The following is a 144,179-nucleotide window of genomic DNA, read 5'->3' on the forward strand; positions in this document are numbered from 1 at the left end:
CATACGCATGTACGAAGTTGAGACCTCGAAAAACATCGTCTATGAACTTTTGGAAGGATTGTATAGCGTTTCTTAGACCGAAAGGCATTCGCGAAAATTCGTAGTGTCCAAGGGGAGTTATGATAGCTGTTTTCGGAATGTCGTCAGTAGCCATAGGGATTTGGTTATATGCTTTAACCAAGTCGATTTTTGCGGAGACAGTTGTGCCTTTCAAGTTGGCTATCAAATCGTGAATGTGAGGCAACGAGTATCTATCGGGAATGGTTTTCACATTCAATTGCCGATAGTCACCAGTTGGACGCCAATCGTCGCTGTCCTTTTTAGGGACCATGTGCAACGGGGATGCCCCTGGGCTGTTTGACGGTTTTATGGTACCCAAGTCTGTCATGTGGTTAAATTCGTTTTTGGCCAACCTTAGCTTTTCGGGAGCCATTCGGCGTGCTTTCGGTAATACAGGCGGTCCTGTAGCACAGCTTGCACCTGCTGAGGTAGTTTGAATAAGAAAAGTTGTTTGAACAGGCCATCATCGAACGTTCTTTGGACGATAACCGCTTTCATCCTTTGCAAAATGTCTGTCACAGAACAGTGTTGCAGGTCGATGTTATTAAGGAGTTGGTCTAACCTTTGTCTATCGGTTAGGTCTCCGCGTTTAAGGATAGATCGTTCCAGTGTTTCGTATGGTTCAGGAACATCACTAGTAAGCGTACTAGGTGTAGCGTACCTGTTGAATTCGCGCGGTAGTGCCTTAACTACTGCGAGGAATTGTGCATGTGTGTCGTTCATGCCGTGCCCGTAGTAGTCGGCTTCTACGTAGCAGAACCAGGCTTCGATGCTGTCTGGCCAGAAGGGCAGTAGCTGGGACGAAGGTGTGGACATAGTCTTTAAATTAAGTACCTTGGCTGTCTGTTCAGTCATGGTGAAATATCAAGTACGAGAATGAAGGAGAAAAAAAGATCCCAAACTCGAAAAAATATCACAATATATAAAAAATTAAAATAAAGCAATAATATAAAAAATTCCAAAAAGGAACAGACTCACAGTTTACAATTTGGTGTACCAGATCACGTTGGGCTCACCAATGTAGATCACCAACTTGGATGATATATGTCGAATGATCGGATACTTTCTCGAGTTAAACGGAAGTGGCGTGACGAACCAGCTAACGTCGAAGTCACACCTCGTGGTCAGCACCTTACGTGGACTACCCCATTGACGTATAAATGTACCATAGATGCCTTGAAGACTGTACAACACAAAGGACGTTATTACAGAAATATATTAGTTAAAGTAGATACACGCGAAAGTAAGACCACTGCAGCATGGGCCAGTCCATGGCGTACGATTAACTGATGCGCGTTGGTTGTCTTTGACCTTGACGACGATCGATGATTTGTTCAATAATCAGTGACCCAGCTGCAGGATGATTTGGCTAGGGCTCAGTTGAATTTCACTGGCCCTACAACGGCAACATGACATAGTAGGAAGAAACCGAAGGATGGAGACCCGATGTAACTGCCATCATGGAGCAAGACGTCGAATGATCAAAAACAGCCAGAAAGTCGTCCTTTATCTACAATACTCGCCTTCACAGTAGACCAGTGGACGCATACATAAGAGACGGGGGAGTGTAATGTGTGTATTGGAAATTGAAGGTCGAAAGCAGATACGCATTACAACGATAAACTGGAAACGCTGACACTTTACAGAGAACATAAAACCCGGGCTCAGTTCTGGAAATTCTCTTAGACAGTCTCGATATAGGAAGTTCTGTAAGTTAGAAGACTGTAGAACGAGAAAAGAATCCTGTACGAATATTATTACAGAAAAGCAGGAGACCGGATTTCCACCAGATTAGCCCGAAAGGCAGGGCATACAGCGTTCCTAAGTGATCTATCAATGATGATATTATAGCCACTGCTTCTTACAAATGACTAATCATATTTTCGCTTTTTGTCTGTATCAATTAACAAATTAGTCACGTTTCACGAGGATCACACCGTCAGTTAGTTTTCGCTTCTTATGCATTGAGAAAAATGGTAGTTATAAGATTTTTCTAATGGGGATAGATGATATGAACAGAGAAATAAAGAAGCCATAACAAGCAGCAGATGCTACTTTTTGGGACACTATTCCACTTAATCCAAAGTTTGTAAAGTACTAACACTTGGGTTTGCCCCCAGGTTACTCAGGAAACCATAAGATTTCGTTTGATGTGTGATTCACTGCCATATCTTTTTCTGATCCAAACCTACTGTACTTCAAATGAAACCTCTTAAAATGTAATTTTCTACTTCAATGACCAGTTTAGACAGGTTTGTATTCATAGTTTTTTGTGTGTAGTGGTCATGTTAGCCTCTATTTATTCACGTAGCTTCTTACACTAATCTGATTTAAGTATTGGTAATCGTGGACCAGGATTAAATCGAGTAGTTTCCTAGTTGACTTATCTTCACTTTCTCGCTTGTCAACCAATTACGTGACATAGTAATTTCCGTTTCAGTGCCCGAGGCCATTAGTCTTGGCTCAGACTCACGTATTTCTAGTCTTGAGATTAAACTGGCTGTCCTGTTATGTCAAGACCCTAATCTAAATCGAGACAAGTTCTCTCATATATATTATTAAGCAGACAGATTAAGATCCTCACAGTGCTCAGTGAGAATTTTCATCACATCGGAATATCTAGTTGAAAACATCTATCAGAAGACTACTGCTCACACGGGGTTCGACAATCATATTATGGATGGATTATCCCGCTCTTTTCGTCTCTGACACACCCATATCTAGAATCTAGGAAACTTTTGTCGTCCCAAGTCAACTTCTTTGAACACATATATATTAGAGGCGATAACTTTACTGAAGCTCGGTTCTTCAGCCTTACTGAAGATTTGGGGTTATTCGGAAATGTGAAGTTGGCAATTTGGTGGAAAAACAGTCAGACAACATCACGATCAGTTTGCATATTCACAAACGGAGAATTCCTAATTTACTACCTCTAACTAACGACCGCACTAGAACCAAGTGATCAACCCGTCATAATCTTGAATTTTATCATTGGGAGTGAGCCAAAACACCCTACTAATAACAGGCGGTGGAATTTTGAACGGTTGGATATCTTAAATATACAGGGAAATCTACAAAAGGCGGACTGAGAAATTGACATTTAACTTGACGTGAACGCTCATTGAAATTTATTACTTCACACAATCTTACGTGCTACAAACCAGCCTAAACCTCACATAGCCCCCAAAAATTACGAGCAAAGTAAGGTCATAAGAAATTTCACTCTTTGAATGAAGAGACGCAAAAAGAACCACTTTGCTGATTACAAATGAAATGGTGACAACGGCACGTAGAGGCAGCCAAATAAGCAAGTAGCCATTGCACAAATGTGATAAAAGAAGATGGGATTCAGTATCAGATAACGCTAATCGACAACTTTATCTGCAATGCGAAAAGCTCGTTCTGTTATGCAACATACCTTTGACTAGCCAAAATTGGAGTTTCCCAGATGTTAGGTCATAATGGCCCAAATAGTAATGAGGCTGATGCTGTCAACCTTCTGACAGAATATTTTTCTCAAATAATCCAACCTTCACATGCAAATTGCATTGATGAGAACTCCACGGGACTCTCATAAGTGAACCCAAGCTCTGACTTGATGTATTAGAAACCGTAACATCTACACTAGGACCATTCTTTTGGCCTGGATAAGTTTCATGCTGCTACGCTGAGAGGAGCTGCTGTAAGCTGGGCAACACTATCTAGTGTGGTATTACCGCACTGGCTAAGCCATACTGTACTCCCAGAAAGTTAGAAGCTGATGCACATTATACCGATTTTCAGAAACCTTCAAGCTGCTGCCCGGTAGCACTCCTCTCAATACCCTCAAAAACTATGATGTCCTTGATATTTGGAGGTCTACGTAACTGTTCATTATACATAAATTTCTCTTCACCCTAACAACATGGTTTCAAGTAGGATTACTGTGGTATTTCGAATTATTTGAATTGTAGTATGAACTAAGAACCCCCGAAATAACGCAATTGAATCAAGAAGTACTAGGTGAGCACAAATGAATGTATTGTATTTAGAATTCGAAATCGAGCAATCAACAAGTACAAAAGAATCATTAGTTAATTCAAACACCACATCCGCCACAGCTTAAATAGGAGTATAAGTGTCTGTGATCGATTGTACGTCTTCTTATTAAGTTCATCCTGAGTCTGTCCGACATTGTATTGGATAAGAACTATGTATTATCTTGAATACACTCATTAGTATTAGAATTAACAACTGAAATAGGAACAGACTCACCTGGGTCCTGAAACTGTATACAATCAGCATGTCGATTTTGTAATGAAATCATTAATATCTAGAATTCGAACCATATATTTTTCAACACTATCCTCCCCCACGAAATAATATTGGATCTTTATATCCCCAAGTTATGCATGATGTGGCTTCATTTAAAACATATTTCTTACATTGATTGGAGTATACATTGGAAGTGGATTTGTGATAAGGATGAACAGCAGTTGGTATGAAATCATCGGAATTGTAATCAAAATCGAGGTCATTTAGTACTTGTGCTTCGCATTGAACAAGTTTCCCACAAGAAACAAATGCATTATGAGGACAAATAATATTTGTCATGACATCAAGTTTTGATTCTTCTGAAATAGTTTCCTCAAATTTATTAAGAATGTCATTGCAGAGCAAAGGATCATTAGAAATGTCAGCATCCATCAAAACTACATCAGGTTTTTGATCATAATTATGTTCACTCAACATATTTTCTTCAGATCTGCAAGGGATTTCATCAGAAATATGTGAATCATTAGAAAAAGCCATACCTGGTACAATAGCATGAGAATTCTGGCAAATTGATTGGTCAGAGACCGTTGTCTCACAAGGATTCTGAGTTTCATTTAACTCCGAACTGCTATATGACTCTGCACTGTCTTTTGAAATCGATGATAAAGATAAATGATCATTAGGAATACTCGACTCAATTGCATCAGAATTACCAGACTTAATATTAGTTGCAATAAGATGAACATTAGTATTACAGACTGACTGAATATGTCCAATATCACCACATTTAAAGCACTTAGAATTACGAAATTTACATGAATTAAAAGAGTGGTATATGCCACAGGACAAACACTGACTAAACTTGTGCCCATCTTCGTGAAATGTATTGCAACTCCTCAATGAATTATCTGCATAGCATTGAGTATGCACTGGGTTGGAATGACGTAGTAATGTAGTGGAATTTTTTACATCCTCATGAATCACTTTACAAAATCTTCCTTTATTGCGTTCGAAATTTGTATACTTAACATAGTCTAGCAGCAGTTCCTTGAGAGTTGTATAAAGAAGCGAGATAGGCTTTCCCGGCATAGCCAGAGTTTTTAATAAGCTGTATGCTTCTTTTCCGATGAATGTGAGGAAATGTGCTACAATATTAACATCCTCATCATCTTCCTTGGTCATAGCCCAGATTTCAGACCCTTCAAAATAATCCTCAAAAGCACCAAAATCTGAATGTATATCCAACAGTTCCATCACAGGCTCCATCGCGACGCCAATTTAATGTTTCGAATTATTTGAATTGTAGTACGAACTATGAACCCCCGAAATAACGCAATTGAATCAAGAAGTACTAGACAAGCACGAACGAATGAATTGTATTTAGAATTCGAAATCCAGCAATCAACAAGTACAAAAGAATCATCAGTTAATTCAAACACCACAATTACTCTTGTATAACCAACCTGCTGACAGCGATAGACAGATGGACGAACATCCTTGATTGCAAGGTGAAAATTGATGTCGAATGCCTCGGCTTTTCAAAAACTTTCAATAGTTTTCGTGAGTGATGTCCCATCAATAAGTTCAAACTGTTAGATATCGAGTCATCGTCCACTGATTCGCTGACTTGATATCTAACTAAACGACCTTTTAAGGTCAGGGTAAACTTCATTTTTTCGCAAGCTACAGAGTGTCTTAGTGGGCCTCTCCAGTGTACAATACTAAAACCTCATTTTCCCTAACGTAAATGACCTTCTTGAACACTTTTGGATGGCCTATTACTATTTATTGTGTATTTGGAACCCTGAAGATAAGTTTGTAACCCACACGATAAGCTGGCAATTCGGAGGAGTTTGGACTTCAAAATCGGGAGGATAACAACGGACGTCTAGCACTTCGATGTGTATCTAAACGTGTCCTTGTACGGATGCTTGACCCAAGCCCTTCAGCTAGAGGTTTGTCTAGTGAAACCGATGAGTCCAGCTTCAATGTCGAAGATTTAGAACTATTTATTTTGGGAAGTTATTTACCTCTCCAGACTAACCACTTTAAAAACCTGTCACCAACATCATTTTCAATAATTGTTGTTTTACATCAACAATCAATGGAGTAGAAACTGCATTTCATTTATAAACGAACTGAAAAAATTTTCTCATTATTATACCGGTATGTCTCATAACATCTATTACTCATATGTTGACGAAATAAATCACAACAAATGAGTCAGGACTACTTTTAGCTACCAAATGAGTACATCCATTTTTAAAACGAGTTATCTCTATAGACAGTCCTTACCTCTCAACAAATTCTTAATAGCTCAATTCACCAGTTTGCTGAGATGCGATGACTTAATGAAGTATCTCCACCCTAAGAGAGTAGAATCGACATTGGTTTTCCTCATAAATCTTCCAGAACTATTAATTTTACAATGGTCATATTACAATTTGCCGTTGTTGAGAACATCACTTAGGAGAAAAGTCATAGGTCACAGTGTAGATAGAGTACACTTAGAAGCACTTTATAAACTACAGTATGTGTAGAAAAACCACGCATTTCGTTTGAAGGTCAGTGATATTATTAGGCTTGTGGTGGTTGGTATTCTATATAATCCTTAAAATTCGTATACAGTTCGTCTTGATAACCGTCACTAGATAACGCCCCAACGGTATATTAATCAGAAAGCGAAAACGAAGTGTTGATTGTGTTTGTTATGGGACCATACACTGATATCCAAAATTACAGGTGCGTCAAACAAGCATGAAAGAGTTGTGCCGAAAGGCAAGAGAGTCAGCGAATATGAGTACGAGTGAGAGAGAGAGCAATGAACATGAATAAATGGACATATATATACATAAAGAAGTGGATGAATCATCGAATCAATTAAACGGTTAGCAGCGTGATTAAATGCGTAGGCAGTGAGTAATGCTCAACCATACCTGTTCATACAAAATGACTTGACCAAATTAAATGTGAACAAACTCAATTGCGTGTGATTTGCTATAGGCTGATTAAACGGAAGTGTATCATGTTTCAAATATGCTGTCAGATTGTTGAAAGTCAAGTGTGTAAATTACTTAAGTACTAATCATGAGCTGCCTTTTAACGTACTAAATGTGATTTTGCTACTTTTTCCTTTCGATAACATTGATTAAAGCCAGAAAGCATAACACAGAAATGGGGTCATATTTGAGACTCCATGGTAACACATTTACGAAAGTGCACACGGTTGGACGTATTGAAAACAGAAAATATGACAGTCATCAATGTGGAGTACAATAGTTTGAACTTTTTATTTGTATATTTGAAAGGATTTTTGATACTATAAACCAACAGTTAACATATGTTCAAATCATGAAGAACTTTTGCAATAATGAATATTAAGTTCTGATGTTAACTGGATACAATATTTAATCCTAAACAACTCACCTATGATCCCAACTAATTTTAATGAACAAGTCTAATAAAATAAAGATTAATGTACACAAAAGCAGAAACCCGCTGAATAGTTATCACACATTTTTTAATCAAATTAATTTCATCATCAACATATAATCTCTCTTTATTACCTATAACGAGTTAAGTTCTTAGAGATTACGATGTCAAAACATATGGAAGGAAAGCTTACATTTAAATGCAGAAACTGATCATGTCAAAAAGCAATAATTAAGTGAAACTAGTAGAACATCAACTTCAACAGTTGAACTACCAACATAATCAGTTGAATACACTACTTTTTAACCGTAAGTGATTAAATATTCAAGTGTAACAAATATTTCCTACCTTAACGCAACGAAAACAATTTATTCGGTCGTCGTAAATTCTGCTGATTCGATTAAATCTTACCTTTCGCGGTTACTTGATATTCTACAATATAAATAATGCTCTAAAATCCACCGTGACGTGCGACGGTGGCTGGCATAGACTGGGAAAAGGTTTAAGAAACGTTATTAGTTGATGAGGTCACTGATTTCTAAAATGAGCAGAGTTTATATATGTAAAGCTCCTGGGCGGAATCGATGCAATCAAAGGTTTGATACTATACCTGGCATAACATGATGTTTATCGAACTAATGCAGATGTATTTTGAGTTTTACTATAATTTCACACTTTTTATTTCACGATTTCATTCATTTTCGAATTATATATTCCTCACGGTCACCAACATTACTATTCTGAAAACGTTGCTCTACATATATCACTATTATGACGTGAATTGTGGCACCTTGGACCAATACACGATTGTACCAGCTACTAGGTTGTTTATGATACTTTAAATGAACAGTCATAAACACTCCAAGCATTCATCCAATAGCCCATGAACACGAGTCCCACTATAATAGATCTAAAATGTCGTTAAATAAGTGGATAACAGAAGTACTTAGTAATCGATAAATTACACGCCAGCCAAGGATTACGTAACGAAAAAAATAGCTCACGAGGTCTCAAAAATATGAATATGTGAAATATAAATTGTCAAAATATGGAAATAATTAAATGAAGTAGAGAAACACCACAAAAAGTAACCTGGTAACTGGAATAACAGCAAAATAAAAGTAAGGTTTCTTTGTTATTCATGCATACAACTGTTTTCTACACTGAATCCCTACATCAAGTATATGTTTCAAATGGGCTTGTATATCAGATTCTTCAAAAACATTTCCAGAACGCACCTTTTCCGAAATATAATTAGCCAATTTACTCAAATCGTCGAGAACATTTGAAGCCTGTAATGTTTTCAAAGCCGTGATATGTGAATTCGATTTCTCATTACTGTTGCTTTCCAATTCAGTTTTAAATTTTAATGCTTCACAAAACCAATCGATCAACTCAGGTACACATTTTCCAGGTGCTGTCACTGGCCAACCATTAATAATTTGAGCAAATAAACAGGTAGCTGCTAAAGTTGCAGTTGTTGCAACTTTTAATAAATCGTTGTTAATTTTAGCATCACATACTGATTCCTTGAGTTGCATTTCAACTTGAATGGCCAATTCATTAGCTTTAAGTCGTTCGTCTCGTTCTCGTTTATTATTATGACTATTAGATGAATGAAATACGGAAATAGTCAAACCGAGAACGTCAACTGATAAATTTTTTATTGAAGTATAAAATGCATTAAGTGATGTTAAATTATTTTGCCCAACTTTAAAGCTGTCCAAAACTTGCTGTATAGCACTGCTTATTGAAACTGCATCTGGTAAACTAGTATGTTTTAACAGTTCTAGGAGACGATGATACGATTCAATGCTTAATGATTCTGTAATATTTGATTTGACATTGTTATTTTGTGTTGAATCGGAAGAGTTTGTTTTTGAGAGATCATTTTTACTAGTTGTCGACTCAGGCCATGGAATTCCGAATTCATAGGAAATATAATCACATAGCTGCCGAAGAATAGGCATACCATAATTTTTCAGAAGATGAACTAATAATTGGTTTCTTAGGATATCACGATTTATTGAAGAGATTCCTCTCTCTAACAACTGAAATATTAAATGAAAAGTTCGGCTTTAGAGATAAAAGTAAATGTACATGATAATAATGACAACTATAAGAGATTGTTAACGGTCCCTAGTTTATATATTTTTATTAAGCACGGAGAATATTCGGTTGTGCGAAATATCTGAATTATGATTTTGTGGGAAGAATGCACTACGAAATTGCAATAAAAGGAAAAATATACTCCACTTATTACCGTTCGAACACCGTGAAGCCATAAAACTCTATGTAGTGTTATATATATATATATATATATATATATTTGTTCGGCCGCTGTTATATTAAGAGCTTTATTAACGAACAAATAAAACGAAGAAACCTATCAATTTTGATGACAGACTAAAGAGATACTGGATTATGCCGAACCCTAAACGAACAACTGAAGAAAACCATAGGTTCATAAAATACGGTTACTATGACGAAACTTTAAAACATTCATACAAAGATAATCTTCATGCTGATTTTCTCTGGGGAACTGATGGAAAGTACACAATGAATAGTGTTTCGGTTAAGCTTGGAGATTCCTGAGTTTAAAAACCTAAATCTTTGAGTAAAAATGGCAATTACGTTACAACATAATAAATTTGGAAACGCTGATAACTGTATTCGTAATATAAACACATTTTTCTCGAGACAAATATTCCTAAAGCAAGCTGTTTGAAGGGTTTGATGCAATTTACAATTAAAAGGTTCCAAACGAAAACAAAGCAGCCATCTGACCTAAAGCGATCTTTATTCAGTCAGTTGTAATCAAAAGCTTGAAAAATTTATTACCTGCAAACTGAGAACCATACTATTAACCACTTCCTGTGTTTGCAACTTTTTCTCACGATCGAAGTTAGCACCTGCATTTGGTGAAATCAGTGAACCAATATGTTTTATAAATGACTGTTGTAAAGTAGATTCCAACATATCAGCGACCTGGTCAATCATTTCACTGGGCACATCATTTGGTAACTGTGAAGACAAAATACTTCTAACGTCGTCCATGAGAACATAACGAGCAAAAAGATCTTTAGTTAGTGACTGGGAATCACCAATGCCACTAGGAAAGTTATTTTCTGAATCAGTAGTGGTTGATGGATTGCCCGTCTTACGTTTACTTGGATTATACTTTTTCTTAACATTTTTGGTCTTAATTTCACGTGCGCCAAAACCAAATCCACCTTTGGACGATGTAACTACTTGTTTAGGTGTATTAACTTCTACGGATTGTTGTTGAGTTGGACTTGACAGGATTGCATGATGTTCGTGGTGGAAAGCTGTCTGAGCCTTTTTCTTTAAATACGTGTCAAGAAAAACTTCGCAGCTTTCAATAAATTTGTCAGCAATTAAATATGTGTCAAGTAATTTCACAGGAGCATCTTTTAACAGAGGGTTTACTAGTGCCGATCTTTCATTTGAATCTAACCCATTTGGAATATAATGGGATAGGTCTATCCAAGATACGTCGCGGATTACACCTGAAATGAGAGATTTTAACTGATCAACTATTAATGTGTTAACCGTAAGACCTGGTAGATGCATAGCATTCGGAAGCTTAGTCTTTAAATATGAACCTGGATCAGGAATATTCAATCGCTTTAAGTAGTTCCATTCAATATATCCATTCTGAGAGTAAAATGAATTGATGTATGTATCCTCAGCATAAGTATAACATTTTGGAACGAAGCCACTACGACCGGCAATCAGATTACCATACAATCGACCAGTACTGATAAGACTAGAGACAATACTATTAATTAAATTTTCAGGAACTTGAAGCTTTGAAGCAACTGAACTTAAAGTAACAGGACGGATAACACCTGTAAAATAACCTCGAATTTTCGCCTTAGTAGCATTAAGGAAAGTATCTGTAAAGTACTTCTCACCATATTTATGTACATGAAATAAAGTACTTTGATACTCTTGCATAATACTCGATAAGAATGTTGTAGGCAGATTAAAGATGACAGTTAGTTCACCAATACTAGTCTGGCCATGCTCTTCTAGTCGATCAAGTATTTCATGAGCTACGCGTCGAACATATGAACTGTTGACAACTTCACTAGGTATACTGATCAAACGACAAGGCGATTTGTTTTGTGCATCTAAGGTTATCAATTCAGTGACTCTTGATTCAATGATATCGAAATCCACATCAAGATTTGATGCTAGTTCCGTAAGTGTAATTCTACCAGAATGTGCTTCAACTTCATCTCGGATTTCCTTATCGAGCTCGTTCCGAGTTAAATATGATCGCCCATCAGTTGAGAAAACCAGTTTTAATCTATTCACAGACATTAAATGTTTTATAATATCGACCCATGTTCTATCAGATAGTTTACAAATATTAGGTTGATTTTGTGTTTCTTTGAGTTTGTTAGCTAGTTTTCGCACCTCATCCCAAGTTGCCATACTGTATTAAAAACCGAAAGTTAGGTAATATTTCTGGAATTTCTACAAAGAGAAAATAGATAAACTGCATAAAATCAATTGATAGAATAAGGTTTAAATCCAACATGCAACCAGTGATGTATAACTAACTTTTATATCGCGAACTGGTACAAAAACTAACGGGTAGGACTGAGCAAGACGTTGCACAGATTTTTATATTCATGAATACCACTATAACTTGCGAGCTATATAGCATCCAACAGGATGGCAACCTAGCCTTAGTGGAAATACAGATGGTTTGTCTGCTATTTATAGACATATTGTTAGTTACATACCTAATGAGATATTCAACTGCTAATTAAATGGTAAGTAAATAAGCTATGTAACATTGCTCTCTACACAACACCACAGTATAAGACTGCGATAATGAAGGTGGGGGAGGTGTGCAGATTGCAACCGTTCGGTCTCGGGTCAATACTTCAATGTGCCAGAACTAGGAACTAAATGATGGTTCACAATCTTCAACAACCTACTGGATTAAACCTATTAACGTCCTGTCTTCAGAGCTCTCTCTTAACCCTCTTAGAGATTGTAGATTTCTGTGCTATTTCAGTATAAGACAACATCGATCAATAAGCAAAAGAAACGAGCTTGCGCATGACCGATGAACTTAGTCGGATAATTTTAGGGTTGACAGATATGCAGGATAGTGGTACTTTTCCTTGCTGAAAAGACTTTTGTAATTCCGATCGTTTATAACCCATCAAGACTTTTCAGTTTAATTGAATTACCATCAATTAAAGCATTTGAAAAATATCGTTCTTACAAAGGGTTTATAACCTGTATTCTTTTTAAATACAGCAGCATTTTCAGTTATTGCACATTTGGATTTGGCTGTTCATGGTATGTTTTTATTTTAACCCATCTTTTTATGGTTATCGGCTTTTGCCTATATAACCTTTTCTCTTTCAATCTATTTGAAAAATCTTCGAGAGATGACTAGATAGAGTAAAGAACGTAATTGTTAACGCCCAGGTTTTCGATACCCGGTGGATAGTGAGATGCAGTGTAGTAAGCGTACCATGAAGTTTGCACTAATCAAATACCTGCAGTGTTAACAAGTTATAGTAGACCCGGATGCGTGTGGCTATGCCATCAGTGCTGCTTAGATGTAATTAGCTTGTTATCAGGAGCGATTGAAATGGCGAACGCAGCTATGAATGTTATCCAGTGTTATGCACCCACCAATGATTGCAACGAAGACGACAAAGATCAGTTTCATGAAGCTGTAATCGATCATAGCGAAGTGTTCAGGAAAGATCCTGACAGTCTTGAAGAGAGACCTAAACACCAAAGTCAGAATGGACAACATTGGGTATGAAGATATCATGGGACGACGTGGTTTACAAGAAAAAAAACGAGAAATGTGAGAGATTTGCGAATTTATGTGCATTCAACGAAATGGTTATAGGTGGAATTATACTCCCACACAAACGCATACACAAACCTAAATGGGTCTCACCGGATCACATCACGGAGAACCAGATAGATCATAATAGTATCACTAAGAATTTCAGAAGGACAATGGAAGATGTGAGAACCAGGAGAGGAGCTGATATAGCTTGAGACCACCACCTGGTTGTGGCCAAGATCAAACTAAAGCTAAAAAACACTGGAAAACTGGGGAAACAGCTATACAAAGGTTAAATACTGCCTTTCTTCGACATACTGACAAAGTCGACGAATTCAAGACAGTTCTCAACAATTGGTTCCAATCATTACGAGATCTACTAAAAGAAACTATTATGGAGGACAACTGGAACACACTGAAGCAAACAAGCTAGTGAACAGGAGCATTAGAGCTGACACGTAGAAATATGTGAAACACCTAGCAACGACATAGTTGAAAGCCACAACAGAAGGAAATATAAGACAACTATACGACACAACGGCGAAACTAGCAGAGAAATATTGTAAACCCGAACGACCAGTCAAGGACAAAGAAGGCAAGTCAATCGCTAAGATTCACAAACAGAGGAACAGGTGGGTAGAGCACTTTGAAAAACTCTTAAATAAACAAACCCCACTGAATGTACCCAACATCGAAGCAACACACACAGACCTTCTTATAGCTGTCACCCCAACAAAGAAAAAATCGTCATGAATATCAGACAAATTAAGAGTGGGAAAGCAGCAGGATCCGACATAGGAGTAACTGCAAAGATGCTCGAAATACTAATCAGAAAGATTTGATAAGAAGAACAAGTGTCAACAGGCTGAAAAGAAGGACACCTCATCAAGATATCAAAGAAAGATCTCAGTGAGTGTGAGAACTAATGAAACAACACACTACTATCAATACCAGAAAACGTTTTCAATAGTGTTGTTGAACCGAACGAAAAATTCAATAGACGCCCAACTTCGAGATCAACAGATCGGATTCCGTAAGGATCGGTCAAATACAGACCAAAACGCGACACTAAAGATCATTATTGAACAATCAAGTGAACGGAACTCGTCACTGTACACCATCTTCCTTGATTATGGGAGTGTTTGACAGTGTGTATGGGATGGTCTTATGGAACGTTCTTCAACACAATGTAATAAGTAGCTGAAAAGATTGTCAACATACGGAATTCATACGGTCGACTACACTGAAAAGTCGTGTATGGAGGACGGCTGCATTCCAAGTGAAGACCGGTGTCAGACAAGGCTGCTTACTCTTCCGTTGTTTCTTTCTTCTAGTGGTTGACTGGATTATGAAAAACTTAACATCTCGGAGGAACCAAGGAATACAATGGGCAGCTTGAATGCAAGTAGATGAATCGGACTGCTCAGATGACCTGACCCTCCTACCACTTTCTAGGGTCAAAAGAGGGTTGTAGATTAGTGTGAAGAATTATGAATGCGACTGAAAACCAGAAGTTAGGGTTGGGAATTAGAGTTAGGGTTTTCATTACAAAATGACATCAGTTATAACGTCAGAATGCTATTTAACCATATAGGTAAATGAACTTCACACCAAAATTTAAGGATTGCTATCCTTAATTTCACTGCCTCGTTGATAAATTATAACATTGCTCCATTGCCCAACAACACAATAATTTAGGAGTCGTTCGTCGAAACTTGAAAATTACTGTACACTGATATGCAATAGCTTTTAGAAGTTTCAGAACTCTCTAATCAATAGGTCCAGCCTTTAATCACGTTTCATTTGGTCTAAACTTAATTATTCCATACGATCAGCCAGTCCCTGCTTAGAGAAATGATAAGCTGTTGAACAAGGTTTAAAGAACAGTAACTAAGGTGATCCTCGGAATCACAAAGCTTCTGTTTAACGAGTTGCTAACCTAAGCCTACTTCTGTTGTCGTAAGGGAAAACAAGAGGCGATTAGATTAATTTTTCAACTACTTAATAATAAATTTGCATCTGGAATACGTCGAGACTATGATTTATGGACGACCTTTGAACGAATCGCAAGTGACTTTGAGAAACACTAGCCAGTCAACACAGTTAGTATAGAGTAAAAGTGTATTGAACAAAACCAAAAAATTAAGGTGGATACATTTTTTCTACATGGTTCGAAAACTTGTCAAGGTTAGAAAGAGGTTCAGAGGTTCTAAAATCGTAATGCATACGGTAGAGGAAATCCTCCTTATGGCTCCATAATAGTCGGCCTCTGGATCCATAAGGTCGCAAAAACTCTTTCAGTTTCGACCGCATAGCTCAATATTGTTTGTGTGCACTCTGGTTGTTGGGTCCAGAAAATGCCACCTGTAGATAACGACACGATGCACATAACCAAGTCTATGTGGGGCCTGACACATATGCAACTGCTGAATTCTTAACACCACGTCACACAACACTAACGAGATTAACAGAAACAATCAAAGTAGTTTTACTGATGATTGTAGTAAATTTCTATGACTACTAATATGAAAATAAACGAACGAATGTGAACAAAGTCAATATTAATAATATTCCCAATCTCTTGAATTCGCGAAGTCTTTGCGGATTGGGGGAAAACACTAAACTCTGCACTAGTCCAGGGTTTTGTTCCAAAAAGTGAAGTTTCTAATGGGAGCTCCCCAGAATCAGTGAAATTTTCCTTAATCTCCCAACTTTAAAGTTGGGAGATCTGGTTACTTTGTGGTTTGATGAATAAACAGCTACAGAAATGCTAACCTGTTATAAGCAGCTGACCGCCTCCCTATAACAAATAGACAGCTTGATTTGCAGGACGTGTTCAGGCTGCTGATCAACATTTAGAATTCATGACTTTCATTTCATTTGACCGTGCTTTTCACAACAGGCTGTTCTTACAGTGAACAACAACTTTCCGCTGTTTTTTACTTATTCTGAGTAGACTACGTATAAGGTATATAATTTTAGAAACTAACAAAATGGAAATATCCGTGCAAAAATGCAAACATACGTGTACCCAAGGTCACGTTGCCAAATGATTCATAAATTTGTCACTACACTGGTAATGCAATAAACAATAACTTTGTGATAAACTTGTGTAAAACGACTGATTAATTTGCTCTTTTTCTTCGTTGTTTGGGTACAGTTCCAAGTTTTTGATCGTTTTTAATAGGGATTGATGTGGAATATATTTTTCCGTGGACTTCTGAACACAGGTTATTCAGATTTGTGCCTTGAGAATAGAAGGAAGAGGGGTTATGTTAATTCTTTTTAACAAGTACCTAGACTCTGGAGATGCTGTAGGTTATGGACCTTTAAGTGACACTAAAATGTTCCTAGAAAACTGTAACAACTTACTGCGGTCGAAATAAATTTGTCAAGTAGTTTGAGGGACCGTGAACAGTAGTTAGATTTATAGCTTAAGATTCAGTGTTTTTACCACTAACCGACATAATCTATAATCCCAATATATAGATTTGTGATATGGATGAATGAACTCCTGGCCAAATTCCAGGACTCACAATCTTAGATCTGATTGTTTCACCAGTATATTATATTCTCGCCACCATATATATACATATTCTTATCTATTTCTGTTGGTCTTAATGTCCATACATATATCGACCCTATAGATAAACAAAAGCTTGTGAGGGGAGACGTTAAGATCATGGCATACAAAGACTCTTGGCTCGTAGTCAGTTACGATTAAATGCACATGTATATTTACAGAGTTATATTTATTGCCACATGCGTCCGGCAATGAATGTAGACGTATGAGACGTATGTACACATCTCGCTATGTTATGACTCGTGATTTTTAAGATCTTTATTATACAGTGAACCATACAATTAGAAAATTGAGAGCTCTGTACCCACATTTAAAACACAAACACTTAATCACTGAATAGATCAAAATGAGAATTAGAGAAGTAGGTTGACATAAATAATGAACGATAGTGAGCCTAAAGATGACCAAGTAAATAAACTGTGAAGCATTAATTTCAAGAAGGAGACATCGTAATTGAGTTGTACTTTTCATCAGCAACCAACCAAAAGGTTTGCTGTCTCCTAGATAAGTGTCAGAAAATTATCTAGTTTTTTAGATGCAAATGATGTCTATTCTCCATCTTTTTCCTGAAGTCGATGTAGCTTCTAATATAAGCATCGATTAAAATAAGATAGTCCTACGACCATAAACACCAAAGGGCAAACATAAATGCTTTGCCACTGTGACCCAGAAACGGAATAAAAATAAAGCATTCAGAGTTTAAAGTTGTTTATTATTGCGAGTTATCATACTGATGATAAACGTAGTAAAGAAACGGATGAATTGATGATCACCTAGTGGGTAGGAATGAACAAGTGATCAAAAATACGACAGAAACTAATTAATAACCCTGGAGGTATGACGCTTAACTAAATGATTCACTGAGTTTAAATGTGTTAGGAAAAAATAAATGTTTGCGTGATAAAATCTGAAGTAAGGTTTAATGGAATAATGGAAATTCAGCCAGAAGTAGTGAAAGCAATTAGGTGAGAGTTTCAATCAAGTGCAGAGACAAAGTAACAAATCCAATAATATTTGGAATTCTGGTAGTTCCGTACCGTCATATTCCACACTGATGCATCTATAAATTCAAGCGTACCAATACATGATAACTATCAACAATTTTGACATAATGTGGGATAGGTTAGAAAATGATGCGGAAGCAGTACTTAGAACGTTAATACGAGCAGGAAATATAAAAACACCTTTATAATACCTTTGTAATTCCACTGGGTCCTAACTACACAATCCTCAAAGCTAAACACGAGACAACTGAAAAATAAATAAATATTCAACGTTTAACAAAGAAAAAAACCCAACGACGGAAATGGCGGGAAGAATGGATCGAATTCATTTCATAGAATAACATGGCTCAGCTTCCAGGCGTGGTCATTCTTGTGTGTTGTCTTATATCTTTCATTCACATTAAATATATTGCTCCATCTCCAGCCTAAATGTGTTCGCCATAATATATTGCTGATTGTTACGACACGATGAGTCAGTGTAGACGATGACGTGGATTCCATGTAAGATTTTATATATTAGGCAGTTACACCGTAGTAAATCTACAATTTTAGGATTCGGTCTATTATACGAACAGTGCCAATAGCGAAGTACACCGTAATTCCACACTTTCTCCAACAAGAACAGTTGCCAGTTATAACAACACAGTGTAATCAGACAATGGGACACTAGGCGAATAAATCGCTAAGAACATGAATTGACCAGTGGTCAAATCGAAAGACGTTTCCCTACAAAGCAATAAACATTGTTTCAGCCATAGACAAAGTGATGGATATATTCGACTTACCCCAAAAATCAGGAAGCAACGTATAAGACGACAACTACATAAAAGCAATAGTCAAACGACCTAATTACCAGTTGACAACAATGTACATTTTCAGCAAACAGTTAATGGTTTTCAGTTCCAGACACACAGAACTAAATTAATCAGTGTACACAGGAAAAATTAAAGAATGATTGCTCAAGCGACAAAAAGCGGTATTACATAAAACAAGGATAAAGAGTAACAAAAGTACTGACGACGTCAATATTTTATTCAGTTCAAGAACCTTTAAAAAATATTATGTCGGGGTAACTTCAAACAAGCCGAAACCGATAAAAATTATGCTTGTGAATGCAAGGAGCACTAGACTTCTCGTTATATGTAAAGTAAAACTAAGAATTACTGCGATATGAATTGCATTCATATGGGATTTCCACACAAACATTCACACAAGAAAGATCTTAAGTGTACGGTAATGACTTTTATGCCTAAATTTTTACGTGTTGGAAATTGAAATGAGTCTGCAAAGTTATATTAGTTATATACTAATTATGGAAGAGTGGACCTGAGAATGCGAGAAAACTCCAGACACATCAAATTAGCTATGATAATAAGAAAGGGAAGAATGCTGGTATCTTGAGAGAAATATCGGTTTCAAGTATGTTCGGATGTAAAATTTCTTTTAACCGATGAAATACAAGACTTAGTTGTAGAACAAGATTGTAACCAGAAAATATTAGAATAATAATAATTTATCCTCGAATAAAAATCTAACATGAGGTATGCCAGTGTCTCACGTCCAAGTCTTTGCTCGTTCCCTTCACTGAAGTACGGTATGCCGATCTATTTGCAATTCACGAACCCAAATAAACAATAGAACCAAACTCCAATTAGATACCAAAGTTTATTCGAGATTTACAAATAGTCGACCCAAATGTCGTCCTTCAATTTTGCAGGTTCCCGGAGTAAAAGCTCTCAAATACCAAACCGATGACAAAAGAAACCAAAATGTCCGAAAAGGATGATATAAACAAACGAGTTCAAAGTTTGAGTAAAACAAATACATCCAAAAACACAGTAAAATTATCGATGTACAGTAGAAAGGTTTTAACCATCCAAATGTCTTCAGTTCTCCCGTATGGACATGATCAAATAGTTACAAATGATGAAGACTTCACGTTAATAAGTTACTCAGTTAGGTTGATATGTTATGAGGCACATTGCTCATAAAAGCCGGGTGATGACAATTCTCACATGTAAATTTAAATAATATTAGTAAGACCCGGACTGTCAATAGGAGGGCCGACACGCCTTTCGGAATTTGCGCTGAGACGTGCAACTGACGGTCAAGAATAAATCTATGTAAAACTGAGAGCTTATATCCTACTAATTTTTCTGAGGCATCGATGATGGCACAGAACGAAGCCACATGTTTTCGGCGGCATATACGAGGGCGCTGAGAAGGATAGTAAAAATAGAAAGGACAACAAGTAGAGCAACTAACTATGATAAGTGTTAAAGCTGAGTTGTAGCGGCATTGGACCATAACCACACAATCCTCAAAGCTGAATACGAGATTACTCGGAAAATAGATATTCAATATTTAACGCGGAGAAATACCTAACGATGGAGAAGGCGCGAACAAGGAATTGAATGAATTGGAGTTGATCGAGTGGCATGGCTCGGCCATGCAGGCGTGGTCTCTGCTGAATATTACCTTATATCTTTTATTTATATTAAATATATTGTTCTTTCTCTAGCCTAAGCTTGTTTTTCATCATGTATTGGTAGTTGTTACGATACGGTGAGTTGGTGTAGTCGATGATGTGACTTCCACGTAAGATCTTATAGATTAGGCAGTTATATCATGACAAATCTACAATTTCAGGATTAGGTCTATTGTTAGAGCAGTACTAATATCATAGTAGACCATAATTCTACAGAGTCACTTGCAATGGAATAATGAGGGTATGAATACTTAGACTTGTCTTCTTTCATTAAGTCAACGTTTAGGCGAGAGCATCCTAAAAGGTTGAAGAAAACAAGCTCAAGTACGAGAACCAGTGGACAAAGAAGTGTATAAATGGAGGTGGTTCAAAAAGGAGCTGAAAGTTTAAGATAATCTGTAGTTTCAAAATATTGTGAGGAATACACTATTCGGACACACAAGTGGCCCTCTCACATTTTAGTTTTTGTTTTCACTAAAGCCATTTCAGTTCATTTTTATTATTATAAATTTTTTAGGGTCATGAGTGGACTTCATTTTAGAGTAATTGTCTAGAGTTACTTGCAACAGGATTTCTTGAAAGGATGTGAAACCACTTCACGGTTATAAACATGGATCGTGGAGCCACTTTTCGTGATAAATCGGCATTAATAGCAGTTGTCCGTGATATCCCAATCGGCTCTAAGGAGCCGTAATTTAACGAAATATCCCGCCATACAAACGTGTGTGGATTGAAGTCATCTCCCCATATATATTGAAATCGTAAGGTTAACCATCACATAATAATAATAATATATTTCCTCAATGGCAGGTACACGCCATTTTTACAGGCACGATCTATAAATTACAACATGTATTGTTTTACTGTATGCATGTTAAATAAATATAGTCTATAAAAGTGAATATCAGTTCATTCCTTCAGATATACTGATTAATCTTCAAATTATTCTCCAAAGTGGTATCGCGTCCACGTTACACACGAGATCCAATCCCCGCATTATTGTGTTAGGATTTTGATCGTGCTAAGTATTTATAAAATGCAACTTTCTAAGTTTATAGAAGTTACAAAGTAGACTTGTAGAGCGCTTTGTATGAACTGTGACCTTGAGAAAACACGTACGCCTAGTTTGTTCCAGATGTCAGAAGTTCCATAACTGCGCCATCAGATCATGATTCTGAAAGAAAAAAGAGAAACTAAGGAGCAGCAAGACACTTGGATATGAACGATAAATAATACTTAGTGGAACAGACGGGGGTATGATAAATTATTGGACTAAATTCATACTAGCTCTTGTAGCTAAAGCGAAATGTGATCAGAGGCTTCAGATGAGATAGAGCAGTGATAAAGAACAATGAGTTGTGACAGAAAGTGCGTATAGAGAGTAAAGTGTTAAGAAAACTCATAAATATGTCTTTAATTCCTGACTTATTTTCATCTGATGCCTGCCACACAGTCCTAATGTAAAAGTTCGAGTTAGCATGTTTTAGGTTGTCTTAGTAGAATAGCTAATCCGGCATAAAATTGGAAACATGGGTCTGAATTGTGAGCGTAAGAGAACAACCTAAATATCACAGACTGATTGATTTGTCCTCAAACATAAAGAGCCTGATAAAAACAAAATGTTCTGCCCCACAAACATGGGTGGATTGAAGTCATCGCCCTCACCATCAATGTTTGCTGGTCAGTAACTAATGTATCATTTCGCTCTTAGATTTTTCTTATTAAGAGCTTCTAGTTGATTCAATGACCACTAATGTCCTCTTTACTATCCCTTAACTTTGAGGAAATAATTACTCGCATTTCCTCACCGTCTGCGTTAATCGATAGTGCGGCTGTGCCGTTATTGTAATTTCATATCTATGTCGATGTACGATGAAGTAATTAATGTACATTATTATGAGTTGATACCTATAGGAAATGATACCGGTTTATTGCTTGCCATTTTCTACCAGCTTACTGATGGCTAATGATAAAAGATGGCAGACGTATCGCCCGAACAAAAGGGCTCAAGATTAGCCCTTCATTGTCCGAGGCTGCTCATGCTAGTCCAGCCATCCCGTTGATCAGACTAAGTAATTAGCCCATAGGTAAACCAGGGAGCTCAGTGAAGATAAGTCAGTATCTTCATCCGTGTTTTTCTTTCCCAGCGACTTATCAACGAAATGAGAAATAACGAGTATCATAATAGATCAGGTGAAGTACAGACAGGACACCATGTAAATCATATGGCAGGACAACTGATCTATAAGAATAAAGCTAGCAAGATTACGGAGAATAACATCTTATAGTCAACAGATCCGTTGAGGACTGTGCTTTTAAGTCGACAAACCTACTAAAGAGTAAGCCGAAGTCACCTACCATAGGGCGGCTGAAACTATTTGACCAGGACTGCAATTCGCTAGGAAGGAATTCATTTATGCATCCAAGAATTTGGTTTGCCACAACTGGATTTAAGTTTCTTCGCCTACGCTTCAGTCGATATCTCAATAAATAGCACTTTTGAATGGTAGGATACTGTGCCATTAAGTCATGTGCTTAAGAGCCCTTCAGGTAAAGTGTTTGGCAGAAACTTTTAGGGCTTAATCACTAGATCCCACGGAGCGCGATGCCCATCATTTGTGTTTCACTATTATTTCTGACGTCGGTTATATTCCTGAGGTCTTGATTTTCCGCCTCACTCATACTCTGAAGTTCAGTCATTTTTTATTAGGGTAAAAGCAGTATGATAACAGGCAAATTGTTTCACTCAACACCTTTTCCCTACCCTTGGTGGTTGTGAGATCGTCCAGCCATATACTTTGACATGGAAACCCAGTTAGAGTTATTTTCTTTTTAGGTTTCTTTGATAACCCCTTCTGTATAGAGCAAGGATGTAGGCCGATAACTGGATGCCTTCACATTATGCACTATCCATGTATATGAGTGTGAATATTGTACCTTCTTTGTTATAACGCTTACTTGAATTATTCCCACTTTTGGACGAACAAACTGTTCTAATCATTTTGGTTATTCCGTTATTCGTATATGCAACCCTGAGCACAGTAAGTATTTAAATGTATATGTGTTTTTATCTCCCTCATACGTACAAATGTCTAGCTGCTGTAAATCAAAATGTGTAGGTACCGATCCGTATCTTAAATTGAATATCAGCATTGTCTAATTGATGGAAAGTAAGTATGAAAAAATAATCGTATTTGACTGACTTCATTCCATCATATACCAACTTGATCAAGTATATGAAAGATCATGAAGTTTATTAAAGAGTTATATTTCATCATTCCTCGTCGATATCTACTGAAGTCGACGGTGGGGAACAAACTGGGAAACAAAACATGATAAGAGCATACAACCTCCAAATCTGTTGTAAGGCATGCACATAACCCCATCCTTTGACTAGTGAGAAAGTTGTTTCCCCTCAACAATTCACACCTGGAGATAGTAAAAAGAGGCAATAAAAATGTTTTTTTAACGCTAGTAGTAAACCCTCGTATACCATTTGGAAAAACCCAGATTGGTGGTAGTTTTAGGCCCTCATCTGGATCGTGGAACAAAAAAGTTGGAGTGCAGTCAGACATGGTGCAAGAAGAAACACGTAATCGGTATGGCGTGGCTCAGATGTACGGGCGTGTCCACTCTGTGAAGCCTCATCCTTTTCGTGTTAAATATATTGTTCTGTCCCCGGCTCCAATGTGTTACTCAGAACATATTAAAAGCATATTTCTGACTATCACGATAAGATTAGGCAGTATAGGCAGCGATAGAACTTCCAAGTAAGAGCTTATTGGTTAGGCAGTCATATCATGGCAAATCTATAACTTTGGACTAGGTCCATTATTCTTGTAGAATAGATCGGTGAACTTAGACCAAATTAGACATTACTCCTATTAAACTTAAGGCTAGAGTTGGACGGCTCCACACTTGAACTTCATCAACAAATTTAATCTCAGGAAAACTCCAGAAACATGATAGGGTTTTACACTACAAGTTGACTGTTTTGTGGTCCAAGGCAGGGATTGAAGGTTCTGGAAGTAATATTGTAAGGATCTACGAAATATTAGGTCCGCATATGTTCAGTCCTACTGCAGTAGCTGTGAAAGGACTTGTGAGTGAAATTCAATAAAGAATATTAGCACATACGAATGTACTGAATCCCCAACCTTCGTTATAAACTCGAACCAGAAGAGTTATTAGGTTCTCATCGGAAGCGAATTCAACAACTCATGTTGCTCTACAGCTTCACATCATCGGCAAAAGTAGGAGTCCCAGAAAACAATAATTAGTCCATAATGTTTATTTGAACTGAGAAGAGCAATGGAAGCATCACTGAATTCCGCGGCACCTCCCTAGAGTAGTATTCACTTTAAGGAAATGAACGGTTTACGCCGGTAAACTGTACACGATTGTGAATACGGGACCATCCAACAAAACGAAAAGGTGGATAAAGGGGAAATCAAATTTTAAAATTTAGTGTGAACTCAGGAGAAAGTAGACCAAAATGTTGACTATTACGATGGAGGTTTGTTCTCTGAGCTGGGTGGTTCAGTCGTGAAGCTTTCATCATCATTCTGAACGTCATCATCAGCACAAACGTCAGGCAACGTCGAGCAGAAGAACTATGAAAGCTACATGACTAAACCATGCAGCTCAGTGAACAAAACTCCATCAAAATCATCCACCTGAGCTACAAATCTTCTTAACCATCTTAAAATCAAATGTTGACTATTTCTTCTGTTTTCGGGAGAAAGTTTACCAGATCCCCAGTTGTCGAAAGTTGCGGGAATAATATAAAATCTCATGCCTTCAAAGCAGAAGTAGTGCTGGTTTCGTCTAAATTTAATTCAAAAAGATATTTTCACCAGCATCATACGACAAGGAAGAAAAACAGACAGTAACTCATGTAACCTTTCTCCTTTACGTCGCATTGCCACTTGTTTGGGATATGTCTGCCTAAATCTATCAACGGGTCAAGACTGAGTTTTAGCTGACAGAAATATTTAGGTAGTTTGCGGCCCACAACATCGACAATATTCTTTCGATAGATGTTTGTTCATCTCTCAACACGGATTCATAAGTGGTTCAAATGGTTGTGGACGGAATAGAAGAAGCTTTCGCTTAACAGACTTCCGTGTCTAGTAGCAGGGGATCACCAAAACCTCCAGGCAGGAACCTAGGTATGTTAACAATAAAAGAGGAAAGAGAAACTGGTAAATCATAGTATGATACTATCCTTCATCCTTAAGAATAGATCAAGTTGCCTCTTAAAGGACTCCTGGGAAGTCGCTTGGACTAGCTCGGCCGGCAGCGAATTCCAGCATTTGACAACTCTTATGGAGTAGAAGTTGTGTCTACAGTCCGTCCTGCTATGTTGTGTCTCCAGTTTCTGGGTGTTACCCCTTAGGTTAGTGTTGGAACTAAGCTTAAGCAGGTGTTTAACAGGATGTCCAGAGGTGTTAAGGATACTATAAGCCATTAGAAAGTCACCTCTAAGACGCCTATACTCTAATGGGTAAAGGTTAAGTGAAAGGAGGCGCTCTTCGTAAAGTTTAAATGTGAGTCCTCGAACTGATTTCGTGGCTCGCCGTTAGATACGTTCCAGGGTGTCCTTATACTTTTGGAGTGAGAGAGGAAATACTATTTTTATGTACTCTAAATGGGGATGGATAAACTATTGAAGATTACATGGAAAGTTCTTCCGTCAAACTGACCAAAAATGCGCTTCAATGTTACCAGTGCAAGGTTCGCTCGGAAGGCAAGTTTGTCACAGTTAGCGTAAGACTTCAAATCGTAGGACATCAGGACTCCTAAATTTTTTTCGACTTGGGATACTACTAGAGAGGAGTTACTTAAGTTATAACTGTAGTCTGCGACATGTCGCAGATGGACTACTTTACACTTTGAAGTGTTAAAAGTAAGTCCATTATCGTCTGCCCAACTTTAAAGTCTCTGTGAAGCATACATTTTTTTATAGCGATTGAATGTTCGACTCAGTTCATAGCAGAACATTTGGTTCACTGAAGTTACTCATTCGCCAAAAAGTGATTGAGGATTGATCATTGCAATCTTATAAGGGTAACGTTACATTCCTCGTGACTGTTAGGCGCTTAACCTTCAAGTCCTATTTATCATAGTGACAGTGTAAATTAGGGACAAACCTAATGTTTATTATTATTTCTAAGGTATTAGAGACTGTAAAATGATTAGAAGGATCATTTACCACTCGACAGTTTGTTGTCATCAGACGAACTTGTTGTGAAGTCGTGTAGACACGATAAAAATCCACATTCTTTCAATAGGTACTATCACTTACTCAATACTTTCATATTATTTCTCTTTTTTGAGGGGGATTGGCTAGAAAAATTAGGTTGGGTGTGTATAATTCATGCTGTTATTCCCGTCATTCGTCATCAAATTTAGTGGCTCAGGCTTATAGGCTAAAATCTCTGGGGTTTTAAAGTGCTGGGAGTTAAATGGCGAACCCCTATATTTCCTAAAAAGATATGAAAGGTACTAGCGATTTCGATGGAGTTTTGTTCTCTGAGCTGGATGGTTTGAACGCTGAGCTCTCATCATCATTCTGAACGTCATCAGCAACACAAACTTGAGTGAAGTGTTCGAATTTCTCCACATATAACAGCCTGTCCTGTAGACCTCGACGCTGACTGGTCATTGTTGACCTTTAACCTGTCATTGCTTACTTTGTTTTGATTGTATCTCCCATTGATTTGATCCTTGGTCCTATATTTGTCCGTAATTTATTTGACTTGTTAGTAATTTGGATAGGTTTCAGTGTGTTTGTTGACCACTAATTGACTTGTGTACCAAGCTTCTAAAAAGTCTTTGGTCTTTTTAGAATTACTTCAATCCAAGGTCTCAACATTTTCTAGTCGAATGTGTGTCCACATTCATTGATAAAAGCGAGGATATGTCATTGCGTTTAACCGCTAACTAATGTTCGTGCAGTGGGAAACGAGGAGGGCGTCCGCTTTATCTGACGTGGTGTTTTCGCAGTTAGAGCAATTTGTTTTGTAGATGTTCGGTTTTTCTGTTGTCATTTTGTCCTATGGTTTGCATAGGATTAATTGAAGTGATTTTGCTGGTTTGTGTGCTGCACCTTTTCCAAAAGGTTTCAATAATCTTTTAGTTTCTGACATGTCTTTTATATATGGTAGGATGTTCTGTTTGTTGGTTTCTGTAGTTGATTTTGTTTGTGCTGATGCATTTGGTTGGTACTTTTTTTATGTTGACTGGGTAGCCGTTCCTTTGGCCCCCAAAAGCCCTGGTATGGCCGAGAGCGAGGTGGGTTCGCCCTTCCTCTCGAAATACTCTCACACGGCCACGCGTATACAGCCTCTGCCAGGGAAGTTCTACTCACTGCCTTCTCGTGGCGGGGGTGTTGTTTACGAAAATGAGAGGACGAAAAGCGATTGTCCGGCGCTTTAACCGGATCCCAAACCAAATCAATGTTGCGCATGGGCTCCAGTATCCTGAGGGAACAAATGGCGTATGAACCAATCGTTGGTCACCGGCTACCATGTGACTGAATCTCCTCACGATGCACCACTGCCTTGTGGGTTAGACCTTTAGGTCAAAGGCTCGGGGTGTGGCCCCCTAAGAAAACCACCTGGTTCGGTTTGGGCACCCGGGCAGTAACGCAGCGCGCACGCAATTAATGAACTGAAATTGTGTGGCGCATATATGTTTGGCGCACTCCTGTACCAATATATATGTGTTCAAATAAAATAAATAAAATAATAAGCCGTTCCTTTGAAAGATAGCCTTTAGGTATTTTTCTCCATTTTTATGCGCTAAAAGTGTGTTGCAGTGTGTCCTCGCACTCTTGAACAAAGTTTGTACGCAGTTGATTTTGTGAGCTCTTGGTTTGTTGCTACTGTAATTGAGGATTTGATTCATGTGGGTTATTTATTTATTTATTTAAACACATAAACATTAGTACAAGGAGGCACCAAGTAGATATACGCCACACAAATCACTCGATTTGTGTGAGGGCTGAGATACTGCCCGGGTGCCCAAACCGAACCAGGTGGTTTTCTTAGGGGGCCACACCCCGAGCCTTTGACCTAAAGGTCTAACCCACAAGGCAGTGGTGCATCGTGAGGAGATTCAGTCACATGGTAGCCGGTGACCAACGATTGGTTCATACGCCATTTGTTCCCTCAGGATACTGGAGCCCATGCGCAACATTGATTTGGTTTGGGATCCGGTTAAAGCGCCGGACAATCGCTTTTCGTCCTCTCATTTTCGTAAACAACACCCCCGCCACGAGAATGCAGTGAGTAGAACTTCCATGGCAGAGGCTGTATACGCGTGGCCGTGTGAGAGCATTTCGAGAGGGGAGGCGGGCCTGCTGACCGATTTGACATAGCGTGCGTACGTTGAAGGCTTCAATATTTAGTTTGGAGCGAGGTTTCAGTAAACCCGGGACAGTGTTTTGAGCGCTAGAATCGTTGGCCATGGTGACACTTGAGGAGGAAGCCAAAAGAGAAAGTTTAGGGTTGAAAGTCGATGTAGGAGGAATTGAGGAGAGAAGTTTATTACGAATACAGTGGTCTTGAGTGCTGTTAGAGGTATGAGGGCGGTTATCACTTCCCGGTTGCTCACACCGTGGAAGGGTTCTTCTAGAGGTACCGGGCTTCCGATATAGTTGAGTCTTCAGTCCCCATGTGTCGGTTCTGGTGAATAATATATCCAAGAATGGTATTTTGTTGTTTGATTTCTGTTCCGTTGTGAATTTGATGTCATCAAAGACGTTGTTGACCAGATTATGGGTGTTTCCCAGCTCGTCTTTTTTGACTATGATGAATGTGTCGTCCACATAACGAATCCAAAATTTTTGGCTTGATCACTGGTAAGATCGAGGCTTCCAGTTTCTATATCCCTGCTTCGGTCTGGGTATCCGGGCAGTATCACAGCCCATACACATATCAAAAGACTTGTGGGGCGCATATCTATTTGGTACCTTCTATTACCAATGTTTATGTGTTTAAATAATAATCTCCGCACCACTGATTATGCAATAAGTCATTATATTGATGATCCCATCAGTGTTTCTTTCGTTTGTTCGTAGATTTTGTTATGAAAATATGTTATTAAGCATAAATCGATGAGTTCTAGTAAACTCTGACTTTGAAGCTTCGTGTACTTTGCGAGATTTGTGTCGTTGGTGAGAAACAGGGATAGAGTCTCCTTTGCTAAGCTTGGTTCATTTGAGGTGAACAAGGCTGTTACATAGAAGGATATCATCAGTTCGTCGTTTAGGATTTGAATGTCCTTAGTCTGACTCAGGAATTGTACGGGAGATTTGATGGAGTGACTAGATGAATCCACCAAATGTCTCAATATTCGTGAGATTTCTATTGGCAAATTGTATGTCGGGGTTCCAGGGAGTGCTACGATCGGACGTAGTGGGATGTTTGATTTGTGTATTTTCGGCCTACCGTAGAATCGAGGGAGTACTGGTCCATTGGATTTCATTTTTTATTGATCTTGATGTAATATTTTTCCTTCTTTGATAAGCTCGTTTAAAGTCCTTGAGATTTGGTTGCCTTATCTTTTGACTGTATTTGAGTTCGTCGGTTTGTATACGCTTTTATCTCCAAGTAGTTCCCCGGATTTCCTGATATATTCTTTCTTGTCCATAATCACTAGCGCGTTCTTTGTCCGCTGGAACTATGACAACATTTTATCTAGTCCTGAGTTTCTTTAAAACCTTTTCTTGTGAAGTCCATAGACATAGAGTTCATCATTTGTGTGTGGGCTGTGATATTGCCCGGGAGCCCAAACCGAAGCAGGTGGTTATCTTAGGGGGCCACACCCCGAGCCTTTGACCTAAAGGTCTAACCCACAAGGCAGTGGAGCATCGTAAGGAGATGCAATCCCATGGTAGCCGGTGACCGAAAATTGGTTCATACGCCATTTGTTCCCACAGGATACTGGTGCCCATGTGCACCATTGGTTTGGAATCCGGTTAAAGCGCCGGACATCCGCTTTTCGTCCTCTCATTTTCGTAAACAACACCCCCGTCACGAGAAGTCAGTGAGTAGAACTTCCCTGGCAGAGGCTGTATACGCGTGGCCGTGTGAGAGCATTTCGAGAGGGGAGGCGGGCCTGCTGACCGATTTGACATAGCGTGCGTACGTTGAAGGCCTCAATATTTAGTTTGGAGCGAGGTACAGTAAACCCGGGACAGTGTTTTGAGCACTAGAATCGTTGGCCATGGTGACACTTGAGGAGGAAGCCAAAAGAGAAAGTTTAGGGTTGAAAGTCGATGTAGGAGGAATTGAAGAGAGAAGTTTATTACGAATACAGTGGTCTTGAGTGCTGTTAGAGGTATGAGGGCGGTTATCACTTCCCGGTTGCTCACACCGTGGAAGGGTTCTTCTAGAGGTATCGGGCTTCCGATATAGTTGAGTCTTCAGTTCCCATGTGTCGGTTCTGGTGAATAATATATCCAAGAATGGTATTTTGTTGTTTGATTTCTGTTCCGTTGTGAATTTGATGTCATCAAAGACGTTGTTGACCAAATTATGGGTGTTTCCCAGCTCGTCTTTTTTGACTATGATGAATGTGTCGTCCACATAACGAATCCAAAATTTTTGGCTTGATCACTGGTAAGATCGAGGCTCCCAGTTTCTATATCCCTGCTTCGGTCTGGGTATCCAAGCAGTATCACAGCCCATACACATATCAAAAGACTTGTGGGGCGCATATCTATTTGGTACCTTCTATTACCAATGTTTATGTGTTTAAATAATAATCTCCGCACCACTGATTATGCAATAAGTCATTATATTGATGATCCCATCAGTGTTTCTTTCGTTTGTTCGTAGATTTTGTTATGAAAATATGTTATTAAGCATAAATCGATGAGTTCTAGTAAACTCTGACTTTGAAGCTTCGTGTACTTTGCGAGATTTGTGTCGTTGGTGAGAAACAGGGATAGAGTCTCCTTTGCTAAGCTTGGTTCAATTGAGGTGAACAAGGCTGTTACGTAGAAGGATATCATCAGTTCGTCGTTTAGGATTTGAATGTCCTTAATCTGACTCAGGAATTGTACGGGAGATTTGATGGAGTGACTAGATGAATCCACCAAATGTCTCAATATTCGTGAGATTTCTATTGGCAAATTGTATGTCGGGGTTCCAGGGAGTGCTACGATCGGACGTAGTGGGATGTTTGATTTGTGTATTTTCGGCCTACCGTAGAATCGAGGGAGTACTGGTCCATTGGATTTCATTTTTTATTGATCTTGATGTAATATTTTTCCTTCTTTGATAAGCTCGTTTAAAGTCCTTGAGATTTGGTTGCCTTATCTTTTGACTGTATTTGAGTTCGTCGGTTTGTATACGCTTTTATCTCCAAGTAGTTCCCCGGATTTCCTGATATATTCTTTCTTGTCCATAATCACTAGCGCGTTCTTTGTCCGCTGGAACTATGACAATATTTTATCTAGTCCTGAGTTTCTTTAAAACCTTTTGTTCTTGTGAAGTCAGTTGGGTGTTGTCTTTCTTCCATTGGGTTAGCGGTACTATGGTTTGTCTTATTTCCTGTTGAGTTCCTTCACTTATTCCGGCAGTTTTGAGTGATGACTCTAATGTGGCGAAGAGTTCTAGTGTTGAGGCGTCACTTGTATTTTAAACCTTCTTGGAGTATGTACTCTTATATCCTGGTGATAAACATGCGAGTTAGTCGAGTGAGACGCAAGCACGTATAGACTGGGTTTTGCTAATATAACATCGCGACTAGGTCATGCTCTGTGACCTAAAGGTGATTTTTATTTTTTGTAAACAAGTGGTATCGCTGCTCCTAAAAGTATTAAACAAAATAGTAAATTAATATATTTGTAATATCCCAATGAGTAGAAAAATTAAATTTTCTGACGTTTCGTGACTCGGTGTAAGCCACCTTTTCAGAGTATAATTTTTCTACTCATTGGGATGTTACAAATATATAAATATATTTATAACAATCTACCTAATGCTCAATTTATTCAAAATTATCAAGTCAAACCCTGGTAATGATACCTGAAAAAATAGTAAAGTGACCAACATATCTGTAGATATGTGGTAGCTAGCTGATCAAAGTGACCTACATCCAAAATTCTTTCGCACTATCTTATTTCAGTGCTTTCCTAGTTCGGCGATATAATATGCGTATGTAATTCTAGTTTTTTTTTCTGAAGCTTTACTTGTATGATTAACTTTTTATCCAGACATTTAAATATCCATTTTCCCACACTTCAGAAGTTTCGCAGTAGTAGTAGCAGCAACAGTTTCTTACAATATATTACTAATTACCATTAAGTTACTTCGTCTCTCAAGTTTAACATCTCACTACTGTCGAAGTTTGACAGTGCGACTACCGTCAATGAAGACAGAGCATATTTTCATTCCACAATTTAATCCTGTCGTCGGAAGAATGCAGTGGAAAGATGTGGATCCAGATTATGAATTTAACCAAGAAATAGCTCGATCTGGATATGGTGATATGCTTCATGATTCCGATCGAAATCATAAGTATCGATTAGCTATCGAACACACCATTAAACGTCTTAAACAGCAGTATCCACAAAATCCTGTCCATGTGCTCGATATTGGAACTGGAACTGGTTTACTGAGTATGATGGCTGTTAATGCTGGAGCTGATTTAGTTACTGCCTGTGAATCCTTTATTCCAATGGCAACGTGCGCACTTAATATATTACGGAACAATGGGTTTAGTGACAAAATTAACATCATACCGAAACGCTCCACTGATTTAATTGTTGGAGTAGATATGCCGTGCAAAGCTAACGTGTTGGTTGCAGAATTATTTGATACCGAATTAATTGGTGAAGGTGCCTTAGAAACATACAGACACGCAGCCGAGCACTTACTGACACTCGATGCTTCTCTTATTCCATGTGCTGCTCAGGTTTATTTACAGGTGAGGTAATAGATTTTAAACTACAAACCTTAAGGCTTAATCTTGTTTGATAACGGTCGTTAACACTTGAACTAAGGATAGGGAGTGAAGTAGTCAAACGCGTTGACAACTTCACTTACCTTGGAAGTGTGACCAGCTCTAATGGGTTGGTGTCTGACGATATCTCAGCACGGATTCGGAAAGCTCGCTTGACTTTTGTCAACTTACTTCACCTATGGCGAAGACGAGATATCCGTCTATCAATTAAGGGACGAAATATTGCTCGCATCTGCTGGGATCACCAGGTAAGTAATAGTGAGGTTAGACGCAGGGTATTAGGGAATGATGGTAAATCAGTTGATGAGGTTGTGAATCTTCATCGACTGAGATGGTTGGGCCACGTGTTTCATATGCCTGGACACTGATTACCACGACGCACAATGCTGACTAGTGTTGGGGATGGTTGGAAGAAAGTGAGGGGCGGCCAAACCAAGGCCTGTCGTCAGTGCCTGAATTCACTAACTTCTGGCCTGAGCCATGTTGTTAGATGCAGACTACTTGACTGGCGGTCTGCGCGACTATCGTAACCGTTGGTTGGGGATCCTGGGTGACATGGCTTAGAATTGATCACAATGGCGTCGGTGCATAAACTCTTTGTCTTCCCTTAAACCGTGAGATTAAAATTACTTTATATCTTTCTTTCTACCAACCATTTCTTTATTCCTGTATTATATCCTCATATGCAATCTTTCTTTTATACATTACCTCCACTGAATTAACTGCTTTTTCATCTTACTGTGCTAATGAGGAATGGCAAGTTGGACCGATGCATATATGTGCCTGGTCCTACGTTGTAGCTGATTGACTGACTGATATCAGTGAAGAGGCAAAAGGTCAGCGGATGTAGTAGTACACATTGTTTTATTAACAATAACGAAGAACTATAAGGTAAAAGGTTAAAACTGATTTAGATTCAAAACATAAACCTCAAAGTAACACCATTTTAAGTAATTAGAGATAGATAAGAAATGAAATCATTTACATTACTTTGAATAACTGTTAACTATGATAGCGTTGTTCACATGACTGAAAACAATATATATCTTCGTGAATTGGTGCACTAGTTTCTATCGGCTTTCTTTAAGTTTCATTTATCATCTGATATCCCTTACAGTTTGTTGTTCTGGTCGCTGATGGCAGAATTTTAACCAGAGATAAGTTGCAAAACGTATAATGCGAAGTCGATGTGTTGTCAACTCTAAACTTAATGTCTTTTCAGCTCTGTCTCAATAAGTCCTAGTTCCTAACTTGTAGTCTATATTTTGTCTGAGACTCGTCTAATCTCTAGTTGGTTTAGAGTAGCTGTACCTAGAAATTTCTGTTAATGTTGTTCACGATTTTCACTTTTTGACACCTAACTGTTTTCAACTTGAATATACCCAGTAAACCATTAAGTTTATTTAGCAATATAATCCTTTTCAATCATTTCATTTTCGAAGCTATGTAGTCGTATGTAGGTGATAAATTATAGGTCAGCAAACATTATGTTTTTTTAGAATTTGATTAGTTATACAAAATTCGACTACATTATTTTGAATAAACAAATATATATATATATATATATATATATATAAAACTGTATCGTTACGTTAAGATGAAAGTGATTTATAAATAGTAATCAAGCAATTGGGGTCAAAACAACCTTTATAGTAATAAACTAGAATCATGTATATAAATGGGGGAGTGAAGAGTGTAAAAAACGAAACAATTAAATGAACAAGACCACAAGCAGAACCTATGATGAGAGATCTAATCAATTGTTTTTGTGCCCACAAATCAGGTTTTAACATATAAATGGTCAAAGATTCTGCAATATAAGGTATGGGTAACCGAGTAGTATCATTAGCCTTTGTGCAATTGGAGTGTGGCTCATGCCTAGTACCCAGTAAATGAGTTAATTTAGTGTTGAAAGATCTGACCGGTTTTAGGTCACAGTTCTTTTGAGCTTCAGATAGTCTTTAATTGTAGGGACGTTGCTCTGCTTTGCCAGCTTGTACCTTAACTACTTCTATGAATCCGGTGTTCGTCTTGTTGTGCTTACGAGGTATGGCAACTTGGACTGATGCACATAAGTGCTTGGTCCTATGTTGTAGCTGACTGACTTAACTTCTTCAGGTACTCCTTGTTTGTCAGTGGTTTTGCTCAGGGATGTAAAGGCTTCTACTTCTTTCAGGGCCTCACCACCAAGTATAATTTAGCTGGTTCTTGCTGTGCTATACTTCAGGATTTTTTGAATAACTCCCGGTCTCCTACACTGTCCAGACATTCCATGTACCCATACTAATTAGTGACCTAGTTCTTAGTAGTATTGACCTCGTATCTTTTGACGGATCTTGGCTCTTACCATGAACTGTCACAACCCTTCCATATGAAGACCTTTCAACTTACAGGCTAGAGTTTAGATGGTTTGAGTGGTTTTATTTGGTTAGCGTTTCTCAATGAGGTTAATTTTTACGAGTTGTGGTTACTGACCCTACACCCCCGTTTACACGGGCTTGATTCCAAGAGTAGCCTCGGAGAGCTCCAGGAGGAGTTCCGCGTCTACTACATGTTGCTTAATGGACTTAAACCTTTCCTAAGCCACATCAGTTGGTCTATGTCAGTAAACAAAATTGATACTTCATTGGGCTGACATTTCTATCCTTTTTGTGAAAAGTTCAGTCATAACACAGCGTCTCCCCACAAAATGCCTTTTAAATACTGCGACTTAGGGTAGGGAAGTGTTTTTGATAAATAAACAAATACCAAAACAAATGACTCAGTATTTCAAGAAATTACCCCGGAAAAACAAGGCTATACTAAAAATACAAATGGAAATAGTTCATATATTTTTTCGTATTGTTTCTAATAAATGAAAAAAATTAACATTGTTTGATTATTGAACTAAGGGATCTGTTGAACTTCCTCAGCTTTGTTAGGTTTCACAACTTCAGTGTAGATCATGGTGTTGTATGTGATATGGATATCTAGATTTATGGATACCTTATTTATTTATTTGAACTCATAAATATTGGTACAAGAGGGCACCAAATATATATACGCCATACAAAACAATGGGAATTCGAAGAAGAGAAGGAAAAAAGGTGAGGAGCGTAAAAAAAGAACAATAACGAACAGAATAAGGTAAGGTAGCGTAATAATAATTGGGGAAACGAAAAGGTACAACCAAAAGAAATCTTTCAGTTAAGGAAGAAGCAACCACTTTTTATGAAGAAAGTAAAGGGTTACAGCAGGATCGCCACTGGCTTCTATTATGAGCCATATCTGATAACGTCTCTAGCCACTGTGTTGCACCATCTCTCGGACCCCAACCAGGGAGTCGTGAAGGACCAACACAAGCCAGCCCTTTGCAAATTTCTTTCATACCACGACACTATGTCATACACTGACCACCTCTCCGCTTTCTCAAACCAGTCCCAGCGTCTGCAAATAGTGCACGACGTGGAATTGTCTGAGACGATATTCGTAGAACATGTCCAAGCCACCGAAGTCGGTGTTTCAGGATGGTGACACCAATTGCATTATCATCTCTGTGCCCGAACACACGATGCCGAACCCCTGCATTACTAACATGGTGTTGACACTGGATGTCAGCAATCCTTCGGAGACAACGAAGATCGAACACAGAGAGTCGTCTAACATCCTCAACTCGGAGAGACCAGGTTTCACAAGGATAGAGCAAAACTGCTCTCACCGACGCGTTGTATATTCGACCTTTTACAGCCAGACTAACATCACGAAGGCGCCAAAGATGGCCCAGGTTGGCCTAAGCCGCTCTGGCTTTCACTATACGTGCATTGGTCTCATCACTCACGCCACCACCAGCATTTATGCAGCTACCTAGATACACGAACTTCTCGACTACTTTTATCTGCTCACCATCCAGAGTGGGTACAGGATTAGAGGTAGGTACTGCTCTTAGAAGACAAAATCTAATATTGTGCATTGTCCCCTACACATATCATATTTACTACCGAATATAAGTGAAAGCACAGTTTACTAGCAATTTCAGATGATCCGTTGGACATTCTACCTACGTACAACGTTTGTCTATCAGGTTCGATTTGTTCCCTCACACAGTCGTTATCTCGACATTAAGAGTCAGAAAGTAAATCTTGGGATAACTGATCTAAACCACTGTTATTCGCTTCATTATAAGTTTACCCTGAATTGTCCCTGATAACATCGTGAAAAAGGAGAATCGAAGTCACTCAATGTCAGTGGAATATTATAGATTGGATTAAAGCATGTTCCGTGCAGGATTATGTTGGGGGCACGCTGATTGGCTATTTCTTAGCCAATCAGCGCTGGTGGATGCTCGTAGGAGACTCTAGAACCTTCTCGTGTAAAAACTATGAATATACTAACGTTTTCCTTATTTTAATTGTTACTTCCATCTGCCCTTGTTATTTGGGATATAATTTGGTTCCTATCCAACTATGTTCTAATTTGGGGACTTGTCGAGTGAATTGGTGTCCAAGAATACTGAGCGATAGGACTAGCTGGGTCATTATAAGAGGAATTGTAACACTTAGCTTAATCTAATTCCAATCCTAGCTTAACGTTGGAGGTATGCAGTCTCATTTACAACTTATGAAAAGCAAATTAATATCGACCAGGTTGACATTTTGTTACGGTAAATTATTCAGTGTAAGCACTACTCACAGAATTTCAATACAATTTTACAATGTTTTGTGTTAATGGCAAATACTCAGTTTAGGCATTCTAATCCTTTTTCATTGACGTATAATCGACAAATTCAGTGTATTTGGATTGGTTATACTGGGTTAACATCAAGAGCTTCATCTAGTAAACAGGTGTTTTCACTCTAGTTAGTGGGTCAAGAAAAGAAGAGGATGGAATTAGTTTTATTTATGGTCTTGAAAACATTGTAGTGAAGTATTAGCACAGCACACAAACGGATCTCTTAAAATATTGGGAACCTCTGTAGGGTATTTATTCCGTACATTTCGTGTTAGTAATATACATCTTAGGAACCCTTTTTCCTAACATCGAGTTATATAGCAAAGTTGTATCACAATGGCCAAACGTAATGTTAGAGTTGCAAACACAACCACTTGAGGCGTAATACATCTACTTCCGTTCAGCTACATGCTTAAAAGTAAAGATTAAGTGAAGATTCAGTATAGCTTTGCCACCAACAATATATGACCAGTTTAAGGCAATAAATAGAGCATTTATTAGTATTTACATGTTGAAGTCTTTGATTACAGGTACTTGTAACTCAGTCCACTTAATTATCGATTTGCTTCGATATTTTAACTAAAACTACCCATTGTTCAGTTAAAATATAAATACTAAATACACTAAGTTTAAGCGTTACTTACAGTTTTAGAATAGCTAGGTTATATCTCATATTTAAAAATAATAGTGAAAAACAACAGTTTAGCAGGCCAAAATATTTCACATAGATTAAATTCTTCAGTACTGTCTAGCCACTAATTACCCCCCCCCAAAAAAAAGAATATGAAGAAAACTTGAAATATACAATGAATACATGGATTGAAAATACTGAATTTTATGTGTACCACCACTACGTTCACTTCTTTATCTGTGAAATATATTGATCAAGCGAATGCATCTATCTCATTTTTACCAAAAAAACACAAATTGATGTAGTGGGGGTATCTGTTTTTATTTTAGAGATACCTTACCATCTAAAAACACCTCAGTCTGTAGTCAATAGTATTTCTTCTTTTTTCCCTTTAAGACCAGTTTGTCTAAACTCTGTTTTTACAACTATAATTCATGGGTTAATTTCTAGGATTTACATCGACGTACAAAATATCAAGTTTTCGGATTGTTGTTTATTATTTAGGTTGTTGAATCTCAATTTCTTTGGTCTCACCATCGCTTATTTCCATTTCAATATAAAATTGGTGATACGACTATAGATATAAAAGAGTTTCAGCATGCAGAAATCGAATCATGCTCAGGACTTCCATCAACATTTGATATTCAAGTATCGGAGATTCAATTAGAAGATAGTCAATTAATTTCATGTGATAGGCAGTTACGCTGTCTTTTGAAGAGTCCTCGATTGGTTAAACGATTTAACTTTGGACCGCCTGCAGATCTTATTAAATTAAACGACGTGTTAGATTTAGAATGTAAGTTTCTACTCACTTTTAGTAAGCCTATTGCTACATTATTGGGTATGATGAGATTAGTGATTACTTATCTTTCTCTTGGAAAATCGCAGATATTTCCGGGCTACAATTTCACTTCACACAAATAAAGTTACTAGATGCTATGTTATGATGTAATCAACTATTTAAGATGGTTTGCAAAATTAGTCCCTCCATAATTACGCTAAAGTAATACGGTATCAAGCAACCACCTGTTTGGCCATGAATCCAAAAGGTAAGGTAATGAGTTAGGTTCTAAAACCTTGTGGTCTATTGTTACCATTACTATAGGTCTTTAAATAACTGGGAGAACTCCGGAATCAGTGCCTGTAAAACGATTATGAGTAATTAGCGTCATAAATATTTTCTTAACGTTTCATCCAACATAAATACTTAAAATACTGTGGTAGGACTGAACTTTCTGTGATCTATAAAGTTAAGAAGCATCAGTCATCACTTCCGTCAGTGGATGAACCTGCGCCATTGCAAACGATTTTGAGCCATGTCATTCGAGATGGTTAGAGACGTTGAGTGACTTGGCTCGAAATCGTTTGCAATGGTGCAGGTAGATCCACTCGTTGTGTTCTCCCAAATTCTAATCATCTGAATTCTTCGTGTCTCTTTTTTCCCTCTTTCCAAATTTATTTCACTGGATTATACTCTTTAAATAACATCTTCAAACCCTAATCTTTCCGATTACTGCTTACACTCTTACTACCTCTACCGCAATGGGATTTGAATTGACAATTGTATCTCTGTGCTGATGTGGTATGGCAACTCGAACTGATGTACGTACGTACGAAGTTTTACGTTGTTGACTGACTGACTCCGTCAGTACAGGATTTGTTATGATAATTAGTCATTTCATCAGTCAACTCTCACAGTTTTATGCTATCCTTTCTTTACTTGTCTAACTACTGACATCTACGAAACGCCCATACCAGTTTCTTAAACTCACTGTAAATCGTACTTACACATTTAAACGTCAGTATCCTATATCCAGTAGAACATAAAGTCAAAATAATCATTTGTAAAGAGGCATTATACAATATATTATTATTATTATTATTATTATTATTTACATGACGTAAGTAACTTTGTGGTATCCCCGAATTCTGTGATCATTTTCTGTGGTCTTGTAAGTTTTGAATTGCATTACACTGATGGATTATGTGTTTCAGATAAACTATACGTTTTCATTACGGTATTTCAGTGGACTAAGCGTTTCAAATCACTACTATTGCTCATCAAATGCTTTACAGCTATTTTCTGTCTTTAAAATAATCATTTTTAGGTACTACTTTTGAGTCTGGTACAGCGCATGCATTCATTGTGTGGTGGTCTTTACAAATGGAGCCTACAAACTCAGTTCCACCAATCAGTGTTGCGCCCACTTGGGCAGGAGATCCTAATTCTGCTTGGCGAGATCATTGGATGCAAGCGGTGTACTTTCCCAAGATTGCTCACTATTTAATCAAAAATGAGTCGTTTATGGTCAGATATCTTCATGATTCATTGTCCATGCGATTCGACATATTTCCTGTACCTAATTTTAATGCTAAACCTGATACTTCTTCACTTGATGTCCGAAATGAAATGTCCTGCTTATCATGCTCATGTGATCTTCATCGTGTATGGCCTCGAACGCGCATTTCTGAGTTGAATTCGTCGGATTACAAAACATTTTCCACTAAAATCATTAATTCACTTATTACGGTATCACAAAAATACCCAACTTCATTATTTAATGTATTAGTGGTATCAGATTGTACATATTTACCTTTTTTACTCGGAAAAAGTGTAGCAAAACATGCAAAGCAGTTTCAATTAGTCCATTTGGATACATCACCATCATCGTGTTTACTTTTAGATCGTATTTATAAGTCGTTTTCATCGTCCCGGGCGATTATAGAGAGTTGCCAATCGATTGAGGAAGTTTTCTCAAGAATGACTCCTAACATGTTCACAAAAACTAATCCGACTGAATCAACTTTAATTTTGATCAGTGAACCGTACATAAGTTCATCAATACTTCCTTGGGATTCTTTATACTTTTGGTATGCCTTTCAGAACTTGCTTTCACATAACCCAGCTTATTCATCTTTGTATTTATTTAGCCCTGTTAGACTGCGCATCTATGCTATTTTGGTTGACTTCAAAAATCTTTGGCGCATTCGTTCGCCAGTTGGATTCACTTGTGAATCTTTTGATCTACGCCCATTCGATGATTTAGTTTTAGATGCATCGGCTAAAAGTGATGAGTTAATTGAACCACATCCTCTGTGGGAATATCCTAATACGGCTAGATCCGATGCTTGTGTCATTTTTGATATGGTTCTACCAAACAGTTCCGAATTAGGTTCAGATTTCCAGTATGCTGATTCTAAAAAGTTAATTCATTGCAAACAAAACACTTTAACTACATCATCCTCATCTGTTAATGGTATAGCATTGTGGTGTGAATGGCTCTATAATACCCCTGCTACACACCATTCCAACGAAACTTGGTGGTATGCACCAGCTGGTCCCAACAAAATTACAACTTTAAATGAGCCTATTTCTTGGAAATCTCGTGGAACACAACAGGGTGTTTTTCTTTTTCCGTCGGAATGGAAGGCAAAAATTTCATCGAATGATTTACTACGAATTTCTGCATGTATGGATTTTGATATTTCGACAGGAGTTTTGTCCCCGTCATTTAAAATAATATAAAGATTCCTTACCTTTTTTTCTTATCTTGTCATATTTTGCTATTTTTCGGTTAAAATCAAACAATTTTTATACAAATAAGAAGTCTTCCTTAGATCTCCCTATCTTACTCTTATAAGATGGCCGAAAATTTTGCTGTAAATATTCAAAATCATGAATAACTATCTAGTCAGTGACCTATTGTTTCTTCTGATTCACAGTCGATCATATCAAAATTGACACCAAATCTTGTTTATTTTACTTCCCTCTTGCATATAAATCGACATCTCATTGACCTTATTAGTAATTTCCTACCCACTTGTTCTATTTTGCTTTATTCATTTAGCAAGGCTTCGTGATCGGTTGCTACTCAATCTCAACAAATCTTAATGTGCAGATTCATTAAACAGTTCACAGTACTCACGTAGACGTAATCAGTATAAGATTTAGCACAAATGTTAGTTGTTACGAATTACCGTCCAAAAAGAGAGAGAAAATCACCGACAGTAATCCTAAAATGTAAGGAGAAATAAGCGAATAAAAACTGTTATTGAGGAGGTTTTTGCTGAGAGGAAATTCTCATTTGTTAATATCAATGTGTAAAATGGTAATTGGTAGGTGAATGCAACAATACGGTATGGCTTATTGTTAGCTACTTAAGAGAGCGTATTATTTGACCGAATTCCCCGAACGATTAGAAATCATAGACAAGAACATCAACTACGTGGATACATTTTTCTGTGTAGCGAAGTAACTTGTCTGTATATAGGATATGAACAGAAAATAAACATAATCAATCTATCATAGGTGATTAACGTAAATAAGCTTGTAAGTAATTCATTCTCCAAATAATCAAGAACTGACTGTTAGGTCTAGTCCTCAGGCAGCATATCAATTATCTGGTGCAGTGTTAAAATTAGAGGAAGATGAATAATTTTAATGCTAGTTTTGCATCATCATCGACTACAATCCTTAGTGTAACTTAATCAGCTGTTTGACTTCTAAAAGTGTTATTATGTTTACAGTAAATTAAGTTGAAAAATATTCTGGATTTCTGTAAACTTTCTTAAGAGATTTAACTTAATTATGAAGAGTCGCTACCTTCATACAACCAGATTGCCTGATAAATTTAAACAGAACAAGAACAACCAGGTTTGCTTTATAAAATAAATTGATTCTATCAAGGTTTCTCATCAGCTATATACAACCTAAAATCACAATTATTAATATGATTATTAACATACTTAAGTTTGTGAAGTTTAAATAAATGTTGCTACCTTAATTGCAGTATATCTAGTTACTTATTTAAGCCACCAACATGATTCATTTCTCTGCCTTCCCAGTATTTAAGGCAATAAGTTAAGTGATCGAAACATTACTAGATCAAAAAGAACTGTTGGGAGTTTCTTAATAATGTTTACTCGCTATCGAAAAATACTCATCTATCTATCCCTATCTAGAAACTACTTTCGTTGATAATTATTCAACCTGAATCGTTAGATCACAGTATAAATCCTATACCTATATAACTTCATTAGATTTTTTAAGTGTTGGATAACCTGATTATAAGGAGAGATGGGTAGTAACTAACAGTAGGACGCAGGATGTGCGTTTCATCCTATTTGGGACTCCACCTGGGTTTACTTCCGTCTCAGATTTGATGTTCACTACGGGACAAGAATTTAGTACTATTCGCTCCAAACACCGTCATGTTATTCACTTAGATACTGAGTCCAGATAGATTCTGGCTTGCGCAATAGAGTGAAGTCTAATTCATTTGTATTGGTCGTTCGAATCTTTCAATTGATGTTTAGGACTGCGACTTATCAGTCTTATTGGCATATGTCCTTCCTGTGCGGAATGCATAGATATTGCTATTAAGTCGAGTTTTATAAGCAGAGATGGATTGTGGCTAGCAACGGAATCTAGAACGTGTATTTCATCCTATTTGAAACTTGTTAGCTGGATGTGCTTGCGTCAGTTGGAAGATTCAAACATCTAATACTAATGAAGGGATAATTTTCGTTCTCAAAACAGAATGCAGCACACCCATCAAATGAATGTCCAAAAGCTCTGGGTACTACACTTATAGGGTAGGATTATGTGGTTCAGTAAAATAACTTTCCGATTGTTAAAGTTAGAGAATGCCGATCGATCGGAGATATACAATGGTAGGATTTGGGTGAGTTGATAGCTGCTCACGAGACTGAATTTTCGACTTAAGCCCCTGAATGATATGAAGTTAAAGGCACGATCGTCGGTCAGAAAAATAGTCTTTTATCTAGTAAAATAACTTTTATATACAAATATCACAAAAAAGTCATGGTGAAATGTCATAACCTATAGCAGGAAGTCAGTTTGTAGGTCACTCACTATCACACTAATCAGGACCTGAATGTTCGGTTTAATTTCTGCGCTAACACATTTATTAACCGTCGAAAACGCTGCGCATAAAGTCAGCTATCCTAAATATCAACAGTAGGGTAAACTAAATCCTGACAAAAACGGTCATTGTTATACATCGACCAATGTAGAGTGCTAAGAAGTGATAATTCTAGAAATTGGCATAGTTAAAAATATCGGAGTTGGTTACCAAGGTGCCGTTAATCGAATATGTGAACTAAATGAGCATATGTGATACAAGAGAGTTCAATAAAAGATATCCGGAAAGATTAACTCACGTAACGTACCCTTCAGGCTTGAAAGGTTCCCTTGATTTGATTGTAATCAATAAATTTATTTTGAAATTTATGTCATCTGTTAACCACGAAGGTTTATTATGTTGCAAAAACAGGATATTTAAAGTGGATTTGTGACGGTTAGTTATTAATTATTTAAACATAAACATTGGTACAAAGAGGTACCAAATATATATGCGTCACATAAACCAATTGATTTGTGTGAGGGCTGGGATCTTACCCGGGCGCCCAAACCGAGTCAGGTGGTTTTCTTATGGGACCACTCCCAGAGCCTTTGACCTAGAGGTCTAATCCACAAGGTAGTGGAGCAACGTTAGGAGATGCACGAGCACTAAAATGATTAAACAATTCTCACAAATCAAAGTCTTAAACAGATAAAATTTTACCTGGTTGGCTAACAGCCTGAAATTAAATTAATTCTAATAGGACCAAACGAGATCTCTTGAATATGGTTAGATTAGAGATTCATTATAGATACACATTAAATATGTATTCTAGTCTAATAATTTATTATAAATGTTTATTATCCTAGAATTCACTGATTCATTTCAATAAATTAACGAGGTAGAAATTGTTTCCAATGCCTAGTATTACCGTTTTGTTAGACAAATCTACATAGCAACTCTTAAAACTATTTCATACAGTCCTGATTTTCTAGTCGGTAAGCATTTGATTTGATAGGTCTTTTTTCTACGTACAATCTAGTTGTTTGAACTCAAGTTATGGTTTGTTAATTTGATACTTAAGTTGATATTACCATACTGTTTATATCAAATAAAGTATTTAGTCAATGTTGTGTATGTGCTATAAGCAGAGATGGATGGTGGCTAGCAGTGGAATCCAGAACGTGGGTTTCGCCCTATTTGGGACTCGTCAGCCGGACGTATCTACACCTCAGAGTTGATGTTCACTCAGGGACTGGAACTCAGGACCGTCCACTTCAAACGCCACCACATTATTCACTTAGCTACTCAGTCCTGATAGCCACTTGTTTGTGCAATGGGGTGAAGTTTGAATTCACTTAGTATTGTTTGTTTGAATCTTCCCATTGATGTTTAGGGGTGAGATTGATCAGTCTCCTATTGGCATATGTACATACTGTGAGGAGTGCCTCGATATAGCTTTAATTCACAAGCATTATATGCAAGCTAAGTGGATAACGCGATGGCGTATGAAGCGAACTGTACTGGGTTCGAGCCCCAAAGTGAACATCAACTCTGAGGTACAAGTACATCCAGCTGACAAGTCCCAAATAGAACAAAACGTGCATCTTCGATTCCACTGTTAGCCATTATCCATCTTTGTTTATAATTCTTGTGACTTAAGGCAATCCGCACAATATGCCAAAAAGAGACTGATCAATCTCAGTCCTTAACATCAGTGTGAAGATTCAAGCAAACAATACAAAGTGAACAATGGGAAGATTCAAATAAGCAAACAATACAGGATGAGTTGTATATGTACGCTTTTCATGAGGAAACGTAAGGCCATAACAATATGGAATAACTTAATAGGTCGTTTTTTAATCCCTATTTTTCTGCGTTTGTGACTACATTTAAAATGTTATCGGTTTCTCAATTTTCAGAGTTAAATATAAAAGTAACACAGTATCCTGAACAATCGCATTATTGTGTACAGTTACTAATTAGTTACAAGAGATTAATAATAATGATATATTTATTTAATCTAATAAATATAACTTTATGCATCAAAATTTCTTTACGACTTATAAAGTATTAAACAATTAGTTGATCCGAAAAATGGTTAAACAATAAAGATAATTACATTTAGGTACTCAATGTTTCACTGATTTACATGACTAATAGTACAATGGAAGATATACTATGCATGTGTGTAAAAATTGTTGTTAAAAATCTTGGAAATATAATAAAGAAACTTTTGTCATTTGAAGTTCTACATTAAATTAAAAACGGTGAAGAAAATAGTTCTCTTACGTTAACGACTGGACAAATAAGTCTTTGTGTAAGAAAATTATTTGGAAACATTCAGTAAATGATTCTGTCACAATGTATATTCTCTTTCTATTATTTTAAGCCCTAACTGATTTTCAAATGATATGTTAATTATCGGTGGAGGAAAATAATGAATTTTTGCATATCACTATGTTTGTCCCTTTGCCATATTTCTAATTAGTACAACATATATTGATAATAATATTGATGTATAGTACAGCTATTTTGAGCTACCGTTATGCCAGAATCATGTTAGATGGAAATACTGATAAGATTCAAAATCGTCCTGATGAAAATTGAAATTTCAATTAAGTTTTCACGACAATCGTGTTCAAAGTAATTTTCTGTCACTAGTTTCATCATATGTTATTTATATGGTTGAGTATATTCATCACTTCGCTCGGATGATAAGTAGCCTAAGTTTAAATAACTAATTTCTAAATGGGTCTCTACAATAATACATAAATGTTCGGTGCCTAGTTGAGTGGATACAATATCCATTACAATTTGCAGAATATTCCAATAATCTCTTGACTCTGAACTATGGCAGTACTTGTTCAAATGACACTCAATCTCTATCAGTTTGAGCTGCCAGATGGTATCACTAAACTTCAAATATAAACGAGCCACAATTGAACGCGACTATAACTTTTTTAGCTAGTGACCAGGATACTAATGGTTTGAGATTTCGATCATTGGTATCTACAACACATTTTTCGATTCATGAGAACATGGAGTTTGTGATTATGACGTGACTTACAAGTTTTACTTTAAAATATGTAAGTTACGCGTGTAAAATTAAATGATTAACAATGGATTTTAGTGTGAATGAAGTGAGATGGTTAAAATCCTTAATTAAAAATAATGAAAGGTATCGTAGGAATTATATTAAGTGGAGCGATGTCAGAAACAATCACGAATACAATCAAGTGAATATAGGTAATAATTTAAGAGACAGGAAAATTTTCAAATGCGCAATCAATGAAATTAAATGATAATAATAGTTCAAGTTCACAATACAGACAATGATGAAATTTACTTATCTTGTAGTCAAAATTCACGCTTTATTTCATGGATAGCACACGAGAGCAGGTGAACTAGTAGATGCACATGGAGGTGACCAGATGAAGGAGATTATTTTTAGCGGATACAGAAGTTAAATAAACATTGACTGTTGTTTACATTATGTATTCTAGTCTTCCCACAGCATCATCGTTTTTATTAACTATTGATATTACTTCATGGAATCAATACTTAAGATTTCTTATATACACTAACATTAAAAGATGTGACTTAGAGTCTATTTTACTATTTTATTTACATTCACTTCTTACTTTATCTTACTCTGGTCCTAATGATCCATCTTTCTTTTAGGTTTTCTTCTCAGTTTCCCTTACCTATCGTATTGTGGCTGAATATATTAAGTAATAACTTGGCTACTAAATTAGAATAGACAGATGTAATCGCTAATCATAACTAATAATTGAATTCAGACTGTACCTTTAGTGACAATTTGACCAGGACTCCAACGATTATAAAGAATAAGAAAATGTAGTAGTTTTGTTGTAACTCTAGCTAAAAGAATACGATGGAGAATCCAGGTGGGGTGGCCTATGCTCCTCCACGAGGGGTAACAGGAGTAAGTCAATAACTAAGTAAGCTAACAACGATAAAGTGAAAAGTGCGCGAATATTTGTAACGACCTTTGGGGTTTTAACTTAAAGAGTGCATTTTAAAAATTTAAATTAATTATTCTGAATAGTTTATTTTACTAAGTGATTATAATTAAATTTTTAAAAAGTAATAAAATTCCTATCAAGAATGATCTTTCATGTTAAATGATTAGGTAGCATGATTCTATGAAACGGATTTAACCTTCATATTGTAGTGAACGCGAACAAACGTGGGGACAATCGAATGTGTTTGAACACAAAACTACAGAATCTCTTAGTAAAATCTGAGAACCATACAGTAAGTACTTCACCTGCAAAATGTCAATCAATTATCTCAGATTTGACTGATTCTTCTTCTCCACATCAATCACTCTCTGTTGTCATTCTCTTTTCTTCGATCATCTTAACCATCTGCTATCGGGCATTTCATCTTCGATTTATGATATATACTACTTATATCTGTCGACATCAGTAGCACACACGACAACATTAAAGAAGCAGGGTAATTGACACATGTTAAAAGTAGATATAAGGATGTGGAGGAAATGAATAAATGAATTGTAATATAAATCTTTTTTTTTAAATCTAAAGATTAATTTAATTCAAATATATATTCGTTAAGTTGTAAAACAGTTTATTCATCGAAAGATTCCTTTTCGACAAATTTATTTTCAATACTGTATGATTGTACAGGTTAAATTATCGGCCAATGATTTATTTCTACTTTCAGATAAATTATATCTGAGCTTGCTATAGTTTGAATTAGTAGATGAGGTGAGCACTTGTAGTGTATGCTATTTATAGTTTTTAAGTGTAAGCAGTATGGAACATCAGTCAGATGTGAAATACTTGTCAAAAGAAGATTAAAATGATTGAAATGAAAAGTACAGAAAGAAATTGAGAATTGGAAAAAAATCATGAAGGATGTAAAGAATAACTGATGGAAGATGTGCAAATAAAGTATTTAATGTATAGTTTTTATAATTTATGAAGACATTCTGTAATTTAGTACTAAACAATAAATTGATTAATTTCACCAACTCTCCATTCACTATACAATGATAATAGATAGATAGACTAAAGACTGAAACAAAACATCTATTCAATAATTCTTGGTTTCTAACAATTCTTTAGCTAATATTAAACTATAAAAAGATCTATTTTAGATTTCATTTCTAGTTATCTTAAATGATTTATTTATAATGTTAATGATTCAGTTGAAATTGATAATCTTTTTAAGATTATTGTCACTATTATCTTGTTACCTAGTAGATTTTTTTTGCTCTAAATTTTAGTGATAATATGATTTTTATTGATTTATAGAAAAAAAGTTCCTCATCGGTGAATTTTTTTTCATTTTTTGCGACAAATAAAATATTGAAAATTTTTCTTCAACTTAATTCTATGATCTTATCATAGTATTAACTAACCTGATAAGATTTTTGGCTACTTCTATATTTGCAACTATCGGTTTTATTTTTAAAATAAAACATCTTATCATATGAGTAGTATTTTGTATAATTTATTTATAAAAGCTTCTTTAATTTTAACATCTGTTTCTATCCAATCAGAATTTAGATTTCTCGAATCTCTATGACCTTTAATACCCTGGTAACCAGTTAAACGAAACAGTACAAATATCAAAGTTAATCAATTATTTGTTTATTTATTTATAGTATTCTGTTTCAATTTTGAATTAAATTAACATTTTTCAATTAAAAAGAACAAATAAACATTAATTATGACAAATGTATCATTAAGACTTTATATTGAAACTGATGATACTGAGTATCCAGGATTGAAGAGATTAAAATTACAAGGAAAAGATTTAGAAAATGTACCAGCTGAATTGTTCATGTTAAGAGAATTACAAGTATTAGATATGAGTCCAGAAAGACAACCATCATTAACTTATAAATTGTTAGAACTTCCGTCAGATATTGGTAAGTGACTAAAAATATAAAAAATCAAGATGTTTCCTGTTTTAATGAATAGTTTTTCCGGAAATTTTATTGTGTACTTTTTCATAGTCATTTATGTGTATATATTTGTACTACTAAAGCATTCTCCATATTTAAACTGATACATGATCAGTTAGATGTGATCGTTCTGAAATCTTCGTAATATTTAGAAGTAAATAAATTACATTTCCATGCGAAATAGCCATGTATTTTAAGAATATACTATTTTAGTAATCTTTCTTAGTATCGACAGGTGTTTGGAAATTTCAGCTTAGAAGATTCGAACCCATTCCATACAGCGTCTTAGTTATGACTGTATCCAATGAGTCACTTGGATTTTAACTCATTTTTTGAGAAATGGATTGTTTTCAACACTGTTTTTATGGACTCGAGTATATTTAAATAATCACTGAGTTAAGTTTCGAAGTTTCACATTGTCCACTTTTGATTATACCATATTAAATAAAAAGAATACCTCAGTATTGAAGTGCTTAGCTTATAAGCTTAATCGCTAAAAGTTAGTCAGCACCAACGATCAGGAAGCGATTGATTTCTGGGCTTGAAAATATTACGGTAGCTTTTTGGTAATTACCCTGTCTTCTGGGTATATGATATATTTTATTATAATGACTCAGTTTTTGTTATCTTGTTAATTAACCTCATTTGTGGGACTCCTCAGCAATGTCCGTTCACCCCGCATTAGGGACTGGACCTGGGACGTTTGGTTTCGCATGAGAGAACATAAACCTCAGACCACTGACTGGAATTCAATGGTATACATGCTTAAATTCAACCAATCGGCGATATTGCGCGATCATCTAGTGATTTTTAGTTTTAATTAGTTATTTAATTAAGAGCGGTCCGTTATATAATTTACGAAAGTCTAAAATCTTCTCTAAACCCCATATTATTGATAATTTCTGACAGCGGACTTAAGCATTAGGAAATGTAAAACTCTCAGGAGATATTGGCTATCATTTTTGGTATATTATGCTGTGAAAATAGTTTTCATCATAAACGGCCTATTTACCAATCAATGATTAATGCTTACAACAAATATCAGAAGTATATTTATCCATTTTTTGAATGGTTACTAGTTCTGATCAAACTGAGATCATGAACTAGTGCCTCCAGATTTTCAGTGGTAGGCTAACACTGATCGGTTCATAATCTCAATTGAAACTTTGATCAAATTACCCATCACAACAAAAAACAAAAAGCCATCAACCTATTCGACCATAAATGTAACTTTCTAATCACTACAATAACTTCTAATTCGTGTTATTCTTCATTTTGTTCATAATTATGTTGTTCTCCGTAGTATAGCAGGATTTAAAACACTGACATCATAAATAATTCTTCTGACAGATTAATGCCCAACTTACAAGAGAATTGAATTAACTGATAATTAGGTTGTGATGTGGTGTTCCAGCCATTTAAGGTTGATAGATCCTTATCTGATGAAGCCGGTGTGCTTTTACTGGATTTTAATTCTGTGTTTTAAGGGTTCACAAACCCACCACGTGGATATGATTGCAGGAAGAAATTGGTACCTCCAGGGCTACTAGAGTCTGTATGCATACCGGTCACACAAGTTCTCACCCCTGCAGCCCATAGTATACATGTAAATATATTCACTCACCTGAAAGATAGATGGGCACCGCTATTTTCGAACGTATTTTATACTGACTGGTTCTTAAGCATTACATGCTTATCACTGGTACAAAGACTTTCGTACATACACTTTGCGATATTTACATAACCATAAGCACTCTCTCATGAAGGGTTGGTGGTCACCTCCCCTTGATGTTTACTACTATATCTTTCTATTATCTCCTTAACCTGAAGGATAAGGGCGCTGGTTTTATTAGACATGATGCAAACATTTTTCAGCTTACATTTGTTGTACTAACTCAGGCGCATATCTTCTGCTTGTACCTACATACATAAACTTCACAAGCCAAGAATCATGCAATTCATATACATAAGCGTACACATCAGACAGCCCGTTACGATTTTTAAAGCCTCGAAGAGTAAACTTTACGTAGTCCAAGTACAGCATAGAATTGGTGGATTAGTTGAACTTTCAACAACTCTCTGAATTAGCTAGCAAATTTGGCATCACTACCCAGTAGCTCCAAGTGGAGCATTTGTGTCGGTTTTGCTGACAATTAAATTGCACTTTATAATATTTACATTTTTGGAAAATATATCCTGCTTTTATAATAAGTCGAATAAAAATTACTATTATACTAGAATGTTGACAGTTAAAAAAACACTTCCACATGGTGAAAATTGAAACGACGGTCACGCAGGTCACTAAATCATCCAAGATTCTGTCTATACGTAAACTAATTCAGATAATTAAACCTGAAGTCATTGTTCCGTACCGTGCCAAAGATTTTAATCTTTATCTATGTATCTGAGTTAAATGTCTGAAAATATAAAATAAATATGAGGATAGATGGCTGTATATTTAAAAAACGTTGTGAACCTCGATATCTAACCAATAAATAATTTTAAATACAGGAAAACGTAGATATCGATAGAACTCAATTGCAGTTACAGTTTCATTAAAACTATCGATTGGCATAAACATATTTACCATACAACAGCTTGGTATTATCTTAAAAAGCTCGATTATCACGCTAGGTAGCGCATGTTCAAATCTTAGAGAAAGATAATCAGTTGCCTTAAGACTGAAGATACCGCTTAATACTGTATCAAAGTCTTAAGCATAGTGACGACTGTCGCTAACCCTTTACTGTTGAAAGATTTCAAAGTGAATAAAAATGAAATTTAAAAAAAACAATGATCAAAACTTGTTTCTCCACTCAAGTCTTTTGATGTATGGATGATATAAGAAAGAAGTATGACATACTTAGTGACTTTTCAATCCTTAATATTTTTATTTCAAAACTACTCAATACAAATTAATTACTGTTAGTAGTATAAAAAATAGTTACATTAAAATAGCATGGAACTTTTTGTTGAATAGTTAAAACCATAAGTGACTGAATAAAAACACATTTATTTATTGTGTTTGTATGTTAAAAAAGAACAATTTTTCCAATGGTTTGTTACGAATTATGTATGAGTAAGGTTAAGGAAGTGTTGTTGTAAGAAATATTACTGGCACGAAATCTTTCCGTAGACTAACATAGACTGTTTATTTCTCTTTGGCTACTACTAATTTAAGTAAGGGATACTCCGTCCAAATTAAACACTTTTATACATTCACTTATAAATTTATCTTCTCTCTCAGCATGTGACACATAGGCTAAACGAACAGACTAGGTCACTCTCAGTTTTTTAAACACTATCCAGCACAGGTAAGTAAAGATTGATTAGATATATTAAAAGTTCATTATTACTTTATTTAGTGAGTACTGATTAGATATTTATCATTCAACATCACACACAAAATCCTAGAGAAGCTTTCAATTCGTTCTTACATTTAATCTACTCTGCTAACACTGATTTACTATTCAACGTGGTTTTCACATTGTACACTGTATTATTATCTTTGCTACCCTTGCTTACTGTTACTGCTCTTGCTTTACCGATCCGCGCTTTTACATCTGCATCAGACCCACCACGTTCATCAATGATGCTGCCCAAATATGTAAAGGTTTTCACATCTTCCAAATCTTCTCCGTCAATTGTGATTGGATTGGTGCATGCTGTGTTGTATCGGAAAATCTTGCTTTTCTCTTTGTGTATATTGAGACCTACTGCTGCTGAGGCTGCTGCTACACTGGTCGTCTTCTCCTGCATTTGTTGTTGCGATTGCGATAGGAGGGCCAGATCATCTGCGAAGTCTAGATCGTCCAGCTGCATCCTAGATGTCCACTGTATCCCGCGTTTCCCTTCAGATGTTGACGTCTTCATGATCCAGTCGATCACCAGGAGAAAGAGAAAGGGTGAGAGTAAGCAACCTTGCCTAACACTGGTCATTACCTCGAACGAGTCTGTCAATTGTCCTCCATGCACAATTTTGCAGTTTAATCCATCATAGGAATTCTGTATGATATTGACTATCTTCCGAGGCACGCCGTAGTGTCGAAGAAGTTTCCATAGTGTTGTTCCGTCCACGCTATCAAATGCTTTCTCATAGTCAATGAAGTTGATGTAGAGTGATGAATTCCATTCAGTTGATTGTTGTACAATGATCCGAAGAGTTGCGATTTGGTCTGTATACGATCGATCCTTACGTAATCCTGACTGCTGGTCTCGAAGTTGGGCGTCTACGGAGTCCTTCATTCTGTTTAACAATACCCTATTGAGGACTTTTTCCCGTATTGAGAGAAGAGTGATGCCCTTGTAGTTATCACAGTTGCTGAGATCGCCTTTCTTTGGTATTTTGATCAGAAGTCTTTCTTCCTAGTCTGTTGGTACTTGTTCCTCATCCCAAATCTTATTGAAGAGAATGTGGACTATCTTTGCAGTTGCCGCTACGTCTGCTTTCAGTGCCTCTGCTGGAATGTTGTCCGGTCCTGCTGCTTTGCCACTCTTGATTTTTCTGATGGCCATGCTTATCTCTTCAATCGTTGGTGGGCCAACATTGATTGGGAGGTCCGTGGAGCTGCTTCGATGTTCAGTGGGTTCAGTGGAGCCGGTCGATTCAAGAGTTCTTTGAAGTGTTCTACCCACCTGTTTCGTTGTTCTTCAACGTTGGTGATTACCTTGCCTTCCTTGCTTTTCACTAGTCGTTCTGGTTTACGGTGATTTCCAGAGAGTTTCTTTGTCGTGTCATACAGTTGTCTCATGTTTCTTTCTCTTGCAGCCTTTCCCACCATCGTTGCTAAATCTTCCACATATTTACGTTTGTCAGTTCTGATGCTCCTCTTCACTTGCTTGTTTACTTCCGTGTATTCAGCTTGTGCCTTGGATTTTTCTGCTCTTGTTCGGCTGGTATTGATTGCTGCTTTCTTGTTCCTTCTTTCTTGAATCTTATCTGGTGTATCAACAGTGATCTATTCCTTGTGATGTTGCTTCTTGTGGCTCAGGACCTCATGACATGTTGAAGTGATTGCCTCCTTGATCCCGTTCCAGTTGCTCTCCATAGTAGTTCCTTCTCCATTGAGTAGATCATGAAAGGCCTGGATCTTATTGCTGAGGACTATCTTGAATTTGTTGAGTTTGTCAATATCCTGAAGAAAGGCCGTATTGAACTTTTGTGATATTGTCCGCTCCGTTGTCCAGTGCATCTTGAGTTTCGATTTCATCTTGACGAACAGCAAGTGATGATCTGATGCTATATCAGCTCCTATCTTGGTTCTCACGTTCTCCATCGTCCTCCTGAACTTTTTGTTGATCCAGATATGGTCGATTTGGTTTTGCGTGGTGTGATCCGGTGACGTCCATGTGGTTTTGTGTATGCGTCTATGTGGGAATATGGTGCCGCCTATGACCAGTTTATTGAAGGCACATAGGTTCGCAAATCTCTCACCGTTTTTGTTCCTTTCTCCAGGTCCGTGTCGTCCCATATCCGGTGTTGTTCATTCCAACCTTGGCATTTAAATCGCCCATCAGAATGGTCAAGTCCTTTGTTGGGCACTTCTCGACGATTGACTGCAGCCTATTGTAGAATCGATCTTGAGCGCCTTTATTGTGGTCGTTGGTAGGCGCATAGCATTGGATGACGTTCAATGTAATCCCCTCTTTCTTTGTTTTGAATGAGGCTTTGATGATGCTTGGTCCATCAGATTCCCATCCTATAAGTGCATTTTGTGCTTGATTGGACATCAATGCAACTCCGTGTGTATGTGGGGTATTTTCTTCTTCATGGCCGGAGTATAACAGAAGCTCTCCTGAAGTTAGTCGTTGTCGTCCAACTTGCGTCCAATGTGGTTCACTGATCCCAAGCAGCTCTAGGTTATATCTCCTCATCTCTGCAGCAGTTTGGAAGACTCCCCCGGTCTCCCACATTGTACGAGTATTTCATGTACCTATAAAAATTGTTGTTCTGGCTGTTAGAAGGGGCGTCGGCTTCGTGATTTCCGAAGGAACACGGCTTTCATCGTGAGGCGTCATAGTTCTTCTAAATGAAGATTTTCTAACTCCCAGTGCAGGGTTTAAATGGTTCGAATAATTTTTCTGGTTAGCGTTTTTTCAACGAGTTAGTTTTCTACAGGATGGGGTCGCTAACCCCATGCCCAACCCTCCCTCTTTACACGGGCTTGGGAACGATAGTAACTCTAGAAGAGCTACAGGCGGAGATAACTTGTCTAGTTGACCTTTTATATTTCATATACCTATTAACTAGAATATGTGTGATCAGATCGCTCGAAACGTACTACGACAATCTACCATTATGTAGATCTATTTCCAGTCATATTGGATAACAGTGAATATTCCACATCTGTATTTTTGATAATTTTATTATTATTAGTCTCTAATCTAATTTAATGTTATGTACTAGCCTGATTTCGTAGATCTTGAATATTTTGTTAAACTCCAGACAGTTGTTCAGTAATGTAAACTATTTTTTGAATTCTCTATACTATAGTCTTAGCTTATGTAGTCTTGAGAAGTTTCTCTGTTTGTCATGTAGTTTATATATGAACAGTTTTTCTGCCAGTGTTGAATTCGGCATGCAACTTGGTGATGTCTGACATAAAGTCTTTCACAAAACTTTGTATTTAGCTTTCTGACATCATGATATTGATTGTAGTTTACCTGAAATGGATTTAACCTTGAAGGATGTTTGAAGCCAGTTGAAATTATGTACATTTGAAATCAAATTATGCTAAAGAGAATTCTCTATAGGTAATTTATATGATAAAGAGTATCAATTATTCAATTAATGATAATTATCATAAAAAATTAATGACTGAAATCATAATTGTGTTAACCTAATTATTTTCAATATATTTATCATATATTATTTTGGCCTATTAATTGTGACTTATTGAGACTAATTGAACAAATTCTATGAGATCATTTTAAACAACTAATAAGGATACACACATTGAATAAATGTAAATGTTTGCAGTTATCCATCGATGCATATTGAATCGATAAAGATAATCCGGATAGTTTGAAGTTTAATCAAGTTAAAACAATCGACAATTTGAATTACACCATAGAATCAATTGAATAATTTGATTTATTAACAAAACCTAGCGTATATTATTTGCTGTTCTCTTGATTAAAGCTAATAGTGATATTGATGTTCTTGAAAGATTTCTCATATCTGTTAATAGAATATTGTGCATAATGTCGAAGTCCAGACAGATGAATTTAAAGATAGTGAAGCTTATAGCCTATTTGATGCCATCATCATAAGACATCAACTTCGATATTTTAAGTAGAGATGGATGATGGCTAACAGTGGAATCCAAGATGCACGTTTCATCCTATTTGGGACTCATCACCCGGGTGTATCTTCGTCCCTGATTTGATGTTCACTTCAAGAGTCGAATACGGTACCTTTCATTCCAAATATAATCGCGTTATCCATTTAGATACTAAGTTCAGATAGTTACTGGCTTATGGAATGCTAGTGACCTGCTGAAAATATTGAGGCAATCCAGACAGTATCCACATATACCAAAAGAGATTGATCAATCACATCCGTAAACATCAATCGTAAGATCCAAACAACCAATATATGTGAATTAAACTCAGTTTCGTTAGTTTAGAAATGAATTAATGTTGTCACAGGACTTTTATACAGTTAATTATTAGCTCACTATATATATGACAACTTTTTTTCAAAGGTAGCTCTTTAGTTTACAGAGTGTGAATTGATATATTAATAATACCGATTCCTGTTTATTTAGCCGAATTAATCTCATTGACTTGAATTGAATTATTATACATCATAAACATCATATTAGGATGAACTAACAGTGAGTGTGTGGGGGGGTCAGAAGATGTAACAAACTAGATTAAGTTAAATTATACGGATATGATCCCTACAAATTTTTTAGTTTAAAGAGCATATTTATAACAAAAAGAACTAGATATTTTTTTCTGTGAACACACTAAGGACAACTGTTATTTCATAATAACAATAATAATAATAATATAATAATAATAATAAAACAATAAAACTCAACTTTAATAAATGGAATATAGTCAACATTGAATAACGATTGATGAGAATCATACTGTGACGATAATTTTACAATATTATTTTGTGAAATGTTTATGTTCAAATCGACTGATCTTAGAAGAATAAATAAATCTATGATAAAAGGTATTAGTATATGGCACTTACAGATAATTGAAACAGATTACTGATAATAAACAAGTTGAAAGAAAGCCAAGACGAACTGATTGGAGGTAAAAGGGTAAACCATAGGATGTCGATTCAATGGTCTACATTTTGCCATAGTGATACATTTAGGTCCTAAGTTCAGTATGAATAGTTTTATATTGAAACAAAAAAGTTGTCCAGTGCTTTCTGGTTTCCGACGCTTGTCAGTTCATGATCCAAACTATTAAATTTGAAATATTTTGAACTTAATTACTTAGAACTTAATCCAAAAATATTTTATTAAAACTTTTTCAAAAAATTATCAAATGGGACAAAATAATTTGTCCCGAAACCATGTATCTTGTCTTTCCTATGACCGTTAACAACTTTTTTCATAAGATTTATATTTCCTATCACCTAAGCTAATAGCAATATCAATAGTAAAAGAAATACTGTTAGTAATACGATTAACTTTTAAAAATATAGATTTAGTTAAGAAGAATATAGAGATTGTGTATTTTGAAGATTATCTTTATCATTGACTGGAACTAATTTTAAAACAACCAATAACAACCTAACAGCACAAAATCATTAATTAGGTATAGATTGGAACATATATGTGCAGAAACAACTGTTAATGTTTAATCTCCACAATACTATTTATTTATTTATCAGCTATTTCATTTTCGTGAATATGAACTTAAATTTTTCTAAATTAAAACTGCCGGCAGAAGCCATTTTTGACTGCCAACCGAATACAAGACATTGTTTTTTTGTATTTTTCAGTCACCCTTTTAGTATGCTGAACGGTCACCTTGTTTTCAAGTTCGTTGTTTCCTTACATCAGTGCTCTTTTAGTTTCTACATACAAATATTCTTTTGAAAGTTCGTCTTTTGAGGTAACCGTAGTTCAAAGAGAAAAATGAGTTGTGACATTTACGTATTCGAGTCATAATTAGAAGTTATTACTACTCAGTTCAATACACATCGATAACCGAGCCAGTGATTGAATCCAGAACCAATACTTTTCTCTAAAAGTCAGTTATCTATGCGTCAGCATTCAATACTTCACATTTAAAACTTTAGTCTACTCTCAATATTGTGTTATCATTTATCTAATACTGTCAGTAGCATGTTTTATTTCCGACGTAGTTGGATTTCTCATGATAGAACTCCGAGAATCTTTCCGATAATTAGTCTCTAATATACACATGATTATTAAGACGTTTCGTGTTTAATAAATCGTAAAAATGGCAGCTTTTAAATAGACTAATTCATTTACTTTACGGTAAGTTAATTCATAAAATGCTGAGTACTGTAGCGAACGAGAATACAAGTGGGGGACAATCGAATGTATTTGAACACAAACTTATAGGACATTTAAGTAAAATCTGAGAACCATACAGTAAATACTTCAGTTGCAAAATGTCAACTAATTGTCTCAAACTTGAATGTTTCTTTTGTAAACATTAGTCAATCGTCTTAGAATTCATTGTTCCTGCATTTTCATACCAATTGCTTTGTGTTCTAGTTCTTTCCTTCTCGACCTTTTGCTATCAGACATTCTAATCCTGATACTGATATATACTGCTCATGTCGATATAAGTAGAACACAACACACGACTCTTGAGTCACTGTTCACATTTGAAAAAACCCCTTTTTTATGGATTTTTATAAGCCTGTCATTTTCAGAATTGAAACACGAAATGCTATGCGTAAGTCATGAATTCTACGCTAGTTTTCTTGATTAGTGTACAATAAATTATATGGTATAATAGTTTGTCCTTGGGGTTTAACTGGTTCCTATAGAAGTTTTAATAAGAAAAAAGAAAGTAATTATTGTCACATATACAACATCTTAACAGTTTGAGATCTGATTATTTCTTTAGATTTATCTGAATTATATCAGGAACACTACATTGACCTTAGGATGACTTAAAAATCCAGCGTACGAATATGCGTAATTCAATCGAAACAGTAAATTTTTATCAAAATAATCATTTTGTTTTAGATTATTACTAATATTGTAACAGATCTTTTTTAGAAATGTACACATTTCAGCACAACAATGCAGTCATTCAAGCTATTATGTTTCGTAGATAACACAATAAAAATAGTTCAAAATGATAACAATAGATCATAAACTAATGTACATTTTGTATTATTTGTTCGAATCAGGACTCAGTAGGTAAGTGGATAGCGTAATGGCACTTGGAGCGAATGGTACTGGGTTCGAGCTCCGGAGTGTACAGAAAATCTAGGATGCAGGTATATCCAGCTGACGAATCCCCAACAGGACGGAACGTGCGTCCTGGATTCCACTGCTAGCCACCATCCATCTTTGCCCATAAACCAATGATAATTACATTAATACTAAACAGTAGTAAAACTGAAGCACGAAACGATAAGTTAAACAGTTTGAAATGTTAACTGGAAAAATCTCCAAAATCAGTTCTATGATTAAGATGTTTACTGATGAATATAAGGATCTACAGAACACAAAGACACTGATTAAGGTCTCTGCAAAGTGATTGGAATTAACTTACTTTTTGGCTCAGGGCGTTTAAACTTTACTGATCTCAATAGATTACTAAAATATCAAAGATTGAGAAAGGATTAAAGCAGTTATTTAGAATTTTTTGTTTTCTGCTGGTTATCACTAAAATTCTGCAATCTCAGTTCAAAAAATGTTCATTTCAGTACCGAGTTGTTCTTATTTCGTAACAGTTTCGAGTAAGTATAGTTTAGTAATTGTTAGAGGATTTAAGTTATATTATATGCTTTTCAGATTTAGAAACCATACTGATTTGAAATTGTTAGAATAATTATAAGGTCAAACGTGTGTATGTATGCTATCAGTATACTTGAGCCTCAGTATTAATAGGTAATTGATGCATGTGGTCTTTAAATACATTACGTAACTATCATACAATAAGTTCATATGTTCTACTGTGACTGTCAGGAGGCTTAAATTTTACGTTAACTCGACGATTTAACGTATATATGCTTTGTCGTTTGAAATTAAATTTTGACAAAAGTAATCATTAACATTCTGACTACCAAAAACTTTGTAATAATGGAAGTTATTCATTTTCTGTTATCACAACTAAATTCTCATTTTTCTCAATACATTTAGTTTACTAATGATTAGGACAGTTCACATCATGAATTTAACCATAGTTAACAATGACTCTGAAATTTAGTCAGGTCTGTTTTTGGTGCATCGATAAAATCTGCTATAATTATTAATTGAAATTTACGAGAATTTTTTAAACATCTATAGAATCAAAAGTTGGCAATGTTGATTTAAGCTATTCACTGATAACAAACAACTAACATGTGTAGAATATAACAGTCTTCTGGTGATTTATGAATGAAATGATTTTTTCGGACATTTTGTTGAACTAAATCCTTTTAATAGTCTAAACAAGTGTTGATTACTAAGCATCTTTATGATAGCTTCTATGCATTTTCCTTCAACTGTTCAATTTTATTTATATTTTTTTATAATAAGAATCTGATCGAATTCCGTTGATCAGTTAATGACAGATGGAACAGGTTTGAATCTATGCTGAGATTAATTTCACTGAAGTTAGAATTTCAAGCCAATTACACAAAATACATTGTGATTTTAAGTCAATTAATTTAAAAACTTCACTGAACATTCACTCAATAGGATTCAGTCAATATTCTAAAAAATGCACATGACATAAACATGTCAATGTTATTTCAAGTTACACTAAACTATTATTATAACGCGTATTAAGAATATGACAAAAATTTGAATTTATAAAATGGTCATCATCCATTCCAAAATATAATAAACATTAAAAGATTTAATAGTTGAATTCATGAGTCGATTAAAGCTAAACTACCATGGAAAATCTGGAAGCATTAGACAGCTGTTTCGTCCTACTATGGGACTCCTCAGAAGTGCACATCCATGAACTCCACTCTGGAAGATTATTAAAACTACTAAAAATCTGGTAGAAATAAGATTAAAAAAACCATAATGTTTCCCAATTACTGAAAACTTTCTAGGGATCGGTTGCAAAAATATATCCAATGTTTCATATGCTTTTTTATTGTTATGATAATGAAGGAACAGTGAAGTTTGAGACAATCGATGGAGGATTTGCAAATAAAATATTGAATGCATGGTTTTCACATCTGACGAAAGAACTCTATGATTTTGTATTAAACTATAATTGGTTGCTCCCATCTGTCTTTTCCTTCGTTACATTAGTAGTAGTAATGATTATATCTATAAATGCACCTTTGAAATAATTCTTTCTTTTTGCAATAAATTAATAGCTAGATATCACCAGATCAATGTCTACAGGAGATTAAATTTTGAACATTGTTCTAGATCCAGAATAATAAATGATTTATAAGTTATAAAGCATGTGGAGCAAATATAATTCTTACTTGATTGACCAGTAACAGTAGCTGTCATATTCAAATAGACCAACTTGAATATTTTTTTAAATGAATATTTCGATTCCACTGCCTACAAAATGTTCTAATGAAAATGGACTAAATTAAATGATCTTATATTAATCTCATATTAATCAAATACAATGGGCTAGACGGTCTTTATAAGATCTTTTTAGGGATTTTTTTAGTAAAGACCTTTTTACATTCAGAACAATCAATGACAGTATAAATTCTATTGAACATATTCCTGAGATAATTGATGCATCAAACAGATCATCAGGTAATCGCTCAGGTATTAAATGTATTAATGTTATAAACAAACATGTTACTGTACACAAGCTATGAGGAATCATGTCTAAAGCAATTATTAAGATAAGCACCATTTTAATCACTTGTATATTCATACATATACACGATGTTTAAGTAATTTTTCGTGAAGAGAGGTTTCTGAAAAGTTGCTTCCAACGTTGTTTACAATACTCTATTCATTAAACAATAAATAGTTTTTGTCAATAATTCACATTTTTTTTTCAGTTCTAATTAACAGACTTATTATGTCTGTTTAGTTATTTGTTCCATATCTCGTACGTTGATTTATTGAATGATTAGAATATTTATTTGTATTTTTGCCTATTTTTAAATGAAGAACTATTCAGTCACTTTCTTTTTATTCAACAAATTTTGATTTATTTACTATGATTGTTTTGTGGAAATTTGAAGTCGAACAGTTATATGATATTGTAAACTGAATGAAACTTAAGATAATACAATGCAGTTACTTAAAGGTAGCATGTTCGGTACGAAACCTAAATATTTTGATCTCAATTGCTAGTAGGGTAGGATATTTCCACTGCTGAAAGATCTCAAATGGTTCACCGGTTGATGTTAGTCTGTGAAGTAGATTCACTACAACAAAATAATAATAAATAAAGTCAATTATACTTCTCGATTCTTAACAATATGAGTTAAAAACATTATATTTGTCAAATATTTTCTGACTAACAAAAACACAATCTGAATCATGTTTATACATGATTTATTATTATTTTTTAAGGTTCCCTTTAATAATGAAAAAACTCCAGCTTCCTGTAATAAATCATCAATCTGATTCATTGTCTAATCCTATTTTAGGACTGAAACTTTCTTCACATCGTTTGATATTAGTTATCAAAATAATAAAAATGACTGACATCATAATTAACTACGAAACAATAATGTTAAAATAGTTGAATCTATTAAACAGATATAACATTCTGATCCTATTCATGTACGTCATAATTTAATAATCAATCGTTAATCTTTTTCTTGTTTGGAGCTACAGAGATAGATTAAATGTGTGACTAAGTGGTACAAATGTGTATATTTAAATATTTGGTAAAATATTAGTTTATCATAAGCAGATTGTACGATGTCTGGTAGTGGATTCCAAGACGCGTGTTTCATCCCAGTTGGGACTCGTCAGAACGATGTGATTCCATCTTAGCGTTGATGTTCACTCCGAGACTCGAACCCACTACCGTTCATTTCAAACGCCATCACATTATCTACTTAGCTACTGAGTCCAGGTAGCCATTAGCTTGCCCAATCGGGTGAAGTTTCATTCGATTTCGATTAGTTGTTTGAATCTTTCCATGGACATTTAGGGCTGCAATTGATCAATCTCTAGAAGCGAACGGTAATGGGTTCGAGTTCCGAAGTGAACTTCAACTCTGAAATGCAGGTACATCCAGCTGACAAGTCCCAAGTAGGACGAAACGCACGTCCTGGATTTTACTGCCAGCCACCATCCATCTTTGTTTATAATGCTTGTGATTTAAGACAATATGGAGAAAATCCGCACCGGATGCACATATACCAATAAAAGACTGATCAATTTCAGTCCTAAACGTAAATGGGGAGATTCAAACAACCGACAAAAAATGTATTAAAATATTAGGTAATAGTTTTAGGTAATAGTTTTCAAGTAATAAAATAACTTAGCTGACCAGGGAGTTGTGGATCACTATTTCGTACCATTACGGAACTCCTCAGCAGTTAACTCTATTCAGTTCGTGATATAAGCATTATTCAAAATGAAAAATTTTCATAAAGTTTCCATCCCAATAATCTAATTTTAGTTTATTAATATAAAAATTAAATATGTTCCATTATTATACAATTTACAAACTAACTTAATGAAATTGATGTCTAACCAGACAAATTATAGGTGATAACTTTTTTTTAGAAATTCTAGTGATTCTTGTGATGATAGCTACTATTATCAGCTTACTCTTTGGATTTATAAAGTTTGAAAAATAAATAGATTTTAAACACTATTAAAATAGTTACTGAACACGAACCAGTGGGATATAAATGAAATGACTACATCTTATTTATAAGACTTATAACTGTAGTTGGTCTTGAATTAGAACAAATAGTGATTATATCTGTTTACTATTAAGTAGACGAATATGCCGAACATGTAAGAGTTTCTGTGTATCATCGAATTCCTTCAAACATTAGCGTGCGAATAATCTATAGAGTAAAGCTTTGGTGATTTATAGTTAAGTGACTTATTAATCTATACTTAAAATAATTTAGATGTTGGAGTCAGGTTCGTGGATAATATGTCAGTTATTCGGACACAGGTTTAAATGACGTATAACTAAATAAAACAGTAAGTTATCTGTACTAGTAAGATTTTTTAAACCTATATAAATGCAACAATCTAGACAAATAACATTTCTGCTAAAAACAATGGAATGTTCTAATCATAGGAATTTACAATCTAAAACTGTATAACAGCACAAGTGATTGATAAGATTAGTATCATGACTAAATTGATTGAAATAATAATTTATTTACAAAACCTAATATCATATATTCTGAGTGGATATTTATCAGAATATATATACATGGCTTTTAAGTAATACCTTTAAAACATTTAGTCGGGATAGAATGTTTTTGTCAGACAATGAATGAATAAACAAGATTGAAAATGAAGGTCACAGTTAACCAATCATTTTTCATTTCTGTTCCTTATATCTCTTAGTAACTCACTTTCAGTTAACTTTTTAAAAAAATCAAATATCGTACCATCTTTTGTGACTTATCTGGTAAATATGATAATTATACAAGAAGTCAATATGTATTCGAATTTTACAAAAAAATTACCTGAAGCTATCAAGTTCAACCTTGGTATTGATATTTATAAACAATAGTGGATTATTTATTCTAATTAATCAGTATTATAGATATTCATATATATGGTTTTTCATCATTTCAGGTTATTTAATTAATCTTAGAATATTAATATTGGATACAAATGAATTGCATAGTCTACCGTCTGAAATTGGTTCATTAACACAATTAGAAAAATTATCTGCATCAAATAATCAACTGAAAAGTCTACCTACATCAATGGAGAGATTAAAGCAAATGAAAAGTCTACATTTGGCGAATAATTTAGTAATAGCAAGGTTTTTTTTAAATATAACATTTTATGTTGAGTGGTTCTGTATATTTAACTATTTATTTTCATACTATTTACTACTACCACTAGTATTACTATTACTACGACTATTAAAATAAAGTAACCAGGATATGAAATCGCTGGATTGCATTTGAAAAAAGCTTTAAATCTAGGTCATTCACTAGTTGCTATCGGAATTTTTAATATATATTTTGCTAATAACAGGAGATAATAACTGCAATTACGATTAGTATTTTATTTAAATTGATGAATAATGATATAAAAACACTGTAGTTATTGAACAAGTTGGTATTTATCTAGACTCAGTAACTCATTTGTTAATGCTTTGGTGTTTGAAATTGAATGTACTGAATTCTGGTCTTATTGTGATAATAAACACCGGAATATAAGCTCATCCCACTGATGAGTCCCAAATAAGATTAAAAATCTTCTTGAATTTCACTTGCACAATTAACGTATTCTAAAAATTTAAAACTAAAACATCATGAAAATATCACGTAAAGCAAAAATTAAGATTGAATAAATGTTTCAGGATCTTAGTTGAAACTAGACCATCATGGAAAACCTGGAAGCACTGGACGGCCGTTTCGTCCTAGTATGAGACTCCTCAGCAGTGCGCATCCACGGTCCCGCACTCCGTGAAATTCGAACCCAGGACCTATCAGTCTCGCGCCAGGCGTTTAACCAACTGGACCACTGAGCTGGCATCCAACGGTGGTTAAGTGAAATTTCTAAAATCACCACAAAACCTCTTCTGTTTCAGGATCTATCTAACAAAAAATTAACCTTTGATTACTAATGTCTACTTCTGAGATGAATTTATGAATTTCTAATAAAATTGGTGGATTATAGAATCAATTTTCTTTGAAATGAAGCAGTTATCACTGTCATTACCAAACTATTATCTCTATAGGATGTGTATCCATGACCCTAAAAATAATGTACATACTGTAAGTACTTTAAAACTTGTATTTAAAGTCCTACCTAAAGATAAAATAATTGTCCACTATTCTTTAATTTCAATTCATTTTTTTCAGTTTAATTACATAATGAAAAATATCATTTAACTAGATAACCTATAACAGTTTATAATTACACTCTGGTTAACATATGAGAAAATTTAATTTAGTATTTTAATGAAAATTAAATTTATTATGTAGACATAATAAAAATTAAAAAAATTCAAGTGATCAACTAATGACTCATGTATCAATCCTAGTCTACTATTAGGTGAACACCCTAGACTACTACTATTACTACTACTTATTGTAAATAATAGTTTTATTTTTCACGTCACAAAATAATTGATCATTTTAAATAATATCAGTCATTGATAGATGACTTATGTATTTAATATTAGATGGCCTGGATATTATCAGTTATCATATTAGAACAATTAATTGAACATTTATTTATATCATCAAATTTAATTCGAATTATTAAATTAATTAAATTATATAACAACAGTGATAATTTAGCTTTTACTATTAAAAATCTGTACTTGTTTCATCTTTGTTTGGTGTGTAATTCTTTGGTTTCAAATAATGGTTATGGTCCATTGAAATGTCATTAAAACAGTTAATAATAATAATTTATATTCTGAAAATAATAATTACAGAATTCACGCCAGTTTACAGGCATGATCAATTTGATATAAATAGTAACGTTAGACGTGCAGAACAAACATGTGATAAAAGAAAGTTTTAAGTGTACTAGTTCAGTGAGTGTTTAGGTAGTACATGTATTACAGCGATCCAATGCATCAGCCGGGAATTTTTAATATTTCTTAAATGGACAGCCTGTTGATTTATTAACGGAGTAATTAAGGTCAATTTGTGTGCCAGATCGAATTAATGATAATTATCTACAACTAGAGAAATTAAAACGAAAACACAGGGCACGGAAAAACAAAGCAGTAATTACCAAAATATATGAATCAGGTCTACCTAAATGCGTGTGTCATGTGACACAGTGGTATACTGGTTATGTTATTCAAATTAGTTAAACTTGCTAGGGACAGCGTTAACATATTGACAGCAAGTCGGTGGTTTTACTTAGGGGATTCACTAATAAAGATGGTTAAACATTTAAAGTTCCTAAAATATACTTGTGGAATGAGATACACCTGCAGGTGCTAGACCATTACTAGACTAATTAAATTTACAAGGCTATTTCCATAAATATAAATAAACATTTACCATGTGTGAAATTATTACTGATCCGGTCAAAAAATATTGATCGTTGTTAACAAAGTGATAAGCGATTGAAAGGAATCACTTAATAGGGTTTAGTAAATAAGGGAGCATTTTACAAATATTCATTCCTAGTATGAAACTTTTCATTACAGTCATCTAATCCTCAATGGTGCTGAAATTAATTTCAGTAGATAATAAATATCAGGTACACTTTCTATTAGCCATTTTCGGTAAAGGTATATTGCTTTTGCACAGTCAATTTTATCGCTACTTGCCCCCAGATGCCCTGGTACGGCCGAGGGTGGGAAGAGTCAGCTCTCCCTCTCGAAGTGCTCTCACGCGGCCACATGCATACAGCCACTGCTAGGGAAGTCTTACTCACTGTCTCCTCGCACCGAGGGCGTCATTTACGAAATTGAAAGGACGAAAAGCGAATGTTCGGGGCTTTAACCGGGTTGGTGGACACGGACGGTCCACCCAGGACAGGGTATGGGCTTAAGAATCCTGAGGGGACAAAATGTGAATGAACCTATTGTCGGTCACTGGCTACCATAGGACTGCATCTCCTGACGTTGCTCCACTGCCTAGTGGATCAGATCTTTAGGTCGAAGGCTCCGGGTGTGGCTCCCTAAGAAAACCACCTGCTTCGGTCTGGGCAGCCCTCACACAAACCGAATGATTTATGTGGCGCATATCTATTTGGTGCGTCCTTGTACCAATATTTGTGTTTAAATAAATAAAATAAATTTTATCGCTAAACACATAATAAAATCAGACAGAAGAGGGAGTTTTAAAAAATTATACACACTTCTAATCTTCAGGGACAATTGAATATATTGTCACTTGTGTAGTTATTTCTATCTAAAATTGGCAAACAAATAATTTTGTTAATGTTTATAAGTTTCTCATAATTTCCGTTGATAAACTGTGAAATATTTTATTCCTATTTCGGGTAGTTTAACGTTGATACATCGAACTTTAATCATTCATAATGTCATATTTAGTTTCAGAAACAACGTGAACTTCTTTGAACTTGTGAATAGTATGAGTAAATAAACCACAAGGAATTCATACTTTCTTGTCGTTTACCTTGCATAATCAAGCAATGGATCATGCGTAAAAATCTCCTTAGAGTTCAAACTATCACAATATTTCTACAACATAATTCCCATCCAGTGTTTTTTTTTAAAAATTGGATAATGTGCTAAAAGCATTTTCGTAAAACTAATGTTCTATCGAAAGATCTATTATATGTGTATATCATTCTAAGTAAAAAAGTCGATCGTGTGCGTTAAAACTAGACTGAAAAAAAATAGGTAAACAATCAGTTACCGACGCTTCACACTAATTATTAATTGAATCTATCCATACTTTAAAACTAATAATGTTAATTGGTTTTTTATTACCCACTTAAAATACGACGACACATCATTCAAATAATCAATACTTCAATGTGTTAAAACCGTTTTTCTAGCCTAGTGTTCCAAATCGACCAACTACACGCCCGACCAGTACTACTAATCATGAGCCGACGCAGATAAGTTCTTGTTGATCGGTTATTCACAAGCTTCTCTCTATTCCCAAAAGTTAGCAATCAGCCTCTACAACATTTATATTATAAACAGATGTGGTTTGCATACAGATATACCGGACCTACTCACACCATAAAATGAAAAATAATAATTATACATTTAAAAAAAGCCAAAAGTGGCTATGAATAGGGAAGACTGTAAGTAATAGACAAGCAACAAATCAGGAATAGTAAGTCGTGTGATAGTAGTTAATGGGTTAACAAAAAGCTTTTGATAAACAGAATACATAGACATGATAATCTAGTTACTCAGTAATTATACAATACGAATATAAATAACAACACATAAATTAGTTGTCGGAGTTACCATTCCTTCAATCTTCATTCTGATATCATAACTTGTTTTTATCATGTATGTAATTTTTAAAAAAAACTGATTGATTGATGCAATAACGAATTATAATGAGTTCAGATAATGATTGTCAATAAAACTGAACTTGGTAACCTTTACATTCGAATGATGACTGTCAGTATAAATCACAAATAAATAATATTATAACAAGTTAGAATCATTTACTATTCGCATATTATACTGTAAGGGAACTATTATTTTTGTAACAAAAAATGTAACGCAACATAGATTGGATAGGAGTTATCCTTCAAATACAAAGTAGCACATAGAATCTATCTTCGTTAGCAGTGTTCGAGGGGTAATGGACGGTAATATTATGATCATAATCTATATCGTGAAGACAGTATTCTTCGCACAAGTATTTTTAAGTTATTTCTCGCCGGGTGACTAATTACTTGAGTCCATTTTCTTTGGATTTCCAGTATTTTAAGAAAAGAATGCTGAACACACGCATTCGGAGGGCAATTCTGCTAGGGTAGAGAAATACTTGATTAGGAATACCAATGGTCATTAAGCAACCAATCACTTTTCACAGTGTAGCCTAAACTTCCGACTATTTTATTATTGCAAGCCATAAAAAAAGCTTTAAACTATGTATTTTGTTAAATTAACGCCTCCTCGTTTTTTTTTACCTAACTTAAAAAAAACTAATAACCACAGTTCGCTGAATTTCCTAAACCAATATTGAAATTAACGAAGTTGGAGTTCTTAGATTTAAGTAGTAATCATTTGGAAACTTTACCATCATCTATAACTGAATTAATCAATTTAGAAAGTTTATTATTATTCGACAATCGTTTGACCAGTTTACCAGAGGATATTGGTGAATTACGAAATATAAGATGTTTATGGTTGGGTGATAACAGACTGGAAAGTTTGCCACAATCCATTGTTGAACTACGTGGATTGATATGGTCACCATTATTATCGCCAAGTACAACAGTTGGTGGAAACCCTTTAAAAGATCCACCGATTAAAGTAAGTGTTTTTATTGAATTCCTATTAAATACTTCTGTATAATGGGTGAGATATGTACACTTTCCTGATGTTCACATGATAGTACAATATTTTTTTGAAGGAATATGAACTACATATTAGATGATGTAGCAGTATTCAAGGGGAAACTGCTTGAAACCGGTCAAAACACTATCATATGTTCCTAAACCTTATAGAACCCAGAATTCGTAGAACAATGTAATATATTTATGCTTTCCGTGGTCAGGGAAGATTTAGTAAACTACCTCCGACATTCAAATCTCTTCTTTATTACTTGGATATCTACTTTCTGATTATTTACACATTTCACCTTATAGTGTTGTATAATTTTCGATTACAATGGTCGTCTTCTTTAATAAGTTTTTCCTCCAAATTTCAACCTCCCTTATCACAATACTTACAACTATTTCTTTTATTTATTATTAGTTGTATAGTCTACATAACCGTTATCACCGATGGATGACATTATTAAAAAAGAACTTTTGCTCCTCTGAACAATTTCATTAAACCTTGAAACTAATCACACTTATATAGGCACATCCAGGCATTTATCCTAGTAAAAAAACGATGTTTAACTTCTGAAATGAAGATGAGTATGTTGTGAAAATTTACTGTTTCATCTGTAATGAAGATGATTTTTAGGAATTTGTCAACTTTATTTTTAGTATTTCCAATATTTAAAGCTAAGGTTATTGATAATGAGATAACTGGGAGTTAGGTTAGATGAATTTATGCTCATATATATTGTGCATGTAACATAATGTTTTGAGAAATAGATTTCCACTCGAATGTATAATATCGTAAAGAAGTACTATCCAGATTTATTTGAAATACTATGACTTTAAACAATGATGTACCAACAAAAATTTGTCATTATATTTCAGGTATGCAGTGCAGGACTAGAAGAACTGGATAGATATTTCGGTGTGGAAATAATTAAATGAATCTACGCGTGCAAACAAAAAGAATTCTGTAACAATTATACACCATAAATGACTAGTACTTATCTAGACAAAATTCATTTCTCAGTTGAACATGATAAACAATTTATTGATATTTTCAATGATATATATATATATACTACTCACTTGTCGAAATTATGCTTACTAACAAGACTATGAATACGCACTGAATAGCAATCTAGCTAAATTTCGCATATCTCACTAGACTTGTTTTTGATGACTACACCATAATAGTCAGTAGCTTTGTGTAACGACGTAAGTTTGGATTGAGTCAATAGGAACATAAGTTATTCTGTGTGGTGTTTCATCATAAGTAATCTACCATTAATTTTAGAGATGACATGACATTTGCAAACTAAGCACCCAACAAAAAACCTATTAATGTATGAACTGAGATAAGAACATTTCAAACTAATATCATATTGGATGTAAAGTATTTCCTTTAATGAGATTGAAAGCATAGGTTTGCCTATGTTTTCTGTTTGACACATAAGGGAAGAATGAAGATGTGACATTATTGCTTTTGACACAATTATGCAGTTCCGAATAGGGTTACGAGCTGAACAACTTTTCTTTGCAGTTTTCGAACTATTTTTGCTAGTCAAATGTACAAAAGACACTCTGAACTTGTGTTATTGAGTGACACAGTATTTCTCCACATAACTCTTCAAATTGTACCAAAAAAGTATTGATTTTAGATGCAAGTTTGTGGACTGTTAAAAATATTGAATTGATTGACGTTAGATATGATAATTTAATGGTAATTATGATACGTTTAAGCGACTTTAGAACTATTTTAATTAGCTATTAATATATATTTTTAAATACCTATAACTTTTGGCTATTTCCCGATAATTTACGTAAATACAATTTACAAAAAATATTTTGTTTTGTATTCTTGTTTTCTTAAGCTTCTAAAGTTCACATGATGACAGAAGCTTAAGAAGTGAGATATAGAACTTACTCATTTGCATAATCATATAAATTAGACAAAATGACTAGTTCCAACCAGTATAAAAAATGACATCTTACAAACTCTTTTATTTTTACAAGTAGTTAAATTGGCAAAAAAATAAAATCCATAATTACACAACACCACACCCATTGTAAGTACTAAGTCCATTTAAGAGATGGGTTAGGAATTTAATTTACTACTTAGTTATGATATACAATAATTTGTACAACAACAAAACAACTACACCATACCTAACAATCCTTCCAATTGAAATGTTTATTTTTCTTAGTTCTTAATAGATTCAATTGAAATCACGAACCAATCTGAGTCAGACCACTATCGAGAACTTAGAAGCACTGGACGATGTTTCGTCCTAGTCTGGAACTCCTCGGTGGTGCACATCCACGACGCTGAACGTGAGACACAAACCTAGGACCTTTGGTCTCGAGAGAGTGCTTAACCCCTAGAACACTGAGCCGGCAGCCAACAGTGTTAATGTCAATCAATCCATGATATTGCATGACCATCTTTCATTGTCTTCGGTGGGTAAATGACTCACACCCGACACGCACTGGGCACGACATATCACTAAAATCGAGGAAATTTCCTCTCAGAACTAGCCATTGGTAAGCACAAAATCGTGGATATGCACTGCTGGGGTGTCTCATACTACAATGAAGTGGCCATCCAGTCCTTCCAGGTTATTAATGGTGGTCTAAATTAGATCGGTTCACGATTTTAATCAAATTCAACAATCTCCACAACCCCATAATTAAACATATTTATCAAGAAGTATTTAGCTTTGGTATGGTTTGCATGATTTTTATAATAGCAAACCAGTACATCAGGCAACAATTTTATTTTATTAATTACTTAAGAGAAATCCAAAAAAGGAGAATTTCGTCGCAATATTTCCAATTGAAATATAGTTGGCCTACAAGTTTCTCTTTTGGGATATCAAACAAGGAGTAATCTATCGACTAAAATACCAGTCAACTGTTTTATTTTCTAGACGAAAAGTATGAGATAAAAGGAAAGAGGATAATTTGTAGAAAACAAATTGATTTAATTCGAAAAATCCCTAGAACAAATACAGTATATATAGTATACATGTACATAAGTAGGTAGGTAGTATAAGACAAATGTTCGACGTACAATAAAAAAAAGTTTAAAAAAGAAACAAAAAAAGAAACTGGTTCTTCCCTATGTGTACACATTAAAAGAAAAAATGTTAGGGATATTTACAGTCAAGTAAACTATTAAAATATTATGTAAGGCACAAGTGAATTATTTGTGCGTTTATTTTTCCATGTACATATATATAACAATTGTTCAACCAGAACACTTTTAACTAAGCCAGTAAGGATACTATTGTAGTACTTAAAATGATGGAATGTTTAAGGTATAAACAAAGTTGTAAAATGCATGTAATCAATTATTCGGACAAAATAAATAGGTGAAGCATTGAGGAAAGAAGGAAAACAAAGTGGGGAGAGAACACTGAAAAAAAAAACAAGACAAATTGGCACGATAACACCCTAATAAAAGGCTTAAAATCAGAGTGGTAAACAGTCACTATGCATAAGCCTTTAAAAAACCTGGATAGCAAAACAAGTCAAGGCTGTTATTAATCGCAGTAATATTAGTCGTTATACAAACAGATTTAGTTCTAGTCGGTAAATGCACTAAGTTTATTTACAAATACTTAGCAAAAAAAGAAAATGAACCAACCAAACTAGTTTTTTAAATGTTGATCGTAGAAAAAAGCAAGGAAGGAAATACTGTTGACAAAATGTTCCTTAAGAAATTGGGAATAGACTATAACTACTACTGTTATGTGGTGAATTATGGCTAGCCGATGGTGATGGACTGCTACTACCAGATGATTGCACAAAGGATTGTTGTTGAAGTCGACAAGAAGTATCCACACTAGTACCTTTTGGTATTAACCGCATGGTTGTAGCAATATTGGTTATTTTTAGGTTGGTTGACAACTGTCCAGGGTCGAATCTCTTTGAATCCATTGGAGACGATGAAGTAAGCTCACCGGGAACAGGTAAAGACCTGCGTAGAGAAAAGAGATGAGAGGAATTATTCGAATAACCCTGATCCCCAAAAAAGACTAGATCTATATCACGTTGTGATGGGGCACTACGACTGAGATTAGATGTATTGAAACATCTAGATGATGAAATGAGACAACCCTGAAATTTGTCACTTTTTATGTAGCTTCTGTTTAAGCTTTCATTGCTATGTGAGCGCAATAAATTAACAGGTAGACTAGGTTTTCGACAATATGAAAGAAATTTTGAACAACCTGTGGGAGAAACCTGGCTTTTAAATGATTCATTCCCAACAACATTCGCATTACACTTCTGCAGCTGTTCGTATTCAAGCTTTGGTTCTTGAGATATTGGGGTGGAAGGACTAAGCTCTCTCACTCTAGATGAACTAGTTGATGGCAAGTTACTTGGTAAACGAAATGCTCCATGTGGATGCAAAATACTACGATAAACTGGATGACTTCCGTCGGTAGATACTGGCCTTGGGGTCGGTGGTGCGCTTGCATGTGAAGAAAGACGACGCTGAGCAAGCAAAGTTGGTCTTGCGGTACCAACTGTCGATGATGAACGACGAAGTCTAAGAATACTAGCTGGTGAAAGTGTAGCGGTTAATTGGATGGGATGTGGTGGCATAACAGTTGAGCATGGTTCAAATTTCAAAGTTTGTAAACTTGTATAAGATGAAAGAAAAGGTTTGAATTTAAGTATCTGTATGGCAGATTCAGGACCCGGAAGCACATGTGCAGGAACAAAAGACGATGGAGCACGAGAAACAGAAAGTAAAGATCGATACTCTTCTAAGGGTGAAGATATCTCTAGCTTAGACAAACCAGTGCAAGGAGACGGTAATAATGGATTAGAAGATTGAGTAGGTGACAATAACGCTGAAACTCTGCTACGTTTTTCTTCAGTTGGGCTTATTCCAGACTCAGGAATTGGTCTAACCGACCCTCCACAGTGTAGCGAACTTTTTCCAACAGATCCTCCTAAAACTCCTGCAAAAGATGAAGTAGCCTCCAAACCAAGGTATGTTGGTCTTTCCCGTTTCTTAGATAATATCTTCGGAGATGTTGGAGTTAAATTTAGTGATAATGATGACGAATGAAGACCAGACTTTAACATAGAAGAGCTTTGCATCTCTGCGGACATGCTTAGAATTGAACACGAACTAGCAGGGCTGTCAAAAGTCGGAGTGCTATCGATTGGAATGGAAGCTTCACTACAACCAGAATCATGAAGTTGATGCTCAAACTCCAACAACTGTCCAAGAAAATTAAAATTAGGAGCAACGCTGTTTCGTCCAGATTTAACAACACTAGAAAATCGATAGAAATGTTAACAATTAAGCAACGGGAGACAATAAATTTAACTTCATTATTATACAATTACATAAACTACTCCTAACTTGACAAGCATAATGGGGTTGTATTATACAATGAGAAAAAAAGTTAAATCTGTATACAATTTGAAATTCTTTTCTAATTCAGCAGAGGTAAAAAACAAACTGTGGCTAAATTGATAAGTTTATGCACAAAGATAAAGTAAATACTATCTATTAAAAAAATAACAAACATTTTGTAAATATTATATCTAATTTACAAAAAAAAGGTTGAAAAGTGTATATCTTTACTGAGGGAGGAAAGCAACCTGACATGTTCCGAGGTTTAAAGTTAACTATCCCGCAAAAAAGAACGGTGTTTCAAAATAATGCGTTTTAACACTGAACGACCATAAAAATTTAGTTCATTGAAATATTCTTTCCTAAATTTACATTTTCACTTCATCCAAGATAACACTTTAGTGTAAGGAGCAGCAAACATTGAGTAACACAGCTAACAATTTTAACCGCTGCAGTTGTCAAATTCTATAAACTAACTTACCCTATCAATGCAAAACTACGTACAGAACTTAAACAATAATTCACCAATGATCTCATCGCACAACACGCACTGGAAATAGAAACTGTATTATTGAGAGACAGGTCCGTCTTCTAAAAGGTAATCAACATAGTTAACATCACGAACAACTTATTTTGATGGTTACCAAGGGAACGTATACGTATTTGTATCAAAATTATGTGCATTATCAATCTATAAGAGCTGCTACGACACTCCTCATACTGTAGAAACAATTTGAATCTTTTAATTTACTTATTATAACTATATACAGGCACATAAAATCCATCTAACAACATAAGTAGTGATTATTTTTAACTTGCCTATCAAGATCATCTGGTATTTCGATAATGAAGACAAAATTTAGACGCCCTCTACAAGATGACTTGATAAAAGCACAAATTATTAGCTTTTTATCACAAGTAAAATTTGTCAATGGCAACCTACAGCTTTACATTATTTTTCTATCAAACAATTACTGATTATTACGAGATAAAATGAGTAGAAAAGTAATTTCTACTGAATAAATAGATGGTATGAATCGATGAATGCTATAATACATTAACAAAAAAACTACACATCATACTAGTAATGTCGTACAAATAGATTTAGAAGAAAGATAATACTATACTACTTCGATAACCCTAAGTTAGTCACGAAACTTTTTAAAAATAATATCATTCAGTCAGCACAAAAAAAACTAAGACATCATTTTGCATACAAAATTAAAACTCAACAAAGATGTTAGGTACGCAAGTATACAACAAACTAAAATAGAAGTAAAGCATCTAAATTAAACTTACTCGTATGCTTCATGCATTTTCATTCGACATGAATACATAAGATAGGCAATTGCTAGAGTAGGTGACCGAGATATTCCAGCTGAACAATGAATCAAAACTCGTCCATGGGCTGCTTTAGCAGACTCTGCAAATAAATCGTTTTGAAAAAATATCGTTACAGTGCATTATACTAGTATCCTTTGAAACTGATCGTTTTATAAGTAGCATATATAATTAGTTCTCGAAGTCAAAACAAACTGAAACACGCTAGAGAAGGGAATTAGGGCCGCGAAAGGACGAGAGGTTGGACGTATCATTTTTGCACGCAGAGTTCCGGTTTGAATTGATGTATCGTCAACGCCTCAACCAATAATTGAGAGATTTCATTTACATAAGATATATTGACGATACCTTCATTGTTTGTGAAGAAGATATGGACCTCAATGAGATTTTGAACCGATTCAATTATCGTTGCCGCTTAACTCAATTCACATTGGAGGCAGAGGCGAATGAGGAATTTCATGTTCTTGATATCCAGTTGAAAAAGTCGGGTGGTTCTTTACAGAGATCTGTGTATAGAAAACCGACCTGGAATGGTCAATATACGGATTTCCACAGGTGGGTCCCACTGAGTAGAAAGAGAAACCTAATTCACTCTATATCCTCAAGGATTAGGAGAATATGTTCTGATGACACAATAGATGACGAACTACTTCAACTTCGACAGACACTCATAAAAATGGTTATCCACCTAGATTCTTCGATAGGAACTTAGCATCTATACAACATCCTGAGAAAGCACCAACGGTTCAAAATTAAACTCGTTTTATGATAATCGAACTTAAAGGAAATACGGCCGCTGAAATCTTAAATAAATGGATCTCAAAATCTCTGAATAATACCTTCTACATAGCTAAGCTCCTCATTGCCTTCTCAAGGCCGCCTACTATTTACGGATGCGTTAAGGATAAACTTCCGCTTTGTGCCACATCGATGTGCATCTATAAATTTATTTGCTTTTGTGGGGCAGGTTACATCGACAGCACAAAGCGATCACTTTCTAAATGCACCTCAGAACATCACCCGGTGTGGTTTTTAAAAGAACGCAAAACAATCACCAGTTCAATACAGTAGCATCTAATTGACTCTGGACACGTCGCTCCGAAGGAGTCTTACTTTAAAATAATCTACACAATTAATGAACTGGGTAGAGGGGAGGTCGAATCAAAAACTTATGTACTGCTCAAGCGTCGGCGATCCACCGATTCAAGTCCGAATTCCGCGTGCACATCCTTCCTTAGCCTAATTTCCTTCCGTAGTATGTTTTAGTTTTCCTTAACTAGTGTTTTATATATCGGATTCCTGGTCCAAAACGAGAAATGTGACCAGATCACCAGTCACTGGTTGTGAGCAACGCCTTACAAAGTCCTACGGTTTATAGAACCCCTAACTAGGTAGCAGTGATCCGGCAACAGATACTGACACAATACAACTACTATTTTCTCTGCGGTTACATACCATAAACTGGTTACCCTTCCATTTCCTAAACTTGGCAGCATTTAATATTGGAATCCGAATTCCAGAATATGTAAAAAAGTGTTTCAAATGAATTATCTGACTAAATAAGGGTCTGTATTATTTCTCACTTTATCATCGCTTATATCGTGTTGTCATCGGGATCGAGTAGGGGTTCAGAAGAAAAGGTAAGGTTTAAAAAGCTATAGCTCTCTTAGAATATAAATTCTGTCTGCCACAATAGTATTATCTTACACATCGAAATAAATACTCAAATCCAACTACCTCTATTGACCAACCACTAAGGATGAGAAGAGGTACAAACTACTGTAAAATTTATGAAAGTACTTATAACAAAGTAAACAGGAGAATGGTAAGGACGAAAGCAACATGAGATAGTAGCTTTCGAGTTTTCAGTCAGTCAGTCAGCTACAAAGTAGGACCAGGCACATCTATGCATCGAGTTTTACTCACTAGCTAAAGTATGTCTTTTAAACAGCTCTAAGCAAACTGTTGTGGTAAACGTAAGCTAAGATATTGGTATTTACTTATTAGACCAAAAAAATGTACAACCATATTAAGGAAAATCAGGAGAAATATCTTATTTTATGGATCTCAACATATATATTACATTATTACATTCGTTATGATTATTGGAAACTATAATGATGGTTAGTATCTCGGAAACTCAAAGACCAACCCACAATGGGTGGACCAATGTTTAAACATACAACTTACATCAGCTGATATCTGGATGCCTAAGCCAATAAACTAGAGCTCCACAGTTAGTAACATACCATTACCATTCTTTTTAATAGTTACTAAGTTGTTAAATTGTACGCACAAAGAAAATAATAAGCAACATAGTTTTTTAAATTAGTTTTCATTAAGGATAAAGACATAAACAATTAAAGAATTACCAATAAATGCAAAAGCATCTTTGAAGTATGGTGTCATGAGATCAGTATAATTGTCGTTCACAGGAATTTGATAAAAATTTTGACTGGGAATATGTGAAGGAATACTGCCTTCAAGAGATACATTAAGAATATGAGTAATTCCATAACGTTTACAAATAGTTGAAGAATTAGCATCTTCCTGACTTCCTAATATTAAATGTGGCAGAATTGGAGACGGACGAGTTAATGTACTACCAGTATTATCAACTTTCATTTCTATAATCGATCTTGAACGATTATCCACAGGTACATCAGGACTAAAATTATTTGGAAATAAAGTGATAAAAAGCATTGTTTGTTTTCGTTGATAAAACTAAAACCATGGAAGTCAAAATGATTAAAACTGATGTTGAGTTTCCTGACTGATATAAATTTACTGTTAACTGAAAATAAATTTCTTCGAATGAACTAACGTATATTCTCAAAATCAAAAAAAAACTTAATACGTCTGATGCTATGGAATTTCAATGTTTTGGAATTAATGCACATAACTTAAAAGCAGCGAGTACTTTAGAGACGATTTCTGCACACAGTATGGAGACAGAGTTGAAAAAAGTATTGGTGGCGCAGGTTTTACTAAATCGATTGATAAATTCCCTGATAGGATATGAAAAGAGATGTAAGAAAATCGAAATACCAAAAGTATAGAAGATACAACAATATAAATTTTAAAGAAAATGGTTGAATACCGGGAGGGCAATTGAACGTATGCATAGAACGAAATATTTTGGTACATAAAGCCAGTGATTTAGATTATCTCCGGTTTATTCATACTGACAGTTTCAAGATGTAATCCGGATGAAACTAGTAATTATACATTTCATTCCTTGAAGATATGGTTTTTTATTTCATTACAGTTGTTCTCAATGTAATCAAGTGGATGGAAATGGAAATCAGAAAGGATTCTATTAATAACAAACGAATTTACAACAAACTCGACTGCTCTGTCAGTACTTTAGATCTCATTGAGCCCCAGAAATATCAGATTACACCGAACCTATAACGGAGAAGAGCCATTACTATGTAGAAAAGTAATATTGACTAATTTACTCATTAAAATAAGTAACGATAACGATCAAAACCTGGAGTAGAGAGGTTTTCAACTCATTAATCGACAGACTAAAATGTTGATTCATAATTTAACTACTTAATATTGCCTAATATTTTGGTATCCTGAGTAGTATGATTATCAGATAGGTATGTATAACTGAAACGTAGTGGTTCGTATGATGCGAATACGCCACTTAATCTAATCTCTTACACCCAACCAATAATTTGGTGATCTAGTTTGATGCAATCGATTACGTGATTCCGGCCCAAACTAAAATAATAGATGAAACACTAACTGCTGTGTCATTAATGAGTCTTGAGAAGCTGAAATATTATACTCCAACTAAATTTTTCGTAAAATAAATGGTTGGGTTGACAAGAAATTGACATGGTTATCAAAAATAAGAGATTGCATGGAAAAAAAGACAAATGTTGCATAATTTCCAGTGAAAGAGAATGAAGATCTGTATTATTAAGAGCATACAAATGGTCGACATTTTGGTCTGTTTAATAAGGCCTGAAATGCTTTTATAAACAAATAAAAAGATCCATATTATTGTTTATAATGAGATCGTTAATCGAAATTAGTGGTTGAACGAAATTTTCAACACAGTAAAAGTTTACTGATCTAGAAACAAATGGAGGTACAAAACAGAGGTTATACCTTAATGTTCTGGAAATCCCACCTGAAAACTGTTCCTTCGATGGAATTTGGAAAGAAGATGGAGTAGACTTCGATGAAATTGAAGATATTGATGAAATAGAAGTTGGATGAGTGGACGTAGCCGATGCAGATAAAATGTCATATTCGGATGCCGAGATTTTAGAAAAGTCACTAGAAGATGAATAACCTAAGCAGGCATCTAGTATTTGTTCTAATCGGCAGTCACACTGGTAGTATTCGGCAAAATCTTCACCCGCAACTTTTTCTGTATTAATCCAGCATAATTCTGGAAATGATGCTTGAAACCCCAAAAATCCTCCTATGTAGTGGGATGAGAGAATACAAATTATTTTATTATTTATTTTAAGATATAGATATTGGTACAAGGAGGCACCAAATACATATGCGCCACACAAATCTCATTCGATATGTGTGAGGGCCGTGATACTCCTCGGGTGCCCAAACCGAAGCAGGTGGTTTTCTTAGGGGGCCACACCCCGAGCCTTCGACCTGAAGGTCTGATCCACAAGGCAGTGGAGCGACGTCAGGAAATGCAGTCCCATGGAAGCCGGTGACTAACGATTGGTTCATACGCCATTTGTTCCCTCAGGATACTGGAGCCCATGTACACCATTGGTTTGGAATCCGATTAAAGCGCCGGACATTCGCTTTTCGTCCTCTCATTTTCGTAAACAACACCCGCGCCACGAGAAGGCAGTGAGTAGGACTTCCCTGGCAGAGGCTATATACGCGTGGCCATGTGAGAGCATTTCGAGAGGGAGAGCGGACTCTCCTCACTCTTGGCCGTACCTGGGCATTTAGGTACTGTATCTGCAACAGAAAATACAGATGTTTGATTTAAAACTACTCTACCAAGAGTTGTGATTGCCAGATGGAATAGATTCAGCCACACAATAATGGTGTTAATGTGGACCGAAAAAATACCGACGTAGTTTCTGACAAGAGGCGAAGAAACCAAGTACTTATCACGTTTAATATTTTCTTCATACCTTATTACTATATATCACGACCGAAAAAGGCTATACAACGTAATGACAGTCAGTAAAAGTTTACAGATATCCCAGAAACTTATGCAATAGATACCTGAAGAAAAACAAATCTAAAAGTTGTTTTTTTACTCACCTTTAAGGAGAAAGACGACTGGAAATTTTAGAGTCAATTGCGTCAATAAAGAAAACAAGAAGCATCCAGGTATTAGGTTCAATACAGAATCGATAAACTCATCGTAGACAACAATTGGTAACTTTCTTAACTCTGTAGGGTTTTCCAAGTTTGTCAGTTTACATAAAAGTAAATCTAACGGGACCTTTATTCGAAGATGTCTGGATATACGTAAACTACCAACCTGATTTTGAGAAAACTTTCTCTGAAATGCCCTGTTACCACCTATATTTATAGCAGTATGTATGTGACTGGTATTATATACCATAAACGAACGCGAATCCAGTAAGATAACCTACACTAATAAATGAGTAATCGCGAATACCTTTTGATTGAGTCGTATAGCTTCATAAATACTGGACGCTTCTGTATATATCACCTTTCTTTCCAATGCACCTAGGGCATCCATGGAAAGAGCAGGGGGAAAGTTGTCAAAGTGCCATATCCCAGAACAAGGTGTATTTTTTCAAATGCACTACCCCCAACCCATTCAAACACCGCGGGCTAGAGTACATGGAATCACTCGGTTATAAAAAAAATAGTAGGTCATTTAAGCTGCAATAATCCTCATATTCAGTATTTCTGTGAAGGTCCAGCTTTTCCATAAAATTCTTCACTGATTATCTTAACATTATTTCTTTTTGTAAGGCCTTCCAGTAGCTGACCACTCGGTGCGATAAATTGGATCACCTCAAGTTGTTTGATCTTTTCTGACGAATTCACAAGTGATAGATCATGAAAGCAGCAAAAAAACAAGACGTTTAAAGATCCCAATAATTAACTAAATTCAGTGGTGCCAATCCAAGATTTTTAAGTGTTATTCAATAACGAGAATATATTTACTCAGTGGTCGCTCTTCATGGGGAAGATTTGAAGGACCTGTCATCAAAATTGTTCTGGTTTATTTGACACGAATAAACATTTATTAATCTCTGGTAGAATACGAAGTGGCTAACTTCATATAGTATTCTGGGTGTGGTCTCACATACGTGGGTATGAAATCGGAATCATTTCGTTGAATACTCTGCAAAATGACATCGGCAGGCAAAAATTTTAGCAATAGTTACATAGCACCGTGCAGCTTTTTAATTCATAGCTTGAAGATACTCAAAGATCCCCCTCTTCCTGAACTTTGGGATGTGGAGTTGTTCCTGTGACCATGCTATTTATAAATGTCCACAATTTTTAGCGCTCTCAGTTCAGGACCGATGGTCTCACGCAAAAAGCGGTGGTATCTGTTTGTCTGTCTGAGACGAGGACATAAGGTTAGCGAATGTAAGATGACAAGGCGCTGTAACGTTGATAGTTGTGAGAAGAGACATCACTCCCTGCTGCACACTGACTCGACAAGCAACGACGTAAATGATAAGCCTAGTACTCAGAATTGTTGTGGATTTACTAAATCCCTAAGTAGGAATGATTCCCGTACGGCTGAGATTGAGAAATGCCGAAAATGTGGGTTATGCTTTGCCGGATAACGGTTCTGATGTGACATTGATAAAATCGAACTGTTTGAGGTCTCTCGGGCTGAAGGAAGACCAAGCGTGGTTGAAACTGTGTGTGGTAATAGATCAATGACGGTCACAAAGACTCCTTTTGAGGCATATTCTTTAGATCGGTCTGAACATGTTACGATTGAAGGAGCCCTGATTATGGCAGGTATACCAGGTCATAAGCCAACGAAGTCGGCAGTGAACAACCTAGTTAGTTGGCCGCATTTAAGGGATTTACCAATAGATAGCCTAGACTCTGAAGAAGTTCTACTGTTGATTGGTTGTGACGTGCCAGAAGCACATTGGGTGTTAGACCAGCGGTTGGGTAGAAGGAAGAACCCGTACGCTGTGAAAACGTTGCTGGGGTGGACGGTCTCTGGACCTGCATCATACCCAGAATATAAGAAAAGAGTTGTTAATCATACCAGTAAAGTACAGACTTTGGAGAACAAAATACGTAAGCTTTATGACGTAGAGTTTTCTGATGTTTACTCAAGTGATAAATCAGTGTCAGTAGAAGACAAGGCGGCTATAAGGATTGTGGAAGGGGGCACGCGCTTTGACAATGATCATTTTGTGGTTCCTATACCATGGAAAAGGAATCCAAATATGAAAGTGGAGAATTATGGAGTAGCAAACAGTAGATTACAGAGTTTGAGGCGTAAGTTGTTGAAGGATGACAGTCTGCACATCAGGTATACCAAAAGTATTGAAAGTAATTTTACTAAGGCTATGCGGAGGAGGTCCCTGAAATACAATTGCAACCTAATTATCGCCCCCGGTGGTATTTACCTCATCATGCAGTGTTAAATCCGAAAAAGCCAGAAGAACTTAGGGTGGTACTTGATTGTGCAGCCAAGTTTGCAGGTGTTTCCCTAAATGACATGATCTATCAAGGACCTGACACCACTGCTGAGCTAGTGTGTATATTATTGCGTTTTTGTAAGGAAGCGGTTGCAATCTCTGCAGATGTTGAAAAAATGTTCATGCAAGTGAAGGTCCCTGAGTCTGATCGAGGAGCTTTAGGATTTCTGTGGTGGCAGAATGGAGACATGCCGAGGTAACCATCCGAATTTCAAATGACATCTCATCCATTTGGTGCCACATCACCGCCGTTTTGAGCGAACTTTGCCTTGAATAAGACGGCCCAAATATTCTCAGACGGTTATGATGGTTATGTCGTAGATGCTGTCAAGGATAATTTCTATGTTGACGACTGCTTGATATCTTTTTCCACTTGTGATCAAGCAAACGGTTTCATTAAGTGAATTATTATGTAGAGGAGGTTTTAAACTAAAGAAATGGGTCACCAACTCGGAGGAAGTAAGGACCATCTTGCCTAATGTATGTAAAGAAGAGTCTTTGATAGAAATGTCGACGAGCTAAGATACTGCTCATCGAACTCTGGGCGTAGGATGGGATTTCAAACAAGATGTATTTAGGTTTTACTTTGATGCACCAGAAAGGCCTCTGACCAGTTTCTTCTCTGTTCGATCCTCTGGGTCTAATTGCTCCAGTCTGTCTTACTGCCAAACTGCTCTTGCAAAAATTATGTAAGTCACAAATAGGCTGGGACCAGCCTCTCAACGAGCCATACATGTCCGCGTGGCTAAATTGGGTAAATTTTATGCGTCAGCTAGGTCATGTTACGGTAGCTCGGGGTATCAAGAAGAGAATCGACATTTGTTCAGTGATGCTTCAGAGATTGGTTATGGAGCAGTTGCGTACTCAGGGGTCAGTTATTTGAAGGAACCACCATACTGTATCTTGTTGTACAGCAAGTCTAGGGTAGCACCTATCAAACAAGTCACTATACCGAGGCTTGAGATGGCGGCAGCGGTGTTAAGTGTGAGGCTTAGTGAAGTCTTACGGAGAAGTCTGCCTAATTTTTTCTGCAAAGTAAACTTCCATACAGAACCAATATCGCACTTATATAGCCAACCGCCTCGCTGTTGTGAACCAGTATACGAAGGTTGAACAATGGAGTTATGTAAAGTCGTCACAGAATCCAGCTGATTGGACCTCGAGAGGTATACAAAACATGAATGATCTTGAATCTTGGTTCAAATGTCCCACTTAGTGCATGGCGAGTTTTGTATAACAATCACTGACGATAGTGAGTTTAGAAAAACTGCTGTGGTTAACTTGAGTAGTATGAAGTACAACATGTCACCTATTCTCTCTTATTATTCCGAGTGGTTGAAATTAGTCAGGGCCGTAGCCTGGCTTAGAAGGTTCATAGAATTCCTGGTGGTACTTCGTTCACCGAGTCGTGAAGGATCCGTTCATCTAGGATGTTTAAAGGTCAAAGAGCTTGATATCGCTAAGCGTAAAATTTTAATGATGGTTCAGAAAGAAGTGTATGGAGAATTACTTAGTGAATTTATAAACAGAAGAAAAGTAGTTAGTCACAATGATCTGATGGGTTTATCACAGATAATGCTTGGTGGGGTACTCTGCGTTGGAGGTCGACTAAGTTACTCAGGTTTCCCAAATGCCTTTAAACATCCAATAATTTTATCCAGTCGACACTTAGTGACGGAAATGATAGTTAGACATTATCATAAGAAACAAGGGCACACAGGAACGTCCCAAGTACTGGCCACGATTCGAAAAAGCTATTGGATAATAAAAGGAACCAGCACGGTTAGGAGAGTGATAGGAAAGTGTGTGACATGCCGACTGTTTACGATGAATACAGGACAACAATTGATGGCGCCGCTTCCAGCTTGTAGAACTCAACAAGGCTGGTATAGCTTCTCAGCGGTAGGAGTTGACTACTTTGGACCCCTTTTAGTCAAAAGAGGAAGATCACTAGAAAAAAGATATGGATGTGTATTTACTTGTTTGCAAATCCGAGAAGTACATGTTGAAATGACATATAGTGTGAATACTGATTCATTTATAATGTCCTTATTACGTTTTATTGGAAGAAGAAAGAAACCTGAAGAAATTTACAGTGACAATGGGTCAAACTTCGTGGGTGCAGTCTCTGAATTAAGGAGATCCGTGCAACAGTTGAATCAGCAGAAGATAAATAAGGAACTGTCAGCTAGGCAGATCCAGTGGCATTTTAACCCGCCCTCATCCAGCCACAGGGGTGGAGTATGGGAAAGGATGGTTAAGTCTATACGCCGACTGTTATTTTTGATAACTAGAGAGCAGACTTTAACCGATGAGACCTTAGGCACTTACTTGGTTGAAATTGAAAGGATATTGAACGACCGACCCTTAACTTCGGTTGTCCAAGATGCTAACGATAAATTAGCCTTATCGCCAAATAGTTTGTTATTATTGAGAGAATGTGACGGAATAGTCGAAGAAGGTAGTATCAGAGGTTAATACGACAAACGTTGGAAACAGGTTAGTCATCCTGCTAATGTGTTTTGGAAAAGGTGGTTAAGAGAATATTTACCGTCTCTACAAAAACGTCAAAAATGGTTAGTTGAACACCGCAATTTTCAGAAAGGAGATATAATGATCGTGGCTTCGGACATATCGATCCGCGGAAAGTGGCCCTTAGGAGTAGTTGAAGATTGTGAAATAGATGACGACGGAAGAGTTAGGACAGTTGTTGTTCGTACGAATAGTGGATTAGTTAGAAGAGATATACGTAATGTATGCCTCCTTGAAGGCTAGAATCAGTTCCTCGTATTATCAATGTAGGTTGGTCGAGCAGGCGTACTGTTGTAAGTCCTACTCGTTCCTATAATGTGATATGTTATATAATGAACCATGACCATAGGCATCAAGGTAGCTTGTGTGGTATGAAGGGATTTTGGGGGCCGGTGTAAGATCCGTTTTGAATGTTTTATGTGTGTGTGAAAATCCCTCCATGTATATGTAGTGACTCACATTTATCACGAGAACACGACTGGTTTAATAAAAACAATTATTATTATAACCAACTGTACCAGTGTTTGTTTTAATGTGCTTTTGTTTGACTGTGCTAATGACAGCTATATTGTGCTTCCATTCTTATTCTTACACTTTGATTGTGACTTCGCGCGAATCCGGTTACGTTCTGTAACCAAGCTTGTATCCTGGCACGATCTCGGTATCCTTTCGATACCACGAGATTGACAGCAAATATATCTCGACTTGGTCCATTAACTGCCTTCTGATATTTGGCTTCTCGGGGATTTTACGGATTTATTTGGTTAAGTTCAACCTTCGCCTTCTGATTTATTTGGCACGTGTTTCTTGGTAGCGGTGTTCATAGTTAATCCCAACTCGACGCCGCGCTACATATATGATTGCACTTTTTTCCTATTGATCCCCTTAGTTGTACATTGTTAACTTTTTGATTACATTTGAACTGTTAATATTTGTATTTTATTATAGTTTTCATTTTTATTACGCCTTCAATAAGTCTCCATGTTTCTTCCCGAACTGCGCTTATATTGCTTTATTTTATACTTAGTCTTGGCGGCAGCCCAATTGGTTTGTTCCTCCTTTTGATTGCTTTACCTGTGTTGACTGGAATTGTGCATTTTTGGTTGTGAATTGAGGCACTCTTCCAGAATTAGAAACACTGTGTTATAAAGCGACCAAATATTATCTTTTGAACAAATCTCTGCGTGGTCTATCCAGACAGGATAGAATAATATTTATTTGTTGTGATTGGTAATTTTCTTGCATCCTTTTCAACTTCCTTATTTATTGTAATTTAGATTTGATCAATTGAACAATTATTGGTTGGATAGCTGAGTGGTCATATTTGTTTAGGTAATAATGTACATTTGAATTGATGATGAATTATAGAACCGTCATTTTACCCAATTACTTTGTTTTGGTTTCAAACGGGCAAGGGCGCGTATCTAACCCACCTAATCAACTGTCCATCAATCCAAAGCTTAGTTTGGATCTTACACTCGAAAAATAGATATTCAATATTTAACGCGAAGAAACACCTAACGATGGAGAAGGCGCGAACAAGGAATTGAATAAATTGGAGTTGATCGGATGGCATGGCTCGGCCACGCAGGCGTGGTCCCTCTGAATGTTACCTTGTATCTTCTATTCATATTAAATATATTGTTCCTACTCTAGCCTAACCTTGTTCTACATCATGTATTGGGAATTGATACGATAGTAGACCACAATTCAACAAGTTAATAGGAAAACATCTCCTTTCTGGTAAAAACCAGAATCTTAGGGATTGGTTAGGTGGCATATTAACGTCAGTGAAGTATTTCGATTTGGTTATCCCTTCAAATCCAATCCTTATCCTATGAAAACGATCGTTTTGGGTAGATTCATCTTTATTTGTTAATTGTCTTTTATAGTCGATGAAACGTTTTACAGCGGCTGTCTTATGCGCGTTTCAAACTTCACGGTACTTAAACATGAACATTTCATAGCAGCTAGGAAGTACAAATCCAGAAATTGTTTTATACACTTAGCTTTAAGACTTGTTTACCTGTTTACGATGAGGATACATCAGTCTGCGTGGAGTTAACTGAAGAATGAAAGGGTTTAGGACTCAGAAAAAAGTCTTGATGATGATTGCAATTATGTGAAAATTGGTCAGACAATCACCGTTAATGCTGTGAGTCAAGACACGTGGTGCATCGAAATCCCCATAAACTAAACACCCACAATATCCAATGTATTTTTAAATAAGCTTTATGGTCCCTTTGCTCTCGTTTCTTGTTATCTCGGTACGGTTTTAGGCCTTTATACTTGCCATACGTATAAAGCCTAACCTGTAGCGAAGTCATCACCTTATTTTTTCGTAACAACGGAACGAAATTGAAAGTTAAGAGGTGGATGAAAAGTAGTGAAGTTCAAGAAAGGTCACCTCGGGGATACTACTGAGACTTTATAGCTAGGCCATTCAGGTAGGATCACTGTAAATCACCTCTTCTTACGTTGAATATATGTTATTCTATGGGTCGGTATATCCGGGTTTTTCAAAGGTTCATGCAAACAAAATCACTAGCTGTTAAGATGGGGACAAGCTAGCATACAAAATCATGTTACCTAGATGTGGAATGACGTAGGTTAGGCAGTTGCAGGATGTGGAGTTAGTCCAGCGCCAGTTGACGCCAAGTGATTTCCGTATCGCTGAAGCTGATGACCTTGTTGGCTTTAAGACAAACATGCCTCGTAGTGATCACAGTAGAATCAGCACCAGTTAAGAACTATGTTTCTGTAGGAGATACGGATTTCAATATTCTTTACTAGGGAACCTAGTCAAGGCATTTTATTCCCTGAACAACAAATGACACTGCGGAATGCCTTTGACGTATCTTGTCTTGGAAGCACTTAACATCGTATCTTCACTGACTGAAAACCTTGGTTTTGAGTTTTTTCTTCTCATCCCAGTCAAGTACGTACCTGAGCGAGACTCAGTTTTCTTATCGGACGAACATCAAGGATGCAGTCCGGTCACATAAATGCTTTATGGTCACAAACTTTATGCGTGTTTCTTTGTGGAAGGAGTAAATTGATAATTTTCATTTTCGTTTACTAGATGTGGTAGATCTAAGTTTTTCCCAGTGATTAGGTTCTTTTGGACTATCTTATGTTTACTTGTGTCGAAAGAATTCAAGAAGAGACACTTGAAAACGTCCATGGAATTGTGGAGAAAAATATATATTCACCTCATCAGATACAATAGGCTCTTCATTTTATAAAGTATATCAAGATAAAGCAGGGATGTTATAATCACCATACACTCTACCATTCTAATAGATCACTTCAACATTTTAGTTATAGACAGCGTAATTAGCTGATTTCATCATTTTATTGAGTACTAAAAAGCGATCCAGAAATCAAATGTCTCCAGTCGCGGAGATAAACTGTTCGTTTTTTCATCATCAAAAGCTTCATTCTTTTGTGGGATCACAAAGACAAGGGGCAGTAAAGACTTTTTAAAGGCTCTGAACCCAGCTTCAGATACTCCGCTTTCAGTTATGTCTTAAAGCATCCGTCTGTCTGTGAGGGGAAATTAGCACAACTATCCATAATCTCAAAATTAGCACAACCTCAGTCATATCATTTAAATTCTATAGCAATTTAACTTTAAGCTTTTCAACCTTCTAATTAGCTTAGATCCCATAGGTCCCACAACCTCATTCTTCCAACGTTAGCTATATCGGACAGAAACTGATCTGTCTGCGATGTTAACGATGACTTCGAAATCTCAATATAGCAAAGCTGCAATACAATCACTGAAATCGCGCCAATAAACCAAAGATTGGATTTGCGCTTGACTATTGTGTACCTTGGTGTCTGCAAGTTCCATCTACAATTTTCTTACACCACCTTCCGGAAGTAATCTGACGAAGTTTCAGTAAAAATAAATTTAAGTTAAAATTCATGTTTGAATGTCCACCGAAACCTCACCCACAACCCTCTCAACATTAAAGATGATGGAAAATATAACGCCCATACAAAATAAGGGAGGGCATGAATACTTGAACTATACTGTTTCGACATACGCTTAATTGTTTAAGGTGAACTCTTAACCAACCAATCTAAGCTGTTACAGGCATGTAACATGGGCCATATTTCACAACGCTGTATTCTTATTAACCTAATGTCATTTCTTGGTTTACAAGTGGGAAAATTTGAAGATCGTCGTAATTGGTGTACAACTTAATTATTCACTCCTGTTACCGCTCTTGGAGTATCATAGGCCGCCTACCAACATTCTCCACCCAACTCTATCCTAGACTATCCTTTCCAGTTGTTTTCAGTTGCTATTCATCTTTTTGATGTCTGCTTCCAATTCTCTACACAATGTGTCTTTGACCCTTCCGTTTTCGTTTCTCTTCATGATTTCAAGCTGGCGAAATGGTGTGCGAGCTTGATGTAAAATGTAATATCACGCCCAAACTTCCTGTTTCATAGGGGTTTCTTCCCTGATGCGTCCCATCGTATAAAATAAATCTGATCACAATCCAGTCCTAAAGTCTCTTTAGTGAAAGACCTCTGAATTTCTCCAAGTTTCAATTTCTCTCTTATACGAAGGCTAATGAGTATAAACGGAAAATATTCAAGCACTAAGCGGACAAATAATATATATAGTTTTAGCCTAGATTCACGCTTTTAAAAATTATGAACTATTCAACCTATGGGTTTGCCTGCCTTTAAACTGGTTGACGTTATTTATTCTGGAAAACTTGAGACACTCAAGTAACTGACGTCAATGTCTAAGATAATATCTTATTCGGATATGGCATCCACTTCGAAATGAAGTCTCAGGTTGCTGCATCTGATACTGATCCAACTTCATTTGCTTATATTAAATTGAAGTTCGTATTTTCCACACCATACTGCTATTTCGTGTTAATTCCAGATTCATAAGATTAGCAACACTATATACCTTGTCCTTGTGCCTGGTCATAAACTCACGTGAAAGTCTTCCCCAGGTTAAAGCAGTTACAAATGCTGTTATTGCGCGTTACGAAAAAAGAGAGCTTAGCATACTTTCCTGTATAACCGCACTAGTTACCCTCCCAGTTTCCGATGCCTTTGTGTTAAGCTAGATAAATTGGTACCGATTATCCAGGAATGATTTAAGTCAGTTAAGCGAAATGTCATGGATTCCAACAGAGTACAGTTTATCATATTCTGTAGGATATTTGATCAAATGCCCTTGACGTAACAAAATAAGGGATTATAACTATTTTTGCAATTCGCGGCAATGTATTATGTTGTCGAAGGTCATGCATGAACCACATGCTGAGAATCCATATTGTTATTTAGTGGTAGAGATTTGAGTTATCACGTAATCTGAGGTTCTTCTTTTTACGACATTTTTGATGGTTTACGAAGAAACTGGAGTGGTGTGTCATGGGTTTTTGAATTGCAAGATTCGCTGTCCTCAGTCATATCGTTTGATAAAGTAGCTGGTTTTCCAGTTGCTCGGGTACACATCTGCGTCCAATATCATAGCAAATATTTTAAGTGCTATACGTGGCGCGTTATCATCACATCTTTTAGTGAGTGTAGATACTGCCAGTTCCTACACCTATTGTAGTCCTAGGACTTTTTATAGCCTCAGACATGCCTTCAGAACAGAATGACACAGTTAGACACTTATTGTATGTAAGTTTCATATTGTCGATGTTGGAAGGCTGCTGTTAATTAAAGTTTGTCAAAGATCTGCATTATATTTCACATATATCTATGGGTTTATTATAGATTGCATCACCTTGGATAAGAAACTGAATATCTTCTGGTCTAAGAATGTGCTTTTCTAGGACAGATGTCAGACATTTTGCTTTGGAGCTACTTGCAAGGTTGTCATACTCTTCTTTGCCGTCATTCCCATCGTGTAATACCCTGACAGATTTTTATGTTTCATATACCGAGAGTAAGAATGATAAGTCCTTAAAAATGTTGAGTTGTGAAGTAAGTTTTCTGATTTTTGCGTGATATTAGCGCGGCAGGAAGGAAGACTTATCTCTCTGTGTCTTGTGTATTTTTCAGGGGCTATAGAGTTCAAGAATGAAAAAATGGTTCTATTGAGGATTACAACTGAGTTTAATAATGAGTTGTAAGTAAAATAGCCATATCAACCAGATCGATTTATAAGTATCACTAACAACTCACAGTCTGCAAACTTAAAACTATAGTGGTGTTTTTACTAACCACATGATCCTCGGAGCTGGATATGAGATGATTGAGAAGACTCATAATCAACATTCAACACGGAGAGAAGGTCATCAGTGGTTAACGCGGGAACAGTTGGTCAGGTGTCATGGCTCAGCCTTGTATTCGTGCTCATTCTGTGTAACTTATCCCTGTTCATATTAAATATATCATTCTATCTCCAGCTCAAGTTTGTTCTTCGGGAGCGATAAAAATCATATTGCTTATGTCACGTTAGGATGAGTCTGTATAGACAATGATATGACTTTCATGTAAGATCTTACCGATTAGGTAGGCACATCATGACAAACCTTATTATTGCAGTAGCAAAAATGAATGTCCTAATGCCGAAATAGACCATAGTTCTCTAATACGTTGTGTTATTACTGTTTAATTTGAGGGTTGTCAAGGAACAGTAATTTATCCTATGATAACCGTGATCGCTTTTTCAATGTGTGCTACTACGAATGAAACACTAAAGCAGAATGGAAAGTCCAATATTTTGTTACCACGCTCAGGTTTCATGAGATGTTGTTTCCAGTTATAAGTGTCTGTAACTGCAACCATTTCTTCACATTGCTGAAGAGAACTATCTCACGTGAACAGAGAAATGAAATGATCATGGCAAACAGCGGAAGCTACTTTAGAGGACGTTATTCCACTTATTTCAAAGTTTGTGAAATACCATTATTTAGGTTTATCCTTTGGTTATCCTAGAAACCATGAGCTTTCGTTTGATATGCGATTCACTGCCGTACCATTTTCTAGTCCAAACGTGTTGTAATTTAAACGTGACTGTTTGTCCTCTATTTTTCTACCCTAATGCCAAGCCTGTGTATAATCACATTTTTACTGTTGTATAGTGCAATGTGGTCGTGTCAGTCATCTATTTATTCATGTGTCACACACTAATCGTGGATCAGAAATAAATCGAGTAGTGTTTCAGCAGTCTTGTCTGATCTTTCACGTTTGTCAGTTAATTACATGGTGTAGTAAGTTTCATCTCTGTACCCGAAGCTGTTGGTCTTGATTCGAACTCACGCACTTCAAGCATCGAGGTTGGGTCAGTTATCCTGTTGTGTCAAGGCCTTAACCTAGATCAAAACAAATCCCTTCCTGTATATTATTGGGTCGAAAGATCAAGGGCGTAACAATATCTGTTTTCCAATCGATCTCAAAGAGACAGGTCAAAATTTAATGTTAAACTATGTGCAAACATTGTCGTTAATTCTACACCTGTTCCAGGTTTCTAGTTTGGTGATTTACATTTAAATCGCGCAAATTTGATATAACTACTGCTGCACGGCGAGTTGTTGCCAATTTGGTATTATGTTTAATACATTATCTTCGACTTCCGCAGCATTGATAGGGTAATGTAGATGGATCATACATCCTCGATACTTATGATATCGGAGGACACTGCTATATGACTCTACACTGTCTTTTAAAATCGTTGGTAAAGATAAATAATCATTATGAATACTCGACTCAATAGAATCAGAATTACAAGACTTAATATTAGTTGCAATAAGATGAACATTAGTATTACAGACTGACTGAACGTGTCCAATATCACCACATTTCGTGAAATGCATTGCAATTCCTCAATGAATTGTCTGCATAATCTTGAGTATGAACTGGGTTGGGATGACGTAACGTAGTGGAATTTTTTATATCCTCATGAATCATTTTACGAGATCTCCCTCCTTTACCGCATTCGAAATTTGTATAATTAACGTAGTCTAGCAGCAGTTTCTTGAGAGTTGTATAAGGAAGCGAGATAGGCTTTCCTGGCATAGCCAGAGTTCTTAATAAGCTGCATGCTTCTTTTCCAATAAATGTGAGGAAATGTGTCACAATATTAACATCCTCATCATCTTCCTTGGTCATAGCCCAGATTTCGAACCTTTCAAAGTAATCCTCAAAAGCTTCAGAAGTTGAATGAATATCTAACTTTTCCATCGCAGGCTTCATCGCAACGCCAATTCGGTATTTCAAATTATTTGAATCGTAGTATGAACTAAGAGTCCCCGAAATAACGCATTTGAATCAAGAAGTACTAGGTGAGCACAAACGAATGTATTGTATTTAGAATTCGGAATCGAGCAATCAACAATTACGAAAGAATCATTGGTTAATTCAAACACCACAATTCATCAATGAAAATGGATGGTCTAGATGGAGTGCATTCCATAATCGAGTAAGCCTTGAACTGAAGAAATCTTTGATTGACTTGTTTCATATAAGAGAGCTCTTGAAATGGAGATTTCTCCTATTTTGTAAAAATCTATATGAACAGCTAACTGAAGTTCAGAATATCGCACGAATTAACTAAGGCTTAATTGGGTTACGAAACGCCACTGGTAAACATACTGGGTGCGACGTACATGTTAAAATCGCGTGGTAGTTCTCTCACTGCTGCGAGGAATTGTGCACTTGGGGCCGTCACGTAGTGGTCGTGGTAGTCAGCCTCTGAGTACCAGAACCAGGCTTCGATATTGTCGGAACAGAACGGAATTAACTGAAATATGGGAGGCGATGGAGGTTTAATCTCAAGTAACCAAAGTGTCTGTTCCATCATAATGAAGATGGAATAGGCCAATGGGCGAGAAAAAATATCTGAAAATATGAAATCAATATCACAACAGGCGAAAATCAAGATCGAAAATGACACATAATGTTCTTACACAACTAGAGAGAGTGATGACTTATATTAAAACATTTTTAACCTAGTAACTAATCCAGGTTTACCAGATAAAAATATCCTGTGATGATGTTACAGGTATTCAGTGTTTGACAACGCTTCTACCAGTAACACCTTCTAATGTATTTCGTTCCCACCCAGAGAAATCAAAAGACAGAGTCGAGGAGATCGGAAGAGTATATTTGGCGATGACCAATATATCGAAATTCTCTGATCTAATCTGGCTAGCGATTGCGGTTGATGTTGAGCACGGCGTTACCACACGTGATCTGGTGCGGATACATGACCGAGCGCCCTCAGCTAGATGAGTCCACTAAAACGTATGGTCAGCATCCAATGTCGAAAACTTAGTGCTATTTATTTTGGGGATTTATTTACCGCTACAGATCACTCCCCCCCCAAGTCGGGCAGTGACGACCCTAAGACGTGGCCAGCCAGAAGTTTAAACCCAACGAGTTTGTCGTTGGTAAACACTCTTCTGATAGCTTACTAAGTGTAGCAGCGTCTGGTCGTCTTTCCTTACTATATGGGACCGAGGTACAACATAGTAAAAAAAAAAGTTAAAACGAAAAATTTCGATTCCTCGTAAACTGCATTGTTCTTTTCCAGCCGTCCTGGAAAAGAAAAAAGAAAGTGTAAGTGCATGTCGAAATACACTCGTATGTGCGTAAAAACACAATGTCGGCGAAAAATGGAAAATATACTCAAGCACACATAATAGCGTTAAAAATGTTTTTTTTGTTTTGTTTTTTTAAGTAAAAAAATAAATATATAAGCATATTAAAATTCTTTGTTTTAAAAAGAAATATATATCGTAAAAAAAGATCGAGATAATATAAAATGTCGAGCAGTGATTTACGTGCAGTAGTCGTTTAAATGTTCTGGAAATCTTACTCTTCTTCCGGAACGCGTCGTTTTAGGTTTATTTTCAGATACATTCGGAGTATCATCGCTAGTGTTGGTTGTCGGTTGAGGAATTATGAGTGGAGTCGTGTCGTTCGATTGTAACGAAGGAAAATCGACTTAGATAGGATTTCCTTCTAAATACGCTGCTTTGAGGCGATCGATGCTGATGCTATCGTTTGTTCCGTTCTCATCGACTATATAGTACTTCGGTTTGCGTTGAAGAACTTTGAAAGGTCCTTCGTATGCTGATTCGAAAGGTCGTCGATGCGAGTCTCGACGAATGAAAACGTGTGTACTATATCGTAAGTCAGGTTGAACGAAAACATCAGTTGATTGAGGTCGAGTGGAAGCAGGTTTAACTGAACGCATTGCGTTTGTAAGCCTGTTCGTGTAGGAGGTTAGATCCATGTTCATTGAAGAGGATGAAGGATCCACGAATTCTCCTGGAAGTCGAAGTGTCGTTCCATAAACGAGTTCAGCCTCAGTGTATCCAATGTCAGATTTCACTGCATTGCGGATACCTAGTAAGACAAGTGGAAGAGCGTCGGTCCACTGTGAAACGTTTGCAGCTGATAGTGAAGCTTTTAGTTGTCGGTGAAAGCGTTCTACCAACCCGTTTGCTTGTGGGTGGTAGGCAGTCGTTCGGAAGCGAGTGGTCCCTAAAAGTGTGGTCAGACGACGGAAAAGATCAGATTCAAACTGACGTCCGCGGTCTGTAGTGATGGTTGAAGGGCAACCGAAGTTCGCTACCCATCGTTCGACGAAGGTGCGGGCCACTGTTTCAGCAGTGATGTCCTTAATAGGTACTGCTTCTGGCCATCGAGTGAAACGGTCTACGCAGGTTAAGAGATAAGAGTATCCATTTGAATCTGGTAAAGGTCCTACCAAATCCAGATGAACATGGTCGAAACGAGCATCGGGAGTTTTAAACGAGCCTAAGGGGGATTTATTGTGTCTGATAACCTTAGATTTTTGGCAGCTTACACAGGAGCGTGCCCACTCCCTCACGTCTTTATTCATTCCAGGCCAGCAAAACCGTTCTGCTATAAGCTTGATGGTTGCACGAACACCTGGATGAGAAAGTTTGTGCAATGTATTGAAGACATTGCGTCGATAATGTTTCGGCACGATTGGGCGATCCCTACCTGTAGATGTGTCACAAAGTAAGGTTTCCTTACCTGTTCCCATCTGTTTGATGCGTAGTTTAAGTGTTGTGGACGATAACTCGTGCTGAAGATCACTGTCTTCTTTTTGAAGCTCGGCGAGTTTAAGAAGGTCGATACCTTGGAAACTGTTCAAGGAAGTTATGCGAGATAAAGCGTCTGCAACTACATTGTTTGCTCAAGAGATGTGTTGAATGTCTGAAGTAAACTGCGAAATGTAGTCCAGTTGTCGAGACTCACGAGGAGAGTACTTGTCAGAAGGAGAGCTTAACGAGAAAGTGAGCGGTTTATGGTCCGTGAAAAGAGTGAATTCACGACCTTCGATGTAGTGTTGGAAATGCCGTACAGCACAATACATAGCTAGGAGTTCCCTACCGAATGTGCTGTACCTCGATTCGGTGTCTAGCAACCTTCTAGAGAAAAATGCCAAGGGTTGCCAGGAGTTGTTAACCCATTGTTGTAAGACTCCTCCGATTGCCGAGTCGGATGCGTCTACTGCGATGCTAATGGGTGCTCGGGTGTCCTGATGTGCGAGCATTGTTGCTTTAGCAATCAGTTCCTTAACTGTGGAGAATGCTTTTCGTGCGGTGTCGTCCAAATTAATGGATTTCGCATCTCCACGAAGTTGGTCGGTCAGAGGTTTCATAAGTAATGCGCATTTCGGTATGAAACGTCTATAGAAACTTACGAGGCCGTTAAACGTTCGTGATTGCTTGACGGTGGTCGGTTCTGGGTAATCCAGAATGGCCGCCACTTTGGTTCTAAGGGGTCGGATACCTTGAGCATCGATAGTGTGTCCTAGGAAGTCTAACGAGTCGGTTCCGAATTGGCATTTCTGAACGTTTACAGTAATGCCATGTTTTTGTAGTCGTTCGAAAACAAGATCCAGATGCTTGAGATGTGTTTCTCTGTCCGGACTTGCGATTAGACAGTCGTCAACATACGCATGTACGAAGTTGAAACCTCGAAAAACGTCGTCTATGAATCTTTGGAATGTTTGAGCAGCATTTCGTAGACCGAAAGGCATTCGCAAAAATCCATAGAGTCCGAAGGGAGTTATGATAGCTGTTTTCGGAATGTCGTCAGTAGCCATAGGGATTTGGTTATACGCTTTAACCAAGTCGATTTTCGAAAAGACAGTTGTACCTTTCAAGGTAGCTGTCAAATCGTGAATGTGAGGCAAGGGGTAACGATCGGGAATGGTTTTCGCATTCAATCGCCGATAGTCACCAGTTGGACGCCAATCGTTGCTGTCCTTTTTAGGGACCATGTGCAGCGGAGATGCATATGGGCTACTTGACGGTCGTATGATTCCTAAGTCTATCATATGGTCGAATTCGTTTTTCGCTAACCTTAGCTTTTCAGGAGCTAGTCGTCGTGCTTTAGAGAATACAGGTGGTCCTGTAGTCGTGATGTGATGTGTAACATTGCTGGTTACACATGGTAGTTCCGGTTGAGTTTGTTGTATCCCAGGGTACTTATCGAGTAGTGGCTGATAAAGTGGGTCGATCATATGCTTAACTGTGACTGGGGATAATCTGCAACCAGAAAAGGAAGTTACGCAAACGGACAAATTAGTGTTTCCGTCTACTAGCCTCCGTTTGCGCGTGTCGATGATCAGATTGTGGTGTTGTAGAAGGTCCATACCAATGATTGGCATAGAAATATCTGCAATAACGAAAATCCAGTGGATGGGTTTGCGTAAACCCACGTTAAGGTAAACGTACCTTTTGCCATACGTAGCGATCGGTTTTCCGTTTGCCGCCTGTAAGTTAAAAGCCGATTCCAGAAGCCGGTCGTTAGGATTTGCTGGGAGAACGCTAACTTCCGCGCCAGTGTCGACGAGGTAGCGAACTCTCGTTGTCACATCTGTGACGTATAACAGACGGCTTTGTTCGCCGGCTACGGTTGCCGTTAACGCGTGCCGGCTTGGAAGTTTCCCGAGTTGTTTTTCGAGTCACTCGGTTTCGTGTTGGGAAAATTGCAGGGTTTTCTGCAATTTCTGGAAAACGTTCCATACTGGTTATGATACCAGCACCAGTCGGGGTTATCTGTCTCTTGTGGTCTAGAGACAGATCGCTTACGTGACATGCTTCTACGTGGTGTGCGCGATCTCTTACGGTCGGTACGAAGACTAAGATAACGCGTGAGTGTGTGACATAAGTCGGTTATATCGTTCTGAGTCGTTTGAGGTTTTTCTTTGACTGAAAATACCTCGGTAGTAGTTTTCGTAATTTCTAAAATGCGGTCGGCTGATGCAGCTAGTTCGTCTAAGGCGTTGTTCTGAAACGAGACCAGAACTGCTTGCACCTATTGAGGAAGTTTTGACAAGAAGAGTTGTTTGAATAGACCTTCGTCGAAAGTTCTTGGGCCTATTACCTCTCTCATCCGTTGCAACATGTCCGTCGCAGAACCGTGTTGCAGGTCGATGTTATTGAAGAGTTGATCTAACCTTTGTCGATCGGTTAGGTCTCCTCGTTTAAGAATCGAGCGTTTTAAGATTTCGTAAGGATCGGAAACATCACTAGTAAACATACTAGGTGTTACGTATCTGTTGAATTCGCACGGTAGTGCCTTGACTACTGCGAGGAATTGTGCACGTGTGTCGATCACGCCGTGCTCGGAGAAGTCGGCTTCTGCGCAGCAAAACCAGGCTTCGATGTTGTCGGGCCAGAAAGGCATCAGTTGAAACGAAGGCGGGGACAAAGTCTTAAGCTTGAGTACTTTAGGTGTCTGTTCAGTCATGATGAAGTATGATGTACGGTAATGAACGAGGGGAAAATATATATATATCCAAGAAAAAACACCAAAAAAATCACAATGTTTAAAAAAAATAAAAAATAAGGCAATGATATATAAAAATCCCAAAAAGGAACAGACTCACAGTTGCAATAAGGTGTACCAGATCACGTCGGTCTCACCAATGATGATGTCACAGGTATTCAGTGTTTGACAACGCTTCTACCAGTAACACCTTCTAATGTATTTCGTTCCCACCCAGAGAAATCAAAAGACAGAGTCGAGGAGATCGGAAGAGTATATTTGGCGATGACCAATATATCGAAATTCTCTGATCTAATCTGGCTAGCGATTGCGGTTGATGTTGAGCACGGCGTTACCACACGTGATCTGGTGCGGATACATGACCGAGCGCCTTCAGCTAGATGAGTCCACTAACACATATGGTCAGCATCCAATGTCGAAAACTTAGTGCTATTTATTTTGGGGATTTATTTACCGCTACACCTGTATCAAAGTGTATGCTTGGTATTCAAACCGATTTTCGGGTGATCTTTTTCCCAGAAACACATATTTAGACTGGATTTTATAACCTTTCGATGCATCTGAGTAAGCTGTAATTAAATAATTTTGCTCGTTTAAAAATTTTATTATTGGATATTGTACACAACCCATAGAGCGAGGGTGATTCGGACAGTTTCCCAAAGTCCTGGATGTCGCTTGAAGTAAGGTTGTTTGGACTTGTTGCAGCATTATGAATTCTAGAAAGGCATACAGTTAGTCACTCTCGCAACGAATGAGGACAAAGCAAAGAATTATGAGCAGGCGCTCAGATATTACGAACATGCAATTGAATATTTCATCCATGCCATTAAGTGTAAGTTATTCGTTACTGCTGAGTTTGTTTTTCAGATGAGGCTCCAAGTGATCGAGCTAAAGAATCTATTCAGCTCAGTTGTGCGCGGTACCTTGACAGGGCTGAGCAAATAAAGAAGTACATGGCCTCAAAGTCCCGTGAAAAAAGCGTACGTTTAATTCTTGTATGGATTTGGAAATTTCACTCACTATATATTGATCAATCCCGTATAGTGAAAAAACTGCGTGTATTCATTGGTCAACCCTCAGAGTACTGAATCTGTCGTTAGATAAGCGTAGGGCTAAAGGGCCAAATTTATAAAACCGAGTCACTATATCGTGTACATTTTTGAAGTCCCTACAATTTCGTTATTTTTCTCATAATAACCAGGAAATGTTCCATACATTAGTGCGCCAACGAACTTTCAGAGTTTTCAAACTTATTGGCCTTGGATACCCAATGACTTTGACTCGCTGGTATAAACCTGGTAATTTCTTTGAGGTCGTTACCTGGTGTTAAGTACACAGAGCATATTTTGGTACAATATAAGTTAATTGGCCACTTTATGTTTGGTTATCAATTGGGTAATACTTGGAGTGTACTGATTATTGTCACTGTCAGTCTTACACCGTATATAATCAGTTTTCTGATGTGTTTTGTAATCTAATATTTACTTTAGGATCGTACATATAGTAGTTCGCTAAACTTTCTAGCGCGTCTTAATATCGTCCTGAGCAGAGACTCAAGCTCTTTAAACTTTACCAATATTGTCTTAAGATTGATAGACATACTGTCGTTTGTCCCGCTGATAGTCCTGTGTGGTACTTACGCTATCCTAAAACCCCTAGCTATAACGGGACAGCTCTTATTCAAGACTGGTTTATCATTACTGATTTATTATTATTAGCTGCAACTAGGTTCATGCACCTATATTCTGCATGTAAACACTTGTTTTAAAAATCTGGTCAACTGGGAAGGTACATCTCCTGACGTTGCTCCACTGCCTTGTGGATCAGACCTCCAGGTCAAAGGTTCGGGGTGTGGCTCCCTAAGAAAACCACCTGCTTCGGTTTGGGCACCCGAGCAGTATCACAGCCCGCACACAAATAAAATGAAAATGACGATATTTACTGTAAATTCTATTCACGCTTCGATTAACAGTCAAACAATTGACATAATAATAATAATTATTATTATTATTTACGTCATTTATTCACTCTTTTATTCCTACTCTGTCTATACTTATTTTTTCGACTTATACAGCAGCTCGTCTATGGTGGAAATTCGACTCTATCTAAACGTTCTCGAGTCACTGTCCGGCTGAAAATTGTATGTTACCACCAAATACGAATACTCAAGCAATTTTTTTGAAACCACGTGCACCATTCAAACTGGCTGCCTTCACTGTTCGCACACTCATGCAGGCCAGACAACAGATAGGGCTGGCTATGTCTTTGGGAAGTCTTAATATCGATGTTTGTTGTCTATCTGAGACCCGTATTCAAGACTCTGGTGAAGTACTACAAATTCGCTCTCCATCTGTCGCTTCAAAAAGCTTGTTTTACGTGCGTTTATCCGAGGACCCGATGGCATCTTCGTCTGGTCTTGCTGGCGTTGGTGTCGCACTAAGTGCTAGAGCTGAGGCAGCACTAATCGATTGGATCCCCATTAACAGTCGGTTATGTGCTGTTAGATTAGAAAGTTCCATCAAAGTGAGAAGAAATCAGCGTGGGAAACGATGTCTTTTCGTCATCTCCGCCTATGCCCCGACAAATTGCAGCCCGGATGCAATCAAGAGTGAATTCTTCCACCAGTTAACTGTTCTTCTCCGGAAAGTGCGTTCGACAGATATTGTAGTACTAGCCGGAGACTTGAATGCTCAGGTCGGGCGTCTAGCCACAGAAGAGAATCGTTTGGGTGGCCGATGAGGACTTGTTGGTCGCAGGACAGATAACGGGGACCGTCTACTGCAACTGTGCACAGACCACAACCTGTTTCTGGCCAGCACCAACTTTCGGCACAGCCATCGCCGACGTGCCACCTGGCGTCTTCCCTCTACATCTCAGGCCTGGACTCAGATTGATCACATCGCGATCAGCTACCACTGGCATGGTTGTGTACAAGACTGTTGCTCCTTTTGGAGTACCTATCTGGACTCTGACCATGCCCTGGTCTGCGCCAATGTTACCTTACTTTTTAGTGGCCAACGAAGTGACCGCTACCAAAGGATTGATTTCAGCAAGTTGGTTGCAACTTCTGTTGCAAGTAAGTGTCGAACTGAGCTAGCTTCTGGGCTAGCTACCATCCCACCGAGAAGTATAGATGAGCATTGGTTGCAACTTCATGACGCCATGAAAATGACAAGTAAAGCCGCTTGCGGCTTCACGAAACGTCCCGCTTATAAGGGCTGGGTTTCTTCAGGTTCCTTACAACTCATCGAAGGCCGTCGGTCTACTCCGGGTGACCGTGAGTTTGACCATAGACGAAGGCTGTTACGTAATGAAATCGGGCAATCTTGCGTACGGACCGATAAGTCTGGTGGTCGGAGCGTGCTAATGAGCTGGAAGTAGCAGCTGCATCTTGTAACTACCGGAAGCTCTTCCAACTCATCCGACCCACTGGCAGCAAGAAGTCTGGTGTGAGCGAGACAATTTATGAGGATGACGGGATGCCAAACACTAAAATCCATTGGTGTCTTGGACGATGGGTAAAATTTTTTGAAGGGCAGTTCAACTGGCCTGCTGCTCCACCAACATCGGTCAGACTGTCCTGCCCTCCATGGCCGGTGACCGTAGCTGCTACCTTGACGCGGTGGTCGGGCTTGCCTTTCGTGATGACCCAACCGAGCTATATTGGCGGGAACATATGTTCCTGTAGGTTCTACCATGCCAGGCAGGTCGATTGGAGAACGGTAAGACTAAAAGCAGCAACTCAAGGTCTAAGGGCGAAGTCGTATTGCTGACTGTAGAGGGGTGTGACAGCAGTAAGGTGTTTCCCTCGGGCAACCAGCATTTGCAGCGATGCTGCCTTCTCACAAGGAAGGACGGGGTTAGAAATGGTCGACGCTAAAGATTTCACACCTCACCTTTCCTCACGGATTTCCGTCTCCGGCGGTAAGGCCCTTTGAAGAACGGAGCTAACACATTAAAAACCTCCCACAAAAAGGCCGTGCGCGACCGGCCTTAGGCAGTTGTCTCTTGGGCTCTGCGGTCACGCTCCCAGGTCGTTGAGGCCAACATTAATCCAACTTCCTTCTCAGGTTCCTCAAGAAATACCCTTCCACGGTGTAGACAGCCGGGAGGTGACATCAGCCTTCATACTCGTAGCAGCACACGAGACCAAGTTGGTCACATTCAAATCCTTCTTACACCAAATATCTCTCTTATCTCCCGACAAACCCTTCTCACGGCCCTTTATCACCTCGCACCGCTAGGGCGAACGATTCGAGCACGCGGAACATTACTCCTCGTCTCCTGAAACCACGCTCTAAACTACACGTAGGAGCTTTTAACGTCCGAACACTGTGCCAAATAGGACAACAGGCTTCCTTAGCTAGGACTTTAGAATCTCGCGCCATAGATGTGTGCTGTGTCTCCGAAACACACATACATGATCCGAGTAGCGTCATTCATTTGACCTCACCATGTCAAAATAAAGAACCAACTCGATTCACACTGTGTATCTGGAAGCCCTGATGCTGCTTCCCGTGGCCTTGCTGATGTAGGTATAGCGTCGAGCCCTAGGGCAGAACTAGCTCTCGCAGACTGGATCCAAGTAGACAGTCGTTTGTGCACTGTCCGACTAAATGGAACAATAAGGACTCGGAAAGATAGGGACACCCGTCGTTGCCTCTTCGTCGTCTCTGCCTATTCTCCCACTGACTGCAGCTCAGATGCTGTAAAAGATGAGTTTTATAGAAAGCTTTCCGACCTCCGAAAAGCTAGGCGCTCTGATGTAGTAATAGTGGCTGGTGACTTTAATGCTGAAGTAGGTAAATTAAGCGAAAGGGAAAGACACCTGGGAGGATCTTATGTAGTTGTGGCTCAAAGAACAGATAATGGCGACCGTCTGTTACAGCTATGCTCAGATAACCGCCTGTTTCTTGCAAATACTAACTTTAAGCATAAGTAAAAACATCTTTTAACATGGCGACCCTCGAATTCGTCCCAACGTTGGACCGAAATAGATCACATCGCTATCAGCCACCGATGGAGAGGCTCGACAGAAGACTGTCGCCCATTCTGGAACATATGCTTAGATTCAGATCATGCTCCAGTGCGAGCACGTATTTGTCTGCGTCTTACTGAACGTAGGAAAAATGCTGCAAGGAAACCTCTTAGGGCCCTAATTAATGATAATCAAGCTAAGAGTATATTTGAGGAACCACTAGGAAAACAGTTAGACAGCCATGTATGTGACGCTCACCCCGAGGCAGCATGAAATGATATCCGAAAAGCTGTGGAAACAGCAGTGATATCTGCTAATACGGTAAACCACAAGGTTAGGGAGAAAAACTGGATCTCAACAGCATCTACCGCACTGATAGATGCTCGAAAACTCATTCCATCTGGCTCTGAACATAATGACGAGCGGAGTGAGCTTAAGCGCAAGCTGACAAGAAGCCTACGCAATGATCGTGAACAGTGGTGGGTAGCGAAAGCAAGAGATGGAAAAGGCAGCGGCAATAGGTAATCGCAGACAATTGTTCAGACTTGTTAAGGAAACCGGTATTAGGAACCCGACTGTTAGCGAGACAATCTCAGAGAAAGATAGACATATCATTCATTCTCAATCCAGGAGATTGGATCGATGGGCAGAACACTCTAGGGATTAGTTCAACTGGCCTTCAGCCACACTTCGGTTTCCCACGATCTCCAGTCAACCTGAATGGCAAGTTAATGTAGGTCCTCCGACTCTATATGAAGTTGAAAAAGCCATAGGAAATCTGAAGCGAGGGAGAGCAGCAGGCCCTGACAGGTTTACTCCTGAGATTTTTAAGAATGGTGGTCCAGTATTAACAGTGAGATTGACTGAGGTCTTAGGTAGAATTTGTGAACTGGACGTAATCCCATCTGACTGGTCTCAATCACTGATTGTGCCAGTCTATAAGAAAGGACAAAAGTCCTCTTGTGACAATCACAGGAATCAGTTTGACTAATATAGTGTCTAAAATATTAGCCTCAATAATACTTCGACGCCTAATCAAAGCTCGTGAAGAGCAGATTAGAGAAAACCAGGCCGGTTTTCGACCTGGACGTGGTTGTATAGATCAGATATTCACACTACGTCAGGTTCTAGAACATAGACACACATTCAGACGCCCCACAATGGTAGTATTTCTCGACCTTAATGCGGCATTTGACTGTTGATCGTGAGGTTCTATGGCAGTGTTTGTCACTGAAAGGAGTACCAAAGAAGTATATTAACCTTATAAAGGCTCTCTACTCGAACACAACTGGTCAAGTGAGAGCTTATGGTGAACTGTCATCAGAATTGATTACCTCAAGTGGTGTTCGTCAGGGTCCCCCATTCTTGTTTAACTTTGTCGTTGACGTGCTTTTAGAAATGACACTTTCCTCATCTAAATTTCAAGGAGTTGAACTTGTACCGGGAGGTTCACTTGTTGACTTAGAATATGCAGATGACATAGTTTTATTTGGTGAAGACGCTGACAAAATGCAGAGTCTTCTGACCACTCTGAGCAACAATGCAAGCATGTTCGGCATGCGATTCCCTCCCTCGAAATGCAAAATGTTGCTTCAGGATTGGGTTGCATGGACACCTGAACTAATGATAGGGAGTGAAGTAGTTGGGCGTGTCGGCCGCTTCACTTATTTTGGAAGTCTCATCAGCCCTTGTGGTCTGGTGTGTGTCGAAATCTCAGCACGGATACAGAAGGCTCGACTAGCTTTTGCCAACTTGCGTCATTTATGGCGTAGGCGAGATATCCGTCTATCAACCGAAGGACGTGTTTGCTGCGTAGCAGTTCGTTCCGTCGTACTTTATGGCAGTGAAACATGGCCGGTAAGAGTAGAGGATATCCATAGGTTACTAGTATTTGATCATAGGTTTCTTCGAAACATTGCTCGTATATCCTAGGTCCATCGAGTAAGTAACACAGTTGTTGGGAAACGGGTACTAGGTAAGGATGGCAAATAAATTGATGAAGTAATGAAACCTCATCAGTTGAAATGGCTGGGACACGTTACGTATGCCCAACCACCAACTGACCCGACGTGCGATGTTTTATGATGTAGGAGTAGGTTGGAAGAAAGCTAGGGGCGACCAGGCCAAAACGTGGCACAAATCCGTAAAGTCACTAACAGGTGGACTGAGCCATGTTGGTAGATGTAGACTACCTGGTTGGGATCCGCGAGATGGTAGCAACCGATGGTTAGAGACCTTGAATGATATGGCTCAAAATAGTTTGCAATGGCGCAGGTGCATCCACTCTTTGTGTTCTCCCAAATTCTTCATGTCCCTTTTTTCCTCTTTCCAAATTTATTTCACTGGATTATACTTCTTGAATAACATCTTCAAACCCTAATCTTTCTGGCAACTGCTTATACTCTTACCACCTCTACCACCACGGTATTTGAATCGACCGCTGCATCTCTGTGCTAATGTGGTGTGGCAACTCGAACTGATGTACGTACGTACGAAGTTTTACGTTGTTACTGACTGACTGACTGATCCACCAAATGAGGTGGAAGTCTGCAAGGAACTCCAACTCTTGAAGCGCTACAAATCACCGGGTCCAGATGACTTAAATCTGGGTCCTTTTAAAGATGGTGGTGACTTTCTGGCTAAGGAACTGACTATATTGTTTACAAAGATCTGGGAACTAGAGAGTGTACCAACATCATGGAATGAGTCGATAGTTGTCCCTATCTTCAAAAAGGGTTCACATCGTTCCTGTAACAACTATCGGGGGGATAAGTCTACTTCCGATCTCATCCAAGGTATTGACTTCCATCATACGTCGTAGGTTGTTCAAAACCCGAGAAAGATTGACTGGCGAGGAGCAGGCTTGTTTTCGTTCTGGTCGAGGATGTATTGATCACATCTTCACCCTCTGCCAAATGTTAGAACACCGCCATACTTTTCAAAGGCCAACAATCGTAGTGTTTCTTGACATCAGGACTGCCTTCGATTCGTTGAACAGGACTGTTCTCTGGGGTTGTCTATTGAAGAAGGGTATGCCTGAGAAGTTTATTAACATCCTAAAAGCCCTATATACAAACACCTCAGGCAGAGTGAGGGCATACAACCACCTCTCTCCATTGTTCCATTCAAGCAGTGGGGTTAGACAGGGTGCCCAATCTCACCATTCCTCTCCAACTTTGCCATCGATGACATTCTGGGAACAGCTCTGATGGATGTAAGTAATGGCAGTGTGGATCTGCTGCCTGGAGAAAGACTTCTCGACCTTGAGTATGCGTATGATATTGTCTTACTGTGTGATAATGTCTAAGCGATGCAATCCGTACTTAATCAGTTGGCAATCAATGTCCGTAGGTATGGTATGTGCTTTGCACCTTCGAAGTGCAAAGCACTTCTACAAGACTGGCAGGATCCTAATCCTGTGCTCACCCTGGATGGTGAGCAGATAGAAGTAGTCGAAAAGTTCGTGTATCTAGGTAGCTGCATAAATGCTGGTGGTGGCGTGAGTGATGAGACCAATGCACGTATAGTGAAAGCCAGAGCGGCTTAGGCCAACCTGGGCCATCTTTGGCGCCTTCGTGATGTTAGTCTGGCTGTAAAAGGTCGAATATACAACGCGTCGGTGAGAGCAGTTTTGCTCTATCCTTGTGAAACCTGGTCTCTCCGAGTTGAGGATGTTAGACGACTCTCTGTGTTCGATCTTCGTTGTCTCCGAAGGATTGCTGACATCCAGTGTCAACACCATGTTAGTAATGCAGGGGTTCGGCATCGTGTGTTCGGGCACAGAGATGATAATGCAATTGGTGTCACCATCTTGAAACACCGACTTCGGTGGCTTGGACATGTTCTACGAATATCGTCTCAGACAATTCCACGTCGTGCATTATTTGCCGACGCTGAGACTGGTTTGAGAAAGCGGAAAGGTGGTCAGTGTATGACATGGTGTCGTGGTATGAAAGAAAGTTGCAAAGGGCTGGCTTGTGTTGGTCCTTCACGACTCCCTGGTTGGGGTCCGAGAGATGGTGCAACACAGTGGCTAGAGACGTTATCAGATATGGTTCATAATAGAAGCCAGTGGCGATCCTGCTGTAACCCTTTACTTTCTTCATAAAGAAATGTGGTTGTTTCTTCCTTAACTGTAAGATTTCTTCTGATTGTACCTTTCCGTCTCCCCCATTATTATTATTGTTATTATTATTATTATTATTATTATTACACTACCTTACACTAATCTGGTCGTTATTGTTCTTCTTTTTCTGTTTCTTTCACACTTCTTACCTTTCTTTCTCTTCCCATTCTCTTTGTTTTTTGTGTCGCATATATATTTGGTGCCCCCTTATACCAATATTTGTGTTCAAATAAATAAATAAATAAATTTCTAAGTGCTAGCGACCATAGTCAGAAATATCGTTTTGTACTTGTATTTTGATTTGTTGACTAGTCTGTATGTCATGTTTAAAACCCATATTTTTGTAGGAAGCAAACTCTGGTGGTACAAGGGAAAAGAAAAGAGATGATTCTGATAAGGAAGACGGCGAAAACTCACGTTTTCAACTTCAGTTGCAAGGAGCGATAGTGACTGAAAAACCTAATATCAGCTGGGATGATGTCATTGGTCTACAGTCAGCAAAGGAAGCTTTGAAGGAAGCGGTGATTCTACCTATAAAGTTTCCACACCTGTTCACTGGAAAGCGTACTCCTTGGAGAGGGATTCTTCTTTACGGCGTAAGTCGTACCATTTATCCAAACCTCAATTAAAACAGTTTTTGATGTTAACGCCTCATCCAAAGATTGCTTCTAAGTGCAAAATTAATGTAACTAACAATGTACACTTACTTGTCTTCGACTTTACACCACATGTGTTAAAATGAAAGATATTTTCCGGCTATTCAAATGAAAATGTATGAAAAGACATTTTAGCTCGTGACTGGGTGGTTGACAGATGATATTAAGGTTTTCTAATTTAATTCAGTACATGGTTGTTTTGCAACTATGGCGTGTTACTACAATTGTATGGTGCTTTCAGATCTTGGTAAACAAACTACTCTATTTTGGGCGTCAGAATTGTAGTAAGTTTAAGTTTGTTATCACGTTGGAGGAAAGATATAACTCACTAAATCATTTATATTTCTCGGTTGCGTAATTTCGATCTTACACTTTTTTGTAAATTTTACTCATACAGTAAGTCACTGATTCGCCAGCTGAAAGTTCTACTCAGTTGATTCTCTTCAAAATTTGACTATCAATGTAAATAGACTTACTGAAATCAGTTTATTGTGGGTAGTCTATCTATATCAAAATATCGTCAAAGCAATTTGAAAGAAATCTAAGCTAGTCGGATTAGTGTGGAGGAGCTGCTTTCATCTCACTCATGATATTCAGATTAATTCTAAGTGTTGAATCACATTTCATTAGTCCAAAATAAGTGTTTTCCTTCCTAATTTTCCGTTATGAAGTCTAAATACCATATTTATCAGTTACATTCAGTACGAAACGAAACAAATAAATGACATTGAGTCTGACTCAAAAGCTTATTGCTTCAGGCTATCACAACTAAGTAAAATGAAAATCAAAGGAATAACAATGCATAATATCAATGCTAGTGGAAAACTAAAATAAGAAAGAAACGTAAAGTTGGTGAAAGGGATAAAATCAGTGAGTAAAAAGTATTCTATGATATTACGCCTATCTTATGGACTCCAACTAACAAGTCTTCATTTCCTTACAAAACTACGGGCATCAGATGCAACAACACTTCTCAAGTTGGGATCGGAGTGTGTTAAAAGTAGCTTTGAGCTACGCATTGATTTGACTTTGTTGAAAGATGCTTGACATTCTGCTGACCATTGCCAAAGTTTGTCATTTATAGTAATTCATTCAGAGGACCTCTTAGTCGATTCATTTCAGGCAGAATTGTACTCTAATGACCAATTAATCCCAAGAAGGATCTTGATGAAGGAACGTCAGTTGGTACAGTCATCTTCTATGTTGACAGGGTCTGGTTGAGGACCGTTCTTATCCAAGATGAAATCAAGGTATTTGATCGAATACCTGAGGATACACTTTTCTTCATATCGTTGGAAACCATAGTCCATCACTCGGTTAAAAGCTTGATGTAGTCGATCAGAAAGTTCGCTGTCAGTTGAATCCATAACTATGATATCATCTAGATGAGCTACTGTATCAGACACACCTATTAGCATCGTATCCATTATTTGCTTAAAGATGACAGGTGCAGTCTTAATGCCAAATGGTAGGCGGGCATATTGAATTAACTCGATGATTGTTGATAGTCATTGGCGGTTTCCCAAACAGGTTATACGTTTCTCTAGAAACTAGGGTGATATCGAGTGTCACATCAACGTGAAGACGTATTGAGGTGCCGTTAATTAAGATATTAACATACTTCCTCTAAACGTCATAGTCGGCTTGGAAAGCTGCTGCTGGAGAAAGTGATTCAGATTTGTCTGATTTCACCACTTTTCGAGGACGTTTTTGTTTCTTCTTGGGCTAGAACGTACGATTTGGTGGACAATGACCTTCATGTCTGTGTCTGTTGCACACCTGACATTTATGCTTCTTAAATAGACAGAATCGTACATAATGCCAATCACCATATAACCAACAGGCAGTCATTGGTTTGTTACGAGTTATTCTCAGCTTCTGAGCTTTTTTTTTTACCTAGTAATAACATTGATGCTACTGCAGGTCAAGTTCGGATTGACTTGTTCAATTAACTCATTGTCGTGTCTGATATATTGTAGTCGTTTACACTCATCTGTCAGTGTCCTAAATGTGACGCTTGGATCTTGATCCAGTCAAGCTAAAAGTCTGGTCCTAATCTCAGCACCTTGTGGTGACTGAAGAGCTTTGATGAATATTAGGCATTTAAATTGGTCTTCCGTCAATGAGCATAAATTGAACCTCTCACACTCGGTTGACGACATCTGTAGAGCGTCAGATTCATCGGCTTCGCGTTTCACCAAATTTAAACACTGATATCGAATACTAGACAATGAGGATGATTCACCGAATATCTCTGACGATTGAGTTACCGTCTCGAAACTGAGCTCTCGAGGTAACTTTGGCAATATATGGTCAGCATAACGTGCGTGTTCATTGCTTCCCAACTTACGCATCAACAAACGAGTCTTCCACGAGTCATTTTGTTTGCAGAATTCTCCTCTAAATATGTTTTCCCAACGCTTGAATCTCGTGGGGAAAGGTATTTCCATTTTCAGGGTCATAATTGAGTTCTGAGATTCTGCCAGAAACTTCATTAAAAGAAGTACTTGAATTAGCTTATGAGCTCGAGCAGTCGATGTTAAGCTGTTGCGTCAGAGTTTCCAACAATCGCAATTGTGTATCAAGTTGTGCTTGCTGTTATTGTAGTATTCGGTTGAGCTGGTCATCTGATATGGGCATCTTGAATTTTTTTCCTTTTTCCCCGTCGCCACTATTATGATTTCTCTTATTACGACCCAGCTACTCTTATTGCTTAGTATTTCTTGGACACTGCTTCACTTGACAAGTCCCCAAATCAGAACGCGGTTGAACAGTAATGTAATTATGTTTCAAATAACAATGATGGGTGGAAGTAAGACTCTCAATAAGAAAATCGTTAGTATATTTATAATTTTTACGTAAGGTGATTCTAGAGTCTTCCCCAAGTCTCTGCCAGCGCTGATCAGGTGAGAAATAACCAATCAGCGTGCCCCAACACAATCCTATTCAGAACATGCTTTAATCCAATCTATATCCCGCTAACAATTATAAACTGAGGTAAAGAAATATTAGTATCCAATTATTGTGAAGGAACAACTGTTTTATCTTTGTTATTTTTGCTACTAAACTTTTGAATGGAAAGATTAAAGTAATTATCCGTTTTTGTTGTAATGCACAACCAGTAACACTGCTGTTACACAATATTATTGCATACACATACACAATGTAAAAGGGTTACTTTAATTAGGCTTTAAGGAATTCAATTGGTTTTCGTATATTGGGTTATTTTCATGTGATCAAAAATATTTGATTTCAGTCTTTCCACCCTTATCTTAACTTTACTTGTTGTGACGGGCAGTATCCGAAATCTGATATTGATATACGGTGTGCTTCGTGTTAGCTTACCAACTGACTACTGGGCGAGAATGTATTTCTTTATTTATTTGAACACATAAATATTGGTACGAAGGGACACTGAATACATATGCGCCACACAAGTCACTTGATTTATGTGTGGGCTGTAATACTGCCCGGGTGCCCTAGACCGAAGCAGGTGGTTTTCTTAGGGAGCCACACCCGGAGCCTTCGACCTAAAGGTCTGATCCACAAGGCAGTGGAGCAACGTCAGGAGATGCAGTCCCATGGTAACCGGTGACCGACAATAGGTTCATTCACATTTTGTCCCCTCAGGATCCTTGAGCCCATGTGCACCATTGGTTTGGAATCAGGGTGTTCCAACTGTCCTAGGTGGACCCTCCGTGTCCACCAACCCGGTTAAAGCGCCGAACATTCGCTTCTCGTCCTCTCAATTTCGTAAACAACGCCCGCGGTGCGAGGAGGCAGTGAGTAGGACTTCCCTAGCAGTGGCTGTATACGTGTGGCCATGTGAGAGCATTTCGAGTGCGAGAGCTGACTCTCCCCACCCTCGGCTGTACCAGAGCATTTGGGCTGCTGAATAAAATTCACGAATACTCATTCTTATATATACCACTCCAATCCTCAGAAAATTGATCCCTTGCTTAACCATTGAATTGTACTTGATCTTTAGGCCATTTCTGATCGACTTTCCCATTAGGCTACTACTGATTGGCTCTCCCCATCACTGCTTTTAGATGCACAAATTTTCTTCTAAGTCTTTTTAATTTTCATCCTTTTGTTTAGCTATAGGCAACGTAGAGCCTGACACATATCTACATAGTTTAAATTACCTCACCATATCAGGACAGGGAGATGAAATTATCAAATTTAAAGTCAAAATAGTAGCACTGGTAGTAGTATCAGCGTATTAATAAAGAATATAAGTAGAGAATACGATTGAAGACGAAAAATCCCTGAAATAAAATATCTAAAGAAGCACTTTAAAACTAAGAATCTAAGGGAGATTAAAGATTGAATCACGGAGTTTATGAAAAGTTAGTTTATAGCATTCTCGTGTTTGTTATCTTAATTAAATGAATGGTTCGTGAATTTGTTTTTCTCCATGGTTCAGGAGCCTTTTGGTGTTAATGCTTTGTTGTTTTATAATATTTGTCCAACATACTGTAATTAGTCTGTTTGAGTCGCAACTTCATGGTCTCTAAGTAACGAAGTTTCTCATTTGGAAATTTAGCCACCTGGAACTGGTAAATCATATTTGGCCAAAGCTGTTGCAACCGAAGCAAACAATTCAACGTTTTTATCCGTTTCAAGCTCAGATTTGGTTAGTAAGTGGCTTGGTGAATCTGAGAAATTGGTGAGATCACTATTTGCAATGGCTAGAGAACAAAAACCAAGTATAATCTTCATCGATGAAGTTGATTCATTATGCGGGTCACGTAATGATAATGAGTCCGAGTCTACAAGACGGATAAAAACCGAATTTCTTGTTCAAATGCAAGTACGTATTCTAGACTTATGAGTTTCACATTTTATTTTACCAACATTAATGTAATAGGAGTCTAGAAAAATTGCCTTTAAATTAAAGCTAGTTGGTAAATTTTCAAACATTTAGGCTGTTGTTGTAAGAAAGATTTTAAAAATAGTTGGATTATAGTGGTTTGTTTTGTCTATAAGTAATCCGCAATAATCTTTATTTAAATACACTGAAGAATAAAGTTAGGGGAGGCCAAACCAAAACGTGGCATTAGTCATTGAAGTCACTAGCTTCTAGTCTGAGCCATGTTGGGAGATGCAGACTGCTTGGTTGGGGTCCGCGTGACTATCGTAACCAATGGTTGGAGACTGGGTGACGGCTCAGAATCGATCACAATGGCGTTGGTGTATACACTCTCTGTCTTCCCTTAAACTAAGAGATTAAAATCGCTTCATATGTTTCTTTCTACGAACTAATTCTTTCTTCCTGTACTATATCCTTATATGCAATCTTTCTTTTATATATTACCACCTCTGAATTAACTACTTTTATGAATCCGGTGTTCACCTTGTTGTGTTAATGAGGTATGGCAACTTGGACCGATGCACATATGTGCCTGGTCCTACGTTGTAGCTGACTGACTGAAATACACTGAATAGTTCAGAATTTTTGTCTGTATATAAATCTTTCGGAACTCCCTTCAATGACTCCATCTTCGCTTGTTTGAGACGAACTTTTAAGCCAAAAATAAGTACGCGAAACGTTTCTTGAGAGATAGTGTAATAATATTTTCAAACGAGCGGCTGTATAAAGCAGTAGAGGTGCTTTTCACTTCATTTGTATCATGCAAGCACCCACATATTCATCTTACCAGCGAAAATAACATCAATTATTTGGCTTAGGATTGTTGTGCTTTTAGTTTGCACCATTTAAAGTATGGTTTGAAATATCTCAGTAATTAGGTTTCAGATCTGCTAAGCTTAGAGTATCTGTATGCGATTGCTGTTAATGTAAACCAATAATGCTTTAGGTTTCTCTATCAAAAATGATCTAAGGGTGATATTTTCGGTAAGGAGCTATGTACGCTAACTTGGAAAATTGTGTTTATTCTTTAGATATTTTCGATATCTCTGATGAAGAAGTTGATGTGTTTTTCATGCAATTGGTTCCCTTTATGAATTTAAATAGAGCAAGAACAAACATTGATGCAGAATAGTATGAATTCATATTATTTCGAGGTTTCTCGTCAGCTGCCTACAAACCAAAATTGTGATAGAATTTTTACATGGAGATAGTGTGAAACAATTGACATAAATGAGTGTAAATAACGTGATTACAATAATAACTATATATATATGCATTATTCTTACCATCGTTTCAGGGTGTCTGTTCGAATAATCAAAACGTCCTAGTGTTGGCAGCTACAAATACTCCTTGGACTTTAGATTCTGCTATACGTCGTCGTTTTGAAAAGCGTATATATATTCCCCTTCCTGAAACAGGTGAACGTGTTAGTATGTTCAAAACGAATCTGGGGAACATATTTCATAGTCTGGTAGAGAAAGACTTTATTGAACTTGGGGCAAGGAGCACAGGTTATTCAGGTGCGGACATATCAGTTGTTGTTCGGGAAGCTTTAATGATGCCCGTTCGGAAGGTTCAAACGTCAACACACTTTAAATATGCAAGTCTTTTTAATTGTATTAATCTTTATTATATTAATACTCATCTAACCTAAGCTCCTATATGTCATCAATTAATGAAAAAATGGTGCACGAGGTTTTAAACTACATCCACTGGTTCACCACAAAGAGTGTATGCCTGAACACAATCCTATGAGTTCTACAGGGGCTCTTTGAACTTCTAAGGCACAAGGTACATGCAATACTGAATAATACTAATTAACAACTTATTAAGTACGGTTTGGATAGCTTGTATGTGATCACTGTTAGACTGTCATCCGTGTACTCCAGGTCTAAAGCCTGTCTTGGGAACAGATTTACATCACTATTGGATATTTTCTTCAGAACTGTTTCCAGAGTTTCATCAGTTGGAAAACTAAAAAGGAATAGTCGAGTTTGGCAAACCTATCTAATCCCGCTTTTGGAGTACAACAGTAGGGTTGGTATTATACCTTCGTTCTTCGAGATGTGTTTTTGTACACAGTTTTCAAAAGACCAGTAACACTCTCAGGGACATATGTCAGTGAATTGTACTTCTGGACCCTCTCCCCGAGATGATATTAAATTAATTCGAAGTCTTATACCTGTAGTTTCGTCTTTTTTTTAAATGCTGTCAGCTGTGTTAAGCCTTTGTTGTAAATATAATGATTACGCGTGAACACATTGAAACTTGATTCAAATGATTAGAGGGATAAAGGCTTACTTTCTACATTTCACAGATTTGACCGAAACGGATATTGTTAATATATCAAAAACGTTTAAGTGGATGAAACAGTCACACTGTAGAACATTGACAACTACTCTTTTCTAAAGAAAAGATTATTAGGAAATTTTGTGCACTTTTCAGTTGTTTTACAGTCATTTTTTCATTTCACCAAAATGATCTTATTTACTTCTTTTTATTGAATTAAATTTGGTTGAAACATTTGCTTGTTGTCTCGATATCAGTTTCAAAACGAAAGATTAGCTAATAATATTTCCGTACAGATGAAACAGTTTGAATTGATCCGAATAGTTTGATACCAGGACTCTAAAACTGATACTCGTAATCAACGATCTAAGATGGTTAATGGCATAGTATAAAATAGGTTCCAGTTATTCAGTCCCATCTTACTCTAAGTCTTGAATTAAATGTCATCCATAACTTCCCATACTTTGATCTCATTTGTTAATATTTAAATTTTCATTACTTTCAATATCATTTCTTATCACATGCTTCCCATCTTAGTGTCAGGTGTAGCAACCGTTGCATAAACTAATACTAGATTCTACGTTAAGAAGGACTGGTTGACTAACCGAAGTCTCTTGAACCCTAAAGAGATATCTTTTCCTATCACCTTTTTAATATGCAGTAACATTGAGATATTGGCTTTAATATGTATTGGGCTTAGACAAACTATAAAATGGCATATGTGAAGGTTTATTTTAATCTGTTTGTATTTGAGGATTATGCAGTATAAATAGAGCTATGAATCAGTGGTTAGGTCAGTTGCCTTCCAATCGTTAAGTTGCACAGTTGATCCCATATAGTCTATTTTGGTTTTGGCAATCAAATAACATCATTATTGGTCACACCAACATACATGAACCTGTCTACTAAGTTATCTTAAATCAGCTAAATTACTCGATATTTATCTGCAGTCCTTTTATTGATTTCCAATTCACTTTTGTATTTCTGATTGTTTAAATTGTTTTGTTTTGATAGGTTACTGGTCCTTCTCCTACTGATCCATCAAAGATCGTCAATGATCTTTTAATGCCGTGCTCCCCGGGAGATCATGGTGCAATAGAAATGGATTGGAAAAAAGTCCCAAGTGATAAACTTAGAGAGCCCCCAGTTGCTATGGTTTGTTTGTTATTTATTTTGCTCATTCTTAATTTGATTATGAATTTTTTCAGTAGTATAATTCTATATTTTTGTATCTGTTTATCCGTATATGTATAATTTTATGACAATTCACTATTTAGCGTAGAAATTAGTGAATATCAATTATGGTTGTCTAATAGAAATGAAAGTGTTGTTAATATAACAATAATGTGAAATAATATACTCACATTAACCCGTATGAGTTGTGTTAATATGTCTGTGGGGTGTATAGAGCTTTCTATCATGAAAACAGGATACAGATTTTGTCTAATTTTGTGGAAATAAAAGTCACTATCATCAAATTTGTATTTCGTTATTTTATTACAGTAGAAAAGTCATGTAACTTGTTCCATTAATGTTTTTTTAGAGCAATAATTGATGCTTATACCATATGAACTTTTACAAAACTACTATACACGTAATTAAACTATTATATGAATTATTCATAACAGTGTTAAACCGAATACACAAAACTAAGTTGACAGTCTTCGTAGAGACAACCCTTTTTTCAAATGCATAAATATCGAACACCGGTAAATTTTCGCATTTGCATTTACTGAAGTAACTGGATTTCAGTAACTGACTTTCCAGAAGTACGGGAAATATTGTTAACTGGATCAAACCTAAAGAATCTGTTGAAAAATTTAAGCTTAAGATCAAGCTAATGGTCATAAGTTAGTCGTTAATTTTCAAAAAAAAAAAACTTGTTCTCATATCTAAAACATAGAATTGTCGGGAATTTCTAAGATTGTTAAGTTTATGATTTCAGACTAAATAATTATCACTTTTTAGTGGCTCTGTAATATCTGACTCCATTTTGACCGTGTAATTATCGTTATCGACTTACACATATCGTCAATCCTCGTACATAATTATTAACTTAAATCGCGTTGGTGAATGACGGAATTAAATAAGTTAACTATGAGAATGAAGTTTTGAATCTGTATATTTTGTACAATCGTTGGTCAGAACAGACAATCAGAGAGACGGAGCGAAGGGAAACGTAGTCGGCTCACATACCTTCTCCAATCCATTTCGCATCGCTCTCTTCGCTCCGTCTCTCTGATTGTCTGTTCTGATCAACGATTGTACAAAATATACAGATTCAAAACTTCATTCTTATATTTAACTTATTTAATTCCGTTATTCATTGACGCGATTTAATTCACTAATTATATACGAGGATTGACGATATGTATAAGCCGACAACGATAATCACACGATCAAAATGGAGTCAGATATTACAGGGCCACTAAAGTGGTAAGGCTAACGTGATCCGAATACGCAGCCTTCCAATCTGTAGTCAGATATAGAGTCACCAAAACTTATTGCATATTTTATTAATATAAAATGTTTATTTATTTGTGATACATTTATTACACTAGTAAGTTAATCATCACTTATATTGATACTGGTACAGTTTTGATCCAAAAAGTTCTTAATTCTTTGTTTATTTCCTTTTGCTTTACAGCATGATATGTTGAGTTCATTAGAACGAAATAAGCCAACTGTAAATGCTGAAGATTTAGCAAAACATCGTAAATTTACAGATGAATTTGGACAAGAAGGATCTTGAATTTTTCTCTCCAGAAAAATGTTCCATTATTCAACGTCTTTGTTTAAATAAATTTTTAAAATCACATTTTTGATTTGTCTCTTTCTTTCTTTCAGAAGTTACAATATATATATATATATATAATTTCGTCTCCGATAATGACTTATTATTTCCCCCTCTGTGTCTATACTTTGAAATCGTATTGTTATTTATTTTCTCCCTCCTCTCTCTACACCCATCTTCAGTGTTATATATAGTTGTGGATATACATATAAAATAGCTATTTGCCACTCTTAACCTTCTAAATAATATGTCGTCCTGTGTTTCATTATAACTTAACTGCGATGAATTACAATCTCCATTTTGAATAAAAGTATTCGTTGAATGATGAAAAAAGTAATTTACAACCATGTGAACTGAACATCGAAAGCTGACTGCCTATATGTGCTACATTCTAATCTGTCGAATAACGAACTTATTTATACATACAGATAATATTGTTGTGTATGTGCGTGTTTGTGCATACTATACACGTTTCTATATGCTGCACTTATTTTTTTTTCGAAAAAATATGAGACGATTAAAATATTTCAAGCGCAGTTTCCATGTATCATATAGAAGTGCTTGATTGGATAGTTGTAAAATTTGTGTTCAAGTGACTAACTTACCTTGGAGATTTGTTTCATCTTTTGCTCCGTTTATACGGACCTCTTGATATATAATGTTGAGTATATTTTTCATTTAGTCTTATAATTTTCATTTGATAATAAAAAAATAAATACATGTTATGATTGCTTTGTTGCCTGTAATTAATGTTAGTGGATACAAGCATTAGTGATTGTATTATGAATAATCTAGATGTCTCTTACGTAATCTACGTGCAATCACGTTTATATGGTTGCTGTGGTTTCGCGTCCAGTTTGTATTCCATCATTATGCTAGTTTGTGTCGTATTTACTACTTTATCGAAATTATAATTTTGTTGAAATAGACATTGAGGTATTGGAAATCTTTATGGGTTTAGACGGATGCAAGATGATCGGCTGCTTATAAATATTTTTCTAAATGATAGCGCGAAAGACCACTGGTTAGTTTTCATTTGATAAAAGTAAGCAGTCTATTAAATGAATTTTGATTGCCTACATCACAAACGATAGACTATAGAAGCAATTCGAACATAAATAAGTAAACTGATGAATATGTTAACTGAACCAGTCACAATGTAAGTCTGATATCGACACAGCGCCCCTTGTCATAGTTATGAATATTGCGAGCACTTAATAAATGGTGGATAAATAGGGACTGACTATTCGCTTCCAAAAGTCAACAACCTCAGTAATCAAAAAGGACTATTTGGACTAACTAGGCTTAAATAGTGTTTATTTCGGTCTGTAAGGTGAAGCACAAATCTGATCACAGATTACAAAGTTTTAGCAATGCAGTCCCTTAAATCTTATATCATTCAGCACTTAACTAGCTTGAGAACAGTGCTTCAGGGATATTTTTATAAGTTCTCAGCTCGATCCTAGAACCAACTATGTCCTTATCTAAACTGGAAGTAATTAGATTCTGTCGACCAGAGAATGTGCCTTTTTTTCATTTATGGATGTATGTAGAGTTGTCATAAAACGTTACTGAATTTATTTCCATCCAGGGATATGCACTGTCATAATCCCTGTTTAAGTTTACTTAGATTTTCAGGTGACCCATATTAATAAAACTATCAAAAATAATCTATGCGAATCTTCACATTCACTGCGTTTGCAGCTGAGAAGTGTTAGTCTCCCACACAGTTCCAGTAACACTCGAGCTCACTAAGTACACCATCAACCTAATTCTCTTAGGATTTCCCCTATCCGTGTTCCCAACCATTTATTATTTAAACTAGTGGCTCCAGCTGGAGCACATCAAGTATCACACTTTTTTGAACCATTTCAATGACGTGTTGATTGAGATTAGGAACCTTCACTTACTGAGATGTCTATAGATCACGTTACTCATGTCCAATCGGGACCAGTCGATATGTTGACTAGGATAGAAGTGAATTGGGAAGAATACTAGAATGTGACGGTCTGAAAAGTCACTGACCATTTACTTAAGTCATCTGAAAAGGCGCAAATTCGGTAATTGGGATCCGTCAGATAATCATACTTTTATCATAAGAAACTAGGTGATTTGGCTAGAGATCAATTGGAGAAGTTTAGATTTGCTCGTCCGCATCTATAATTATTAAATCTATCCTCTAATTCTCGTTCTTATTTCTTTCCTGATCCTTCCAACCTAGAATATACATGTGACGAACAGAATTGTCTGTTATACATATTGGACGAAGTTTATTAAGTCAATGTGCTGGTGGATTTTACATTCGTAATTAGATTGAAGGCATCAATTCTAATTTGATTTTTGTAGCTAAAATAATATTAATGTATTTATTTAAACCAAAAGGTACTTAACAACTTTCGCTTATTTCTATAATTTGGTTATACTTTCTGCCGTTGGGAAGTTTTAACACGTTCCATATTTTTGGATTTACGTCTATTACTCTTCTAAATCTGTTCATATCAGATTTAATTAATATTATTAATACTGTTGCGGTGATTTTATTCAGATATTTCGACCTGAATAACTTTCTGCTCAGTTATGTATGGATCAGAACTAGTGTCTTTACTTATGCATTCAGGAGTATTTTTCTCCCTGGATTTTAAGGAAGGGAAATAATTCCATAAGGAAAATATTTTGTAATCAGTGATCACGTCAGTTTAAGGTACTTTGTTAATTATTGTTCTGTATGTAAGTTACGTCCCATTCTCTTAGTGACTACAAAAACAACGAATTTCTAACAATTTTTTGATGCGATCTGATTAGGCTAAGAGAATAGATGCACGGTATCCGTTTGTACTGACGAAATTTATGTCATCACACAGATCCTGTAGTTCAATGATGAACTGGTTGACAGTTCGTTACTTTAAGATAATTTGGATTGAGATAACTAAATACTATTTTTATGACTATTCTAGTTGATTCATCAGACATGATCATATTTGGTCTTTGCATTAGGACTGTTAAAGATGCTGTATAACGCGGTTATGGTATACTTTTGGTTGCACCTAAGGTTTAGTCCGTGCTGATCACGTTTTAAAGAACCTGGTTGATATCTAATTCTCCTTAAAACTAATATCAAATTACCTTGTTAGGTGTATTTATAATTGTTAATGAAAGCTTTAGATCTGGTTAAGCATTCGGCTTTTAGCTATTAAGTTGCAGCTTCGAAACTACTTCACTTAGTTTGGTTTGGGTTACTGGGTAATATAATTATACATTAAATTTAGGATATGACTTAGAACTGGGTATATAAATCAGAATCTATGTGATGAGCTAAAAAAACATGAAAAGAAAATAATCGCTTACTTACTCCTGTTAACCCCCGTCGAGGAGCATAAGCCGCCCACCAGCATCCTCCATCCCAATGTGTCCTGGACAATTCTTTTCATTTAATTTCAGTTGAAGATTCTGACTTTGATATTGGTTGATAGTTGTTTTGAGTTCCGTATGTTCTTCAACTATAGGAATGCTGTCCTTGCTTTGCTAATCTTTGCCTTTACGTCTGCATCGGATCCTTTTTGTTCATCGATGATGAGGTTGGTGAAAGCTTACACTTCTTCCAGAGTTTCACCATCAAGTGTGATTGGGTTGGTGTTCTCCGTATTGTATTTGGTGATCTTGCTTTTTCCCTTGTGCATGTTGAGGCCTACTGATGCAGAGACTGCTGCTACACTGGTTGTCTTCATCTGCATTTGTTGGTGTGTACGGGATAAAAATGCCAGGTCATCTGCGAAGCTCAAATCGTTTAGTTGATTCCGAGCTGTCCATTGTGTTCCGTGATTTCCCTCAGATATCGAGGTCATAATGCAGTCAACCACCAGAAGAAAGAGGAAGTGGGAGAGTAGACAGCCTTGTCTGACTCCGGTCCTCATTTAGAATGCGTCTGTCAGCGGTCCTCCATGCACCACTATGCAGTGTAGTCCGTCGTATGAATTCTGGTTGATATTGACAACCTTCTCAGCTACCTACAACGTTGTGTAGAAGAAAATTCCATAAGGTCCTCTTATCCATACTGTCAAACATTCGTTCATAATCAAGAAAAATGATGTATGGTGACGAGTTCCATTCAACTGATTGTCCAACAATGATCTTTAGTGTTGGGTTTTGGTCTGTATGCGTCCGATCATTACGGAATCCATTCTGTTGATCTCGAGGTTGGGCGTGTAGAGTTTTTCGTTCGGTTCAACAATACTCTCTTGAAGATGGTCGCTCAACTCCGTGGATTGGTTGGGGTTAAATATTAACACCATTGGATGCCGGCTCAGTGACCCAGTAGGTTAAGCGTTCGCGCTCGAGACTGAAGGCTCTGAATTCGAATCCTGCGAGCGGGATCGTGGATGTGCCCTGATGAGAAGTCCCACAATGAGACGAAGCGGCCGTCCAGTGCTTCCAGGTTTTCAAGGTAGTCTGACATCAATCGGTTCATGATCTCGATCAAAAACTTGACAATCTCCACAACCCCTAAACAGAAATTTTTTGATTAGTTCTCATACTCACTGAGATCTGCTTTCTTTGATATCTTGATGATGTATCCATCCTTCCAATTTGTCAGTGGCACTTGTTTCTCCCCCCCAAATCTTCCTGAATAGAGCTTGGAGCATCTTTGCAGTTACTACTGTGATTGACTTAAGTGCTTCGACTGGTATACTGTCAGGTCCTGCTGCTTTCCCGCTCTTGATTTGTCTGACGGCCATCCTGATTTCTTCGATCGTTGGTGGAGTGACATCTATAGAAAGATCTGTAGGTGCTGCTTCGATATCCAGTGGATTCAGTGGAGTTGACCTATCTAACAGTTACTCAAAGGTTTCTACCCATCTGTCCCTCTGTTCTTGAACCTTGGTGACTATCTTGCCTTCTTTGTCCTCGGCTAGTCTCTCTGGTTTTACTATATTTCTCCGCCAGTCTCTTCGTCGCGTCATATAGTTGTTTCATATTTACTTCACTTGCACATTTTCTGCTGTCGCTGTCAGGTCATCCACGTATATTTTCTTGTCGACGCAAATGCTTCATTTGCTTGTTTACTTCTGTGTATTCAGCTTGTGCCTTGACTTTCTCTGTTCTTGTTCGGCTGTTGTTAATTGCTGTCTTCTTGTTCTTCCTTTCTTTAATATTGTCCAAGATTTCCATAGAGATACATTCCTTATGATGATGCTTCTTGCGGCCCAGAGCCTTCTGACACGTTGAAGTTAGTGCTTCTTTGATCCGTTCCCGATTTTCCTCCATCGTAGTTTCTTCTTCTTTGAGTAGATATTGTAAGGCTCCGAACCTGTTGTTGAGAGTTATCTTGAATTCGTTGAGTTTGTTAGTATCTCGAAGTAAGGCTGTATTAAACATGTGTAGTATTGTTTCTCCAGTTGCTTAGTGGTTCTTTAGCTTCTGTTTCATCTTGGGCACAACCAGATGGTGATTTGAATATATATCAGCTCCTCTCCTGGTTCTCACATCTTCCATTATCCTTCTGAAATTCTAAGTGATACAATTATGATCTATCTGGTTCTCCGTGATGTGATCCGGTGAGACCCATTTAGGTTTTTGTATGCGTTTGTGTGGGAATATAATGCCACCTATAACCATTTCGTTGAATGCTCATAAATTCGCAAATCTCTCACCTTTCTCGTTTTTTTTCTTGTAAACCACGTCGTCACATGATATCTTCATACCCAATGTTGTCCATTCTGACTTTAGTGTTTAGGTCTCTCTTCAAGACTGTCAGGATCTTTCCTGAACACTTCGCTATGATCGATTACAGCTTCATGAAACTGAACTTTATCGTCTTCGTTGCAATCATCGATGAACGCACAACACTGGATAACATTCACTGTGATCCTGTGCATCTTTTTTTGAACGATACTTTGATGATTATGGATCCATGAGATTCCCATCGTATAAGTGCCTTTCATGCTTCTTTGAACATCATCAGAGCAAATCCCTAAGTTTGAGGGGCGATTTCCTCATTCTGACCAGATTATGGCGACATTTCTGCTGAATCTAACTTGTTCTGTCTAGCATGGGTCCAATGGGTTCCACTTAATTTAAGCACCATCAACTTGTATCTCCTTAGTTCAGCAGCAATTTTTTCGGTCCTTCTGGTCTCCTATATTGTCCGAACACTTCATGTACCTAAATTAATAGTTATTGTGGTTGTTAGAAGGGATATCAGCCTCGTAACTTCCGAATAATCTCGGCTTTCACCACAAGGCGTCATAATTCTTCTGAAAGTTGATTCTTGAACCCCTAGGGCAGATTTCAAATAGTTTAATTTGTTTATTGTGGTTAGCGTTTGTTTTTTTTAATAAACGGAATACACCCATTATGACATTAAATAAGAAAGAAAGATTAGTTCAGCGAAGAGTTCTCATTTTGGCGAATTCATTTTCAAAGCTGTACAATCGAAAATATATATACTTATTTTTACAGGGTGATAATAATACTGATAATAAACTTCTGTTATACATGGCGACAGTGAGGTTAATACCTTTGTTTATTTAACCTCACTGTCACCATATATAACAGAAGTTTATTATCAGTATTATTATCACCCTGTAAAAATAAGTATATATATTTGCGAGCGTTTTTTTAGCAAGGTTTTTTTTCTACGGGATGGGGAAAGCAATTTCATGCCCGCTCCTCCTCCTTTACCCGGTCTTTGGACCGTCTGTAACCCCAGAAAAGCTACAGACAGAGTTGATCAAGTTTAACCAAGGTTAAATAATTAGTCTTCAGTCTCATAAAACTGTATTTACATTAATAAATTAAGTTTAACCTTTTTATAGTTTGTAATCAGTTGTTCATCAAAGTAAGTTCAATAGTGTCTTAGTTCTTATATCCCGTTAAAATCTGATCGTTATTGTAAACTAGAACCTGATCTTGTGTCTGACTGTACTCTAAGAAAATATCGGTTACTACTTAATAAACACATTGATAATATACAACTAAATGATTCGTTGTTCAGTCTTTAAATATACCCATGAGATTATAGACAATGTAAGTTTACTTTATCAACGTATTAAATCTATTTATATAACATTTTTCCATTTTTAATTCCAATCATATTCACCATAAAAATAGATAATTCGTTCAAAACTACAATAAATTATCGATTACTGTTAGTTAATTGACTAATAAAAAACCTTAATAAATATGAAATTAATATTATGAATCTAATGGTTAAAATTTAGTGTCTCCATATTATTATAATATGAAAATACCCAATTGATTTGATTTAATTGACTGCTAATTTGATTGTTTCCATAATAACCAAATCACATGGATAATGTTGATGATGACAAATAGATACATCGATCAAATGCTCTTTTCAAATTATTGAGTGGAATTAATTTTCTGAGAGAGAGGGAGAGAGAGAATATATATAAATACATGTTTGTATTGCATGCAACTATATTTTCAGTCATTTATTTTCATTTAATGCAAGTCAAAGTGAAATATTTAATAAGATGGTTACGTAGTTGATTTGTATGATTATACTACTTAAGTTAAATTATTTCATTAAATTAATTTATTGACAATAATAAGTCATTGGGTTGATTACTAACAGGTTTTATTAAAATTGAATCTTGATAACAAAAAATATCTCTTTACTTCTGACTATTATCTCTTTACTAGTGGATGAAATGTTTAATTGGTAAGAGTTGATAGGAGTACATACCCTGTAAGCATATGGAAATTCATTAGGATAATCTATTTGTAAATAAAAGAAAATTCATGTTTTTACGATGCTACCAAGATAAATAAAGTAGATTTTAATAGTTAATTATTTAATCATAATAGCAATGAGCAATTTCCGTTTACACATGTTAATTTTACGATATAACCGTTGGTTTAAACAAATCAATATATTTGTGCCAATTAGAAAGATACTAATCGAATGTATTGATCTATATGTATTGGTTGAGATGAATCTTCCCATTGACCTTAAAGACTGCAATTGATCAGTCAATCCACCCAATTGACGAATTCCATTGCTAGCCACTAATTATCTTTGTCTAGAAATATTGTTTCGATGAATTATTTTGTTTTCCATCAGACAACTGACTAATGTACTTAATTCGATAAGTTAATATTATTTTTTCAGTCTAAATGGTTTAATGTTGATATTCCTGGCTGCAGCAGTGAGTGAAGCTGACTTATAATCTTTGGAAATGTATTAATATCTCTAATTTTTAAGATATATTATCACAACCAAAAATCATATTTTGGATTCATCTGTAGAATTCACAATGAAAACTGCTATACACACCAAGAAATTTAGGTGTCACATTTTCTACACTTTGAACACTCCACTGCAAATTGAAATAATATTCAGTATAGTGGATTTATGGAGATTGTCATATTCTCACCGTTAAAATCGAAAAATGGTATGAGCTAAACTATCATTGAAAACCTGAAGAGAGGCAAAGTAATCATAATAAACAAGGTAATCATTTGTAATTAATCTGAATCAAACGGTAGACGGATTACATAATTATCTGGTATGAGAATCGGCAAAACCTTTTTGATAACAGATCAAATTATGTAAGAACACTAAAAGTGTTAGAAATCTAGACATAGAATGGAATAAATATTCTATTTTGACTAGGATTTATTAACGGTCGAGATAGGAAGATGGGTTTAACATATTTCATCTGGATGCAAATGTTTTATTCGGGGCTGTATATAATGATAACTTAGGTAGTAGGCAAAAGATAAATATTTAAACCATGCGTCATCTTTGGTAAAAAGCTAGAAGAAATTTTTCCAAGTTTACTTGATATCCAATGTTGATCAGTTAGACATGGAGAGAGATAGGGAATTCGGCTAGTTGTACTCCCTATGTAACCGGTCCTACAGAAGCAGTTGAGCTGATAAACACGTGGATATACAGGCAGTAATTAGCAAAAGAATGTAAATGATAATAAGCAGCCTGATTGTAATGATCGTTTTCAACGATTCCCTTTTTAACTTTACTGTTAACCCATCACAAACAACATTGTTTTTGAACTGTACTTTTATGAAATTTTTTTTTTTAGAAAAGTCACCATAGTCGGCCTTAGTTTTAACTGATACATGTGCTTATTAATAAAGTTAGTTTGATATCCCATCCTACTAAGTAGGTTAAATATCTCAATTAATTTTTCTCTATGATATTGTTAGAGTGAATCACTTGAGAACTATAAGGTAGGGTTTTTCTAAAGTTTTTTTGTATTTAATTTGTATAGATAAGTAGAAATGAATATATTTTCCGTCTGAAAATTATCTGTTCATACCTCGTTTTAACAATCCATCTAATCTTGTTACCAACTAGACATTTAAAATTCATGAAATAAATTTGCTATACAGTAAAACAATCATATAGTTAATTTATAACATAAATGAAAAAAAAGAACTAACCAAATTTCTCACTTATAGACAATGTCATTGTTGTATTTTGAATGAGACAAATCATTTTAACAAACATAATCGATAAAATTCTTTCGTTGCTACGGCTTTAGCATCTTGGCATTATTTATTATTCTGTCAATGATTATGGTGTAATTAATTAAGATTTACATTTTTAATCTTTTTTGCAAAAAAAAAGATTAGTCGCGTTACTTTCTTTGGACAATGGGATGGTTTAAGCGTAGAAGTTTTGATTTTATATTAAACGAAAACAGCTATGGAAGTTACAGACAATGATATTGAATACTTGAGTGAATAGTATTGTGGAGATTATTTTATTTTGAAAAAATAGTATTCATTATGAGTTAATATTGGTCAGTGAAAGATTGAAAAATTAATGCAAACGCACAAGATAACGGTTTCATAATAGTTTTCAACTCTTCAACAATGTATGTATCCACAATCTCAATATGAACATTCTAGTTATGCAACAATTATTGTTATCAATCAATTAGTATCAAACGGTTCACATTTTTAAATTAAGTCATTTCACAATACAGAGTACCAGTCACCTATTATCATTGGCGGACAATCACTTAATTATCATCATAATTAAAAAACGAACTCCGAAAATAACGAACAGTTACCGTCGTTACAACAATGTAAAGTAACATGATAACAAGACATCTTCTAAAAGTACACATGTGAAGATTATGGTTAGTTTTATTCTGAATATATCTTGGGTTATTTAATCTGTAAATAACTGGCAATCAATAAATACTACAATACACATAATAAACTTTTTGTGTTTAACACTGGGTTCGAATCCCACGAGGCGGGGTCGTAGATGCGCACTTTCGAGGAGTCTCATACTAGGACGAAACGGCCGTTCAGTGCTTCCAGGTTTTACATGGTGGTCTAGCTTCAATTGACTCATGATCTCAACTGTTTAAATTACTACAATCTCCACAAAACACCTTCTGATACTTAAATATGTGCAATTAACTGTTTACATTCAATAATGTAATATTTTTGTTTCACTAAAATACCATATAGATTTTACGATGAATATTGAATATACTCATAAAATAGATAATGATCGATTGATTGATTATTCATTTACCCAAGTGAATTAAATATACATATCACCTTATTTATATATTTTGATGAATATGATAAGTTTTATTGATTTGACTTGATTGATTAAAAAGGTAATACATAAAGGTGTACGATATATGTGTATCCAATGTAATTACATAACCTTTATTGATTTTTTTCTTAAAATGATTTTATACTAATTACAAATTATTTACTTGAAATTAAACTTGGCTGAAATTATTTTTGTTTAAAATAGTATATTATTGACTGACTGTTTAATTTATATGAGTGATATGACAATTGATGTTTGTCTACATTTCTATTTGATTGGAAACATGAGAAAGATTGTATTTGCTTATCGGTTTTTTTTAGAAATAAAAAATAAGATAAAATGCGTAGTTTCATAGAACGTGATCATCTAGTGAGTGAATAATTCTGTTTTGATTTATCATTCATCATAATAGTTTTATAAAAGGGAAATAGTCACTGAATAATTAGCCATTAAAGTGATTGCTTATTTGAGTAAGTTCAATAAATTTTTTATGATGAATACCTGTTTCACATAATTAGTAGATTAGTTCATTTAAAAAATTCCACCTGTAGCTTTTCTAGAGTTATTGCCGGTCCCAAGATTGGGTAAAGGAGGAGGATTGGGCATAGGGTAGGTAATCCCATCCTGTAGAAAAAAATTTTTGCTAAAAAACGCTCACCAGATTAAATAAATTAAATCATTAAAACTCTGCTGTGGGACTTGAAGGAAGAATTAGAACGCCTTAGGATGAAAGTCGAGATTCTTCGGAAGTTACGAGGCTGATGCCCCTTCTAACAACCAGAGCAACAATTAACATAAGTACATGGAACGTCCTGACAATGTGGGGGACCGGAATGACCAGTAAAATAAGTCATTTAAAATACACCCGAAGTATTATTATAATAAAATGTATTGAAGGTGGATTTTATGATGAACTCAAAATGAATTGCAAAGACTAAACGCATGGTTCAATATGGCTCTGAACCCAATATTTATGAATCTTGTAGTGACTAGGATATTTTTGAAATAGTGCGATCCAATATAATCGTCTACAGATTAATGGCTAGTTAATATGTAATCTAAAGTTAACTTTAATTAGTGACACTCAAATGTTTCTTGTTTACCTTTGTACTGGTTGACTTCATAGATCACAGCTTCCTATTTCATTCATAAGAAACCCGTCTTGAAACTTGTCAGTGAAAACGTAGTCATTAATTACTGGAGTGGATTCCACAAGATTTCTGGTAATTTTCACTCCAAATCAGTTATCAAGAAGAGTATGTACTACTGGATACTTAGTTAGCTGCCTAATAATATGATAACTGAAGGTCATGGGTTCGAGTGGTTGCCTGGGTTGGTGATTGTATGCTACTGAGATGTCTCAGACTATGAAGAAGCAGATGTCCAGTGATTTCTAGTTGCCAGTAGTTCTCCAATCGAACCATCCGTAACATGGTTAGCTAGATAGATAAGAAGGAAAAAAAGATAACATGTTTTTAGATTTTATTTAATTATGAGTTATTGAGATGGTGTTTCTATGTTTTATTGTATCTAAAAAACTGTAGGAATTTCGATTGAAAGTATCAAAATGACAGAAAACTAAGGTTTTACAGCCTAAATATTGTCACCTCAAATCAGTATTAATGAAAAGAACATATTCAACAAATTTCCTAATTTTCAATGTTTTGCATTTCATTATTGTATACTCATGGATGCTCCATTTCATCAGACCAAAGAAATTACATTTATTTAGCTGTGTCAACTCATTATCATCCATTAACTTCTGGTCAAATTTTTAGATCCGCATAAGTATTCATGAACTATACATATATGACTCGTGTGATTTATTCAGTCTTCATTCCCACTCTGTTAGTCATGTTGGTACAATTTGTCATTTATAGATTGTTCCTAATTACTCTAGTGAACAAATGTATTTATGTTCATTCTAAATGTCAAGTTTAATATGTTCCATAGTCCATTCAAAACTAATCACACAGTGATTGACAAACTCTACTGCATAGTTGTGAAAATACTTCTGAAATGATATCAATGGATATATCCAACGAAAGGATGATTTAGAACTCAATTAAAGGTAATGATCAGTGAGTCTAACAGTTAAATGTTTGAATTTAGTGATCGAAACACTATATATCCAGATTTTTTCTACCTATCAACACCAACTTCACCAAAATTATTCAGATTGGAGAGGAGAAAAATCATTACTTTGACAGTCATTATTATTTTTCATTTTCCTGGTTATTATATTTCATTTTATACTATATGATTTGGTCAATTATATTTCTTAAAATTAGCTTAAGGGTCGTTTTTAATAATATTTATTCGAATCCCCGGTTATTACATATAGCCCATGTTATGTTCTAGAATGAAGAGTGTTGAAAATACATGCCATTTCTAAACTGATATCTCTAGTTTAATCGACATGATATAATTAAGTATTTTAATATGTTTAAGTAAACTTTCAAACTTATTTACTTCGGTGAAATCATATTTTATTCCATGTAAAAATTTGTAAATTTGATTCGGTTTACACTTTACAGAGAGTATCGAATTCCATCAAAGTTGAAGACGGACTTTACTGAAAAGTGTTATGTCAAAAGAAAACTTAACTTATTGCCTTCCATCAAATCTCTCCAACTATCTAACATCAAGCTAATGCTAAACAATGAAAAAATATGCTATTCATTTTTAAAGAAGGAACGAATTGAGCGAAGAAATTTCTTTTCAATTAGTTTTTCATCATGGCTCTACACTAATATATATACGTTTTACAATAATAATATAATACTCATCGAGTGGATACGTTACGTAATAATTACATAATGACATTTAAATTAACATTCAGTAATTGGAAGAGAGAGGATTATTAATATTCAAAGTAATCAAGAAGTTGCTATGTTGCGTAATATAAGAAACAAAGAAGGAATAGAATTTTACCGGATGGTCAATAGGATAGTAGTTACGTAAGAATCAAGAGATGAATGTTGAGAAGTTATAAGGCTCAGAAGCGATAGAAACAAAATTACAAAATTTTTCTTTTTTTTAAATTAAAATAAAAATGGAAGAAGCATGAAAAATAGTTCTTCTGACGGAAATGTTATACTGAAGGCCAGGGTAGAGAAAGTGGTTGTACGAATTTCTTTTGGATGCAAAGGTCAGGTTTGTGAACATGGATTGCGATGGCTTCCGCAATGTGCAAAAGGCGCACTCGTAAACCGTGTGGTAGATTTGATGGAATATTGTAGATAACCTTAAAAGCTTTATTCACTTCAACTTGATGACCTGTGTCAACCAAGTGAGAGAGAATAGAACTTTTAATCACTTTCACCTGTCCTTTGCTTAGCCATGTTGGATGATGTTCTGTAATGCGGTGACGGACCTGTCGACTTGTACGCCCTATGTAACTGGCTCCACAGGAGCAGTTGAAACGATAGATACACATAGATTTGGCGAATTCTGGCAGTCTGTCTTTAATGGATGTTCTTATTTTCGGGTAGTTGTAGAAGATGACATTTAATTTGGCAGCATTAAATGCTTTTTGTACCGCTCTTCTTAGTTTCTGAGTCATGACTTCTTCAATGGTGTCATTTATGAATTGTAGTTTTATGAATAATACCTTCTTGGGGACAGTGGGTATTTTTGTCCTTGTTTTCTTCTCCGTCATATGTTTTTCGATGAATTTCATTGGGTACCCATTCAGACTGAGTAGGTTCCGAATATTGTTCAATTCATCTTCAATAGTGTCTTCAGAACAGATCATTCTAGCACGATGTGTCAAGATCTTTATTAAGTTCCTTTTGTATCTGATTGGAACTGCACTGTGGAAATGAGTGTATTGACCAGCTGCTGACTTTCTGTGTACTCTTCTTTTTATAGTTCCATCTGTTCTTCTAGTTAGTTGGACATCTAGAAAAGATATGCTATTATTTTGTTCATCTTCTGATGTGAAGTTAATTGATGGGTGAACGTTATTAAATATATTAAGTAAATTGTGCTTACCCATTTACCAACTTATTATCGCTATATAGATGATACCTTCATAGTATTAGAAAAAGAAAATGATAAAGATCTTGACACATCGTGCTAGAATGATCTGTTCTGAAGACACTATTGAAGATGAATTGAACAATATTCGGAACCTACTCAGTCTGAATGGGTACCCAATGAAATTCATCGAAAAACATATGACGGAGAAGAAAACAAGGACAAAAATACCCACTGTCCCCAAGAAGGTATTATTCATAAAACTTCAATTCATAAATGACACCATTGAAGAAGTCATGACTCAGAAACTAAGAAGAGCGGTACAAAAAGCATTTAATGCTGCCAAATTAAATGTCATCTTCTACAACCACCCGAAAATAAGAACATCCATTAAAGACAGACTGCCAGAATTCGCCAAATCTATGTGTATCTATCGTTTCAACTGCTCCTGTGGAGCCAGTTACATAGGGCGTACAAGTCGACAGGTCCGTCACCGCATTACAGAACATCATCCAACATGGCTAAGCAAAGGACAGGTGAAAGTGATTAAAAGTTCTATTCTCTCTCACTTGGTTGACACAGGTCATCAAGTCGAAGTGAATAAAGCTTTTAAGGTTATCTACAATATTCCATCAAATCTACCACACGGTTTACGAGTGCGCCTTTGCACATTGCGGAAGCCATCGCAATCCATGTTCACAAACCTGACCTTTGCATCCAAAAGAAATTCGTACAACCACTTTCTCTACCCTGGCCTTCAGTATAACATTTCCGTCAGAAGAACTATTTTTCATGCTTCTTCCATTTTTATTTTAATTTAAAAAAAGAAAAATTTTGTAATTTTGTTTCTATCGCTTCTGAGCCTTATAACTTCTCAACATTCATCTCTTGATTCTTACGTAACTACTATCCTATTGACCATCCGGTAAAATTCTATTCCTTCTTTGTTTCTTATATTACGCAACATAGCAACTTCTTGATTACTTTGAATATTAATAATCCTCTCTCTTCCAATTACTGAATGTTAATTTAAATGTCATTATGTAATTATTACGTAACGTATCCACTCGATGAGTATTATATTATTATTGTAAAACGTATATATATTAGTGTAGAGCCATGATGAAAAACTAATTGAAAAGAAATTTCTTCGCTCAATTCGTTCCTTCTTTATTTACCAAATGGCAAAATGGGAATTTTCACTATATTCATTTTTAATCAGCTTCTAGAATATCTCAGTAAATTGCAGGCTTTTTTCAGCACCTAGAACCTGAATCTTTTTCTCTTCAGCTATTGTATTAAAAGACGAGACTATCTGTATTCACTCAACTCTTATTATTATTATTATTATTATTATTATTATTATTAAATCACAAGTTGGATTTTATGTGTATAAATCTTATTCAGACAGAATTCATTACTTACCATTAATGTGGACAGCCTTTTCAAAATAAATAACTTTTAATGTCAGAAAGGGGTTTTGTGGATATTATGCTGATTTTAATAGTTGAAATCATAAGTCAATTGAATCTAGAACACCATGGAAAACTTGAAAGCACTGGACGGGTGTTTCATCCTAACTTTTATTAACCGAGAATTTTTAAGATGAAATTCACCTATCATTTTTTCTTTTTGTAGTAAATAGTTTCTATCAAATTAATTTGTAACCGTTAATTAGTGATTGTTTCAATTTTTCGAATTAATTAATTAAACCAGTAAGAATAATTTGATGAATTAAAACAAATATTTTTCAAAAAATATTATTCATACTTATGACACAATATTGTTTTACTGATTTCAATGACATGTGATAAGGACAAATCACAAGTGAACTTAAAATATAATGAGGTTAGTATTGGTTATTCACTTTATCAACTAGAATATACATATATATATGCTGATTTATCACAACTCGATTAATATTGACTTAATGTTTAACATGTATACTATTCTTGTTGTATGAGTTTTAGTAACTATGGATTTATTTTGAACTGACTATACCATAATTGTATTTCTTCATGATTATTTTTTATATGGATTATTCTTTTATATTGCGACAAGCTGATGATTGAGTTCGAAAAAATTAGCTACTGATTGTTTATTAGATTAAAAAGTTTCTTTAAATATTTTTCGTTCTGAGTAAAGGTAATAATATTTACTTACGCTTGTTACCTCCAATAACGCATAGGCCGTCGACCAGCATTCTCCAGCCAACTCTGTACTGGGCCTTCCTTTCTAGTTCTATCTGATCGTTCTTCATTCTTCTCATGTCTGTCTCCATTTCTCGGCGTAATGTGTTCTTTGGTCTTCCTCCTTCCCTTTAGTATAAAGGATTCCAAGTGACGGATTTTTTTGTGACGCAGTTCGGTGATTTTCTAAATGTGTATCTTATCCACTTCCAGCACTTCTTCCTGACTTCGTCCTCCGCTCCAATCTGGCTTGTTCTCTCCCACAGTAGGTTGTTGCTGATAGTGTCTGGCCAACGGATCCGAAGTATTGAAAATTCTCACCTTGGTGTTGGTTGACAGCTGTTTTGAGTTCCAGATATTCTTCAACTGTAGATATGCTTTTCTTGGTTTACTAACCCATGCCTTCACATCTGCATCAGATTCACCGTGTTCATCAATGATTCTGACCAGATGTGTAGAGGTTTTTATATCTTCCACAGCTTCTTCGTCAAGTGTGATTCGACTGGTGCATGTTGTGTTGCATGGGAGAATCTTGCTTGTCCCTTCGTTTATGATGAAACCTACTGCTGCTGAGGCTGGTGCTACACTGGTCGTGTTCTCCTGCATTTATTGTTGCGTGTTTGATAGAAGAGCCAGATCATCCGCAAAGTCTAGATCGTCTAGCTGCGTTGTAGCTGTTCACTTAGATAACAATAGATTGATATTAGTTAAGTTTCTATGGTTGGTCTTGTACATTTTATCATTTTGATTTGTTGCCTTATCAAATATAAAACATACGAAAAAACTGACAGAATTAAAAATAAGATTTATCTCATTAAATTTTATCAGTCAAAATCAAGAAAGCGTTCTAGATATTCCAATTCGTATTAACAGAAATTTGATGTTCAAGATGGTTTAGAAACTTCAGCGCTTTTGTATTAGGTTTCCTACTGTACCGAATCATTGGTTAAACACTTTTAAGCTTACAGCTATATGTTACTATCTATCAAAAATACTAATAAACTTTATTCACCTATGAAAATGGATTTATTTTATTGATTGACTTAGTATTTAAGTTAATTCACAGGGCTTCTACTTAGTCGTGTGTGTATCACTTTAGTATTGTCTGGGATGAAATAGGCTCCTTTCAATGTTAGCTGTTTGTTAAGACTGTTTTTCAATTATGTTTATTAAAATTTAACCGATCTGTGTGTTTCATGAATGATGGTTAGTAATTTTAATAAATAATGAGATATCATTTAATGACTATATTAGGATATTCTTTTCATTTTCTAACAAAGAATATTAAAGACTAATTAGATACAATTAGAAACATAAATTAATTACTTCAGTTCATTCATACTGTTTGTTTTACTGTTAGATTACTTGCTCCTTTCTTGTCATTTGTTCCATGATATTGTGTTTGTTGATTAAATGAAATAGGTTTATATTTGAGTTTAAGCTTATGAGTCTGTTAATGTTAATATTATGTAATTTGTAAAAAAAATTTAGTTTCTATAAAATTGTAATATGGTCGTGAAAGTTTTTTGAAATTTTATACTACTTATAACTTGGTTAGTACCTAAAACAAAACAAATTCATTTCCGGAAATCTCGGTCATTTTCTTAGGATGAAGGATATGGGCTTATCCGTCAAAAGATATGAGTAGATTAAGAAATTAGATACTGCACAGTATAGACTGAAACTCCACATCTCACCACTCATCAGTGTATCGTTTTTTTCAGTTGTAGTGAATATTTTATGATATGATGGGAAGAAAAGTCAAAATTCCATAGATTTACTTATTATGAGTTTTCTTCAACATTACTTCCGTTTTGATTCAATGTTATGACTAATCAACCCAGTATTTGTTTCTGTTATCCCGTATGATATTTTATTCTGTATAATATGCGATATTCTTGTATTCAATTGACATGAACTATGCTCAGTATGCGATTTGTTATAACTGAGTATTTCTCATATATGTGACTTCATCCTAATTATTAATCAAAATGGGTGTACAATCAATATATAAATGAGTGTATTTTCGAATAGGTCGTCATTGTCGTGTTTTGTGGGTTAATAAATCTTTATTTATACCGGTGTTTGTGTTCCTACTTTTGCGTTGTGGTAATTGTAGAGGTCCCCCATTTCGAGTATAAGTGATAAGCGTTTCCGACACAACAATCAGCGACGACCAGATATAACAAGTAACGTTCAATCGACAAGACATATCATTTTCAACATTTACTCAGTAGTATATAGGGAGTAGTTGTTTCTTCATCTCAGCGTAACAAAAGCTTTCCTTCCTAGTATACATATAATATTAGAAACATCATTCATAAAAAACTGTCTTATAAGCGCCTCACAGATTGAAATCATGAGTCAGTTGAAGCTAGACCACCATTGAAAACCTGGAAGCACTGGACGGCCGTTTCGTCCTAGTATGGGACTCCTCTGCAGTGCGCATCCACGATCCCGCACCACATGAGGCTCGAACCCAGGACCTACTGGCTTCGCGCGCGAGCACTTAACCACTAGACCACTGAGCCGGCATCCAACGGTGTTAATGTCTAACTTCAACCAATCCACGAAGTTGCGCCACCTTTAGATTGAGGCTTTCAGAAGTATATCTAAGAAGTATCTGTGATGCAGCCCCCTCTTATTTACTTGAATAACATTTTCTGAGCTTATTACGCAAACCAGTTGAAGCAGTCTTCTGAAAACCTAGTTTTATTGCTTACACAGTTTATATTGTAAATTGAAATCCAAGCGATGTAATGTAATATAATTTGTTGGAAATAGGACTAACTGAAACAAGGATATTAGTGTTTTAGTATTTACATGTTGAAATTTAACTTGACAATTAAGGAAATTAAGTAATGTTTGGCAATAAAGTGAACCTATTTTAGTGTAAAATGTAGCTTTTTCGAATATATTGGGAAATATTTAACATTCTAACAGCAAATTGAACTCTGTAAATGCATAAAAACTGTCAGAGTGGTTTACCTGGTTTCCATAGGTAAAAGCCATAAGTTCATATTAGGATGTAATTCTTTCACTTCACTTTATAGGCATTCATAGTCTTGAAATCATTAGTTGACGAACACAATGATTTTCTTTGAGGTACTTTGAAAACATTGAGGAGTTATTAAATAATTTTCCGTTGTATGTAAACTTAGTCGAAGATGATAAACAGTAAAATTGGTTCAATGTAGTTCTTCAGGAAATTAATTCACTTTTTACTTAAGTTAACTAATTTTGAAAATTTAAGTTAATCACGCTCAAATGAACGTTGAAAATCGTTGTATCTTAGTTAAGTGGTCTTCAAAAATTCACGTCTATTACCATGTTAGTGATGAAGACTAGAAATGTTTGGTCGCTTAAAGTATTAGTCCATTCCACTTTAACCCATTTACTGAATCTTATTTAAAATATTTGGGGGAGGGGATTGTAACGTGAATTACACTAAATTTATTTCTACTGGTTAACAAGTTGATATTCCATTTGGACAGCTTTTTTTCATCATAATAACTTCGGGTAAACTTCTGAATGGATGTATATACATATCAAATGTATAAAAACACTAATTCAGTGAGTTGTACAACTTTGTATCCTATCTTGTTTGCTGATAAAGGTAGTATTATATTCACTTTGTTGTTTATTATTTACCCGATCAAGTGTAAATTGTGATCACATGATGAATTCGGATGTATGACAATAAAATGTACATCACTGGCATTATGTGCATAGAAATCAATTAACCTAAATTTATCACCAAACTACAAAAGCTATTTAGCTTAAAATGAACAACATTGTTTGATTTTTAATTTATTTGAGTCTAAATGTTTTGTTATCAGAGATGGTATGTGGTATAATCAAAAAATAAATATTACAAAGTTTATACACACAGTTTAAGCCTAGAGGATAATTCGTCCTGCGAAGCTGTTTACAGGAGTAGCATCAGGATAAAAAAACACCGAAGGTGGCTAATCTAAGAGATTATATCAATCTGTGAGGTAATCGGTTACTAATGTTAACAGGTCGTTAGTTAGGCTGTACTATATTTGATAATATACTATGATTAACCTTCAGAATAATATGCGTTTCTATATACATTTGATTTGATCTCTATAAATGTTAATATTGTATTAATTAAAAAAAAACAAGATACTTCGTTTTCTTCTTTTTTATATTGAGGAAATATTTTTCAGTGTATATGTGTGTATCATATCTTGCAAAACTCTTGGAATCATTCTACATTCATTAAGTTTATCCGTTCAAATTGCTTTACACAAATCATATGAAATTGTTTCAATAATTCAGTAGCAATAATTATTCAAGGTGCTTGGATAGACAAAAGTTGTACTGTGAAAATAAATTACTTGGTTTTGTTTTAAAGCTTATCAACTGTTAGGATGACATCAATTATTTCACAATTGATTGATCACTGGGTGGTGATCAATGTCATGTGTGTCAAGTCCTTATTTAGTGCAGATCGAATGCTGTCGACCAAGTTGCAATGTGGCCACTAGTCTAGGTGACTTGACATTGCGTGCACTATGTTGAGATGAGAGGGTGGTCGGAGGTAGTCGACAAGAAACCCTGGACTCGGATTTCATGCTACTTGGCACTCATCAGCAAGGTGTGTCTGTAATGTTGAGGGAGCTAGTGCTCCCTGACGGATTAGATCCTGTGTCACCCAGGTTCACAATCCGAGGCTCATTTGATCTGCAATAAGAAGGACTTGACACACATGACATTGATCACCACCCAGTGACCAATCAATTGTGATAACATCTCAGTCCTACAGGCGGTCTGTCGCGGCCCGGATAGCTCAGTGGTAACGTCTCTGAATATGAAGCTGGGTGACACAGGATCTAATCCGTTAGGGAGCACTAGTTCCCTCAACATTACAGGTACACCTTGCTGATGAGTGCCAAGTAGCACGAAATCCGAGTTCAGGGTTGCCTGTTGACTACCTCCAACCACCATGATATCAATTATTTGTTTATA

At 36.4% G+C, this 144,179-nt stretch overlaps 6 protein-coding genes across 9 annotated transcripts; 3 read left to right on the top strand and 3 right to left on the bottom strand.

Annotated features, from left to right (window-relative positions):
* Positions 1–3,963: 3,963 nt before the first annotated feature.
* UFL1_2 (E3 UFM1-protein ligase 1) lies at positions 3,964–16,843 on the bottom strand. The gene is made up of 4 exons (XM_051211602.1): positions 16,626–16,843; positions 10,588–16,055; positions 4,854–9,797; positions 3,964–4,804 (listed from the first exon to the last, which is right to left on the bottom strand). The coding sequence occupies exons 2-3, from the start codon at positions 12,208–12,210 to the stop codon at positions 8,886–8,888; spliced, it is 2,535 nt and encodes an 844-aa protein (XP_051071681.1). The 5' UTR covers positions 12,211–16,055; positions 16,626–16,843; the 3' UTR covers positions 3,964–4,804; positions 4,854–8,885.
* Positions 16,844–26,749: 9,906 nt separating this feature from the next.
* PRMT7 (Protein arginine N-methyltransferase 7) lies at positions 26,750–44,225 on the top strand. The gene is made up of 4 exons (XM_051211603.1): positions 26,750–27,971; positions 29,016–33,617; positions 39,496–39,787; positions 41,100–44,225. Exons 2-4 carry the CDS (start codon positions 33,060–33,062, stop codon positions 42,515–42,517), a joined length of 2,268 nt encoding a protein of 755 aa, XP_051071682.1. The 5' UTR covers positions 26,750–27,971; positions 29,016–33,059; the 3' UTR covers positions 42,518–44,225.
* A 1,595-nt stretch (positions 44,226–45,820) lies between these two features.
* MS3_00003744 (uncharacterized protein) lies at positions 45,821–74,281 on the top strand. The gene is made up of 6 exons (XM_051211604.1): positions 45,821–45,853; positions 49,054–49,136; positions 50,410–50,781; positions 66,708–66,889; positions 71,713–72,030; positions 72,933–74,281. Exons 3-6 carry the CDS (start codon positions 50,580–50,582, stop codon positions 72,990–72,992), a joined length of 762 nt encoding a protein of 253 aa, XP_051071683.1. The 5' UTR covers positions 45,821–45,853; positions 49,054–49,136; positions 50,410–50,579; the 3' UTR covers positions 72,993–74,281.
* A 114-nt stretch (positions 74,282–74,395) lies between these two features.
* Positions 74,396–84,571, bottom strand: DUSP2_1 (Dual specificity protein phosphatase 2). 3 transcript variants are annotated; one of them, XM_051211605.1, is made up of 6 exons: positions 84,401–84,571; positions 84,260–84,370; positions 84,037–84,220; positions 81,141–83,212; positions 78,727–78,850; positions 74,396–77,343 (listed from the first exon to the last, which is right to left on the bottom strand). In XM_051211605.1, exons 4-6 carry the CDS (start codon positions 81,469–81,471, stop codon positions 75,765–75,767), a joined length of 2,034 nt encoding a protein of 677 aa, XP_051071684.1. In that variant the 5' UTR covers positions 81,472–83,212; positions 84,037–84,220; positions 84,260–84,370; positions 84,401–84,571; the 3' UTR covers positions 74,396–75,764. The 3 variants fall into 3 exon arrangements, with proteins under 3 accessions (XP_051071684.1, XP_051071685.1, XP_051071686.1); XM_051211607.1 differs by having other exon boundaries at positions 75,008–77,343; positions 81,141–81,436; positions 82,894–83,212; positions 84,260–84,571; XM_051211606.1 differs by having other exon boundaries at positions 74,396–82,857; positions 82,894–83,212.
* Positions 84,572–103,372: 18,801 nt separating this feature from the next.
* Positions 103,373–123,172, top strand: VPS4 (Vacuolar protein sorting-associated protein 4). 2 transcript variants are annotated; one of them, XM_051218775.1, is made up of 8 exons: positions 103,373–103,411; positions 103,452–103,563; positions 103,599–103,711; positions 112,183–112,431; positions 117,041–117,307; positions 118,665–118,967; positions 120,671–120,811; positions 122,304–123,172. In XM_051218775.1, the coding sequence occupies exons 1-8, from the start codon at positions 103,400–103,402 to the stop codon at positions 122,406–122,408; spliced, it is 1,302 nt and encodes a 433-aa protein (XP_051071687.1). In that variant the 5' UTR covers positions 103,373–103,399; the 3' UTR covers positions 122,409–123,172. The 2 variants fall into 2 exon arrangements, with proteins under 2 accessions (XP_051071687.1, XP_051071688.1); XM_051218776.1 differs by lacking the exon at positions 112,183–112,431.
* A 10,640-nt stretch (positions 123,173–133,812) lies between these two features.
* Positions 133,813–140,497, bottom strand: LAMC1_21 (Laminin subunit gamma-1). The gene is made up of 2 exons (XM_051208670.1): positions 139,159–140,497; positions 133,813–134,453 (listed from the first exon to the last, which is right to left on the bottom strand). Exon 1 carries the CDS (start codon positions 139,788–139,790, stop codon positions 139,371–139,373), a length of 420 nt encoding a protein of 139 aa, XP_051071689.1. The 5' UTR covers positions 139,791–140,497; the 3' UTR covers positions 133,813–134,453; positions 139,159–139,370.
* Between the last annotated feature and the right edge of the window lie 3,682 nt (positions 140,498–144,179).

Source organism: Schistosoma haematobium, chromosome ZW (assembly GCF_000699445.3).
Source record: "Schistosoma haematobium chromosome ZW, whole genome shotgun sequence".
Lineage (NCBI taxonomy): Eukaryota > Metazoa > Platyhelminthes > Trematoda > Strigeidida > Schistosomatidae > Schistosoma > Schistosoma haematobium.

What these genes read in the sequence shown, in the direction of transcription:
- VPS4 (XM_051218775.1), top strand. An exon ending in TTTCATCCATGCCATTAAGT is followed by an intron (nt 103,564 to 103,598) that starts GTAAGTTATTCG and finishes TTTGTTTTTCAG; the next exon opens with ATGAGGCTCCAAGTGATCGA. An exon ending in CAAAGTCCCGTGAAAAAAGC is followed by an intron (nt 103,712 to 112,182) that starts GTACGTTTAATT and finishes ATATTTTTGTAG; the next exon opens with GAAGCAAACTCTGGTGGTAC.
- LAMC1_21 (XM_051208670.1), bottom strand. Translation starts at nt 139,790, where the DNA reads ATGCAGGAGAACACGACCAGTGTAGCACCAGCCTCAGCAGCAGTAGGT.
- PRMT7 (XM_051211603.1), top strand. Translation starts at nt 33,060, where the DNA reads ATGAAGACAGAGCATATTTTCATTCCACAATTTAATCCTGTCGTCGGA. An exon ending in CTGCTCAGGTTTATTTACAG is followed by an intron (nt 33,618 to 39,495) that starts GTGAGGTAATAG and finishes TTTATTATTTAG; the next exon opens with GTTGTTGAATCTCAATTTCT. An exon ending in CGACGTGTTAGATTTAGAAT is followed by an intron (nt 39,788 to 41,099) that starts GTAAGTTTCTAC and finishes AATCATTTTTAG; the next exon opens with GTACTACTTTTGAGTCTGGT.
- UFL1_2 (XM_051211602.1), bottom strand. Translation starts at nt 12,210, where the DNA reads ATGGCAACTTGGGATGAGGTGCGAAAACTAGCTAACAAACTCAAAGAA. An exon ending in GTATGGTTCTCAGTTTGCAG is followed by an intron (nt 9,798 to 10,587) that starts GTAATAAATTTT and finishes TTAATATTTCAG; the next exon opens with TTGTTAGAGAGAGGAATCTC.
- DUSP2_1 (XM_051211607.1), bottom strand. Translation starts at nt 84,343, where the DNA reads ATGGTATATAATACCAGTCACATACATACTGCTATAAATATAGGTGGT. An exon ending in GAAAGTTTTCTCAAAATCAG is followed by an intron (nt 84,221 to 84,259) that starts GTTGGTAGTTTA and finishes CTTCGAATAAAG; the next exon opens with GTCCCGTTAGATTTACTTTT. An exon ending in AGATGCTTTTGCATTTATTG is followed by an intron (nt 78,851 to 81,140) that starts GTAATTCTTTAA and finishes ATTTATTTGCAG; the next exon opens with AGTCTGCTAAAGCAGCCCAT.
- MS3_00003744 (XM_051211604.1), top strand. Translation starts at nt 50,580, where the DNA reads ATGACAAATGTATCATTAAGACTTTATATTGAAACTGATGATACTGAG. An exon ending in AGAACTTCCGTCAGATATTG is followed by an intron (nt 50,782 to 66,707) that starts GTAAGTGACTAA and finishes TCATCATTTCAG; the next exon opens with GTTATTTAATTAATCTTAGA. An exon ending in TAAAAGATCCACCGATTAAA is followed by an intron (nt 72,031 to 72,932) that starts GTAAGTGTTTTT and finishes ATTATATTTCAG; the next exon opens with GTATGCAGTGCAGGACTAGA.